We start from the raw sequence: 134,399 nt of genomic DNA on the forward strand, positions 1-134,399 counted from the left end.
CTCTTCTCTTTCACCTGTTTCCCAGCGTTCGGCTACTTCCGCTGCAGTCGGCTGGGCCGATACATCCTGACCGGAATCAAGAGTGACGGAGCTCTCGCCAGCAGAGCCCAATGCAGTCTCCTGCTGAGTGGCAACGGAGGGTTTCTCAGAAGTTCCTTGGCTCCTTCCCTGCCCGCCTGCCAACCTGCCTCCCCGACCTTCCCTGCCCGCCTGCCAACCTGCCTCCCCGACCTTCCCTGCCCGCCTGCCAACCTGCCTCCCCGACCTTCCCTGCCCACCTGCCAACCTGCCTCCCCGACCTTCCCTGCCCGCCTGCCAACCTGCCTCCCCGACCTTCCCTGCCCGCCTGCCAACCTGCCTCCCCGACCTTCCCTGCCCGCCTGCCAACCTGCCTCCCCGACCTTCCCTGCCCGCCTGCCAACCGGCCTCCCCGACCTTCCCTGCCCGTGTGCCAACCGGCCTCCCCGACCTTCCCTGCCCGCCTGCCAACCTGCCTCCCCGACCTTCCCTGCCCGCCTGCCAACCTGCCTCCCCGACCTTCCCTGCCCGCCTGCCAACCGGCCTCCCCGACCTTCCCTGCCCGCCTGCCAACCTGCCTCCCCGACCTTCCCTGCCCGCCTGCCAACCTGCCTCTCCGACCTTCCCTGCCGATGTGGAGCTCTGATGGGATCAGCGATCTTGATCTTGGAAGTAGCAGAGAAATTATGGAGATTACCTTGAAACAAAACAAAAAGCCATTTTTCCCTTTAGAGCAAGGTCTGTCTTTGATTAGAACAATATTCAGCAAATCTAGAATGAGCTGTATGGGATCTAGTCTTGTGTGATGAAACTGCTCTGAATGCAGGCCAGAACACAGAAACCATACAACCGCGCCTGATCCCTCGGTCTCTGGTGTGTCTCCAAAGTGAACACATATGCACACAAACACATGTGCACACATCTACTTATGCACACATCTTGGCATGTCAAAAAACTAAATACACAGAAATAAACTACTTCTACTGAAACCTCCACCTATCCTGTTCCTCTTCCGTTCATGACCCGACACATCCTGATGGCACTCGTGAGAACACAAGCATGTGCCCTCCCCAATACACACACACACACAGACACACACACACACACACACACACACACACACACACACACACACGCACGCACGCACACACACACACACACACACACACACAGACACACACACACACACACACACACACACACACACACACACACACACACACACACACACGCACACACACACACACACACACACACACACACACACACACACGCACACACACACACATAGGAATTGCGTTTTTGTACAGCAGTGGCTGTGATGTGCAGGGTTCATACAGTTAGACCACACTCTACTCCCCCCTCCCCTTCACGTCCCCATCCTCCAGAGGCTTTCATCCTCCCTTTTCCCTTCTTATGGGAGAGCTCAGGGCCATGACACAGACACTTCTGTTCTGCTCTCTCTTTCTCACCATCCATCTTATCTCCTCCTCTGTTCGCTCCTTCTGGTCCCTCTCTTCTTCTATCGTCATTGCCCATCCATTCATCTTATCTCCTCCTCTGTTCTCTCATTCTGGTCTCTTTCTTTTTCTATTGTTATCTCCATTCATCTCAATTTCCTCCCATGTTTCCCCCTACAGCATCTCTCTGTGTTTCCTGTCTTCCTCTCTATCTGTCTTCCTCTCTATCTGTCTTCCTCTCTATCTCTCCACTGTGTTTCCTGTCTTCCTCTCTATCTGTCTTCCTCTCTATCTCTCCACTGTGTTTCCTGTCTTCCTCTCTATCTGTCTTCCTCTCTATCTCTCCACTGTGTTCCTGTCTTCCTCTCTATCTCTCCACTGTGTTTCCTGTCTTCCTCTCTATCTCTCCACTATTTCCTGTCTTCCTCTCTATCTCTCCACTGTGTTTCCTGTCTTCCTCTCTATCTCTCCACTGTGTTTCCTGTCTTCCTCTCTATCTCTCCACTGTGTTTCCTGTCTTCCTCTCTATCTCTCCGCTGTTTCCTGTCTTCCTCTATCTCTCCACTGTGTTCCTGTCTTCCTCTCTATCTCTCCACTGTTTCCTGTCTTCCTCTCTATCTCTCCACTGTGTTTCCTGTCTTCCTCTCTATCTCTCCACTGTTTCCTGTCTTCCTCTCTATCTCTCCACTGTGTTTCTTGTCTTCCTCTCTATCTCTCCACTGTGTTTCCTGTCTTCCTCTCTATCTCTCCACTGTGTTTCCTGTCTTCCTCTCTATCTCTCCACTGTGTTTCCTGTCTTCCTCTCTATCTCTCCACTGTTTCCTGTCTTCCTCTCTATCTCTCTACTGTGTTTCCTGTCTTCCTCTCTATCTCTCCACTGTTTCCTGTCTTCCTCTCTATCTCTCCACTGTGTTCCTGTCTTCCTCTCTATCTCTCCACTGTGTTCCTGTCTTCCTCTCTATCTCTCTACTGTGTTTCCTGTCTTCCTCTCTATCTCTCCACTGTTTCCTGTCTTCCTCTCTATCTCTCCACTGTGTTCCTGTCTTCCTCTCTATCTCTCCACTGTGTTCCTGTCTTCCTCTCTATCTCTCCACTGTGTTCCTGTCTTCCTCTCTATCTCTCTACTGTGTTTCCTGTCTTCCTCTCTATCTCTCCACTGTTTCCTGTCTTCCTCTCTATCTCTCAACTGTGTTTCCTGTCTTCCTCTCTATCTCTCCACTGTGTTCCTGTCTTCCTCTATCTCTCCACTGTGTTTCCTGTCTTCCTCTCTATCTCTCCACTGTGTTTCCTGTCTTCCTCTCTATCTCTCCACTGTGTTTCCTGTCTTCCTCTCTATCTCTCCACTGTGTTTCCTGTCTTCCTCTATCTCTCCACTGTTTCCTGTCTTCCTCTCTATCTCTCCACTGTGTTTCTTGTCTTCCTCTATCTCTCCACTGTGTTTCTTGTCTTTCTCTATCTCTCCACTGTGTTTCCTGTCTTCCTCTCTATCTCTCCACTGTGTTTCTTGTCTTCCTCTATCTCTCCACTGTTTCCTGTCTTCCTCTCTATCTCTCCACTGTGTTTCTTGTCTTCCTCTATCTCTCCACTGTTTCCCGTCTTCCTCTCTATCTCTCCACTGTGTTCCTGTCTTCCTCTATCTCTCCACTGTGTTTCCTGTCTTCCTCTCTATCTCTCCACTGTGTTTCCTGTCTTCCTCTCTATCTCTCCACTGTGTTTCCTGTCTTCCTCTCTATCTCTCCACTGTTTACTGTCTTCCTCTCTATCTCTCCACTGTGTTTCCTGTCTTCCTCTCTATCTATCCACTGTTTCCTGTCTTCCTCTCTATCTATCCACTGTGTTTCTTGTCTTCCTCTATCTCTCCACTGTTTCCTGTCTTCCTCTCTATCTCTCCACTGTGTTTCTTGTCTTCCTCTATATCTCCACTGTTTCCTGTCTTCCTCTCTATCTCTCCACTGTGTTTCTTGTCTTCCTCTATCTCTCCACTGTGTTTCTTGTCTTCCTCTCTATCTCTCCACTGTGTTTCCTGTCTTCCTCTCTATCTCTCCACTGTGTTTCTTGTCTTCCTCTATCTCTCCACTGTTTCCTGTCTTCCTCTCTATCTCTCCACTGTGTTTCTTGTCTTCCTCTATATCTCCACTGTTTCCTGTCTTCCTCTCTATCTCTCCACTGTGTTTCTTGTCTTCCTCTATCTCTCCACTGTGTTTCCTGTCTTCCTCTCTATCTCTCCACTGTGTTTCCTGTCTTCCTCTCTATCTCTCCACTGTGTTTCCTGTCTTCCTCTCTATCTCTCCACTGTTTCCTGTCTTCCTCTCTATCTTCTCCACTGTGTTTCTTGTCTTCCTCTATCTCTCCACTGTGTTTCCTGTCTTCCTCTCTATCTCTCCACTGTGTTTCTTGCCTTCCTCTATCTCTCCACTGTTTCCTGTCTTCCTCTCTATCTCTCCACTGTGTTTCTTGCCTTCCTCTATCTCTCCACTGTTTCCTGTCTTCCTCTCTATCTCTCCACTGTGTTTCCTGTCTTCCTCTATCTCTCCACTGTTTCCTGTCTTCCTCTCTATCTCTCCACTGTGTTTCCTGTCTTCCTCTCTATCTCTCCACTGTGTTTCCTGTCTTCCTCTCTATCTCTCCACTGTGTTTCTTGTCTTCCTCTATCTCTCTACTGTGTTTCCTGTCTTCCTCTCTATCTCTCCACTGTGTTTCCTGTCTTCCTCTCTATCTCTCTCCCTGCCATAATCCCCTGCTCGTCCCCAGTGGTTTCCGCTGGAGGTCATCTTCATGCCCTGTTCTAGTAAAGCCACACATGTCTTCATTTACAAGCATAAAGCAACAGCTGCACCAAGGAAACCAGGCAGCGTTGCACGGAAGCCGAGGCCTACATGGCTATTCCAGTGTGTGTGTGTGTGTGTGTGTGTGTGTGTGTGTGTGTGTGTGTGTGTGTGTGTGTGTGTGTGTGTGTGTGTGTGTGTGTGTGTGTGTGTGTGTGTGTGAAAGAGAGAGAGTTAGTATGTAGAAGATTGAATGGGCGGTGTTGTGGTAGTGGTATGTTTGTGTGTGTGTGTGGGTGAGAGAGAGAGTTAGTATGTAGAGGAATTAATGGGCGGTGTTGTGGTACCAGTATATGTGTTTTTGTGTGTGTGTATGCGTGTGTGTGAGAGAGAGAGAGAGAGAGAGAGAGAGAGAGAGAGAGAGAGAGAGAGAGAGATAGAGAGAGAGACAGAGAGAGAGAGAGAGAGAGAGAGAGAGAGAGAGAGAGAGAGAGAGAGAGAGAGAGAGAGAGAGAGATAGTTAGTATGTTGTGGTACCGACAATGTCTTCGACATTGTTCAGAACAGCACAGCTGAGTATGTCATCATATATAGCGACTATTTCTCAAATTGACAGTTACTTCACAGTGCCCGGCATTGCTCAGGCTGCAAGAAGAAACCCCCAGTTTGACTAATGATTTCCTATGAGTGGGAGAATAAATTATTTCTAGAGCCTCTGACACTGTGTAGTACTGCCTGGGTAGCAAGCAGCACAGTGTAGAGTGTCATGTCTGCAGTTTTCAGTTTCACAAGCAGTTAGTCATTAGACTATTGTTGCTCTATAAACATGTAGTCAGATTCAAAATCTGTTCATGTAAGAATGTGAATAAAAACAGTTGTGTGTGTGTGTGTGTGTGTGTGTGTGTGTGTGTGTGTGTGTGTGTGTGTGTGTGTGTGTGTGTGTGTGTGTGTGTGTGTGTGTGTGTGTGTGTGTGTGTGTGTGTGTGTGTGTGTGTGTGTGTGTGTGTGTGTGTGTGTGTGTGTGTGTGTGTGTGTGTGTGTGTGTGTGTGTGTGTGTGTGTGTGTGTGTGTGTGTGTGTGTGTGTGTGTGTGTGTGTGTGTGTGGGGGGTTTATTCATCTCTATGCTTCTCTCATGGCTGTTAACTATGCTGGAAGGGTCAGAGAACACAACAGAGAGAGAGCTAGAGAGAGAGAGGTAGAGAGAAAGATAAACAGAGAGAGAAAGAAAGTGAGAGAGACAGAGAGCTATAGAGAGAGACAGAGTCAGAGAGAGAGAGAGAGAGAAAGAAAGAAAGAAAGAGAGTACTCCATGTACTCAGATTTCCTCTTATTTTGTCCTTAACTTGTTACGAGTGCAGGTAAGCAATGCGAGTCCAATTGTGGAGGAAATAACGAGAGGCAGAGAAGGGGTTGCTCTTTCTTCGATGGTGTCTTTTAATATAAGAACATAGAGCAATTGGAATACAAGGAAGGACGCCGGGCGTCAACCGAGAGAAAGGTAGTTACAACAGGATAAATAATAACAGCGAGAAGGTCAGCACTTTCTCCAGCTCCTTCCACACAAACGACAATCTGAAGCCTCGACAAAGATAGAGGGAAACAATGAGTCAATATATAGTCACATACCAACATTCCAAGGCATCAATCAATGACAGCTCGTGACAGCAACCAGTGGTGACAGTTCAATCAGTGACACAGCAGTGAATAGGGCGTGACCAACCATGTGTGCAGATACCAACCACCAGGTGAATAACTCCAGAATGACAGTTGGGTTCCTAGGTCAAGAACCCAGAACGTTACATCTAGCATTTTTTCTTATTTTGTTCTTACCTGGGATTCAGCAATGTTTTCTTATTTTTGCTTTTCTCTTAGGCAAGACCAAATTCTAAGAGTGGTCGAGAGCACTCTTACCCAGATAAGAAACTCTTACCCAGATGAGAACATTTGTAACCTCTTAACTCATTGACTGCCACGCTGGGAACGGGATATGACTATGTGCTGCACGCATTAAACCAATGGGGTCGCTCACCTTGTTTGCAGGGCTATAACTATATATATATATTATAGCTATATATGCAACACTATGGCCCATTTGACATCGAGTATCTATCGTTCAAGATGTGAAAAATTCATATTTTTTCCATCCATACATTCCCGTTTTATACCGTGGTGAATATTGATTGATTGTCAATCAATAATGGCATTCGTTAGTACAACAGCATACGCTGATCAGGGCGATGGCTATGAAAACGTGCTCTTACCTGTGGCCGGTGAGATTCCAAAAAAAAGATTCCAATTATTTGATTGCCATCTGCTAGATCGTATGTCCATTTGGGCCACGACATAACCCCCCACAGCATAATGAATCGGGCATCCCTGAAAACTATTCAATGCGATCGGGTGAAGATATTGATCCACGTTACTAGAAAACTCCACCCGGATGACTTTCATCGACGCACAGAGAGATATAGAGTCTCAAATGGAGTGCAACATCAGCCGCATACCACCAGGCGGCGGTATTGTACTTTTGCGATCTCAGAGTCCTTCCATATGGTCACACAGCCTTCCTGGATGATTTATGAATGGAAATAGCGAATAAAAGAAATAATGATCCAATAATGTATATATACGTGGTTGGCGTTATTTGATTGGCGGACAAACGTGTATACGTGGACGGCGCTGAATTTTCAGAAAATTTTCTGAAAATCCGCCTAAAATACATACCTAAGTAAATGGAATATTGCTCAACTTCTACAAGGTCCATTTGCATATTCTTGGTATCTAGGGACATCTATGGACCTCAGTGAATGTATTCCCATGTCAGAAATATTGTGTCTATTACTAGGCTTGCTTAAATTTTGATGAAACAAAGGAGAATATGAATTATGATTTTTCTTTGCATCTTTTACAGTGAATAACACCATGCTAATAATGACCAGACATGGGAAACTGCCACTGATCTCGTTCAGTACCTTCTTGAGATCATGTGTACAGAAAATCGAATGAAATTAATAAAGGGAAGATGATTAAACAGAAGGTTTTGTAGATACAGTACTGAATTCTCCCATCCGGACTAATGCTATTTGAAATATTATTATAGAATATAGAATAGCAGGCTTATAAATTACCTTATTATAGCCAATTCGCACATTTATGGATTGTGCCAAATCTTATATTTCAAATGGCAGAGTTCAATTTGGATTTAGTATCACCAGGCGTGCATAAGAACAGATAATGAAGTCTACTGTATGTACAGTAGCTTTTTAATTTGTATCAGGGTGCAACCGTTTTGAAACGAATTTCAAATCTAATTGTTGCTACATGCTAAAAATAGAGAAGATAAACTAACTGTGCTCCAATATATGTCAATAACGTTAAGTGTTGTGGTTTATTATCCCGAATAATAAGAGATATTTAAAAAATGCATACAGAAGTATGAAGCTTGAAACGCCATAGAGGCTTTTGGGAAGTGTTGTTTGGAAAAATTCCAACGCTCATCGAAAGCTACCGGTGTCCTCTACAAAATGGCCCCCAAAAAAAACTACAATTCCAGACATTCAAATTTTCCATGGTCGACTTTTGCGAACGAAACAAGACCAAAACGAAAATGAAAATCTATCTAGTAACACTTTAACCTATTGGTAAACTAACGTATTGATGATAATCTACATTATAAATGCTGTTGTGACATGGTTATGATGTTTATACTTGAATACGTTTGAAAAATAAAACGATACTTTTGCCAAATAGTCTGGAGAGATTGACTTATGACGTGATGTCGGGTGGAAGAGGTTTTAAGAAAAAATACGCACGCACACACGCACGCACGCACGCACACACACACACACACACACACACACACACACATGTACACATGTACACAGGTGCACCCCCCCCCCCCCCCCACATCAGACACACACACACTCCCACAGCATGAGTCATAGTAACACTAGTAATCATCATTCCCTGTGTCAACACAAGGTAATCAACGCTGTACATTCTGTCCAACCCCCTTTGTTCCTGCCCCGTGTCCCTTGGTGCTGATTCATCGTTCCCTTAATAGTCCAGGAAGTTCCTTGCTGCTAGGTCAGACCATACTGCAGGGTCAGTGAAGTGCTCTGGTCCTGCCTATAGCAGGGATGTCCACATGTGCTGGATAGGTTGTGCCATGCAGTGGTTCAAAACCAAGTAAAAAAAACTAAAAACTGATAGTATACTTTGTATGCTTTTTATGTATTCAGAATATATACTAATGTTGTGTTAAATTTAAACCACTTACATTGTATTTAGTATGTTAAAAGTTGTACTTAAGATGTACTTAAAGGCACTATAGATCAAATGTTTATAAAAATAGCTTTTCCCTCCCAAAAACATATTCATTTTATCATTAAAAAAATGTTGGCCGGTCCAAAATGGATGCTGCTGTTGTTTACATGTTGCGTGAATGTATCCCCTCCCTACTTCCCATTTCCCTACATGGAATGCACCTGATTGGATAAATGACATGCTGGTGCTCTAGTGTGACATCTATTGCCTGAATATTATCTATAGCACCTTTAAATAAATTGAAATTCTACTTTCAATGGTATTTCTGTTTACTTTTGCTTTGCTGTACACTTTTAGTTGACTAGTACAGCTTAGTTTGATACACATTTATTTTTTAAGTGTATTAAAGTGTATCATATCATATAAAAGTACATATACTTTTAACACACTTTATATATTTGGGGTGGAATTGACTACTCCTGTTGGACTGAAATTCAGATGCAGTCTAGAATGCTGGTTTATGTTTATTGAAACCGTCTGTAGTATGGTAGAGACTCTGAGTTTGCATTGTTATCCAACCATAAATAAATTAGGGTAAAAGTATTACAACAAAACTGAATCTTATTACAGTATTAAATACTTTGTTTACTTGTTTATTGCACTATGTCGCTCTATTGGTTGGACTCTTATTATTATTACTTGTATTATGCACATCGTTGCGGGCGAGACCCCCCGCATTTCACTGTATACCTGTATGCCGTGACAAATAAAACTCTTGTATCTTGTATCTTGTATCTAAACTGCTGCTCTGTGCCAGAATGGGACCCGCAGAACTGGAGAGAGAGAGAGAGAGAGAGAGAGAGAGAGAGAGAGAGAGAGAGAGAGAGAGAGAGAGAGAGAGAGAGAGAGAGAGAGAGAGAGAGAGAGAGAGAGAGAGTGTGTGTGTGTGTCACGTATTTAAATGTGATTCAATACAATACCTCCATTCCACAGGCCCCTTAATTGCTTTTTGGTGATTGAGTGACGTCTCAATAGAACGGGAGGGAATGGAGAGAAGACAGAGAGGAGAGAGAAAGAGAGAGAGAGCGAGAGTGGAGCTAATCTAACTATAAAGGCAAGAACCTGTCTATGCGTGCGTGTCTGTCTGTTTGGCTGAATTTCCATCGCATATCTTGAGAACCAGTCATCCGATCGACTTCACGCTTGGTGGGTGTATTGCTGAGGACTGTTCATCCAATAAACTTCACACTCAGAAAGTTCACTTGCATTGCTGAGGACCCAGGGGAGTGCAGTGTCAAATGTGGTGCTATTTGCTGATGCTGGCCTGGTGCTATAACAATTATGTTTAAGGAAGTGCAGTCAGAGAACGCTGCAGGCAGCTATACTGTGGGTCTCCACAACGCTGCAAGCAGCACTTCTGGGGGCCAAGCAATCGGCCCATACAAACGGGCACATGTTCCGAGCGGCCACACCGCGGACGGGCTGCACTAGTGTTGATCATTTGCCAAAACCAACAAGCAGGGTACTGTTGCATGCATGCATGCTCTCTAGGCCGCTGTGCATGGGTGTTTGTGTGTGTGTGTGTGTGTGTGTGTGTGTGTGTGTGTGTGTGTGTGTGTGTGTGTGTGTGTGTGTGTGTGTGTGTGTGTGTGTGTGTGTGTGTGTGTGTGTGTGTGTGTGTGTGCGTGCGTGCGTGTGCATGCGTGCGTGTGTGCGTGCATGCGTGCGTGCGTGTGTGCGTGCGTGCGTGCGTGCGTGCATGTGTGTGTGTGTTGAGAGAACAGGAAGGTGACAGTACTGCAGAGTTTCACCCAAGGACGTGGGCTCCAGACCAGACTCGGGGAATGAACCACGAACACCATTTCTTACTGATGTGGAGGCCAGCCAAATGGGATACTGGCCATCTCTACTGGAGACCAGGGTTGGGGCTTTTGTACTAAATATTACAACACATTTAGGCCAGTAGTTCTCAACATGAGGTCCAGGAGCCCCCGTGGGTCCTTAAGGGGGTTCGAAGAGGTCCCCAGAAATATTTGGGAATAGTTTAATTTGACTATTTTATTCACTAGAGGTTAGGTTAGGCCAATGGCAAAAGTGACTATTCTGATGATAGGCTTCACTGTATCTACTGGTATTGTATGTTGCTGTAATATGCACTGGACACATTATATATATTCAGGCGTACGCTGTTATACTGTAGGTTGGCGTTTTCCAACCTTGTGATTGTGAGACGTGTAGAATGTGAGAAGACTAAAGCCTCCTGAATTTATTACACGCGGTGCATCACACAGACAATGAACGGAAGAAGCTGTGCAGGGAAAAAAGTGATGTTTAATGGAAGAATAACACTGGAACAATATTCCCACCATCATAAATACAGGGGGAAACCCCTTTGTAGGAATGACGCAGAGGAGGTCTCCCTCCTGCTGGGAATGCCCCCCCCCCCCCCCCCCCCACCCACACACACACACACACACACACACACACACACACACACACACACACACACACACACACACACACACACACACACACACACACACACACACACACACACACACACACACACATACACACACACACACAGAAGCTCTTACTAACCGATAACCATCAGTGTTTGGCTCATGGTTAAAAGGTTGCTATGGTGACTGTGTGTTTTGCGGGGGTGAGGGTCTTTGGGTACAGTAAAAGGTCAAAAGTAGGCTACAGAAAGATGTCTGAGCAGACAGCAATGTGCAGAGGATTGCGCAGGCTTAGGCTGCATCCTGCCGACATGGCAATGTAAGTCTGGCCATTGGTTTGTGCTTATTGTCCAGGCTGGTTTTGTCATTGTTATAAGAATTAACGTAAGGTTATGAATATAACCAAGTTCTATAAATACTAGTGACGCTCAGCGTCATCAGCACTAACCTCACTTTGTGCATTTGCACTGAATAAAAATTCACAATGTACCTTTACATACCAACATTCGTCTGGCCACACCCCCATCCGCTACCTTCATAAGCAGGTGTGTGGCCACACACTCGCCTCCTTCCCAATCTTTCACCACAAGGCGAGATCAAAGGCTGCAGTGGCGTCCAGACGCAGAGCGTCACTAGTATTCATAGAACTTGGTTATATTCATAACCTTACGTTCTATATCATACTAGCTTCCGCTCAGCGTCATCTGCACTACGGGAGCTGAGCGGGAGCTTGAAGCTCGACAAATGTACCCCACTGAGGCCCCCCACAACCATCAGAACCGGGGAGGACCGAGCCCCCCCGACCCTCCCTAATGGAGGATACCCCCCCTATTAGAGGACGGGAGGGAGACGGATCCGACCGTGCAAAGAGAAACTCGAGCAACTCAACGCACAGGGTGAGCAGACCGTGGCTTGACCCCACGACTACCCACACGCACAACCCGCATGCCACCAGGGAACGAACGTAAGGAACAAACCTCGTTACCGCCCCCAAAAACATGGGGTCGAGAGCAACTCAACCCCGTGGCAAGGCCGTAGCAGCGGAGCATGAAGGAAGAACCAGACCCACTGAAGGGACTGGATCCCCCGGAAAAAGGGGGCCCGGAGAGGACAACGATGCCACAGCATCAAGACCTCACCAGGTGGTCACTAGTGACACCGCCCCCCACATCGCCAGCGTATTCGGACAGGGCCCCTCCAAGAGCGGGCCCTTCCCCCCACTAGCACGCCGCCTGGCACACTGACCCTGGCAAACTCAGGCAGTCAGCATGGCCGTAACTCGAAGCACTCAAGAGGCTACACTACAGTGGGAGCAGGCAGCGCACCGGGGAGACGACCCCAGAAGGGGTCGATCCCTCAATCCAGGCAGCAGGCGTTTGACCCGAGCCTGGAGCACTGCGGATGAGACAGGCGCCAAAGGGGTCAACTGAAAACAGCACCCCCGGCGGAAGGGGCGTATGCTGGCATTGTTGCGCACCATGACAAAGTCTCCACCAAAAAACCCCGACCCAGAGGGGCCGAGGCAGAGAAGGCTGACACGATTGGCAGACGTCATGAACGTGCAGGGGCACACTCAACCGGGTAACCCGGGAGTTGACTCTGCTCCAACACACCAGGGAATCAACCACCCTCTTGGTACCACATGCAGTGGTTGTTCCTATAACCCCTCAAGAAAAAACTCCAAAACACACCTGCAGATATACACTGGCTATACCGCAGTACAAGTGTTTCAGTTTTCAAAAAGGGGTTATTCCAGGCCTACGGGTCGATGAAACACAACTTCGGACCGGGCCCGGCGGCCCGGGAAGCACACAGGGATGCCAGAGGAGGTCCATAAGACCACCCCAACAGCCCCCTCTTCGCCATGCGTAAGAGAGGAGCGAAAAGAATGGAAAACCAGCCCCTTTATGATAACGCAGGGTACAACCTGTACCCAACAAAGGGTCTCCATAACGCCCAACCCTGTGACACCCGGGCCGACCCGGCATTTTTCCCCCCGAAAAAAGCACAAGTCCCTCAAGGTACCAGAACAGCAGATCTGCGTCCCTGGCGGACAACGGGTTAACTGACCTGGACCAGCGTGACCAGAACCAGTCCCGTGCCCTAATCACACCGACATCCCCACTCCAAGAGAGGGGGTAGGTACGCGTGTCGATCTAAAACATGAAAAGAGGGCGCCACCCAGACGGTCCCATTCGTACCGCGCTCAGTGGCCCACCCCAAGGGCGTGAGACCCCTCTACCTATGTTTTGATCTATTCCGTTAACATCCCCCAGATATGAACGAGAATTCGTCGAGACCTAGTAACAGGCGCTCGGAAGAGAAAACCTCCATCCCAGTTGCCCTATAAAAACGCTGTTTTAATAACGAGCAACCAAGGCGTACCAGCCTCATGCGTGATTCTTATCAGAAACACCCCGAGCCAGCACTATGTACGCGTCGAGACCCAAACACATCAATGGATAGTCTAACAAGACACCAGACATTGTTCCTCCAAGTCGCCTGGGAGAATGACAAGGAGCCGTCGTGCTTCATGTTCTTTCCTCTTTTTATTAAAAAAGAAAGAAACACAGACTGACATGAATCCCACGTGACGCGGCTGAGGGTAATTTTTTTTCTTCATTTTTACATCCCGCCACCCTTGCCACAGGGAGGAGACGGGAATCCCCAGAGAGACTTCCCACACGAGCTGTATAGATTGAAAAGAAATATTGCAACATTGAGCTATGTAACACTTGGGTTAGGGCTCTCCGAGGAGGAGGCACTGAACCAATACACACTAAAAAATCGAATTGAATCGAATACACTCCTTTTTGAAGTTCTACTCACCTTGACAATCTGAGGAGGAGGCTCTGAAACTCTGAGGAGGCTCCCTCACTGGGAAGGAGAGTCCGAACTCACAGAAGGCACTTCTCCCTGAGGAGGAGCTTCGTGAGGAGGAGCTCTGACAACTCCCTGAAACAGATCCATAACATGGAACCTGAACAACTCACGGAAGTCTTACCAATAGAAACGCGCTCAGTGACATACTCTATGGCGGGGGAATTTCCGCGGTGCACACGCCCAATTTTTCAGGGCGTGGGACCAGGAAACTACCCCCCCCCCCTACCCTGTAACGTGCCAAACAGCAACGTGACAGGAACCCTGAAGGACAGGGGGTTTTAACCCCTGACCAATCAGAAAAGGGGAGGAAAGGTTTACCAGTTCACCCCTTTACGACCCCTCACCCCTGATACGATGTAATGACAAAGTAGAGCATGACCCAGTCATAGCATGCTACATGAAGCATCTAACAGCTTCACATAGCTCATGTGCTAACCTGCTATCTGAGTTTTACTAAGGAAAAAACACAGAACAGAGAGGGCCCCTTTAAGAGCCCCGGTCCAGACTTACACATGTGTTTCTGTGGGCCAAACCTAACCCAGTTGTAGATCACAACGACACACACAACCCTTCATCACAACAAAAAATGGCAAAAGTACACTCTTACTACAGAGGAACGCCGTTTTTCATAACGAGAGAGACATAAGTCCTTGATTACGTATTGGCCACAGGCCTTGCTAAGCACACATGATAAGTGACCAAACAACCTTTTCTTTAGGAAAATAATAGTTTCTCAAGCGGAAGCACAACCCCAGCAACTTAAGCTGAGGGTTACATCGTATCCCAGTGGCGGCTGGTCAATAGGGGCGCTAGAGCGCCGCCCTCCCTGGTTAAAAGAGAGAAGAAGATTTTTTTTTAGAGCCCTAGAAATAAAATAAACAATATTATACATACAATACAAAATGAATAATATTTACTAATTTTAAGTATGTTTGTGTTTCCAATGCATAATATAACGTTAATATATCAAATATAAATAATTATTTTCATTAACAGGAAGTGACTGTCTGGAAGTGACTGTCTGAGAATAATACCGCCTCTATACTTTCCGTAGCCGCATTTCGCTCGGGCTAGACGCAATAGCGCCTTACATTGAGCGTGCACTGGTTTCATCGCTGTATCCGTCGCAGCCAATCAGTGCGTAATGCGCTGAGCGTTGAAATATGATGTATTTATGATGGAAGCCGGGCGCGTTTTGAAGCGGTCTATACAGTGGCGGTTGGAATGCCCCACGGGCCCTGAGGCGAGATTGACAGCTCTTGACAGCTCCGGCCAGCTCGGGCGCCCCCCCCCCACACACACACACACACCACCCGGCACCGGGACATCCCTCCCTCCTCCCACGTGTGCGCAACACGCACGTTAATAAGAACGCTTCAATAAGGATGTACACACTAGTGCACTGCAACCTTGCCCAGGCCCGACGGGTTCGGGCTGGGTAGGGCTTTTTTTTAAATAAATAATTCGGGCTCGGCCGGGCCCGGGCACCGCCGTTTTTTATAAATTTTTTTTTTATTTATTTTTTCATATAACTATGGTTATAGGATAACCTTCGTTTTTAAGATTCGTTTTCGCTTTTGCGCCAAGCTGTCATCAGAGAAACATTTGGATGTAATTACCGCAGCGCGCAGGGAGAACTCAGGCCGGGGACAACTCGATTGGTTGTGTTGGAATATAGCCAGTTGGCGAACGTTTTATTTGTACATGGATCATGTAGCCGGTTGAAGTTTTGTTAAAGTTGTTCAACGCGTTGCTGACGTCGTGGTGAGTGATGTTTATTATTTGCTGGGTCGCTCGCTACCTGTTTTGTTGTGCTTTTCATTATTGCTCTGCTCGAAATCTGATTTCTGTTTGTTTGTATATAGTGACTGAGTAGGCTATTGTGTGTTGTGTGTCAAAGAAGATTCTATAGCCTTCAATACGTTTTACGAGGCTGCTCTATAAGCGAGCACTGGGAGGGAGGCATAAATGCTTCTTAGTTTTCAGCGTGATATGCGTTATTTAGGCAGACCTATTAGACATTTTCGTTTTTGTTTATTTATTAAGTTAATATATAAAGTGTTTAGAATATTTAAAACAAATACAAAAAAAATTATATTTTAATAATAATAATAATAATTTTTTTTCAGGTTTTCACGCGGGCTAGGGCTTAAAATATTATTTACAGTCGGGCTTATTTTCGGGCAGGGCCTGAAGTTCACGGGCTCGGGCAGGGCTCTGGCTTTATTTCAAGGCCCTTGCAGACCACTAGTACACACTGAAAGTCACGGAGCACGGAGGGTCATAAAAAAATAAAGAATAATCAAATCGCTTTTGTCTTCTCTTCTACTGTGAAGCCAAGCTGGGTCATGCAGGTCTCTCTCCCATCTCTCTCTCCTATGATCCCATCTCTCACACACAATTCTAGAAATTCCTGGAATAGTGGAATAAAACAGGAAAAAACGTTTCAGCACCACGGAGAGTGTTCTCCGCACTGACGCGGTGCGGGCCGTGAGGCCGCGGCAGTATATAAAGCCCCAGGCTCGCCACAGCAGTGGATTTCAAAGATAGCCACTTTTATAGATAATTCATTTGTATCGCAACGGAGTCACGGATCTAGTCGGGCCACATAGCATTATGTCGACAAAATTCAAATAGAATAAACAAGTGTAAAATAAAGAATTTTAAACGAAGTTTAGCCTATTAAATCATTTTATAAGCGTTCGTTTATTTGCGGTCTGTGTGAGAAGCATCCATCTGCAGAACAACAGCCCAGCTCTCTCTGTCCCCACGCTGTCAGGCCGTCACAGGCCCGCTCAGCAGCGCCACCCACCCAATGGCTGAATTGCCAATGGCTAAATTGGAGTATTGCACTGTGCGGGATTGATTGATTGATTGATTAAAAACTTTATTAACAGATTGCAGAATGGGTACAGTACAGTACAGCTCAATACATACAATTGTTAAGGGGATGCAGACCAGAGAAAGACTTTCGTCTTGTTTACATCAGGGTCCCCCATTTTCAATTAATCATATGACATACAGATAGACAGTACTGCTACATCTATACATTTATGACATACCAGATTTTCCAATACAGTACTGTTTGTGATACAAAGTGTCCAGAAAAGAGTGTATATACATTTGACGTAGAAACTGTACATTGGAGGAGGTTGGGTAGGAGGGGTGGGGTTGGGTGGGTGGGGGGGGGGGACTGTACATTGGAGGTGGGTGGGGGGGGGGTTGAGTAGGGGGTGGGTGGGGGACACTGTACACTGTACAGTGGAATACTGACAAAGCCATACTTGGTCATTTACTGTACAACTGGGTTAGGACATTTGTGGGGGTCAGTTTCGAATTGCAGTCTCCCGTAGGTTTTCTTTGAGTGTTTGTGAAAGTGGGTAGTGATTCACATTCCTTTACAGCTTTGGGTAGGGCGTTCCTGCGGGCAGATCCAAGATGCGTTTATTTAAACTTTATTTAACAGATTGCAGAATGGGTACAGTACAGTACAGCTCAATACACACAATTGTTAAGGGGATGCAGACCAGAGAAAGACTTCCGTCTTGTTTACATCAGGGTCCCCCATTTTCAATTCATCATAAATGTAGTTCCCTCCCCCTTGTATATATTTACTGTATGTCACAAATGTAACAGTACTGCATTGAGTATGTCATAAATGTCATTATGAATTGAAAACGGGGGACCCTGATGTAAACAAGACGAAACTGTACTGCAATCTGTTAATAAAGTTTTCAATCAATCAATCAATCAATCCCGCACAGTGCAATACTCCAATTCAGCCATTGGCAATTCAGCCATTGGGTGGGTGGCGCTGCTGAGCGGGCCTTTATCGCTACCGGGGAAACATAGGGGGAACATAGGACCCAGGGAACATAGAACCCTTTTGGAACATGGGAAACATAGGGGGAACATAGGACCCGGGGCATGGCGCAATGCAGTCTGTCGATCCAGTCCCACGAACGGCAACTCCATTCAGTCCCTCAATCACATGTCACTAAACATAGCTTCACAGGTTAATTAACCCTCTTAGTTGTGAGTTCACCCACGTTACAAACGTTACATGAACACACATGTTCTCATCACAACTAACCAGTTCATTTTTACACATGCAAAAAACAACGCCGATTTTCTATGGAGAGAGAAGCTATACCAGTGACAAGACAATTCACACACAACACGCGTCGTATCCTCAATGTATTGAAGCAACACACATTTTGGAAACATCGTTATTACAAAACATTTAGAAGGGAAGAAAAGAAGAAGTGTTTAAAGTCCGGTCAGGACTCCTACCTTCACCCTGAGCGCAGGCCGAGAGGACTGCAACACTGGTCAACGGGACACCGAGTCGAACCCGGCATCTCCTGCATTGGTGACAAGGGTAATGTCCGCTACGCCACCCAGCCGCCGTTCTCCATGTTGACGAAGTCCTCGCTGGCATGGCACCCGGGTGTAGGGTCGACTAACATCCTCTGTCAAAGATTACGTCGTAGTCAGAGTGTTTAAGGCATGTTATAGTCACAGTAACGTTCAACAGTGTAGCATTAAGCTAACAGCCGCCCGACTGATAGCAACAAGCTAACGTTTACTAGCCTAGTGAACACAACGAGCTAGCGCCGCAGCTAACAGCTGACTGGCTAACAACAGTAGGCCACAAACTAGCACGCCAGCTAAGCAGCTATCACCTGAACTGTACACAACGACATAATAAGCCACACTTCAGACAGGCCGCCGCCTGAGTCCCTCCCCATCCTAAGAGGGAAGAGAAAAAGAAATGTCAAACACAGTTTTCAACAGTGATTTACCAGACATGCAGCGGAGTCGGCTCAATTCCCATCCGGGCTGCAGCCGACTTGAGCATGGAACTCTCGATAACGAAGATCCATGCCCACTTTTCCTCGTGCGTTAGGGTGTACTTCCACATTCATGTGCAAGATGGGGCCTGCACGGGACAGAGAAGCATCCGCTTGTCCAGAGAATCCCGGGTTCAACCAGGTCTCGGTCGCGGCCAACTAGGTTGACCATCATGGGCGTCACACCAAGATCCTCCGTCCGCCGCTTAAGAAGCCGAACAGAGGACCCCAATCTGGACCGGCCTTCGTAAAATTGTCAGCTAACCCCCATAGCATCAACAGACAACTAGTGCTCGCAAGCAAAACATTACTCACCCAGCTCGGAAGCAACCAGCGTCTCACAACAGCCGGTGCCTCCCACAGTCCAGCTGTATGATCGGAGGTTCAATACCTATCCAGCCGCAGCAAGGAGGACTGCAGGTGGGGAGTATATCAGCGGCGCGAGCCGCTAATACGAAAAAGCCGGTAGAGGTCAGAATGATCATCATCTTCCAGACACTCCAGTGACGAAGACAATATCGCCTTTTTTCTCGAAAATAGTGAGAGAGAAAATAAAGATATAATGTCAACGTATCTCCTTGTCTTCCGTTTTCCTCTCAACTTTCTTCAGCTTAACAACCTCGTCAAGTGATGTATATAACAGGCACTTCCTTGTGGTGAAAGTGAAGAAGGAGGCGAGTGTGTGGCCACACACCTGCTTATGAACGTAGCGCATGGGGGTGTGGCCAGACGAATGTTGGTATGTAAAGGTACATTGTGAATTTTTATTCAGTGCAAATGCACAAAGTGAGGTTAGTGCTGATGACGCTGAGCGGAAGCTAGTATGATATAGAACTTGTTCTAATGGCAGTCTTCGTTTCAGTACTTTGGAATGATTTATTAGATTAAAACAAGAGAAAATGTGACACCTGCCCTTACTAAGTTCATGATGTTTTTAACTGTCTTAAGATCTTATAAGAAATTACACTGGAACAATATTCTCACCATCATGAATACAGATACCCCCCCCCCCCCCACACACACACACACACACACACACACACACACACACACACACACCTACACACCTACACACCTACACACCTACACACCTACACACACACACACACACACACACACACACACACACACACACACACACACACACACACACACACACACACACACACACACACACACACACACACACACACACACACACACACACACACACACACACACACACACACGGAAGCTCGTATTAACCCAACAAGGCACACGTTTCCTGTTGGTCAGTGTTTGGCTCATGGTGGACAAGTGCACAGGGATAGAAATTGCTCAAATAGGACTAAAATAGATGTGAGGATTGGCTCGTTCCCCGCCACACGCTTCTTCAAGGTACTGTGTTGATTGGTGCATTCCCCGCCACACGCTTCAGGAGCGATTACCAATTCCATCACGCACCTGTCGTAGTTTGTGATTAGCGCTCCAGAGGCTTCATATACTCGGACCTTCTTTCAATCGTTGTCGGGTCGTTTTGATTACTACTGCTACTGCCTGTCTTCCCCCCGTTGTTGTGCCTCGTCTACTTTCCCTCCAGGACATCTTTGGATCGCCGCTGGTGAATATCTTGATCATCCGTTTGGAGCTGCGCCTCGTTGCCCGCTTTACGCGTTTGCGCTTTGGTGAGTTTTGGAAACAAACCTTTTTGGATTATCTGTTTTTGTGTGTTTGGATAACACTGAAGAAATACCGTTTTTGTTTTGTACTGGACTCAGCTAAATTGTGTGTTTGGATAACACTGAAGAAGTACCGTTTTGTTTTGTACTGGACTCAGCTAAATTGTGTGTTTGGATAACACTGAAGAAGTACCGTTTTGTTTTGTACTGGACTCAGCTAACTTGTGTGTAGTTTACACCGAAGATCAAGTCACTTGTATTTCATACTGGACTCAGCTAAGGGAGGACTGAACTGCACTGCCTCTGTGTACTGTTGGACTGTTGTTGATCTCTCTCTCTCTCTCCGTTTCCACTCCGAGTTGGATCTGGGAGTATCTGCAGAGCCGCAGCGGCGCCTACGCCGATTCCCCACCTCTAACACCGGGAGGATCTGCAGAGCCGCAGACAACTCTGCCGAAGGCATTCTCCTTTTTTGTTGATTCAGATTTGTTATTTGGCTCTTTTTGATTCTGTAATAAATACGCCCTAGTGTTTGGCTAACTCTGAACTACCTGTCTGTGCCGTGCTGTTGAGGTCGGTTTCAAACCCTAACATTACGACCCGACCATGACAACCCCCGGTTCGTCGGTCCTTTTGAGGTTCTGAAGGTACTCAGTCCGGCGGCGGTGAGTCTTAAGCTTCCTGCGTCCATGCGCATTCACCCCGTTTTCCATGTGTCCCGGGTTAAGCCTGTCTCTCTCAGTCCCCTGATGCCTCCTGCTCCAGACCCGCCTCCTCCCGAGATGGTGGACGGACACCCCCAGTGGCAAGTCCGCCAGCTGATGGGCGTCCGACGGCGGGGTCGGGGGTTCCAGTACCTGGTGGACTGGGAGGGATACAGCCCGGAGGAACGGAGCTGGGTCTCCCGCCAGCTCATCATGGACCCCGGCCTGATCACCGACTTCCATCGTTCCCATCCGGACGAGCCGGGTCGGGCTGGTCGCCGGGTGGCTCCCATGGAGGGGGGGGTACTGTGAGGATTGGCTCGTTCCCCGCCACACGCTTCTTCAAGGTACTGTGTTGATTGGTGCATTCCCCGCCACACGCTTCAGGAGCGATTACCAATTCCATCACGCACCTGTCGTAGTTTGTGATTAGCGCTCCAGAGGCTTCATATACTCGGACCTTCTTTCAATCGTTGTCGGGTCGTTTTGATTACTACTGCTATTGCCTGTCTTCCCCCCGTTGTTGTGCCTCGTCTACTTTCCCTCCAGGACATCTTTGGATCGCCGCTGGTGAATATCTTGATCATCCGTTTGGAGCTGCGCCTCGTTGCCCGCTTTACGCGTTTGCGCTTTGGTGAGTTTTGGAAACAAACCTTTTTGGATTATCTGTTTTTGTGTGTTTGGATAACACTGAAGAAATACCGTTTTTGTTTTGTACTGGACTCAGCTAAATTGTGTGTTTGGATAACACTGAAGAAGTACCGTTTTGTTGTGTACTGGACTCAGCTAAATTGTGTGTTTGGATAACACTGAAGAAGTACCGTTTTGTTTTGTACTGGACTCAGCTAACTTGTGTGTAGTTTACACCGAAGATCAAGTCACTTGTATTTCATACTGGACTCAGCTAAGGGAGGACTGAACTGCACTGCCTCTGTGTACTGTTGGACTGTTGTTGATCTCTCTCTCTCTCTCCGTTTCCACTCCGAGTTGGATCTGGGAGTATCTGCAGAGCCGCACCGGCGCCTACGCCGATTCCCCACCTCTAACACCGGGAGGATCTGCAGAGCCGCAGACAACTCTGCCGAAGGCATTCTCCTTTTTTGTTGATTCAGATTTGTTATTTGGCTCTTTTTGATTCTGTAATAAATACGCCCTAGTGTTTGGCTAACTCTGAACTACCTGTCTGTGCCGTGCTGTTGAGGTCGGTTTCAAACCCTAACAATAGAGCTAATTTATCTAATCACGCTCCTATTAATATTGATGGATTTAATTGAATTTTATCATGTGCTTATTTTTTATTCATGATGCAGACATAACGTGTAATAACTGAATGAGAACTGTCAATGTCTGTATACTGTGTGAGCTGCGAGATACCCTGAATTTCCCCAAGGGGATTAATAAAGTATCTATCTATCTATCTATCTATCTATCTATCTATCTATCTATCTATCTATCTATCTATCTATCTATCTATCTATCTATCTATCTATCTATCTATCTATCTATCTATCTATCTATCTATCTATCTATCTATCTATCTATCTATCTATCTATCTATCTATCTATCTATCTATCTATCTATCTATCTATCTATCTATCTATCTATCTATCTATCTATCTATCTATCTATCTATCTATCTATCTATCTATCTATCTATCTATCTATCTATCTATCTATCTATCTATCTATCTATCTATCTATCTATCTATCTATCTATCTATCTATCTATCTATCTATCTATCTATCTATCTATCTATCTATCTATCTATCTATCTATCTATCTATCTATCTATCTATCTATCTATCTATCTATCTATCTATCTATCTATCTATCTATCTATCTAAATAAGAATTAATTGGTTACAGTCCACAACCCAGCTCCTCCAGTCCACGGCAGTTCCGTCCTGGCCCTGCCTGGTTGTGGAGCCTGATTGCCACCGGCACAAAGGACTGCCAAAGCGATTTGTGGTATGTCGGGGGGGGGGGGGGATAAGTCTGTGGCTAAATGTGGACCGCATTGCGGTCAGCTCATCATAGAGGGTGTGGCAGGGGTTCTCAAGGATAGCATACAGCTTCCTCCTCGTCCTCCCCTCTGCCACCACCTCCAGACTGTCCAGGTCCGCTCCCACCACAGAGCTTGCTTTTTTGACCAGTTTGTTTATTTTGTCTGTGTTGGTGTTGCCCCCCAGCATACCACAGCGAAGAAGAGGGCACCAGCAACCACAGACTGGTAGAACATCTGCAGCAGTTTGCTGCAGACATTAAAAGACCTGAGCCCTCTCAGGAAGAACAGTCTGCTCTGTCCCTTCCTGTAGAGGGCCTCGGTGTTGTCTGTCCAGTCTAGTTTATTGTTCATGAGAACACCCAGGAATGTGTAGTTCTCCACCCTTTCCACCTCCACCCCCTGGATGGGAGTTGGGGGCTTCCTCCTGCTCCGCCGATGGTCCACCACCATCTCCTTTGTCTTGCTGATGTTGAGCTGTAGGTGGTTTTCCTTGCTCCACTCTGTGAAGCTCTCCACCACAGCTCTGTACTCCTCCTCGTTGTCGTTGGTGATGTATCCAACGATGGAGGAGTCATCAGAAAACGTTTGGAGATGGCAGTTCCTGGAGCTGAAGCGGAAGTCTGAGGTGTACAGGGTGAATAAAAAGGGTGCCAATACAGTTCCCTGGGGGGCGCCAGTGTTGCAGATCAGCACGTCCGAGTGACACCCCTGCAGTTTGACACACTGTGGTCTGTCACTCAGTGAGGTAATTGAAGATCCAGGCCACCAAGTCGTCCTCCACCCCCATCACTGACAGCTTCTCGGCCAGTAGTGGAGGCTGAATAGTGTTGAAGGCACTAGAAAAGTCAAAGAATGTTACCCTCACTGAGCTGCCCGGCTTCTCCAGATGTAGATAGGCCTTGTGGACCATATAGATTATGGCATCCTCCACACCGATGTTCTACTGATATGCAAACTGCAGGGGGTCCGTAAAGTCTCTCACCTGTGGTTTTAGGTGCTCCAGAACCAGCCTCTCAAAGACCTTCATGACCTGTGCCGTCAGAGCAACCAGCCTGTTAGTCATTGAGAGTGGTGGGGCGTCCCTTCTTGGGCACAGGGACGATGAGGGATGTTTTCCACATTTAGACCTGGCTCAGATGTCATCATGCTGCCAGATAGTAACTTCTAGTAGACCAGTCAGTCATTGTATTTAGTGCTCATTCTTGTATCAGTCCTTTATCCGTTTGCCTTGCCTAACCCTGTCTTGTCCTCCTTGCTCACAGTCCTTTACCCGGCTCCTCTCCCTGTCCTCATATTCTGGATCCAGTGTATGACCTTCGCCTGGCTGACTACTCTTCTCCTAGCCCTCATGTGGTGTTAGGGTCTTTATGATATCCTCCACAACACATATTATATAAGCACAGCAAAACTATGTTTCACCATTTTGAAAATTCTGAAGGTATCTGCAGAAGAAAAGGTACGACTGTGGTGTTAGGGTCATTCTTGACCCGGCAAGGTAAAATTATACTATAAAAATACTAAATATAAATAAATAAAATAATAATAAATACACTAAACTTTTTTTCAGAAGTTATATTCTAATATTGTTCTATTATAGTCAGAAAAACATTATTATCTATGGCTTTCACATTTAGTATATTATGATTGAACAACCTCATTTTCATCTTAAAAATAAGGGACATGATGTGTCTCGGGGGCCATAAAATCAAATTACAATGGGATCATATGGTTATGAATGCATATAATGTTAGTTAGGATGTAGTATATATTGAGTGATACTCCTTTCTTTTTAGTGGTCAGGACTGAGTTAGACCCCGGGTCAACATTGACCCGCTAACAACGGTCAGTGGTGCCAATTCCTAACACAACATGAGGGCTAGTGTACCCCCTAGACCAGGGGTCAGGAACCTTTTTGACTGGGAGAGCCATAAAAGCCAAATATTTCTAAATATATTTCATTGAGAGCCATATAGTATTTTTAACGTATAATAAATTAAATATGTCTTACTTTTAATGCGACTTCTGGTGCTGCATGGTTTTGCTGATGGCCTTGTAATCTGGTTCATACGTGGTGAGGTTGAGCTTCATGCAGGCGTTGAGGCTTCCATCAGTTAAACGTGAGCGTAGGTTGGTCTTAATGTTCCTCATATGCGAGAATGACTGCCCACATGCATATGTAGAGCCAAACATGGTCAATACGGCAATACTCACGCTGCATTGTGTGGTATGTCACAGGAAGCTCGTTCCAAGTTTTAAGAATCAGCTGGTCTTCAGGTTGAAGATTTTTAATTTCTGTCCACTTGTGTTCCCTCGCCAGCTCTGCTCGCTATATCTTCAGCTACAGATACTATTAGCTGTATCTTCAAAACTAATTTCTGTTTACTTTAAAATGACACAGTATTATTAAGAAATATCACAAACATAAAAAAAAAAAGATATATATATATTTTACTCAAACATTTCTGGGAGCCATATGCTGTCACCAGAATAGCCATATATGGCTCGCGAGCCATAGGTTCCCGACCCCTGCCCTAGACTGTCTGAGAAGGCGGCTCCGTCTACAACCTCGACCTTCCGCCAGTCTGACTACCCTTCTACTCGTCTACTCCCGTTGACTGTCTGAGAACCTGGTTACCGTATTTTCCTCGTTATAATAAATATACCTGCTGTTGGGTTTTCTCTGATTCATCGCCTGTTTATGTCTGCATTTGGGTTCTGGCTCTAGTACAAACCGTTACATCTTCTTTGTCCTATCATCACATGAGTTGTGAAAGAGAGGAACCGGATTCCACCATGTCAATGTGACGGTAGCAATGTTAGCTACAATTGACTTTCCATTTGAGTATAGCACTGCTGCTTACAAAACACAATGCCCAAAGGTCAGACTCAGAGGTGTGTGGCACCTATATATATATTTGTGATCAGCTGATCTACAATGTCTTCCCTCATGAACAGTGTTGATGGAATGTCCCTCCATGAGGATTCCTGGTAATTTCCCCCTTTCCTCTGTCTCTCTGTCTGGCAGCTTTCCTCTGTCTCTCTGTCTGGCAGCTTTCCTCTGTCTGTCTCTCTGCCTGGCAGCTTTCCTCTGTCTGTCTCTCTGCCTGGCAGCTTTCCTCTGTCTGTCTCTCTGTCAGCAGCTTTCCTCTGTCAATCTGTCTGGCAGCTTTCCTCTGTCTGTCTCTCTGTCTGGCAGCTTCCATCTCTCTGTCAATCTGTCTGGCAGCTTTCCTCTGTCTGTCTGTCTCTCTGCCTGGTAGCTTTCCTCTGTCTCTCTGTCTGGCAGCTTTCCTCTGTCTCTCTGTCTGGCAGCTTTCCTCTGTCTGTCTGTCTCTCTGCCTGGTAGCTTTCCTCTGTCTCTCTGTCTGGCAGCTTTCCAACAGTAGGGCAGCATGTGGTACACTACACCCTCCCCAGACGACAGTAGGGCAGCATGTGGTACACTACACCCTCCCCAGACCAACAGTAGGGCAGCATGTGGTAGACTACACCCCCCCCCCCCCCCCAGACAAACAGTAGGACTGCATGTGGTACACTACACCCTCCCCAGACGACAGTAGGGCAGCATGTGGTACACTACACCCTCCCCAGACCAACAGTAGGGCAGCATGGGGTGGACTACACCCTCCCCAGACCAACAGTAGGGCAGCATGTAGTAGTCTACACCCTCCCCAGACCAACAGTAGGGCAGCAGGTGGAAGTCTACACCATCCCCAGACCAACAGTAGGGCAGCATGTGGTAGTCTACACCCTCCCCAGACCGACAGTAGGGCAGCATGTGGTAGTCTACACCCTCCCCAGGCCAACAGGAGGGCAACATGTGGTAGTCTACACCATCCCCAGACCAACAGTAGGGCAGCATGTGGTAGTCTACACCATCCCCAGACCAACAGTAGGGCAGCATGTGGTAGTCTACACCCTCCCCAGACTGACAGTAGGGCAGCATGTGGTAGTCTACACCCTCCCCAGACCGACAGTAGGTCAGCATGTGGTAGTCTACACCCTCCCCAGACCAACAGGAGAGGGAATTGGCAGAAAGAAAGGCACAAAAAAAAGACTGGATGTAGTGTTACCTCTGCTCACTCATTGTGCCTTTACTTTTTCTTGTGTTATTGTTAATAATAATTTACCCACCTCTGTACCCACTGCATGCCGGATCATCCTGGAAGGGCGATCTCTCGTCAAAGACTTATCTTCTTTATTTAATTTTCTTTTATGTATGTTAGAATTTCCAAAACATATCTTAACGTGGACACACTGACTCACTACTGTGTCTACTGTGAGCGAGTTTCATTGACTAGTGTTGCAGCAGAGCAGAGATATTCCATTCTAAAGTTTCTAACCCGTCAGATAAACCCAATTTCGTTGGAATAAGCATGAAATTATGTGGTTATTTAGTGATTAGTTTAAATGGTCTTCATTGCCCTACTGTGTTGACTATGGGCTGTGTAGATCAAACCAGCTTCTCTGATTGGTTAGAAGGGGGAGCCTCTCTGTGAAACTTTTAAATGGATATCTCTTCTTCACTGCTGCTACACAGGCACAGTATCTTTAACTCTCACAGTAGACTGTGAGTCAATATGTTCACATTTAGATATGTTTTGGAGCAAATTCTGACAAAAAAAACATTTGTGTGGTTTTAAGGTTTTGTGGGAGTTTTCTTGGTCTTCACTGATTGGTCAAGGTTAAGAGTTGTAACGCCTTTGAAGCCCTTTGAGAGAAGTCACCTGCCCTGTCCCATTAACACATTTCTATGCACATTTTGCATTAGAAAAGCTTAATTGAAACATCAAAATTCAACAAAACCTCCTCAATTGGAAACACATTTATCAAATAAAAAATGACGTATAGGATAAAGTCTTACATGACTGGTCAGCTGTTTGGTCAGATTCCATTGCACAAACATTCTTAACTGGGTTTAGACTTTCTGAAATGATGCAGCAAAAGGCTGTGGATTATCTCCACTGCAATGTCCCCAGAACAGGCCAATGCGGTGCTGCACTCAGTTCGCTGGAGAGAACAGTCAAATATGTGTCAAATATAAAACATGTTCATTATAATGTTACATTTAGTCTGTTGAGCACAGCCATATTACAGTAACCAGAGGGATGTAATATGACTATCCCATATATCATGGCATAATAGGCAGTGTTTTGGTTATTTTGACAAGCCCTGGTTCCTGTGTTTTCCTTGCCTGTTTACCCATTGTCATTGATACTGCATGTGGGGTTAATGAGGAAAGTGTTTAACCAAAGGATTTTATGTTTTGTTAACGTTCCAATTTTTAAAAGCCAAATTACTAACACTAAATGACCAGATGTTGCAGAGAATGCACTGACGTTGGTGACGCCGGGTGACCTGATCTGAAATGCTAAGCTAGCTTTAGGCTATAGCGGTTTCAACTGCCGCTCCGAAATTCTAAATAATCTGCCTTATTAGCGAGAGAAATGTCTATTAGAAGGCCTTGTTCACTGGAACCACAGCCTACATGAACACAGAGGAAGCTAGGAGCGATCTATTAATAATCCATACATTTTCGGAGCAGCCGGAAATATGTCACCCGTGAGAGGTCTATAGCTTTAGGTGGCTTGATAGATCACCCCTGTTAAAATTGCTCCCAGTCACTCCTATGAAACACCCTTTGGTTCGTGCATCAGAATATTGGCTTCATCTTGCTTCAAGAAAGCAAGAAATATAGTCTTATATGAGCTGACATGTCAGTATACAGCCAAACGTTGTTTTTTTTCATTGGATGATTCTTTTCTGATGTTGTTACATTCTGTGATCAGGTAGAAGAGTTTATTCGCCTCAACCCAATTGATGGAAACTCACCTAATTTTTATTGCTGCATTTCAGGTTCACTTAAAATTCCCTTGACAATTTAATGGAAAAACAGCGAATGTGATTTAGGGCTACCTACAAATGTATTTGACTTCACTTGAGAAGTGGCAGGGGCTGAACAGCTCAACGACCCAGGAGTGAGTCACAGGTCCCCTGGACCGGAACCTAACTCTGTCCCGTGAACCCAGACACCAACACTGCTCCGCTGCAATACAGTAGAGATGTCTGGGCGAGGTCCAGAGGAATGGAGCCAGTCCAAAACAAACAAGGAGAGGACTTTGGCAGCTTCTGCTGAGCCATGCTGGGTGTTTATGATCAGAAGTGATGCTCAAGCTGGGAGATGACCCTAGCACACGTGCATGTGGGACACACACACACACACACACACACAAGCACGCACACTATGGGGCGCACACATGCACGCGCACGCACGCACACACACACACATGCAGCACACATGACGCAGACCTAAACCCAACAACTGTAGCGCAGGCGGTGGTCGGTGCGTATTGCTAGGCTAGTTACACCTGATTTAGTGAAACATGCATTATACAGCTGCCTGTACGTGTAATAACGTTAATAAATAACTACAGGTGTACAGGGAGGCATGTGTCAAGCGTCGTTCGCTTCGCAGATTACATTGCAAGCTATGGGGATCACACAGGTGATCCCCCATAGCCCATATCCCCCATAGCCCATACACGCTCACTCACTCACTCAGTCACTCACTCAGTCACTCACTCACTCACTCACTCACTCACTCACTCACTCACTCACTCACTCACTCACTCACTCACTCACTCACTCACTCACTCACTCACTCACTCACTCACTCACTCACTCACTCACTCACTCACTCACTCACTCACTCACTCACTCACTCACTCACTCACTCACTCACTCACTCACTCACTCACTCACTCACTCACTCACTCACTCACTCACTCACTCACTCACTCACTCACTCACTCACTCACTCACTCACTCACTCACTCACTCACTCACTCACTCACACACACACACACACACACACACACACACACACACACACACACACACACACACACACACACACACACACACACACACACACACACACACACACACACACACACACACACACACACACACACACACACACACACACACACACATGCAGCACGCTCACACACGCACGCACACACACGCACACACTCACGCATGCAGCATGCTCACACGCACACACACACACACACACACATATAAACACACATACAGTATGTCAAAACATAACAGGAAATCTGCTGGAAAACAGTCTTTGTGCTGCTTATGCTTTGGGTTATCTGAGTCATACAGATAGTTTCTCACTGATGCGGATACAGTACACACTCCTCCCAGGCTGGACACGGCTAACCTAGCCAGGTCATATCTATACACACACTCCTCCCAGGCTGGACACGGCTAACCTAGCCAGGTCATATCTATACCAAGGTCTCCTGCACAGTGTTGTCATGCTTATAAATCTAAAGCCTGGTGTTGTCTCAGGCTGGGTTACAAGTCCAGCAGAAGTCATTAAACCATCTCCTTATATTCACTGACATAGGAGGACATTCAGTTATTATATCAACAAATCACTTTCTGCTCTTCGAACAAGTTGTCTGCCACACAGCATCTTGATTCAATGCAATGTGTAAGATATTATATTGTGAAGTGCCATGATATTGAAATATATGAAATAGTGCTCTCAATTTCACATAATTGACGTAAACCTTGGCTAAAAGACTGTGAGGTAATTTTTGGATGATATGCATGATTACCAGTGGTAAGAACAGACCCATGGGTGTTCAAAATGGATTGGAATCAGAAACATTCCTCCAATATCTGTGGTTGATTAATTCTTTACAGGATGTCTCTGGGGCCTGGGTGTATTCTGAACGTGACGCATCTCGAATTACTGTGGAAATGAAACAGCCACAACAAGCAAAATACAGTATGTGTATAGTGTGTCCAAGCATTCTGATGGTGAGTAAACCTATTAAATCCTAAGCCTAGTAGCCTACAGTACATTTAAGATGCGAAGAATTAACCTGACTCGCCAGATGGTCTTTTAGGGAGCATGTCTATGTTCCCCGGGTCCTATGTTCCCCGGGTTCTATGTTCCCCGCTTTGATTGATTGATTGATTGAACATTTTAGACCACCAGCCCTGATTCCAAACTCTAACCTTAACCAGTTCGAAAGAGGGCCTAAGCTTAACCGTTCGAAACAAGGCGGACATTAATAATTAATAAAATAATAAAAATGTATACAATTTTCAATCTATTAATCAATCAAAGCGGGGAACATAGAACCCGGGGAACATAGGACCCGGGGAACATAGGGATGATCCCGTCTTTTATACAGAACCATCTGGTAAGTCGTCCTTTCAAACTGTTTGTAACTTACTGTGCAGCATGCAGCAAGGGGAGCGGCTCTGTAAGGGCCGGGCCAGCATTGCGCGCTTCCCAATCAGCCCCAATGGTTGCAATCAGCTCGTCAGGAGAGTTCAAGTATGCAGACTGCCGGGCGGCCGGGTAGCGCAGCGGACTAAGCGTCTGTCTACCACCGCAGAGACAGTGGGATCGAATCCCGCTGCCGCCGTACCTCCGGCTTGGTCGACCGTCCATACTGACACAATTGGCAGTGTCAGCGGGTGGGAAAGCCGGTGGGGTGGGTCCTCCTGGTCGTTGTAAACAGCAACTCCTACAGTTCGGTCGGGGCGCCTGCACAGCGAGGAAAAGATCTGGGGGAGGTAGTGTGATCCTTCCACACGTTACACTCCCCCAAGCATGTGATAGTCTCCGCCCTCCCAGACCGACGGTAGGGGGTAAAAGTGCGCAACGACCAGGAAGGGGATTGGGAATTGGCATAACAACTAACAATGGGATGGGAGAAAAATGGAAAAAGGAGGGGGAAAAAGATTATACAAAAAAAATAAAAAGAATGATGCAGACTGCCATCCACTCGTTGCCAGTTTGTTTGGGTTGTGACCCTCTCTGCGCCGCCCCCTATCTCCCTGTCTCCGGCTGTCTCGGAGCGATGACCGGAGTGTTGAACGTCCCGTGATTAAGACGGGGAGGACGCAACCCTCTTTGCGCCGCCCCTGTGCCTCAAATAGATTCGCTATCAGCTCTATCTTTAATCTTTCAAAATGTTCAGTTGCTATCGCTATCAGCTCTATCTTTAATTTTTCAAAATGTTCAGTTGCTATTGCATGCACTCATCTGTGTTTCACTACACACATGAGTGCATGCTTACCAACTGTTAGTCTGCAACACTACTATCACCGACATCTAAGAAGGGAGATTCCCTCTTGAATGGCCCTTCTAAGGTTTCTCTCCTCCACACTGCCTGTGGTGCATTTTTCCCTATTGTTAGGTTTTAGTGAGTTTTTCCCTACCTTCGCGTGGGGTATGTCTGGGAGTGTTGCATGCATGCATGCATTTATTATTTATTTTGAGTTTATTATAATTTTTTGGACCTTATGGTATTCTTGTTTTTTCTTTCACTTACTGTGTTTTTTCTTCTTGACTTGTTTAAAGAAGACGTGTCTCTGTTAAGCACTTTGAGTTGCACTCCGTGTATGAAAGGTGCTATATAAATGAAGATTATTATTATTATCTAGGACTGGTGGTGTTGACAAAATGAAATATCCCTTTAGGTTTTTTTTTTCATATTGGCTATTTCATGAGATGATTTCAGCAGCCAAAGTTGTCACTTTGATAAGTCACAATAACTTACAACTTCAGCCTGTCCAACATGTAAAGTGTAATTAGCTCAGTTAGATTTTGTCAATGGATCACATTAGTCCACTGCTGATTTCATGATATACTATGAGCAGATCAAATCATGAAAACACTGTTATTTCACAAGTATAATGTAGTCATAGATGAGTAATGAAAGTTATCAATACCAGCCAAGCCCATGGGAGATATGATGTGTCTCTCAGTGTTGCTGAGAAGTGTTTATGTTATTCTGTATTCTGTATTCTGTATCCTATATTATGTATTATGTACTCTGTACTCTGTTTTCTGTATCCTGTACTCTGTACTCTGTATTCTGTACTCTGTATTCTGTATTCTGTACTCTTTATTCTGTACTCTGTATTCTGTACTCTGTATTCTGTACTCTGTATTCTGTACTCTGTATTCTGTACTCTTTATTCTGTACTCTTTATTCTGTACTCTGTATTCTGTACTCTTTATTCTGTACTTTTTATTCTGTACTCTGTATTCTGTACTCTTTATTCTGTACTCTGTATTCTGTACTCTTTATTCTGTACTTTTTATTCTGTACTCTGTATTCTGTACTCTGTATTCTGTACTCTGTACTCTGTACTCTGTATTCTGTACTCTTTATTCTGTACTCTGTACTCTTTATTCTGTACTCTTTATTCTGTACTCTGTATTCTGTACTCTGTATTCTGTACTCTGTACTCTGTACTCTGTACTCTGTACTCTGTATTCTGTACTCTTTATTCTGTACTCTGTACTCTTTATTCTGTACTCTTTATTCTGTACTCTGTACTCTGTACTCTGTATTCTGTACTCTGTATTCTGTACTCTGTACTCTGTACTCTGTACTCTGTATTCTGTACTCTGTACTCTGTATTCTGTACTCTGTATTCTGTACTCTTTATTCTGTACTCTTTACTCTGTATTATGTACTCTGTACTCTGTATTCTGTACTCTGTATTCTGTATTCTGTACTCTGTATTCTGTACTCTGTATTCTGTACTCTGTACTCTGTATTCTGTACTCTGTATTCTGTACTCTGTACTCTTTATTCTGTACTCTGTATTCTGTACTCTGTATTCTGTACTCTTTATTCTGTACTCTTTACTCTGTATTATGTACTCTGTACTCTGTATTCTGTACTCTTTATTCTGTACTCTTTACTCTGTATTATGTACTCTGTACTCTGTATTCTGTACTCTGTACTCTGTATTCTGTACTCTGTATTCTGTACTCTGTATTCTGTACTCTGTACTCTTTATTCTGTACTCTGTACTCTGTACTCTTTATTCTGTACTCTGTATTCTGTACTCTGTATTCTGTACTCTGTACTCTGTACTCTGTACTCTGTATTCTGTACTCTTTATTCTGTACTCTGTATTCTGTATTCTGTACTCTGTACTCTGTACTCTTTATTCTGTACTCTGTACTCTGTACTCTGTACTCTGTACTCTGTACTCTGTATTATGTACTCTGTATTATGTACTCTTTATTCTGTATTCTGTACTCTGTACTCTGTACTCTGTACTCTGTATTCTGTACTCTGTATTCTGTACTCTTTATTCTGTACTCTGTACTCTGTACTCTGTACTCTGTATTCTGTACTCTTTATTCTGTACTCTGTACTCTGTACTCTGTACTCTGTACTCTGTACTCTGTACTCTGTACTCTTTATTCTGTACTCTGTACTCTGTACTCTTTATTCTGTACTCTGTACTCTGTACTCTGTACTCTGTACTCTGTACTCTGTACTCTGTACTCTTTATTCTGTATTCTGTACTCTGTACTCTGTACTCTGTACTCTGTACTCTGTATTCTGTACTCTGTACTCTGTATTCTGTACTCTGTACTCTCACACACACACACACACACACACACACACACACACACACACACACACACACACACACACACACACACACACACACACACACACACACACACACACACACACACACACACACACACACACACACACACACACACACACACACACACACACACACACACACACTGTGAGGACAGACACACGGTTCTAAAGTGACCAATAAAAGCCTCCACATTGTCACCATGCGTCACCATGGTTTCACAGAGGAGGGGTTGACACGCCCACAAGCAGTGAGCCTCTGTATTATGTACAGTAGTTGATCTCACTTTCTATGCAGATGCAAATAGTGGGACTGGCGTTGATCAATATGTTAGGTTTCTTTATTCACACTGGGGCCGTTGTTAATTTAATTTGGTTAGGTTTTTGAGAACCCCATGTGTAAAAGTCACACTTAAGGCGAGACAGCACCCCCAAAATCGCCTTTTTGCTTCTTTTTTTTGACGATCTTGAGATTTTGTTATATTTTGCTTCCTAAACATGTCTTCTATGAAACTAGTGACAATAAAATGTCAATAACACACATTTAGTTGTTTATTTGACTTCATTTATGTGCACATATTTAATGGGGAAGTGCCTCATTTGCATATATAAACATAAAATTCAGAAAACTTGCAATATATTTGTTCTTAGTTTATATGTACATAACAAACTGGGAAAGTTTCATAGTGATATCTATTAAAAATTTGTTTTTGCCTATTAGAGGTTACTACACTGTTACTACACTGTTTGTTTGTAGCCTGTGTGTAGTTCTGTTCAGTTCAATAACATCATTATTATTATTATGTTATTATGTTATTCATGTGTTTAGGTTGTCTATTACTAATGGTTTGATTGGATGTTGTGTTTGTAAATAGCTGTTTCAAATAAAAATGTATGGCATTTTACAATACAAAACTTTGAGGTCGTTTTCTGAAAACTAGTTTTTATGCATTTTACTTACACACAAAGTCTTGGAACTCCATTCCCCTAGTACCTACACACACCAAACTTTCCACATTTCTTCCCATCCATATTATGCTTCTTTCTATAGAAAGATTTGTTGATATATATCATTCATAGCCGGGTTTATAGTACATTTTATACCAAAACTAGGCGAAAAATATTTTTTTTTATGACAGTAGACAGTATTTCCTGATGTATGGGCTTATAAGAGGACATAGCCACAAAGTCTTTCTATACAAAGTTTCGTTTTGAATGTATCAACAAAATGAAACTAGACTAGACACTGCAGGTGGGAGGGGGGGTTACCGGTGGAGCAGACCAGGTCCAGAGTGTGACCTTCAGAGTGGGTGGGGCCCTGGACATGCTGCGTGATGCTGAGGCAGTCCAGAAGCGGCAGGAAATCGGAGGCAAACTGCAGTTGGTGGAGTCGACATGGATGTTGAAATCTCCGAGCAGATAGGTGGTGGGGGCAAAGAGAGGACAGGAGCTCAGTTAGCTCGGACAGGAAGGTGGTGGAGGCTTTCGGGGGCGGTAAGGGCAAACTGGGGTTGAGGAGATCCGGAGAGAGAGAATGTAATGCACTCGAATGATGTGAGATCAGGAGTGGGGATCTCCTTCACCTGGAAGTCTGTATGATGAATGACAGCCAGCCCGCTGCCGCGGCCCGTGGAGCGTGGTTTCTGGAGGTGTAGCTTGGTTTAGTGTGATGAAATCCAGTTTGTTTTGCCATGTCTCAGTCAAACATAAAAAAAATCTAGTTTTTTTTCAGTAATGATATCATGGATGAGTAGTACCTTGTTATTGAGGGAGCGAGTATTGAGCAGCAAGAAGGTGGCTGTAGAGGAGACAGGCAGAGTGGAAGGAGTGCTACTGTCAGAGCAGGCCAGGGGCTTCAGACAGCTGGTGTGCACGTGAGGTGTGTTGTGATGACGTCGACGGGGAACAACACAGAAGCGAGGAGCAGATATTACCACGGGAATACTGGAATTTGTGCAGATAAATTTGATTGATCTACTCATATCGTCACCTAGCAACGGCTGTCTCTCTCTCTGGTTCTGTCTGTTGGCTTGCTCCTCCCTGAGACACGTTACTAAGCGACAGCAGCAGCTTGTCACCCCTGGCCCAAAGAGACCTACCACATTACTAGTCCGCCAGAACAGGCCTGAGCTGTCATGTGAAATGTCTCTATCTCTAAATATGATTTGTTATAAAGGACTAGACACAGTTATATAGTACCTATTCTCCTAATCAACGAAAACAGCCATATCCTTCAAACCCCACCAGCCGATTTTACCACCCAATCTGCTTGGGAAAAGGAGACAGTGGTCAACCCTCAACAGATTCAGGACCAGTCACGGCCCCTGTCTGGCCAGCCTTCACAGGTGGGGCAGCAGCTAAAGCATACTGTGTGCATGTGGAGAGAAGCAAACAATAGAACACATGATTCAAGCTTGTCCAAAGACTAAAGGGAGAATTAGTCACCTTCCATACAGCAGATCAGGAGGCAACTGCTTAGCTCCAGGACTTTGCATTCGCTAAATTAATTAAAAACAGAGCTGAGGTCTGTTTGGAACAGAGCACAGATCAGAAGTCTGTTTGGAACAGAGCACAGGCTTACCCTCCATACAGCAGATCAGCAGGCAACTGCTTGGCTCCAGGACTTTGCATTCGCTAAATAAATGAAATACAGAACAGAGCATAGACTTGTGATGATCCCTTCGTGACTCCAGGATAGATAGCACAGATGAGCTGGCCAGCATCAGCTCTCAGCATCATAAAAACATGTCTCTGTCTTCACCAAATTAACTTTTTGATTTGATTACATGCATGGTCGTAAGACCCAGAGAAAACTGGAGTGGATTTAAGGCACTACCGTGAAAATTGATATTTTGGCTGGACTAAAATGTTAATTATCATATTAGTTACTACTGTAGTTTCATAAAATATATAAAACAATCATCAAAAGCAACTATAAATATGATGTATTTGTTTTTGTACAAGCTGCATCAAATGCTATGTCGCATTTTCTCAAAATTACATTATGCAAAACCTTTTGTACTGCCACCAAATTGTACACAGAGCTTTCTATTTCCATGTATGTTTCACCTTGTACATAATATCTTTTAAATTAACTCAAATTTGAAACACCCCTCTGTAAATGTCCAACTATTTAATTATTCATCACATTGATACAGAAGGATAAACTCCACTCAGAACTAAAATGTTTATGAAATATTTGCCAATTTGGGTATGTTAATAATATATATAAAATATTAAAGTCACAATTCAGACCAGAACCAGAACAAACCCTACCTCATTCACTTGGAATGGATTTTTTTTTTAAAGTTCCATTGACATCGTAACCAAATGATATTTTTTTTTTAAATTTTGTATTCAAATTCAATGTGTAAAGTTTCATTCAGATAAGATTAAAGGAATTTATCTTCTCCTATAACTGTAAAGTACCTCCCCTTAAAACAAGAGGTGAGGAGAGGAGAAGTCTGGAGAGGAGAAATCATTGCTTTGCGTCCAAAGTTTCAAGATGTGTATCAAATGTGTAACAATACACCACAGACGGTAGACCTTGACAGAAATGTAAATGTGGTGCCAATGTCGTTTTCTGGGATGTGAGTAATTGGCAGCCTAAAGAACTAATGCCCCTCCTAAGCCCACCGTCACAGTACAAAATCATTTCCTCTGGGTTAAAATCATCTAGTGCTGTTCAGTGTTACGAGCAGGATGTTTGGTTGGCATGGTGGTGTGTGGAACCAAATTGCAGATATAAACTCACAGAGAACTTGGAGAGAGCAGGCAGGAAACGGCGGTGTGATAACAAAAAAGCTTTACTTGCAAGAAGTGGCAACATAGGATAAATGGTGAAACATAAAACACGAACCAAAACAAGGGTAACAGCAAACAAAAGTAATGACCCGGCAAAGGACAGCTGGGTTGACAACACCAGGACTAATTAGAGACAAGAGGATGATTATAAATATAAATATACAGAAACATGACAACACCAAACAGCACATAGATACAGACACAAGGAGACAAAACTAAATTAGACAATGGGGCACAGTAAAGACAACAGATGAACACACAACAGATTGGTGATGACAGACAGGACATTAATAAATAAAAGATAACAAAGATGAATACACTGAACTAGGCCACCTGGTGGTTGAGAGCCGTAGTTCAGGTAAGGGATATGTCCATGGCAGTCGCGGACTGGGACCATAATTCCTACCGGGAATTTGACTCAGCCAGGTCAGGCCGCCTGTTACTGTTCCGCAACTGTAAGTTACTTCCTGGGTAGGCCTGATTGGCCCCGACAGGCACGTGACAGGCGCGGCCACGCCCCGCGGCAGCCTCAGGACGCGCAACGAGGCTGCTGAGAGCTGTCGCGCGGAAATAGGCTGTCTATTGCCTCGCGCTGCAACGCGGAAATAGGCTGTCTATTGCCATTCTCTAAGACAAACTCTAACCTTAACCAGCTCCTTAACAGCGCCTAAACTTAACCCTTTAACCTTAAGCAACTCCGAAACTATGCCTAACCTTAACCTTAACCTTAACCATGCCTAACCTTAACCATAAGGCATAACCAACTCCGAAAGAATATTGCCATTCTCTAAGACAAACTCTAACCTTAACCAGCTCCTTAACAGCGCCTAAACTTAACCCTTTAACCTTAAGCAACTCCGAAACTATGCCTAACCTTAACCTTAACCTTAACCATGCCTAACCTTAACCATAAGGCATAACCAACTCCGAAAGAATATTGCCATTCTCTAAGACAAACTCTAACCTTAACCAGCTCCTTAACAGCGCCTACTTAACCTTTCTAACCATAACCAACTCCGAAACAATGCCTAACCTTAACCAACTCCGAAACAATGCTTAAAGTTAACATGCCTAAACTTAACGGCGAACGAATGCACGTTAAAAAAAAAAAAAAAAATTGAAGGGAATCGAACTTGCCAGCAACGGACGGTAGGATCCACACCAATGCAGCGCTGCCAATTGAGCTATTTCTGGATAGTGAAAAAGGGCGTATTACTGCTACATAATCTACATAATGCTGCCGCGGAGCGTGCCGCGCGGCAGAGAAAGTTGCGCGTCCTGAGGCTGCCGCGGGGCGTGGCCGCGCCTGTCACGTGCCTGTCGGGGCCAATCAGGCCTACCCCGGAAGTAACTTACATTACAGTTGCGGAACAGTAACAGGCGGCCAGGCCAGGCCAACAGAATATAATCATAGCCGCGGAACGCATTTATAATGGATGCTGAGGGGGGGGGAATTAAACGAAAAGGGAGCGGGGGGGGGGGGGGGGGGGGGCAAATTAACGAGCAGAAATTACTCGACTGTTAAGTTTGCTGAACAACTCACAGTTTAGCAGGGCAGCACAGACCACAGATCAGATCACCATGGTAACAGATGAAGAATGTGCCAACACAGCCAATAATCCCAATGCCTGATGCTGCACGGCGGCAGTTTTAAACGACAACATTATATATTGTCCCTACCTTAGATGCGCCGCGCCTGCTGCATGCATCCCACAACTTCATCTCCAAATGTGGCCTTTCTCTCCGGGTTGGCGCTGATGAAGGTCTTTATTAGGGCATCAATGTCGAGGCGGTGGCGGTCACATAATCTTCTTTTGTTGAGGCTTCCCAAAAAAGTCTGACATTCATTTTTGCCTAATTTGGAGAGGTGGTCAGCTTTGTGTGAAATGTCTCTCTCTAGCTTAAGTTGTAGCTACAGAGCCGCTGTGTGTTACGACAACAAAGAACACGTTAAAACCAACAGATACAGGTGATTAGTTCCTCCCTGACGTAGTGACCTTACAATGTTTACAAAGTTTCTTACATGTTGCTGTTTTATTTTAAATGTTTATCTTTTTATTTGTTTCCATTAGTGTCTCAATTGAAATAAACAAATTAATGAATTCAATTAATTTGTTTTTGGATAACTTTATTTATTCTTGGGTAGGAATGCTAATATGATGTTACATGTTACCTATTTGTTCACTATAATAGAATTCAACATTGCCTACATAACTGCAAGTATAGCAGAAAAAAGTTAAAACAAAAACAAAACATGCAACTGTAGAAAAGCTTCAAATCACAGCAAACTTTATTTAAAGAAGAGTGCTTCATATTAGTGTGTGAACTCTGTGGAAAGGTGATGGGCAAATCCTTTACTCTCTTTTAAAACTCTTGAACAAAAAAAACAAACATCTGGAATTTACTATTCAATGAGCAGAAATAAGAAAAAAGTTAAATTGTAATTAGTTTAATTACAGCAACCACCACTGTCTATAGCTAATTTCACTGTTCATAACAACTGCAGGGGGTGCATTTGTATATAACTCGCCCATTTATACAGTCAACAGCTGCAAAAAGAATTCTGATTGTATACAAGTCAATAGGAAAATCACCCAACTTCTCGATTTCTTAATCTTTATGCTTTCTTTCTTTATGAGTTTATGCCTGGTCTCAATCGCTTGTTCCAAGTCTTCTTCAAGTCATATTAGATGATAAAAGGACTGCTCAAAAAAGCTTTTAGCAGCATCTCTGACTAGTGCCTTTTTTTTGTGTGTCTTTCCCTCTCTGCACCACCCTTTCTCTTCATGTTGGAAAGCAGTGCTCCACGGAGGGTTATCTGCTACAAACATCAATCTGATATGCCTGCATAGGCGCGCTGCGCTGCCTCGCGCTGGGTGACAACAGACAAGTTAACTCATTCCTGCCTGCGGAACGAACGTATATTAGAGAGCACATCTCCGTGCAACTAGAAACACTTATACTGACCGTGGCCTGCTTCGGATTTCAGTGGCCTGACTGCGGGCAACAAAATAATATAATATACAAATAAATAAAATAAAAAATATTGCCAGTCTGACAGGGCCAGGCCATGCCAGTCTGCCAGGCCACCGGGAAAACTCCCGGTGCTCCCGATGGTCAGTCCGCTAGCGGTCCATGGACAAATGGGGGTTGTGGAGCAGGACCGGGGGGACCGTTACAGTTCAGACCACAACGGGGAGGAATTGGACTTTGTTGCTGGTGGATAGTTTGAGTGGATACCACTTCCTCCTATTGCCCCCTTTCCATTGTGCTAGTTATGCCTCCTTCAGGACTTGACTACTTAACCTCTTAAGCCCTGGCCATATTTTCAGAAAATTTGCCTAAAAGTACATACCCAAGTAAATGGAAGATTGCTCCACTTCTACAAGCCCCATTTGCAGGTGATTGGTATCTAGGGACATGGACCTCAGGGAATGTATTCCCAGTGTCAGAAATATTGTTACTTTAATTAATATCTGTTACTATGCTTGAGTAAATTGTAATGAACCAAAGGAGAATATAAATTATTAATAAAAACAAATCTTTGACGGTAAATAACACCATGCTAACATTTACCAGACGTGAAGAATTGCCACTGAGCTCATTCAACACCTTCTTGAGTCAAGTGTACTAAAAATATAAGCAAATTAATAAAGGGCAGATGATTTACAGGTTTTTTTGTAAATAGAGCACAGAATTTTGCCATCCGGACACATGCAATTTGAAATATGAATATAGAATATAGAATATCAGGCGTATAAATGGCCAGGTCATACATCTATATGGATTGGGCCAAATCTCCTCTTTCCAATGACAGAGTTACATCTGGATTTAGTGCCACCAGGCGCCCGTTACAGGGCAGCAAAGACCATGAATGAAATCTACTGTAAGTACACTTATTTTTGTATAATGTCCATAGCTCCGCCATTTTTTACCAGATTGTGACATGTTTCTTTTCTAGACGTTCACAGAAAGGTAAAGAAACAATATACGTTGTATTTTATGGCAATAACGTTCAGGTTTGTTTGACCCGTGAGATATAATCACGAAAATAACGTCAATATTGTTTTTTCACGTCAGCCGGCTGCAGCTTTGACAGCGGCTGGTGTGAGCTGGGTTTAGTTTTATGAAATTTCGACGACCATCGAAAGCTCTGGGTCTCCTGACTTTCATGACTGTCATGGGTGGTGGTGAGAGCAGGACCCTAATGCAGACAGGGATGAGGCTTTAAGTCCAAGGGGTATTTATTCACAAACTGAATAAAACAGAACACAGAACCAAACCAACAAAACAAAACCTCTCAGTAAAAACTGGAAGAGGGGGGAAAACGTAACACAACACATAAAACTAACACAGGAACACGAGGAGATTGAGACCAGGAACGACAGCATAAGACAATGAACCCACACAGAGACCAGGCAACAAGGGACTTAAATACACATGGACAAATGACAAACGAGAAACACTTGGGCTGATTAGATAACTGGAGACACCTGGGAGGGGAAACAGACTGACAAAGAACTACAAGGAACTACAACTATGGACGACAAGACAAACACCATACACTGGGACTAGACAGATAACAATACAAGACAAGAAGAGTAACACTAGACAAGAGTACACTAGACTAAACAGGGGAACATGAAGGGCAAGAGAGAGACAGAGAGAGAGTATGAGAGGGAGGACACTAAGGAACAGGGATATCAGGAACAAACATACAGGGACGGGGAGAGGCAGAGCAGGGGAGAATAGTCCATGAACCGGTGGGGAGAATAGTCCATGAACAGGCGGGACGTGACAATGACAACATCATGTCCTCACGTCTAAATCATCCGGTTTCCGATGCAATGCGGGGAGATTTTTATAAGCTCATATTTAGCTAATAACACTTAAAATCATTGGTAAACAAACGTAGTGCTGAAAATATACACTTTGACTGCTGTTTTGATAGGGTTAGGGTATTTACTCTTGGCTACATTTGAAAAAGAAATGCAACATTAATTAATACAGACTGTATTGATTTATTTATGACGTGAAATAAATCTCAACCCGGTACCGGGCCGATCGGGCTTAAGGGGAAATTGTCTAGTGCGGTCTAGCATGGTATGGTATGGTTGGGTTTGTGTCTCCATTAGCTATGTTCAGCCTAGCTGGGGCTAGCCACGGTCTAGCATGGTATGGTATGGTATGGTATGGTATGGTATGGTATGGTATGGTATGGTATGGTATGGTATGGTATGGTATGGTATGGTATGGTATGGTATGGTATGGTATGGTATGGTATGGTATGGTATGGTATGGTATGGTATGGTTGGGTTTGTGTGTTGCATTTCATGTAAACTCTCCGGTTACTAGGAAACCTTTCAAAATGCACACCACCAACTGTGGTGCACAAGCTAAACCATGATGATACAACAACAGTCCCAGCCAGCTTTGGCCAGGTCTGGCCAGGTTGTGAAAGGTGGCTGTCTCAGCCAGGGACCAGCCAGGTTTGGCCAGCTTCTAAAGACATTGGAGATGCTCACTGTTTGCCAGCCAGGCCACAGCACAGCTAAACCCTGGCTAATGGAGTAGATGGATTTTGGAATGGTTAAAACAGCGGATTTCTTGACATCACCAGGACTTCCCTTGGGTGAGACATAGTAGCCTCACATACTAATTCTTAAACTGGGCAGAGGCTGTCTTGTGCCATCACAAAAGTCAGAGAATTGACAGAATTGTCACATACTGTTTACTTCTCCACCAACTGCTCTAATTGTCTCCGCTTTGCTTGGGGTTTCAAACTGGCTCGCCTTCAAGTTTTGCATTCCTCCATATTTCACAGCAGATAACTTCTCAGAGGACCTCTTTGGTAGTTTAGCTTTTCTCAAACAGCTGTTTTATGGCCACTAGAGAAAGGCATGGAAAGACAAGAGGTCCAGGATGGGAGAGAGGGTTCAAAGAAGAAGGCAGATAGAGAGAGGGGGGATACAGATATATGGTAATGTATCTTCTCAATGATTCTATGTTATAGCTATATGATCTTTCTCTAATGTATAGTGGAATAGCTTACTCTGCTCGTTGTGTTTCCCGTTAAAGTAACAGTTCATTCAAATGTGGTCCTTTGGAAATCACGTGGAGGCGGAGACAGCGCTGCGGGTGAAAACGGTTCTGACCGTTGTTTTATTGGAATATCCAACAGCTTAAATTATCTGGTTCACAGCATCAATTATTTTCTATCTCTAATCAGCTTTTCCCGGAGGGCTTCTTAGTGGCGTCTCTTATTCTCGAACTGGTGGGGTGGATTCTCCGTCTCTGCTTCTCCGTTCTCTCTGCGTCTCGGTGTCTCCGTGTCTCTGTCTCACCTCCATCATTCAACCTGTAGGTTTTATAGAGAAGAGAGACCCCCCCCCCAGCCCTTGCGCCATCCAGTGCCGTCACCCCAGAGAGCCTGCTTTCCTATTGGCTAGAAGGTCTCCCCTCTCAGTGATTTGGGTCTTGCGAAACAGCGTTACAAGGTGACCTTACAGAGGGGATATGAACTAGTTTCCTTTTAGAATGATTTACCCAAGTGTCCCTGAATGCGACCCTCATACAGATGGAAATATAGTACCCACTCAACTTAACAGTGGGTATCACAGAATGGCCTGTTTGGTCTGCTTAGCTAAAGTAAACAGAACTCGGATGTTGGCCTTCAGGCCGTCACTTCTTGACTTAAAAGTTTAGTTATTTGGCGCACCATCCCTGTTCGTTGTGGAGGAAGATGTGTCATATGTTTGCCATTTGATCTGTTCTTATTTTTATGGCACTCTGGGCCTTTCCTATAACTGCTAAGTGAAGGCTGAAGGGGTGCACTGTTAGCTTTTTGACTGAGTTCTCCTGTGGCTTTTTCCATCAACCGCTAGATGATTTTAATCCTTCCCGTAATGCTTATATGGGTCATTTTGATCCATTTCGACTGAGGCCAGTTAACAGCCTTCTTGTTGACTCAAATGTATGGTTAACCTAACAGGTGATTTGGCATGGCTGTGAGTCTCTATTTTTCTAAGAGAAAATAACCTAGTTCTTTGCTATTTCATATATGTGCATAATTTCTATTGTTTAATTTACAGGTTTTATTTAGATAAATATACGACAATGGACAGACAGACAGAGAGACAGAGAAGAGCAGACAGAAATAAGGAGTGTGTGAGAGAGAATTCTGGCTTGTAATCTGGTCCACACTTGCTTGATTGTGTCTGTGGCCAAAAACGAGAGGAGGAGAGGAGGAGGGAAAAAAATTAACATGAACAGTACTCTGGGGAATGTGGGTTTCCATGACAACAGTGGCCATAGCCAAACAAACGGCCCCTTTCATAACAATTCAAAACAAACAGAATATTCTCCCCTATTAGCACCCATACATTGGCCAAATGAGGCATCCCCTCCCTACAGCCATGTGAAAACGAAAACAATTTTGAGATGCTTTCTCTCCACTCTCCGAAGCTTGTATGAGGCGTACACGCATATATGCCAAACAATATCTTCTATTGATTTGTAGAATATGAGGAATATGAATAACTAATAAAAGCATCTCCAGATAGAATGATGATCTCAATCTCTATCATACGTAATTCTGAAAACATAACGCATAAAGTCCCATTTAAAGTGAGCAAAACCAGCTCTGACTGTGTCCAAGGCTGCAGAGCTGCTCACAGTTAACAGGAGGTCTGTTCTGGGAGGTCCATTTGGCAGAACAGAGGCTGTATAGAGTATTTGATGTGTTTGATGAGCCAGGGACTCCACCCTGTGTTCCTGGCAACTGTCACAGAACACCCTCAATTATTTGAATTAAACCTTTTTATCGTAAAAGAGTAAAAATATTTCTACTTGGCTTGAAATAACAGAGCCCTGCTCAAATTTGGTGTCTGCAAATAACTAACAAACTATGGTGCATTTATAGGCTATACAAGCCAAATTATTTGGATTATCATCTAAATATTGCATCAGCCTCTGGACATCAGAATAAATGTGTCCATTCTATATGTCTTTAGTCAAGCTCATGCTTGACCATCGTGCTGTTGGAGGGGTTGGCATAAGTCCTATGTCAAATTATCTCTCTCTCAAATTCTCTCTCTCTCTCTCTCTCTCTCTCTCTCTGGTGGCGTGGCCTCTATTCATAATGATTCATGTGTGAGTCATGGGCGGCATGTGGCTATCCTCCTACTGTCCCATATGCACAGTTCACCTATTATGTTTTTGATAAAAAAAAAAAATAGGAGAGAAGAGGAAGAGGTATAGGGGCTACAGCTACAGCCAACCTAGGACTGAAACGCATTTAACGGTATACCGCACATTACTCAACAATGTAAATGCTGAAGATAGCCAGTATGGGTCTGATCCATGCCGGAGTTAGCTAATAGGCAGATTTTCATCCGTAGTCCCTGCATGTATTTTGGTGTGAGAGGAAACACACGCACAACAGTTAATTTTTTGTTTTTGTTTTACACTAATGTAATTTTAACTATCTTAATTGTTACAGTAGGTTCATTATGCATTGTGTGTAGTGACTTTTAATCATTTTGATTTTGCAATAGTGATTGTTTTTGTATGTTTTATTGTGTGTGGACCCCAGGAAGACTAGCTGGTTGCTATCGCACCAGCTAATGGGGATCCCTAATCAAATCAAATCAAATCAAACAGTCAAGTCTTGAATAACACCAGGGCTATCGGTGGAGTACCCCACCAAGTGACCCTCTGGCAAAACAGCATGTATGCTATATAGTGATGATTTAACCCTTTCACTACCACACTACAGGAGGTTAACCTTTTCACTACCACACTACATACGGTTAACCGTCTGCAGTGTGGTAGTGAAAGGGTTAACCATCTGTAGTGTGGCAGTGAAAGGGTTAACCATCTGTAGTGTGGCAGTGAAAGGGTTAACCCATTGTAGTGTGGTAGTGAAAGGGTTAACCTTCTGCAGTGTGGTAGTGAAAGGGTTAACCTTCTGTAGTGTGGTAGTGAAAGTGTTAACCTTTGTAGTATGGTAGTGAAAGTGTTAACCTATTTGTAGTGTGGTAGCGAAAGGGTTAAACAGGGGAAGATTTTAGTTTATATATTGTTGTTTGAGAGCTCTCTCTCTCACACGCTCTCTTTCTCTTTGTGTGATGAGTGGATAACATATCACTCCCCTGACACCATTTTATATGGTTCTATGACACACACACACAAACACACACGCATGCACACACACGCACACATGACATGACACACGCACACACGCACACACACTCTGTCACCCTTTTGTTCCTTTTTATTATACTCTCTCCTCCCTTCTATCTTCCTCCTCTCCTCTCCTCTATTATCTTGGTCCAGCTGTAGTCCGCTGTCCTCCCATACGAAAATGAACCATAGTAAAAACATGTTCATACACGCTTTAGAGATTTACCACAGGAATACTGTAGTGATTTATAGGGGGAAAAAAGCCAAAGCAATGCTATGGTTTTACTATAGCTCATTGAATTTAATCTAATGAATTTTGGATTTCAAATGATTGATGATTGAATGAAATTATTCGTAGCCTACTGTAACTGAGGGTACCCCCTCTATTTCATCTACTGGTTTCAGTTTGTTTCTCTGGAACTATATGAAAATGTTATCAGGGAGGTAGCCTAGCAAGCCTACTATTATGTTATATGGGTTACATTGAAATAGGTTTTGTCACAAACTACAAACATTGCTAAATCACAATACATAAGTGACACGAGTCTTTCATGTTTAACCCTTTCACTACCACACTATAGAAGGTTACCCCTTTCACTATCACTCTACAAAGGGTTAACCTTTTCACTACAGGTTAACCGTCTGTAGTGTGGTAGTGACAGGGTTAATGGGCAAATACGGTGCACACTACAGAAGGTTAACCTTCTATAGTGTGGTAGTGAACGGTTAACCCTTTGTAGTGTGGTAGTGAAAGCATTAACCCTTTGAAGTTAAATGAAAAAAAAGGGGGGGGGATATATATTCTAACCCTAACTAACCTTACTGTCATGCACTTTTCCTAATATACTAACCACACACTGTAGCACTCAACACTTTGATGAACATGTTACTCAGCTGATAGAGTTGTGCCCTTCCTGATGACTTGTCGTACAGAACTTGTAAGTCGCTTTGGATAAGAGCATCAGCTAAATGACTAAATGTAAATGTTGTAGTGTGGTAGTGAAAGGGTTAACTTAATGTTTTGTTTGTTTTGTTTGTGCTTCTTTTTGTGGTAGTAATAATGATGGCAATAAATACTTAGGGCAAATTGTTCATCCAAACCTTTATTTACATCTCGGGAAATCATTGAGGGTGGCCCTCATTTATAATGATGCAGAGCTTACAAAAAAAAGAGATTAAAGCATATTAAACAGGTAAAAAATTAAATGTTGCATTTATATAGTGCTTTTATCGAAAGCGCTTTACAATTTGTTCCTCAAATTTTACCCATTCACTCACACATTCACACAACATGCAAGGTGCCAACCTGCTCATCGGGAGCAGTTAGGGGTTAAGTGTCTTGCTCAAGGACACTTCGACACGCTGCCTGAGAGGAGCGGGAATCGAACCGGGAACCTCCGGATTAAGAGACGACTGCGCTACCTCCCGAGCCACTGTTGCCCCGTTAGACATAGAATAAATAGACATTGAATACATTCTGGCTGCGCATCTTGCTTCGCCGATTGGACTATGCTCATGCCAATGGGAACTCACTGAAATAACTTTCAATCATGCACCTATCACTGGACCAGGACATGCCCACTACTTGCTGCATATAAGCAGGGGCCATGGCCATAATCTCCCTCCTCGCTCTTTCATGTGAACAGGACAGCTAAGACACACCTTAAGCCTACGAGAGCTACTCGCCGAGAAGATAAGAAGAGAAGAATCCATGGATCCTAATCCACACCTCAAAAAGTCCTTTTGAGGGCTAACCCGCTGTCTACGCTCTAGCGCTTCCCACCGTGGGGAGTCTCTGGAGCGGTGCACCTCAGCCAGCATCCCCCTGTCTAGAGGAGACATCGCCCGATGGAGGGATATTCCTCTGAGTCAACCTGCAGCCAATACTTCTCAGCCTGCGGCAGTGAGGAGGACCCCAGGCCCCAGCACCATCAGAGGAGTCTGTCCTCTTATTCCACCAGGAGTCTACTGGACCCGTCCACCTGCTGATGAAGATGAGGCTGCATGCTGCCTATCCACCACTTCAGGAGTTGTTGTGCCCTTGTTTTCCTGCCTTTGACCCTTATGTGTGAAGGGGTTTGCCAAGGCTTATCTACCTTTTACACAGGTAGAGGGTCATGTGCAAAATCAGAGGACTGGAGTGCCATACTTGGATAAGCCTCTGGCATCGGTCCTCTGCCCAGAATAGATGTGGCCAGAAAACTCCAAAAACATCTGCCCAAGGGCAAATTGGCTGGTGTGGTTGGAGCTGTTATCCCTGGATGAAGTAAGGAAGATTCCTTTACTGAAAGCCCCTCTTTAAGGATGGCCTTTTTGGCTCATCCATAGATAAGGTAGCGGCAGCTTGCAAGTCAATAGGGAGGTGTAGTGGTTACGTCATTGTTGTTTCCGGCCGGTCCACCTCTTGAAATCGCAATGTATTTGCCCATTGCCCATTTCTAAATCGTCTCGTTTAAAACAAATAAAGCATGAACATTTGTATGGTGTACCTTTCTGTGCGTATTCATCCACAATCTATAGCTCAACATGAAAATATTCGCAATTAATCGTAAAATAATTACGTAACATTTTATTTCAACCAAAAATGCTTAAAGGTCCCATGCATTATAAATGGCCTTTTCCAGTGTTTAGCATTGTTTCCTAGCAATGCGGGATTATATCAATGTGGTCTGTGTCGTTAATTATCATATTGACTCATCAGTCTAGTCTCGAGTTCACGAGATCTTCCCTCACTCAACTAAGCTGTTCTGATTTGACTCGCAATGCGACGTAGCAAGGATCAGATTGAGCTGATTGTGATCTGATTGGCTCTGTGGTTGTAGTCACCGCCCACATCGCTCAACAACAGAGCAGTGGATTACTTCCTCAAACGGGTTGCGCGGGTGCCGAGAGGGAGAGAGGGATACGGAGCAACGGGAGCATTTACACACAAACCCAACTGTGTGTGTGTGTGTGTGTGTGTGTGTGTGTTTTCGGGACGCATCGCATCTCTCCTCTCTCTCTGTCACTCGTCTCGGAGCCATTTACACACAAACCCAACTGTGTGTGTGTGTGTGTGTGTGTGTGTGTGTGTGTGTGTGTGTGTGTGTGTGTGTGTGTGTGTGTGTGTGTGTGTGTGTGTGTGTGTGTGTGTGTGTGTGTGTGTGTTTCGGGACGCATATCTCCTCTCTCTCTCTCCCTCTCTCTGTCTGTCTCTGTCTCTCTCGCTCTCTCTCGCTAGCTCGTTCTCTCTCTCGCTCTCTCTCGTATGTATCACGCTGTGTGGGTGACTGTCACTCAAAGCGCTTATGGGCGGAGCCCAGCCAAATCAGCCTGAAATCTTGAGGTCGAAAAATGATGCTTTTGAGTACTTGATTAAAAATATAAAACAATGAATTTTTTGAAAAACACTTTACAGATGTGTTCCATAGAATCACAGGAATTGTGTAAAGTTGCCCAAATAGTGAAAGGAATAGCAATGCATGTCCCCTTTAAACAATAATGTTAGTGATAGAAGGGAACTAATTTTGTGCAAAAATGGAAAGCTTGCCAATGTTCATGAGGCAGAATTGTTACAATAGCCGATAATCCATTTTCCCAATGGTAAATCCCTAAACGGTTGGACCTCGCGGGCGGTCCAAAGTGACGTCAGACTACACCTCCCTAGGGCGGAGGAGAGGTCTCGCCTGTCCAACCTCCGCCTTCCGTGAGCAACACTGCCCTGCTGCCAAGGGAAAGCAGAGCACAGTGTTCGGCTGCCAGCGCGGGACCCCAGACTTACAGCACCAAACCCACTGCTCCGCAGGTACCTCCAGACAGCGTGTACCTCCAGACAGCGTCACTGCTCCGCAGGTACCTCCAGACAGCGTGTACCTCCAGACAGCGTCACTGCTCCGCAGGTACCTCCAGACAGCGTCACTGCTCTATGGGGACCTCCAGACAGCGTCACTGCTCTATGGGGACCTCCAGACAGCGTCACTGCTCTATGGGGACCTTCAGACAGCGTCACTGCTCTATGGGGACCACCGGACAGCCACTGGACAGTGCCACTGCTCCTAAGAGGAAAAAGAGACTGGTTGATAACAAACTTGGAAATAGTGTGTTTAAAATGCCTTTTTTGCCTGTAAATGATGTTTATATCTGCAATAAAGATGATAAAGCCTGCTTGGCCGAACACCATTACACAATCAAAGAAAGAGCTTTTATCACAAAACCTTACACTGTGTTAAATCTGCGTATGTGCATTGCAGTGTTTACTTCTCGCCTCAGGGTCCCAATGAGCCTGGTAATGTTCCATTACCCATTGCTAAACCTGCCCTGAGGTGGAGAGGAGCATTCACTTGCTGTGTCCTACCCATGCACTTTCTACTTATTTTTTTATCCACTTTTTCTCCTCGTTTTCTATTTTTCTCCCATCCCAATTTCGTATTGCCAATTCTCCCCTCCCCTGTCTTGAACGTTGCTAGACTATGCCCCCCACTGGTCGGTTATAGTGAGGATAGAAGCCTTGCATCACGTGTCCCCTCCGGTACACGAGGAGGCAGCCTGTCGCATCTTTTCACCAGACAGCGCGGACTCTCAGTGGCGAGGAGTAACGCGTGGGAGGCTCACACTGCCCCCGATACTTCCTGTCTCTGCTGTGCAGGCGTCACCCAACCGACCTGTAGGAGTCGCTGTCCACAACGTCCAATCCCCACCCCTCGACTTCCACCCGCTGACTCTGCCAAATGAGCCAGTACGACGGCCGGCCCAAGTCGAAGGCAATGCTGAGACTGGGATTCGATACCGGAGTCTCTTGCATTGGTGACGAGCGCAATCTCCGCTACGCCACCCAGCCGCCCTCACTTTCTACTTATTTGAAACACACAGAGGACTTCAGATTCACCCAGCAACTGTTGGTGTGTCATGGTGGGCCAAACAAGGGCAAGGCTCTGTCTAAACAACGCCTGTCTCACTGGTTACACGAGGGCATTGCTCTTCTAGAGAACAGGCCCCTCCTGCAGGGATTAGAGCGCACTCCACTCGTGGTGTTGTGGCTTCTTCTGCTCTGGCTGGGCCGGGGGGTCTCGTGGAGGACATTTGTGCTGCAGCATCTTGGTCCTCTCTGGATCCTGATTCATTCATTCATTCTGATTGACAAGCTAAAAGCAATTGGTTTTGATAGTTTATCAGTGATCTGGATGCAATCCTACCTTGAGGGGAGAGAACAGATGGTGGAGGTAAAAGGTACCCTATCCCCCCCCTCCCAGTGAGCTGTGGTGTTCCACAAGGAAGCATACTAGGACCGCTACTGTTCCTAATTTATGCAAATGACATGTCGTCAGCTTGTGACTGCAACTTGTTCTTGTTCGCGGACGACTCAGCCCTGCTGGTCTCTGACAAGAACAAGTCACGGTGACCAATCGCAGCCACTCTTATTGTCTGGGACCAAATATGGCCACGCCCCATTCCCAGTAAAAAGTGGGAATCTCTAGAATGGGTTTCGGGCGACGCTGTATACGGAAGTGACTCTCAAGGTGACGATTAGACAAAATGTTCTGTTGTCAGTAGATGGCAGCATTGGTTTAAAATTAAAAGGTGAAAATGTTGAAAACTACATGAATACATTTCCCATGAGCGTTAGCACAGGTCACAGGTCACTGGGATGTGTCTATTCTTCGACCTGATCTGAACAGCCGTAAACTATTACTGCGACGCTATGGGTATAGCGACCGCGAATGGTAAATTAATTATCATAACAAAAGTGCGCTTGTAGCGTTACATATGTTGTCTAAAGGGGGACATGTAGTACAATTTAAGATTTTAATGTCTAATCGGCATATAAAGGACAACATAAAGCATCGTTAATTTGTAAGAAACCTCAATGAAAACGGTAATATTCGCTATTGTTATGCAAATGTGCTAGAATCCTATAAAAATGTGGACGCATTTGGTCTATGTTCCGTTACAGGTTGAAAAAACCCTCATCTCGGAACTAGGCAAAATCTGCACCTGGCTCGCTGATTCTCGAAGACACTCTGATGTCACGAGACCGCCGCCATCTTGGTATAGGGGGACCATACGGATTTCTACCATCAAATGCATGCGTTGAGGTCCGTTTTTATTACATGTTTTATCACATTCTTGTTCATTTCATAACATTTTCATACGATTTGTTTTGAAAATATTGAGGCCAACATGGCATTTCACTATTTCGAAAGCCTTTCTGGTGATTCTAAGGCGAGATATGAGTCAAAGATCTCCCCCTGATTGACTTGACATAATGTCCATACAAAACACCTGCAAACATGGCCATCTCTCGAATACCCAAATTGAAGCTGCTGTGTTACGTTTTGTACTAATAACGAACACAGAAATCCAAATCGCAAGTTTTATATAATACCAGCTGATGCATCACGGAGGAAAAAGTGGCTGGTGGCTAACGTTCGGCTAACTCGCTCTGTGTTGTGGTCGTGGTAGCTACATGCTAAGCTAACGTTAATTACATAATATCGAACCGATAGGAGCTTATTTTATCTAATCTTACGTGGTGGTACCACGTGTGCCACTACCCGATCAAACATCCACGTAAGATTAGATAAGATAAGCTCCTATCGGTTCGATATTATGTAATTAACGTTAGCTTAGCATGTAGCTACCACGACCACAACACAGAGCGAGTTAGCCGAACGTTAGCCACCAGCCACTTTTTCCTCCGTAATGGTATAAAACTTGCGATTTGGATTTCTGTTTTTGTCATTAGTACAACGCGTAACACAGCAGCTCTTTGGCATTGTGAAGGACTGAAGAAAATTCCGCTTGATATTCTTTAATTTGACGCTTTAACGATCCGTTTCTGCACTAAATGAACCGTACACAATGTACGAGGCGGGGCAGTTACCCCCCACGCTGCAGTTGCCTAGCAACAACAGGCAGGAAGTTGACTTAGGCTACGTTTAGACGAGCGTTTTGTGAACAGAAACCGCAAAAGTCATCTTGCGGTTTCACTTTTAATTTTACGTTTAGACGAGCGTTTTGGGGTGGAATTCTCCGTGCAGATGACGCTGTAACGTTTCCGTCTAAACGGGGCCTTAGAGAATAACAAACTATCATTACATCTGGGTAAAACAGAGTCCATTTTCTTCAGATCAAATACCAAACTCAGCAAGACCGACGGCTTCTCAGTTACACTGGGTGACAATATTGTCACAAGGAAAGATGAAATTACATACCGCTGCTGTCGGGACAAAACCTCATAACTCAATTTTTCTTTATATAAATCAACTCCGTAGATCATCCTCCATATGTGTGTGTGGGTTTTACAAAGTTTAAACAATGGGAAAGCATTAAACCAATCATCTGTCTAAACCTCCTAACTCTATTCACCCTCAAATCTGTGTTCGTTTTTTTCATCTGCTGAAAAGTTGGGTTTTTGGAGTTATGAGGTTTTGTCCCGACAGCAGCGATACCTAGGTTCCATCCTAGAGGCAAATCTTTCCTGTGACAAAATGGCATCCAAGGTAATAAAAAAAGTCAACCAACGAACTAGATTCTTGTACCGGATCTCCTCCCTGGTAAACAAGAATACCCTGAAGACTCTGGCAGGAGCACTCATTCAAGGGTACTACGACTATGCTTGCACCTCATGGTACCAAAGCACCTCAAAGGCGCTAAAAACAAGATTACAAACATCACAAAACAAACTGGTCAGACTTCTACTTGACCTTACCCCTAGAACCCACCTCACCCCTGCCCACTTTGACAACCTAGGATGGCTTAGAGTAGACGACAGAGTACAGCAACTTGCAATGGGCCTGGTCTACAAGATACACTATACGACTAAGGTACCCATATACATGTCAAAAATTTTAAATACTTCCCAAAGGTCAGTGAATACCACGACCACAACACCAGAGGAAGCTCAACAAATCATGTTAAAACCAGATTCGGCTCAAACAAGGGACTAAACATGTTTCGCAATTATGCCACATCAATGTGGAACGCCCTACCCAAAGCTGTAAAGGAATGTGAATCCCTACCCACATTCAAAACCGCTCTTAAAGAGCACCTACGGGAGGCTGCAATTCGAAACTGGCCACCGTAAATGTCAAAACACCCCCACCCCCTCCTAATAGACAGTCTCCTCCCCACCGCATGTATATATTCTCTCCCCACCGTATGTATATTTCTCTCCCACCCCCTCCTAATGTACAGTCTCCTCCCCACCGTATGTATATATTCTTTCCCCGCCGTATATATATTTCTCTCCCACCCACCCACCCCCTCCTAAAGTCCCCTCCCCATCATATGTATATACTCTGTCAGGATCTATGGGTAACAGTACTGTATATTTGCATATCGTATATGTCACAAATGTAACAGTACTAAATACCTGTATGTCATGTATGTCCCTATGCCATAAATGTCATGTATGTTGTGTATGTCATAAATGTCACTATGAATTGAAAATGGGGGCCCCTGATGTAAACAAGACAAACGTCTTTCTCTGGTCTGCATCCCCTTAACAATTGTGTGTATTGAGCCGTACTGTATTGTACCCATTCTGCAATCTGTTAAATAAAGTTTTCATTCATTCATTCATTCATTCATTCATTCATTCATTCATTCATTCATTCATTCATTCCTTTCATCAGGTTCTATCTGATGGACATGGCTGAGAGCTTGCGGTCTCTCATCCGGTCCTCAGCTCTGGAGGTGTCCCCCTTTTGGTTGTACTGTCCCACCATTTGACCGAACGTCCCACATATTGAGAGGATGTCCCTCTTTTTGAAGCAAAAAAAAAACATTGGTCTCTGTGAAGACCATGTTATTCTAATAAAAAAAATTACATTATCTATCTGTCCCACTTTGTCCCACCAAAATCTTACTGTTGTCCTGCTTTTGGACTTTTTGCATCTGGTCACCCTACCTCCATCCCATTGTCAGTTTCTAACTGGGCGAGTGTAGATGTGTACGGTGTTATACAGTGGCTTTCACATGCAAGTATTTCACTGTTTTTTGCGCAATGGTCTTTTGGTGGTCTATTCCCTGGCCTATATTATGAAGTTTATGGTTTAGGCTGCTCCCCCTTTTTGGTGTTTTGATTTGAGGGACATTGCCATTGATCAGGGCTACGCGCTTATTCTGCCCATTAGTCCAATAGGAAAAGCAAGAGGCACAGCCAGTATGAAATATAATGGTGGTTATACTGGCAAAGCATTTTGCTTTTTCGCCCCGATGACCCTTGTAATTTTCTTCTTTTTTTGTATCTACTTTTTCTCCCCATTTTCTATTTTCCTCCCATCCCAATTTCGTATTATCCAATTCTACCCTCCCCTGTCTCGAACGCTGTTAGGCCATGCCTCCCACTTGTCGGCTGCAATGTGGACGAAGCCTTGCATCACGTGTCCCCTCCGGTACTCGAGGAGGCAGCCATCGCATCTTTTCACCTGCACAGCACGATCTCTTAGCGGCGAGGAGTAACGTGTGGGAGGCTCACACTGCCCCGATACTTCCTGATTCTGCTGTACAGGCGCACCAACCGACCTGTAGGAGTCACTGTCCACAACGTCCGATCCCCACCCACCGGCTTTCTCACCCCCTAATACTGCCAATTGTATTAGTATGAACGACCAGCCAAGCCGGAAGCAACATCGAGAGCTGGGCTCAAACCCGGCATCTCCTGCGTTAGTGGCGAGCGCCTTGCCCACTGCGCCACTTAGCCGCCCACCCTTGTAATTTTCTATGTGAAATGTGGCTTGGAAGAGAGAGTATATGGCCACGACCCCTGCTTATATGCAGCAGGTAGTGGGCGTGTGCTGGTCAGTGATAGGTGCACGATTAAAAGTTATTTCAGTGAGCGCCCATTGGCGCAAACATATTCCAATAGGCAAAGCAAGGCACCTTGCCAGTAATCATATAACTAGGGTTATGAAATAACCACCGTTACAAATTGAAGCAGAGACATTTGTAATCATATATTTAAATTGTCCATAGGGTAGTGGGGTGTTGATTTGTTTAGTGTGAGCTAAAGATCAGTTCAAGAAGCTGTGGCATTAAAACAAAAGGCTGCACTTTCCAAGCTCAGTCTGCGAACTAAATTGTAAATTGTCTTTTTTTTGTTTTTATTATGTATAGTGACACACAAAAAAAGTGGTCTACAAAAATATGTTTTTTGTTGTATTTGTCAGTTGTTGTTTTTGTTGTATTTGTCAGTTGTTTCTATGTATAGTGACACTTTGATACACTTTTGTATTATGGAGTAGGCTAGGGTGATGTAGGTCTGAACTGATGTGAAAGATAGGAGTGCTGTTTGTCACGTGACCAGGCCGGGTGTAGTAGGCCTACAGGCAGCATAGCCTTGGAGGCAGATCCCACTCAGAGCTCAGTAGCCTACTGTCTGCTACAGTGGAGGAGCCCCCGCATCCACCGACACACTATGATTCATAGCCTACTGGCGCACATCACAACCGCCATCGGTCTGACTGCTTTCGGATTTCACCAACCTTTCACGGAATAATTAGAAGACTATCTGTTCCTGTGGGCAAGCAGAGAAGAGTGTTATCTTGTCTCAGTAGGAGTGTTCTTTAACGGTAGCCACAGCGTCCCTTCTTTATCGCCAGGGCAGTTCACCTGCAGACACAAGGTGCACCATGCGCTCCTGGGGAGCGCTCCTGAGGTGAGTACAGACTTTTTATCCCCTGCGTTCTCATCGCATCATGGACAGCGGAGCTGCGGAGGGCTCGGCGGGCACGGAACACTAAAGAAAACGTCTACATTAATTAAATACAAAGCTGTCAGTGTTGGGGTTATAATTATACCATTAAAATAAAAACAATAATAAAAAAGAGAAATAGCTAGGCTATACAATACATAGAGAATGAGAGTGGCTGGCTATGGACATTGGTTTGTGACCTTTGGTCTTCAGAATATCGTGAACATGTAGGCTAAACATACATCTTTGTTACAGATGCTTTTTGCCTATGAAATAAGGAATATTTGAAGTGTATAGCCCTCTTCCTATTATTAAGTTAAATTGCCCCAAAGGAGAAATAATAATCATTATTTATAGCGTCAAAGTTCACCATTCTGCCTTTGCTTGACTATGTTTGCGTCAGGGGGACCCTGATGGAAACAAGACAAACGTCTTTCTCAGGTCTGCATCCCCTTAACAATTGTATATATTGAGCCGTACTGTATTGTACCCATTCTGCAATCTGTTAAATAAAGTTTTCATTCATTCATTCATGTGTGGCGGGAGGGGGGTTGAGAACCAGTGCTTTTCAATGTGTGGGTCGGGAGTCGGGACCTACACGTGTGTCGTGGGACGATTACAATTATTCCATTATTCTATGGAAGTATTGTATGAAGCCAAAGTCCTTTCAAGTCCTGTTCAATAAAACATTGTTGTGGACTATAGCCTATACTGTTTAGTGGTCTAAAAGCTGATACATGTAATATTAAACACAAAAACCTTACATTCTTCTACAAACCTACATTTAAATGTTTTTGTATTTATTATGTATAGCCTATTCATTTACATTTTTATTTTATTTTCAATTAAATCAATCACAGTCAGTCTACTCAAGGAATTGAATAAGAGCCCATGACCTGATCTCTGTCCTTAGATATATGTTTCTATTATAACAACAAAAATAATAATAATAATAAAGTTTACAATTGGACAACTTCCAGCACAGATCAAAATTATTTTGTTGAAATCTCTTGAGTAACCTCTGTCACCCCTCCCCTTTCCCAGTTTGGTGGTTATAAATACATTATGCTGGTTTTAGGAATGGGCATGTTTTCGCGCTGACTGTATGACGTCCCAGACATCCGGTCACGTTCGGCAGAACCACAGTCTCTTGTGTTCTGGCAGAGATGCTGGGGGAGAGTGGAAGAAACCCCTACATGAGAATCCATCTTTATGTTCAGCTGTTCAACTGCAGCCCTGTCTCACCTGCTGTCTCCTCCTCTCCTCCAACAGACGCACCTATTCCATCCTTCCCTTCCTACTCCTCCTCTCCCCTCCCTCCTCCCCCCATCCTCAGTGGACTCTCCAGCGTGTTCCTGTGGTCCTCCCACAGCAGACGGAGAATCGACCAGCCCCCCAGTTCCTGACCCCCGCTCGCCTCGAGGTCACTTCCCCCTGCGGCCCGGAATGCCACAAGAGAGCCCCACGTCCCGGCTACGGGGACCTGCAGCGTCTGCTGGCCTACGAGACACTCCATTCTAATGGACGGCTCACCGAGACCGCTATCGGTATCTATGGCTACAATCCCAATGCCAACGCCAGTCCTGCTTATACCTCAGAGGCACGTGAAAAAGCTCACAATTCCCATGTCAGGCGTAAGCGGCAGATCTTTGGCCATGATGGGCGTTTCAGTATTGCTGGGCAGGACTTCCTGCTAAAATACCCGTTCTCCGTGTCGGTCAAACTCTCCACGGGCTGCTCTGGTACCTTGGTGGGAGACCGTCATGTTCTGACAGCTGCTCACTGCGTTCACGATGGAAAGAACTACGTGAAAGGGGCGCAGAAGCTCCGCGTGGGTTTCCTTAAACCCAAACAACGAGACACGCAGCCCTCTTCCTCCCACTACTTCAACCTCACAAATTACGTCGAAGGTGGCCCGGCACCTTACCTGCCGCCGTCCAATGACAGGATGAAATTCCAGTGGATCAGAGCCAGGCGCACCCACGTGCCAAAGGGGTGGATCAAAGGAAACGCAAATGACATCGGCATGGACTATGACTACGCTCTCCTGGAACTCAAGAAACCCCACAAGCGCCGCCACATGAAGCTGGGAGTCAGCCCCCCTGCTCAGAAGCTGCCTGGCCGACGGGTCCAGTTCTCAGGATTCGACAATGACCGTCCGGGCCAGCTGGTGTATCGATTCTGTCGAGCTGGAGAGGAGACACCTGACTTGTTGTACCAGCACTGTGATGCGCAGCCAGGTGCCAGCGGCTCAGGGGTCTACGCCCGCATGTGGGACGGGCGGCGCCGGCGCTGGGAGAGGAAGGTGATCGGGGTGTTCTCGGGCCATCAGTGGTTGGAGAGACAGGGCGCATCTCAGGACTTTAATGTAGCAGTGAGAATCACGCCTCTCAAATATGCCCAGATCTGCTATTGGATAAAAGGCAATTATGTGGACTGTAGAGAGGGGTGAAGGGGGTGGTGGTAGAGAGTCATCCATTATTGCCTGTGTGCACACAGACACCAACACTGTAAATACAGACACAGATGTGGACACACACACATCCAGTGATGTCAATGTACAAACAGGCCTGTTCATATAGTTAGTAAAACATGCTCAATAACACATTACAACAATGGTGAACTTCAGTCTCTAGTATCCATACAGATCTGGAGAACATAAAGATTAAATGTCTTATTGCAGGACTCATCAGGACTACAATGAACAGGACGGATATATGGAACATGTTTATCTTTGCTTTATTGCCTCTTTATTCTGCTAATGCTAAAGATTGCACTGTTAAGAAAAGCTCATTCTACTGTAAACAATTATTTTGTGTGAATGAATGTAAAACTGTTAACTGCCAAAGGTGCTATTGTTTCTATCGGTCATTGGATATAGCATTATACACACACATTGTAGGCTATATTATGTTGGCTAACCTACCTTGTTGTGATAAAGATCCAATTGTATATGGATTGACCTACAATGAATGCACACGAATCTATCCTATCTATTGTTTATTATGTTCTTTGCAGCACATCCCTTTGACTGTTGTTACCATTAACACGTGGCGCCCTCTAATGGGAACTACGCAACACTCCAGGTTTCTTTGACGTCAGTAAAAACAGTCTAGGAGCATTTATTTCAACTTGGTTTTAAGCCTAGATGCTGTAAGCACTTTTTACAATATCCATTGTTGTTTTGTGTTCTGGAAATAAGAGACTCTGCTGCAACTGATAAAATCTCTGCTTTGAAATAAGCAAGTGTGATTTTGTTTCTAACCTGAACCATATACAATCCCCCATAATATATTGTGCCAAGCACAATTACAGATACACACACAGTCTGTTTTAACAGAATTTTATTGTTTCAGATGTCAAAGGCATTTTCAGAAATGCTGTGTGGGAAAATTGAATACTGTAAAAAGCTGAAAATATGAGGACCAACTCGCAGGACTCTTCCCACACCCACAGAACATTCCACTACCAGGCCACACTGCATCCTGGGATATATGGCTTGTATATAAACAAACTCACATCCCAGAAATTCAAAAGAAGAAGTTGCACAATCTACACCACGAACAGTCATCCAAACTGCTCTAATTCATTTCTAGATTAATGTTCATATCACACATGCATAATCCTCTTTCCTGAACTCATGTAGGGTCAAGTGACAGCACACATACTTTAGGATAACGCAGAGAATTGAGAATCTCAAGCGCCGACCCCTTTTCTTGATCCTCCAATCACAAACTGTTCGTTTGTCCGGACAAGTAACAGTTGTGATTGAGGGATCAAGAAAAGAGGGCGGGGCATGAGATAGGTCAATTGAGATGAAAGGTTAAAGGGGCAGAATGTCAAAAGTTTCCACGACTCGTTATCCTTCTTCACCCTCTACTTCCAGGGCTCCTACACAGTTTCTGAAGACATAGCACACTTTAACCGCTCACTGTTGTATACCTTTGACTATAGACATATAATATTACCAATACTTAATGGCAAAAAAAGTGTCTTCCTCGGGGGCAAGCAATTCACCATGTAGTAGAATTTCCAGGCTCCAAAAGGTTTCTCATGGTTTTCTTGTGTTTCTCCAGACCCCGGAATCAGTTAAAATAATTTCCCATACTTTACAAATGTTTCTGTGTAGGAACCCTGTACTTCACAGGGCCAGGGGGTTATTAATTCACCTGAGGACATTGTTAGACTTCTGAGGTTCAACAGAGGATTGATTGAGACAAGCTGGATCCAGAGCAACACATAAAATGGTCAGGGTTTGAAGATTACACAATTAAGTTCAAGACTAACTTTCCTAGAATATAACGATAATCTCCTTTAGTACACTATAAAAATGGCTCCCAAGAATATTGATAATTTTGTCATGGAAACCGCATCAACGTTATGAACAAACATTGATTTCCGGTGACAAGATCATCAAACATTCTACGGCAGTCGTCTTATGGTATAACAGCCAAATACCCGAAAATTGTGTGTGTGTGTGTGTGTCCCCCCCTTACTTTAACCTGGACCAACATTCAATATAAACCACACTCAGGAAACATGTAATTAAAGGTGCTATAGATAAAAAAAATTATGTAGAGTAATCTTTTTTTTAGTTTTTAGAAAGGTGCAGAATAAAAGTACCCCCCCCCCCATCCAAAAAATATGTATTCATAAATGTATCATAAAAAAAAATGTGTGGGTCAAAAATGAATGTTGTCGTTTACGTGTATCCCGTTCCTACTTCCCAATTCCCCACGTGGAATGCACCTGATTGGATAAATGACATGCTGGTGCTCTTGTGTGACATCTAGCGGCTGAATGTTATCTATAGCACCTTGAAAAAAAACATGACGTGTTTGAATGGCACCGCCAAACATTTGCAAGAGATGTATAAAAAAAAGGGGGGGGGGGAATAGATCTTATAGACATCTTCCCTGAGCGCGGTTAATAGATGTTTACTGCATCAGCCAAATGACAATTCATGAATGATGGGAATGGCTATTCTATCAATTCAAGATCTGTGTTCAGCATGATACAGTACATAGACTAATAAAAAATTTCACTAATAGGGCTAAGATGATGACTAATGGCATCGACTACAAAGACATGCCAATTCAACAGCACCAAATTACTTGGAAGTTCGCTACAATCAAGTGGGAAATGACCTCTCCGCAAGTAAGGGAAAAAAATAGCTCTAGTCGACACTGGGGATTTGATGTGGGACTGAGTTTACAGACAGAAAGGAAGAATGGGCATACTTTATGGCACTTATCTCCAGCACATTCAAGGTCCCCTACACTTCAGTGTGTGGCATTGGTGATCCAGACAGATCTTTGGACGCATCTCAAAACAAAAAGAGGCTTCCTCTTCCCCGTCTACCCTTAACAGTATTGAGCTTGACTTGAAATAGTTCATGTCGTATTCAGGGCAGCACAGATTTTTTTTTTTTTTTTTTTAAACCTATGATTATCTCACAAATATTGCTTCATGTCACCTACTGGTAGCAGGCATGTCCATTCTCCCTATTCTATCTGAATATTGTACAGTGTGCCCTGATACAGGGCTAGACATTAACTCTTCCTTTGTACCGCCTATCTGCTTCCTGCAGGTCAGTGTAGGTGAAAAGAGGAAACCAATTGAGATCTTTTGAGATGCACCTAAAACATAACTTTGAGTCGGTGGGACTAAATAAAAAAAGAAAGAAAGAAAAAGGCAACACATGTGCAAGGCAACCTGTTTGTAACACCGTCCTGGTAACGGAGGATGTGCCAATGATGAGGTAATGTGACGAAGTGACACACACACACTCTCTCTCTCTAAACGCTCCTTAATGCTTGGTCCTGTGTTCATTTTCCTCATGGAACCCAAAGCACAGCATTGGTGCAAATGCTCTAACAAGACATCCAATGCAGTCATGCCGTTGGGCGTGTTGACAAGTACATACTTGTTGAGGGGAGAAGGGTATGTGAACAGAATGCGGTCCCGTTTACTCCCGCCGTCTGCATTTAACCTACAAAAAGGCAAGACATGTTACCATGACAACGTGGTTGTCAATTCCGTTATGGTTTTACCAATCAGGCACAGAGAAAAATTAAAAGAAATAGTGACCGGATGACCTTAAAGGCCATGAACAAGTCGTAGGCCTGGGTTACAGGAGAACATGTCAACAAGTCTGACCACAACTGGACAGACATCAGGAAGACAAGACAGCCAGTCACTTGACTGCAACAGCTGCACCCCAAAAGAAACACTTATAAGTGTCCACAAGCAGGGCAGGGGTATATCACAGGCTGAGGAAAACCATGGGTCAAATTGTATTAAAAAATGTTTTACTTTCTATTTGCTTGAGAGCAAGGTGCTACGGTGGCCTATGAAATACACCTGCCCTGAGACACTAACGTTGTCAAGGACCAGTGCTGCCGTCGACTTCCTGACAGCAACTGCTGTGACATAAGCAAAATACTTAATAATAAAATACAGTAACATAACAAATGAGAAGGCATACAGCATTCTCTATAAAGGCAGTGGATGGGAGCACCTCAAACAAACTGATCTAGAGTCCTAATTTTCCTTTTATCCACCCTAATGGTTAAAACCACAACCTGAGACCCTGGCTTACGTTAAGTACATGAATGTGTTGGGAGTTAGAAAGAGTATGTTCGTGGTATGGTCTAATGTCCCGGTGTGCTGCGTTTGTATTATGCCAGATGTCCTCCGTCTCGTGTCCTGTTAAAACGTGGATTGTGTTGCATGTTCTTGAGCACATAACCAAATAAAATTATGGAATTATCCCTACATTGGCAAATAACGCAATTCTGATTCTAAAAACCAGCAATGCTGACATTCAAACTACACATACAGCTGCATCAGCTGTTTCAACAGTCCAAGATTGTGGCTTTAAGAACTGGATTTAGATGAATAAACGGATTCTAGATCAGTACGTCGGCACAACTCCTCCCTCTCCGCTCTGGATCCCTTCCATGAACTACTAGGTGTGCAAACAATATAACTGGCTGTTGGAGGCCACCTCTAAGTCTTGTGATTGGCCGCCTGCACGTAGGACATCTTTGGTGGAAGTTACCTCCTGGCATTCCCTGACATTCCCGTCTCCTAGCAACAACATAACACAACATACCATACCAAACGTTGTCGCCGTGGTAATGCCCGGCGTAACTCGAAAACAGTATACAAAATAAAAATATTCTTTAAATAGGTATATAAACATCGCATGAAAAATAGAACCGTATCAAAACAATTATAGTTCACAGTCAGTCCCTCGCCCTAAATACATTAGCTTTAACACCCCCCCCCCCCCCCCCCTCCCCCTCCCCCCATTCCCTGCTATTTCCACTTTGCCCAACCTTCACCCATCTCCCCTTTACATGCAGAGTTCTCAGGTGAGGGGCAGGTGATGCCTGCCTCTTTCCCAGCAGGGGGTCATCATGGGAGGGCTTTTACTGTGACTTGAGTCCCAGGCTGCAGCAGGAGGAGAGGGGGTAGGAGTAGGCCTTGCCGAGGACGATGCGGTCTCGGAGCAGTTTAAAAAGGACATAGTAGTTGCAGAAGAGGATGAGGCCGAGGGAGAGGGTGTGGTTCCAACGCTCCGACCGCAGCAGGGAGTAGAGTTGGTACAGCACCACGCTGGACTCGATCCAGATCAACAGGTTCAGGATCCGCAACGGCTTGTGGAACAGGAACTGCAACGAGGATCCAAAACACAAGGGGGAAGGTCAGACGGGAGGTACAGAAAGACAAGGGGGAAGGTCAGACGGGAGGTACAGAAAGACAAGGGGGAAGGTCAGACGGGAGGTACAGAAAGACAAGGGGGAAATGTCAGACGGGAGGTACAGAAAGACAAGGGGGAAACGTCAGACGGGAGGTACAGAAAGACTAGGGGGAAGGTCAGACGGGAGGTACAGAAAGACAAGGGGGAAATGTCAGACGGGAGGTACAGAAAGACTAGGGGGAAGGTCAGACGGGAGGTACAGAAAGACTAGGGGGAAGGTCAGACGGGAGGTACAGAAAGACAAGGGGGAAGGTCAGACGGGAGGTACAGAAAGACAAGGGGGAAGGTCAGACAGGAGGTACAGAAAGACTAGGGGGAAGGTCAGACGGGAGGTACAGAAAGACTAGGGGGAAGGTCAGACGGGAGGTACAGAAAGACAAGGGGGAAATGTCAGACGGGAGGTACAGAAAGACAAGGGGGAAACGTCAGAAGGGAGGTACAGAAAGACAAGGGGGAAATGTCAGACGGGAGGTACAGAAAGACAAGGGGGAAACGTCAGAAGGGAGGTACAGAAAGACAAGGGGAAAATGTCAGACGGGAGGTACAGAAAGACAAGGGGGAAACGTCAGAAGGGAGGTACAGAAAGACAAGGGGGAAAGGTCAGACAGGAGGTACAGAAAGACAAGGGGGAAACGTCAGAAGGGAGGTACAGAAAGACAAGGGGGAAATGTCAGACGAGAGGTACAGAAAGACAAGGGGGAAATGTCAGACAGGAGGTACAGAAAGACAAGAGGGAAAGGTCAGACAGGAGGTACAGAAAGACAAGGGGGAAAGGTCAGACAGGAGGTACAGAAAGACAAGGGGGAAAGGTCAGACAGGAGGTACAGAAAGACAAGGGGGAAAGGTCAGACAGGAGGTACAGAAAGAACAAAGAGACGAGGGTGAAAGGTCAGACGGGAGGTACAGAAAGAACAAAGACGAGGGTGAAAGGTCAGACGGGGGGAACAGATAGAACAAAGACGAGGGTGAAAGGTCAGACGGGAGGTACAGAAAGAACAAAGAGAAAACTACAAAAGGTTCCAAACTACAAGAAAGATGGGGTATGACAAAAAAATCTAAAAAACATTTTGTACGTACATAACTGAAAATGTTACGGTACATACACACATGCACACTCACTTTAAACATTCACTGTGTGCCTTATACAGTATATGACAAATAAAACAATAACACTTTCAGTACCGTGTTTTCCTTTTTACCCAGTTGAATGCCACCATCCACGGCCAATGTTAACGTTAATATCGCCTAATCTATGTTTTAAATAATGGCTATGTGTCTAATCTGCCCGTCGCTTATCAAAGAATCATTTTCCAGTCAACATTGGCAAGGCAGATTGTATTTTTATCGCTTCATTTCCGTTTGAGAGCATTTTGAAAATCACCCGTTTTCCGGGGAAAAACAACCCATGCCTATGATAATCGCCTTTTACTGGAATATTCCAGAACGTTGTCATTTGTCGGCCTATTTATGAATCGTTTTCAAATAAACGCTAGATGATCGATAGTATATGTGTGCGCACGCACGCACGTGCCGTGCGCTGATAATCGCTGCTCTTATTTCCTCATGGCTTTTACAGTCAAAACATATCACATATCACATAAACGCTTATATATCCGTGAAAACGAGTCTGATTATCCTAACACTGATAACATAGATTCCTTGCCTGAGGTCAGATGGTATCCAAATGGTTTATTCCAATTTCCGATCGCCATTCGAAAAAAATCGATAAATGTATTGTACAGTATAACACATTATCTGCGCGGCTCAGAGGCTCCAGAATGAACTCTGGTAGACCCCGGCTGCATCAGTGAGAAGTAAAATGTGGAGTCAGAAATCCGTTCTCCCATTCACTTTCATTGAGTCCATTCCAAAAGGGTGATTTACCATCTGGGAGACGATAGGGGGCGCTTTTTTCACATCTGAGCGCCAGCGGTCCCTGGATCTCCAACGGTAGGCTCGCGTGATGCAATATGATTTCAGATCGCTAATAAAAAAATAAAAATAAATACCCGAGAATACTCGTGACCATGGCATTCAACGGTCGGGGTGTAAACCAGAGAAAAGCTGTGAGTGGCACTCAAAGTGTTAAACATAAAATACTCACGTAAAATCTTGCATGGGAAACATCAGAGGGCAGTGCCACGTTATAGGGACCTACTGCCTTGTAGAGACTGCGGCTGTGTCGTACCAACACCCCCTGGGGCCAAATGGTGCTCTCTGACCACCTGCAGAACCACAACGCTTAGTTACACATAGTACACATTCACATGTATGAGTGTAGGGATGCATTGGATGTATTGGATATCAGGACAATACCAGGTATTTTATTGGAGAATGTCGATACTAAAATACCTCCAGACCCATCATGTTTAACATGTTTTCAAATCAATGCAAGGCAACTTGACGTTCAGTCTTTACCTCCAGAACTATCATGTTTAACATGTTTTCAAATCAAAGCAAGGCAACTTGACGTTCAGTCTTTACCTCCAGAACTATCATGTTAAACATGTTTTCAAATCAAAGCAAGGCAACTTGACGTTCAGTCTTTACCTCCAGAACTATCATGTTTAACATGTTTTCAAATTAAAGCAAGGCAACTTCACGTTCAGTATTTTTTTATTTATTTTTTTAAGGTTATAATTCTCTGATGGTGAAAACTAGGGATGTCCGATATTAACGGCCTACCGATATTATCGGCCGATATTGGCATAAAAATGTGATATCAGAAAATATCGGTATCGGTTTTCAAAAAAATATATATATATATTTTTTTACACATTTCTATAACCTTTATTTACCCAGGCAAGCAAGTAAGAACAAATTCTGATTTTATTTATTGTCAAAAGTATGCATAATGTTGTGTTAATTCCACAACAAGAGATATGTAATGTTAATTACCTGAAATTATTCCGTTTTGGGGGGGGGGGGGACCCTGCATATATCGGTATCGGTTGATATCAGTATCGGAAATTAAGAGTTGGACAATATCGGTATAGGTAAAAAAGCCAATATCGAGCATCCCTAGTGAAAACGTCCCGTTATTGGCCCTCAACAAACTTTAGTTTGAGAGTCTGTATCTGCAGTGAAACAGTGGTGTGACCTGATGCCTCTGTGCATGTGTGTTCCCTGGGAGCCCACTCACACATGCTGCGGTGCGTTGCTGTATGTTCCGTGCTCTAGTTTCTGCCAGCGGCCGAGGTGCGCGGCCGAGCGATGTAGCAGGTCACAGTAGCTAGGGGGCAGCAGCTGGCTCATCAACATCACAAATGCATTTATCCACACCATGATCAGATGCTCACACGACCAGCGCATGTCATAGTATTGGGTACTCTGAATGAGAAATTAAATAGTGTTAAGAAAGAAAAAAAAACATGCATACATAAAAGAAAACAACACACAATGGGTTATGCCAGGAGAACAAGTAATAGACCTCTCAAAAAAAACATGGCAAAAATGTACCGTTCACCAGTAATCCCATCCTTTACACTGCGTTTTGGGAGGTTTTGATAACTAGTCTCATTTGAACCCTTTCACTGCCACACAACAGAAGGTTAACACTTTACTATCACACAACCGACGGTCGGGTTAACCTTCTGTTGTGTGGCAGTGAAAGGGTTAACACTTTGAGTGCCAGCCACGACATAATTTGTTATCAGCAGGAGTATTTTTAAGTTTAAAAATATGTTTAAAAACAGGGTTCTAGAATCTTATAGTAAAATTTTACCTACAATCCGTTTTTTTATTATTTTTTTCTACCATGAAACTCTGGTATTGAAGATGAATTTTTGATTTTCCTATGTTGGCTTATGTTCTTTTCAGGAAAGTTTTTTGTTGATTGTTGATTTTTTGTTTGTTTGTTTGTTTGTTTTATCTTGCAAACTTTAACTTTTTTTGTTCTTTTCTGGATCGGTTTTTGTTGATTTTTGATTGTTGATTTATTTTTTTGTTTGTTATATTTTGAAAACTTACTTTTTTGAATTTGTTTTTTGAATTAGGGGTAGGTTGCTCTATAAGCCTTTGGCTTCAAACCTATCCTTTTCGTTTGTTTATTTGTGAAAATGTTCGAAAAATTATTTGTTTATTTATTTATTTGTAAACATTCGAAATAAAATAATTCATTCATTCATTATATCATGCCAAACGTTGAGTGCCAGAAATGAGATATGTCGTTTTTTTATTGTTTATTTTTTTTTATTAGCGATTTCCATTCATATTTCATCAATCTAGCCTCACGTTACCACTGGCACTCTCTCTGAGCTTGAATTGGGAAAATACCGCCCCCTATCGTCTCTCCGGATGGTACTGCACCCCATTGGATTAGACTGAATGAAACGCATGGGAAAAAAATAGTCCGGATTCCACACTTTACTCGTCAGGCAAATAACCGGAGACGATCCCAGTCATCGCCCACCATCAGAACAGCGTGGAATATGTCTTTCGACCACCTTTGGATCAATAAACGCGATCGATATTTGGAATGGCGATCAGGAATTGGAATACTCTTTTTGGAGAACATCTGATCTGAGGTAAGGAATCTATTTTACCAGTATTGGGATAATCAGAGCCGTTTTCACCTATATATCAACGTGTCCCATATGTGTGTGTGTGGCTGTGAGTGTGTGTAGCTGATCAGGAAATAAGAGAATCGATTTTTCAGCCCGCTTCTATAGCGTGCATAAGTACACATATACTATCGATAATCTAGCGTTTATTTGAAAACGATTCATAAATAGGCCGAAAAATGACAACGTGTTTGTGTATTACAGTAAAGCGCGATTCCTGCAGAATATTTTTTTTCCCCCTGAAAGTTTAACACTGTGTCAGCAGGGGGCGCACGATTTAGTGCTTGAATGCCCACCATCCACTTCAATGTTAGCGTTAATAATGCCTAATCTATGTTTTAAATTATGGCTATGTGTCTAATCTGCCCGTCGCTTATCAATGACTTGTTTTCCAGTCAACATTGTCGAAGTGGATTGTTTTTTTATCTGTTCATTTTCGTTTTATAGCATTTTGAAAAGCCCTTGTTTTCAAGGAAAATATAAATATTCCATAATAATCGCCCTTTACTGGAATATTCTAGAACGTTGTCACTTTTCGGCCTATTTATGAATAGTTTTCAGGGCGGTCAGGTGGCGTAGTGGAGATTGCGTTTGTCACCAACACCGGAGACGCTGGATTTGCATGTTTGAATCCAGCTCACAGCTCCGGCGTTGTCACCAGCTTGGCTGGCCGTTCACACTAATACAATTGGCTGTATTAGAGGGTGGGAAAGCTGGCGGGGTGGGTCCGGGTCTTTGTAAACAGCGACTCCTACAGTTCGGTCGGGGCGCCTGCTCAGCGAGGAAATGGATCTAAGGGGGGTAGTGTGATCCTTCCACACGTTACACCCTCTCAGTGAGAATCCGCGCTGCCAGGTGAAAAGAAGCGGTTGATTGGATAGACGTGTGTCGGAGGAAGCACGTGATAGTCTCCACTCTCCCAGACCGACTGTGGGGGGGTAAGTGCGCAGCGACCAGGAAGGGGATTGGGAATTGGCATAACGACTAACATTGGGATGGGAGAAAAATCTGAGGAAAAAGGAGGGGGAAAAAGATAAAAAAAAAAAAAAAAAAAAAAATTAAGTTTTCAAATAAACGCTAGATTATCGATAGTATATGTGTACGTATGCACGCTATATAGGCGATCTGAAAAATCGATTCTCTGATTTCCTCAAAGCCATCGCCCACAGACACACACACACTCAGCGAATACAACTCTGATTATCCCAAGACTTGTCAAATAGATTCCTTACCTCAGATCAGATGTTCTCCAAAAAGATCATTCCAATTCCTGATCGCCATTCCAAAAATCGATCGCTTTTATTAATCCAACGCTACATACTGTAAACACGGTCGTATTAGACACATAGCCATAATTTAAGATATAGTTTATGCGTTCACAAATGTGAGTGCTCCGTCATTGAATAGAGCGTCGGCACTCAACGGGGTATATAGGACTGGGACGGCCGGCACGGAAAGTGTTAATCGGCTGTTGTGTGGCAGTGAAAGGGTTAACCTTCTGTGTATTGTCGCAGTGAAAGGGTTAACCGTTTGGTGGTGCGGCAGTGAAAGGGTTAAGGACCACATTGCTAACACTAAATGACAGAATGTTGACATTTCGTTACGCCCCCACTATGAGAATGCACTGGAGCCGGTGACGCCGGGTCACCCAGGTTGCATCACTGAGCTACTTTTGGCGATTTTTCCTGTTTAAATTGGCGCTTTGAAATTCAAAAATCTCCTGGCTTAGCAGAGAGAGAAATGGATATTAGGAGACCTTGTTGGAGGTAAAGAGCCTGTGTGAACCACAGAAGAAGCTGTTCATTTCCCCATGCGACATGCATGACAAGTCTATAAAAAAAAAGAAAAACTGACATCCAGAGAAAGGTGACCAACACCAACCTTGACGAAGCAGAGAGGCAGGAAGGCTACATAGTAAGCACTGAACAGAGAGTTGAACAGCACTTCCTTGATCCGTCGGTTGAAGTCGCTCTTCAGCTCCTCCACCTCGGAGCGAATCAGCTCTGGTGTGTGTGTGTGCGTGTGCGGAGGGCATGTGTGGGTGGGCATGTGGGGAGGACTGGCAAACTGCTCTCTCAGGTTCTCCCTCAACAGGCAGAGGAAGTCGCGCGGCCGAAACAACGGCGCGTCCGACAGCTCGGCCTGGTGGTGCTCGGTCTGGTACTCGCAGTCGGCCAGTACCGTTTGGCTCCTCCCTCCCTCCTGGTGGAAACAGCAGAGCGGGACGTACACCCCGAATCTGGGAGGGGCGGGGAGACGAGAGTAAAGATAGGACAGCAGGTCAGGAGGAGTGAGTAGAGATGTATGATATAATAGTACTGTGTGCGTGTGTGCGTGTGTGTGTGTGTGTGCACCTGGCTGTAGGACAAACTCACGGGTATCCGAGGAAGAGCAGGTTGAGGACCGAGTGGTTCTTACAGAGGTGGACCAGGGTCCAGCAGAGCACCCAGCCGCACAGCGTCAGGAGGCTGAGACGGGCCGCGATCAGAACCACGTACCGGACCAGCGAGCACCCGCTGCTCTGAGACGCCTGTGTGGACAAACAACCCCACCTCACACACGTAAGGGAGGGGCTACATTGATCCTGTATGGACAAACAACCCCACCTCACACACGTAAGGGAGGGGCTACATTGATCCTGTATGGACAAACAACCCCACCTCACACACGTAAGGGAGGGGCTACATTGATCCTGTATGGACAAACAACACCACCTCACACACGTAAGGGAGGGGCTACATTGATCCTGTATGGACAAACAACCCCACCTCACACACGTAAGGGAGGGGCTACATTGATCCTGTATGGACAAACACCACCACCTCACACACGTAAGGGAGGGGCTACATTGATCCTGTATGGACAAACACCACCACCTCACACACGTAAGGGAGGGGCTACATTGATCCTGTATGGACAAACACCACCACCTCACACACGTAAGGGAGGGGCTACATTGATCCTGTATGGACAAACACCACCACCTCACACACGTAAGGGAGGGGCTACATTGATCCTGTATGGACAAACAACACCACCTCACACACGTAAGGGAGGGGCTACATTGATCCTGTATGGACAAACAACACCACCTCACACACGTAAGGGAGTGGATTAGGGCTGACCTTCGAAGCTTTTTTTGGCAATCGAAGCTTCGGGGCCGAGCTTCGATTTTAATTCGAAGCTTCGAAAAAAAATACAAAAAAATAATTTTTTTTTTTTTTATCTTATGTTGTGGGACTTGTACAGCACTTTCGTAAACGTTGTTGTTTTTAAATGTGCTCTATAAATAAAGTGGGTTGGATTAATTAATTAAGTAGCCCCTTTCGTGACTGACGCATCCAACAAGGTTTCACTCGGCTGTGTGATTTAATTCAAGGTGGATCGCTGTTGTCGTTTGAACAACTTCAGATTTCATGGGAACTACCAATCCCCCAAATCAAGAATGTTTAAGATGAATGAAGTAAGATTTTGATTATTTGAAATATGGCCTGTGTAGACTAAACTATGCACAGAATTATGTCAGTCTACAAGGTCCGGATTCTACATGGTCCGGCAATGTAGACCTTGTAGACTCCACTACAGACCAATTATCAGTGAATGTTCATGCATTTTTAAGAAGGGCAACTTCCACAAAAAAACAAAGAACTCACCAAAACATCTCAGTAGCACCTTATCTAAATGTTATATTTCATATATGGAGATTCATATTTATTTATGTATTGCATGCATTTCTACATTTTATTTCCTATTTTGTTTATTCATCCCAGTATCTTTCTTTCTTATGTGTGGAATTCTACAAGGTGCGCGCGCGCACACACACACACACACACACACACACACACACACACACACACACACACACACACACACACACACACACACACACACACACACACACACACACACACACACACACACACACACACACACACACACACACACACACACACACACACACACACACACACACACACACACACACTTACATTTAGTCATTTAGCTGACGCTTTTATCCAAAGCGACTTACAAGTTCTGTACGACAAGACAGCAAGAAGGGTACAACTCTATCAGCTGAGTAACAATGTTCATCAAAGTGTTGCGTGTTACAGTGTAGGTTAGTTTATTAGGACAAGTGCATGACAGTAATGTTAGTCACGGTTAGATTTTTTTATTTTATTTTTTTATCATTTCAGATAATGGTTGAAGAAGTGAGTCTTTAGTCGACGGCGAAAGATTGGACGGGATTCGGCTGTCCTAACTGGGATGGGTAGTTCACACACACACACACACACAAATCGAAGTAAAAAAAAAAAAAAAAAAAAATTTTTTTTTTTTTTTTTTTTAACTTCGATTTTTTTTTTAATGTTCGAAGCTTGTGCCATCGAATCGAACGTTCGAAGCTTCGAAGCATTTAAGACAGCCCTAGAGTGGATACATTGATCCTGTATGGACAAACAACCCCACCTCACACACGTAAGGGAGGGGCTACATTGATCCTATATGGACAAACAACACCACCTCACACATGTAAGGGAGTGGCTACATTGATCCTATAATCATTTCCGTTTTATAGCATTTTGAAAAGCCCTCGTTTTCAAGAAGAAAAAAAAATAATCCCTGATAAACGCTGATGTACTGTAATATTCTAGAACGTTGTCATTGTTCGGCCTATTTATGAATCGTTTTCAAATAAACGCTAGATTATCGATAGTATATGTGTACGTATGCACGCTGGTGCCGCAAGCTGTAAATCGATTATCTTATTTCCTGATCACTCGCACAGTCAAAACAGCCATATCACATATAAGGGCGAAAGCTTATATCTCCGTGAAAACAGGTCTGATTATCCTAAGACTGGTAAAATAGATTCCTTACCTGAGATCAGATGGTATCCAAATGGATTATTCCAATTCCTGATCGACCATTCCAAAAATCGATCCTTTTATTGATCCCACACGTATACTGTAAAACAGCGTATACACGCTGTGCTGAGGGTCCAACATGAAGCTGATCGGCCCCGGTTACATGCGTGAGAAGTAAAATGTGGAGTCCGGGTTTTTTTCCCCCATGCATTTTCATTGAGTCCAATCCAAAAGGGTGAATTACCATCTGGGAGACGATAGGGGGCGCTTTTTTCACATCTGAGCGCCTGGGGTGGCTGATTTACCAACGGTAGACTTGGTTGATGAAATATGAATTCAGATAGCTAATAAAAAAAAATACGAGAAAAAAACGAATATTCTCGTTATGGGCATTCAACCCGCGGGGGGTAAACCCGAGAAAGCTTGGGTTGGGCATTCAAAGTGTTAAAAGAATTGTGCCTTAACTGCACTTTGTAAAAAATTGCATTGATCTGACTGTTAGTGTATAATAATGTGTATATTCATTGATTCACTCGTATAACAAAATCCATTTGAATAGAACATTTAGCTTTTCGCATCAAATATTGATACGCGCTTAAAATGGGATTAATTTAGATAAATTAACTATAAAGTCTCGAATTAATTCAATACCATTTTGTATCGAGTCCCACCACTACTAATAACACTTAACACTATCCCGCCCAAGCACGGAGATCTCCGTGTTTCGATTCCACCCGTTGTGGACAGAAGCACGGATATATCCATGGCAAGTTGTTATAGCTTTTATTCCATATTAATAACCTATTCAAGGTCGCCGAGCTGCACTGCAGATTTACCCTACTCTTTGAATTCGACAAAGTGCAATACCGGCCAGATCCTCTTAGGGGCGCTATCGCGATAATGCAGTGTGCCCTGTGGCTGAACGGATCATTATTTTTTTTTTACTTTCAATGGAGATTTCAGTTAGCAGGATTCTCGATGTGCAGCATGTAGCTTGATTACGTTTGGCATCGCAGATTTCACCATGCAATAAGGGGATTTATCATCAGCCAATGGACATATCGATCTACCAGATGGCGATCGATAACGGGGAAATGCTCGGGGGGATCCCACCGGACCACGGTAAGATATTTTTCACGTAAAGTACAGCCCAATCGGGAATTGTTATGATACTCAACCAGGCGTTCGGCCTATGAGGCTAACGCGGTTATTGGTAATCAATAATCATGTAACTGCAGCGGTGATGTCATAATAGAACCGGTTAGAACAGGCTAGAATGCCCTGGAACATTGTGATGTCATAATAGATCGCCCATAGTGTAATGCCCTGCTGCATTCTGATGTCATAATAGATCGCCCATAGTGTATAAATAGGGAGACCCTATAAGGTTTGTTCCTTCACTTCTCCACCATCTTCAGACAAGCCACATCGACACCAGAGCTCCATAACTGTCCTCTCATATTGCATGCAGAAACAACATCCCCCGCCCCCCCTTTCATGCATACATGCTTGAGGATCGTGCCGATCATATGCAGTTTGAGTTTTAACTGTAGCATCTGTAAAACGGAAATGCCATTGGATATAACGTTAGCAGCTATTAGCCCTATTCTCCACTTGCACAACCTGAAAGTAGGCACTTCCGGCTGACTTCCGGTTGCGAATGGTACTTCCTGTCCCATCCAAATACATTGTTTTTAGCTACTTTTCTCCCGTTATTTAAACAACTTTGTCGTCACAGAGGCAATGAAACGTTTGTATTATTATAGTATAGAATGTATTTAATAAGCAAACGTTTGTCAGCAGGGTTTTTGGGCTGTATTTCATGTAAAAACGTTTACCGTTAGTTTACTTGCTCACGCTAATTAAGGCTAATGCTGGCTAACAGAAGCTAGCGCAAGAAACGACGCCGCAAAGTATTGTTTATAGTGCATTTCTTGCCACCTTATAGCATTTGTACATTTGTATGACAGTCTATAATGCTTCTGTGAGGTTTTTCCGGACGTTTTGGTAATGATTTTCACTATAAAATCATATTTCTAAATGACAGGAAGTTGATGAAAACTGGCCGGAATAGCTTTGAGCTAACGATCTTTGCCGATGCATTCCATTCTAAACGTAACGTTAGTTGTTCAAAACATTACCCGTCTATATAATTTGTTCCTCAACGTTATATAGACAGGTAATGTTTTGTAAACTAACTGCAGCCTGCTACAGTTAGAAGCTAACGTTAGCCAGCAAGCTGCAGCCTGCTACAGTTAGAAGCTAACGTTAGCCAGCAAGCTGCAGCCTGCTACAGTTAGACGCTAACGTTAGCCAGCAGGCTGCAGCCTGCTACAGTTAGAAGCTAATGTTGAGGAACAAATTATATAGACAGGTAATGTTTTGAACAACTAACGTTACGTTTAGAATGGAATGCATCGGCAAAGATCGTTAGCTCAAAGCTATTCCGGCCAGTTTATCAACTTCCTGTCATTTAGAAATATGATTTTATAGTGAAAATCATTACCAAAACATCCGGAAAAACCTCACAGGAGCATTATAGACTGTCATACAAATGTACAAATGCTATAAGGTGGCAAGAAATGCACTATAAACAATACTTTGCGGCGTCGTTTCTTGCGCTAGCTTCTGTTAGCCAGCATTAGCCTTAATTAGCGTGAGCAAGTAAACTAACAGTAAACGTTTTTACATTAAATACAGCCCAAAAACCCTGCTGACAAACGTTTGCTTATTAAATACATTCTATACTATAATAATACAAACGTTTCATTGCCTCTCTGTGACGACAAAGTTGTTTAAATAACGGGAGAAAAGTAGCTAAAAACAATGTATTTGGATGGGACAGGAAGTGCCATTCGCAACCGGAAGTCAGCCGGAAGTGCCTACTTTCAGGTTGTGCAAGTGGAGAATATCTAGCCTTCCAGAAAATATACTAGACCAAATCCTGTATAACGCTTATATTCACGGCGCTATAAAATGAGAACATATTGATGATTTTTTTTTCTTTAAGCCATTTTGAAGGGACGGTTTATGGACTCAATTGACAATGAGAATGGACAGATAACAATACTATAAAGTATAGTCAAGTCAAGAGTTTTAATTGTCACGGCATACAAGTATACAATGAAATGCGGGTGGTCTTGCCCGCAACGATGTGCAATACAGTGTTAGAACATATAATAGAATCCAATAAAAAAAAAACAGTGCAATAAACAGTTAACAGGTAACATGGTGTGACATCTCGGTATCTGTACATAGTTATTTACAGAGCATATAGGACATGCTAGGTAGCTTTGGTAGTGCAATACACTGTTCCTGTTATTCTAATTTAAAGTGGCCTTTCCTTTTGGCCATAAGTGTGCGGCATGGGTGTGTGCCCGCTCATGTTAAAGTGTTAAGTGGCTGCTAGTGTGTGAGCGTGCACAGCGTGCGTGTCGTGTGTGTGTTCATGTGTGCTTGTGTGTGGATAGTTCAGTGTTCTGTGGCACTCAATGTTCATTGTTCAGGGCTCTGATGGCCTGGGGGAAGAAGCTGAGCCTAAGCCGCTCTGTCCTAGTAGCTGGGGTTCGCAGGCGTCTGCCTGACCTCAGCAGCTGGAAGAGGCTGTTATTGGGGTGGTGAGGGTCTTTCATTATCCTGCAGGCTCTGGATTTGCACCTCTTGTTGTATAGAACCTGCAGGGGAGGTAGTGCAATACCCGTGGTACGCTCGGCTGAGCGCACCACTCTCTGTAGGGCCTTCTTGTCTTGTGCCGTGCTGTTTCCATACCAGGCAATGATGTTTCCGGTCAAGATGCTCTCTACAGCTCCTGAGTAGAAGGACTGGAGTATCTTCCCCGATACTCTGAACTTCCTTAACTGTCTCAGGTGGTAGAGGCGCTGTTTCGCCTTCTTTACTACTGTGTCTATGTGTGTTGACCATGTCAGATCCTCTGAGATGTGGACCCCCAGGTACTTAAAGCTGCTCACCCTGTCCACAGTAGCCCCATTAATCATCAGTGGTGTGTGTGTCTCCTGCTGTCCTCTCCTATAATCCACGATCAGCTCCTTGGTTTTACCAATGTTCAGGAGCAGGCTGTTGTCCTGGCACCAGCGTTCCAGTACCTCAACCTCCTCCCGGTAGGCTGATCTCGTTGTCCGAGATCAGCCCCACCACCACCGTGTCGTCTGCGAACTTCACTATGGAGTTGGAGCTGAACTTGGCCACACAGTCGTGTGTGTAGAGTGAGTACAGCAGGGGGCTTAGAACACAGCCCTGGGGGGACCCGATGCTCAGGGTGATGGTGTTGGAGGTCTGACCCCCCACCCTGACCGCCTGGGGTCTTTCACTCAGAAAGTCCAGTACCCAGGCGCTCAGGGCGGAGCTCAGACCCAGCTCGATCAGCTTGTCCACCAGTCTGGTGGGGACTATGGTGTTGAACGCTGAGCTGTAGTCAATGAACAACAGTCTCACATAGCCCCCCTTCTGACGGTCAAGGTGGGAGAGGGTGCTGTGCAGTACCTGGGAGACCGCGTCGTCAGTGGACCTGTTTGTCCTGTATGCAAATTGCATAGGGTCCATATCACTGGGGAGGGAGGCACAAATGTGGTCCTTGACCAGCCTCTCAAAACATTTCATGACCACAGAGGTGAGTGCCACCGGTCTGTAGTCATTTGGACATGTTGGGGAGGGTTTCTTCGGTACAGGGATGATGGTAGACATCTTGTATAGATTTAGCTCTACAAACAGCCCCACGTCCGTTTACATTTCCTGGTCCTCTTGAGATTAATTAGACTCATCCCAGTGGCCGCGATTGTGTTAAAAGCATTAGTAAACAAACGTAGTGCTGAAAATATACACATTGACTGCTGTTTTGATAGGGTTAGGGTATTTACTTCTTTACTCTTGGCTACATTTGAAAAAGAAACGCAACATTACTTAATACGGGACTGTATTGATCCGTTTATGATGTGAAATAAATCTTGTATCGGTGCCGGGCCGATCAGGCTTTTTCTATTCTATTCAAAAAAAATATTCAAACGCAGAATTTCCCTTGGGATAAATAATGTATTTCTATTATTATTATTATTTTTTGTATCTCTTTCTTTTCTCTGTTTTCTCCCCGTCCCAATTTAGTCGTTGTGCCAATCCCCCCCCCCTCCCCTACCTGGTTGTTGTGCGCACGCTTCCGCACGCTTCCTCAGCCAGTGGCTCTCTTCTCACCTGGCAGCGAGGGCTCTCATTGGTGAAGTGTAACGTGTGGGAGGTCACGCTGCCTTCCTCGAGTCCTGCCTCCGCTGAGCAAGCGCCCAGACCGGACCTGTAGGCGTCGCTGTCCACAATGCCAGTTTCCCACCCACGGCTTCCCTCCCCCTAACCCAGCCAAACGAGTTAGTATAGCGATCAGCCCAAGCCAAGGCAATGCTGACTCCGGGAGTCGAGACCGCAGCCTCTTGCATTGGTGACGAGCGCAATCTCCGCTACGCCACCTGACCGCTTGTATTTCTATTCTATTCTAAGAGGTTAAGGGTCACGGACGTCACGGTTTGGTACGTGCAGCCATGCGAGGAATACATTTAGTTTTGTTGAAATTATTCTGGTCCTAGACTCCTAGTGCAATGTGCCTTTATCGCCACGAGATGGTACTAAATGATCATAATAAACGTCTGTGAGTGCAGGGCGGCTACGTGGCACAGTGGGCAAGGCGCTCGCAACGAATGCTGGAGACTAGGCTCGAACAGGATGCCTCCTGTTCGAGCCCCGCTCTCCACATTGCTTTCAGTTTAGCTGGTCCACAGTAATACACATTGGCCGTATTACGGGGAGGGAAACTGAAGGGTGGGGATCGGGCGTTGTGGACAGCGACTCCTACAGGTCGGTTGGTGCGCCTGCGCAGTAGAATCAAGAAGCGACGGGGGCGGGGCCCCTCCAAAGCCCAGACCCCCGACGCTGAAAGATCGAGCCGCGCAGGTGAAAAGATGCGACGGCTGTTACCTCGAGTATCGGAGGGGACTCGTGCTATGTATGACTTAGTCCACATTGCAGCCGGCTTGTGGGAGGCAAGAAACAACGTTCGAAGACAGGGGAGGGTTGAATTGGACGATATGAAAATTGGGATGGGAGAAAAATAGAAAATGGGAGAAAAAGTGGATAAAAAAAAATAAACGTCTGTGAGTGCGACCCTGGTCAGGACTTGGTTTTATTTTTATTTTCATCAACTTTCTTGGCAAGGATTGGACAGAATATGCGTCACAGTCAGGTAGCACCAGGGGAGAAGGTAAGACACAACATTTTGTTTTGACAACTTGTAACATGCAACTTTGAAAACAGTGCCATCGGTTCCGTGTCTCCCGGGGCCCGGGGGGCCGACCAGGTTTGGGTCTGACATGATCTCAGTTCTGCGTGGGTCTGGGGTTCAGCTGTCTTTGAAATCGCTACACGAGTAGCCATACAAATGTTTATATTTTCTCACTTCTTCTGATAATCTTTATTGTAATTGGTTCATGGTACAAATTCAATGTAACTATCTCGATAACGTTAGCTAGCTATTTTTGGATCTCGACAGCTAATTTTTAGATATCGTTAGCATCCTGATGTGCCAATCACTGGAGCCAGCCAGAAGAAAACAGGACAACAACAACTACTTATCCCCTTAAAGCCTCTAGATACCAAAACAGACCGGGCCAAAACCATTGTTCATTGTTGTGTTTACTGCTTGATACACTACAGGGCCAGGCTGTACCAACTCTTTCAGGGGGGACTACTATATGACACTAGGTGGAACTAAGTATAACTTGCACTATACGGTCGGTAAAAAAAAAAAAAAAAAAAGGAAAAAAGAAAAAAAATAGCCTTACGCATTTGGGATTTTTGTAGCTTTTTCCCGTTGACCTCGTACTGAACCGTGACCCCAAAACCGAGGTACGTACCGAACCGTGGCTTCTGTCTGTGTACATTTACACCCCTAGTGTACACATGTCTGTGTGTGTGCGCGTGTGTCCGCGTGTGTGCGTGTGTGTACCTCTGAAACTATAGTCCAGACTAGTCTCCTGGCCAACATGACTGTGATGAAGATAGCCAGGTGGTAGTCCATCAGATGGAAGTTCTGTACAGACACAACACATCAGAAAGAAATGGATGAGGGAAAAGATACTGATAGTAGTTCATGAACATGACATGAACATGACAACTTAAGCTAATGAATGGCAATGAACAAATTAAGTTGTCAATATACTCGTTTGGAATAAAGACATTTATAATAAGACACAAGATACTTGAATAAGGATAAGCTCTTAATGAAGAAACCCACTCCCATTGCCAAAATAAAGTCTAACATGCCTATGGTGCAACAACTGAATGGACACAGAGTAAAGTGTGGGTGTGTTTGATTTAGTGACTAGGGCAGGCTAGTGTTGTCAAAAATATCGATTTTTCGATACATATCGATTCTGAATATTTAAAACTGTTTCAATACTCATTTCCCGCAATATCGATATTTAATTATTCATAAAAAAAAAGGAAGTTGCATTGTTTATTTCAATACCTGTAATAGTACAGTAGTCCACACACACATGTTGCATTCAGTTAAGTTGGAATATGACTGTCTGTAATACAAACAGTTCAGTTCGTCAGGTACATGCAACACAGATTACAGTGTTTACTTAATTTCTAAGATTATATCATTTAGTTATTTTTAAATGTGTGATCTAAAGATAAACAAAGGGTTTTAAAAGAGTTATATTTATCTTCTCTTATAGTACCAGAGAGAAGCTGAGGAGAATCAACCAGCAACAAAAGCAACATTTATAAAAAAATATAATAATAATAATATATATATTTATCTTTTTTTTCTTACATTTTAAGATTGAACCTTTTTCCCTGTGGTATCGAAAATGGTATCGAATATCGATACTTTTCAAGGTATCGTATCGAAGTTCGAAATTCCAGTATTGTGACAACACTAGGGCAGGCAAAGCCTCACTTAGACATGCCTGTGTTTTAAAGGAGCAGTTCACCCAAAATTCAAAAGAACATATTTCCCTCGATAGTGCTTTCTAAAGTATCCATCCAGATTGTTTTGGTGCGATTCGCTTAGTTTTGGAGATATCTGCCGTCACACCAATACAATGGAGCTGAATGGTACTTGGCTTGTGGCACTCAAAAGCACCAAATACATACATTTGAAAAACTCAAATCCAGAAACCATGACCTGGTTACTCAAGATAATCCACATACCTTGTTGTCAGCGGTTTCGTGTAGGAACTATTTTCTATTGAAGTACATCTCCATTCATTATTAGGGTGTGCAGAGATGTCATTATCTGTATTTGTTCAACCAACTAAATTATCTGTATCTGTATTCGGATAGAAGACCGCCTGCCTCATTTCTTCTCTCATTTGACGCACAATATATGTCAATAAATACAATCATAAATATGATTACTGATATTTCCGTGGGTCCAAACAAAGAAACAGGGCAGTCCTACAGGTAGTTGACAGAAGTCCTACAGGTAGTTCTTGACAACGAACAGATGGTGCCGCAGAGCGTGCTGCGTCAATGGAGCTCATAACATTAAAATAATTGTATTCCTTAATAACAATATTAATATCTGTATAATAAAAGATCTGTGTCCATCTCATTATCTGTGCTTTTCCCAAATTCATATTCGGACTCATCTGTATTCATTATTATTCCTCATTATGTGTAATGAGTTGCTTCACCAAGTTTTGGGGTTGATGCAATTGATGTATCGCAAACCCCACCCTCTTTTCTTGATCATCCAATCACAACTGTTGCTTTCCTCGGATGAAGAAACCACTCAAGAACTATTTCCGTCGCCCCCGACAGTCACTCCAAAAGACATCACTATCTAGGAGGACAGTCACTCCAAAAGACACATCACTATCTAGGAGGACAGTCACTCCAAAAGACACATCACTATCTAGGAGGACAGTCACTCTAAAAGACCATGTCACTATCTAGGAGGACAGTCACTCCAAAAGACCACGTCACTATCTAGGAGGACAGTCACTCCAAAAGACACATCACTATCTAGGAGGTCAGTCACTCCAAAAGACCACATCACTATCTAGGAGGACAGTCACACCAAAAGACCACATCACTAGCTAGGAGGACAGTCACTCCAAAAGACACATCACTATCTAGGAGGACAGTCACTCCAAAAGACCACGTCACTATCTAGGAGGACAGTCACTCCAAAAGACCACGTCACTATCTAGGAGGACAGTCACTCCAAAAGACCACGTCACTATCTAGGAGGACAGTCACTCCAAAAGACACATCACTATCTAGGAGGACAGTCACTCCAAAAGACACATCACTATCTAGGAGGACAGTCACTCCAAAAGACCACGTCACTATCTAGGAGGACAGTCACTCCAAAAGACACATCACTATCTAGGAGGACAGTCACTCCAAAAGACCACATCACTATCTAGGAGGACAGTCACTCCAAAAGACCACGTCACTATCTAGGAGGACAGTCACTCCAAAAGACACATCACTATCTAGAAGGACAGACACTCCAAAAGACACATCACTATCTAGAAGAAAGTCACTCCAAAAGACCACGTCACTATCTAGAAGGACAGTCACTTGGGAAAAGTTCATACTATTTTGTGTCATAAACCTTTGACATCTGGAGATTCCTGCAAGATTAGGCCATTTTGGCATTTGGATGGCAAGGACGTATTATTAATATGACTACTTATTAAAGGTCCCCCTTATTTTCAAGGTATCTGAACAAGCCATACTCTCTGAATGGCCCAGGTCTCTAGTTTCTGTGTGTCAAGTTTCATGAGGCAGTGGTTATCCTAGAGGTCACAATATGTTTGTATACAGTGGGTTCAATAAAAATGACTACTCCCATTTGAATGTAATTGGAATCTCTTTACAGCTTTACAAATAAATCTAATTCAAGCAACTCCAACACTATCTATGGACCACAGTATACAAAAATAGGCAAACATACAATGAAACATTGGAAAATGTGGAAATGACTGGTCCTCAGGATCTCTAGTTTCAGGTGATATATTTTTTTCATTCTAGAACTGAACACCCAAGAGCCCCTGAAAGACGGTAATGTGGGCAGAACAGTCAGCGATCCCATACGTATCAGTTCATTTTAACATTTAAAGAGGCGCTAGTCCCTCTAAGAAAGGGTCCAACAACGGCAGTATTCAAAATCAAAGCAAAAGGACTTTTTCTGGCACACAGAAGCAAGTTAGATCTCTCTAATGGAGAGAAATGGATTACATCTCAAAAGTCTTTGTCCAGTGACCTCATAATAGTCTGGTGAGGTCTATACCGGTAGCAAAGGTAAAGGTAACGGATCGTATTGGTACTCTGTATCGGCCGATACTAGAGTTAAGTACTCTTAATTGGTATCGGCAGTGGTAAACTGGTATAGAGGTGTGTCTCTGGTTAGAATGAAGGGGTAGTTATGTTGATGTTGGGAGTTTATGTTAGGGGGTTAGGGAATCAATTGACCTATCTCAAGCCCCAGCCCTCTTTTCTTGATCGTCCAATCACAACTGTGGGTTCCCAGAGGGCAGAGTAGGAGATGAAATGGAATGACTAACAGAACCTAGGTGTGTGTGTCTGTTCTCACCAGCGAGGTGGAGGCAGCGGGGTGGCTGTAGGGGTACCACCAGACAGTCCTGTAGATGTTTATGTACTGGACAAACAGGGCTACCAGCAAATAGAGAAAGAGCAGGAACTCAAACAGCAGGCTGCTGTCCAATGGCAGCTCAGGGATCCTTGAGTGGCGGACAGGCTCGGGAGTGATGAGGGCAGAAAGAGGTGGGGCAGACAGACCCACTGAATTACTGCTCCTGGAGGAGGACACACACACACACACACACACACACACACAGTTCTATGGGTTAGCAGAGTGCATGTTCTTTAAAGTTTAGTGTATTGCCGACTGTGTTATGTAGTTCAGTCCAAGGGACAGCTTGGCTTGTGATGGGACTAAACCTGGATGTGCAGAGCAGCCAGTTGGAAGAGAGCAGTATCCTGCCAGAGTATTAAAGGGGAACTATCTTATAAATGGCCTTTTTGAGTGTTTAGCATTGTTTCCTAGCTAGGTGGACTTATATTAATATGATCCATGTCTCTAATTCTCATATTGGCGCATTCTTCCAATTCTCCTCTCACAATATTCACCCTCACTGAACTGAGTCATCTGAAAATGTGATGATTTGTGATGTCAGAAAGACACCGCTGCATGATAATGGCGAGGTACAAGATGAGCTGCACACAGTGGCTGGAGCTCAGGCTCAAAACGGCTCGAGATCTTGAGGTAGAAAAATGCTGTTTTTGAGGACTTGATTAGAAATACAAAACAATGAATAAAAAAATACAAAATATTACAGAGGTGTTCCATAGACTCACAGGAATTGTGTAAAAGTGCCCAAATAGTGAAAGAAATAGTAAAATAGTTCCCCTTTAAAGTGGTAATCTGTAAGATCATGTATATCCAGCCTATTCTATGATTAAAAGCCTATAAAATGCTGCAAATGGTGCATATTTGAAGGCTTTCGTTAAACAAATGTTCTTGCATTATCCAGTGGCTTCCCTCTTAATTATCCTTTTTAAATATATATCATTATTAATTAATTTATTTGCATATATTTTTTACTTTTGCCTTTTTTGGGAACCCTAGTATCATCCACTATGTGTGTGGTTTATTTAGACAACATCCATTGGTGATAAGCAGTCATTTACAGTATGTTGCAGTTTTGCACTGTATTGAAAATGCACGCTAACTACTGAGTTAATCTTCTATTCATTCCAAACAAACTGTTGCTGCTGCTGGTGATGTAAAACACATCACCTCCTGTGTGCAGGATGATGTTCAAAGGAATGTCCTACCAGACACCAGTGTTTACAACAGCCAAGAACAGCAAATGTAAAAGCATTTATGAACTGGGTATAGGTAGAATCACTATCAGTTGGCGATAGAGTGGCAAAATAGACATTTATTTATTTTAACATGTTTGATATTATTACTTTAACCCTTTCACTACCACACTACCAAAGGGTGAACCCTTTCACTGCGACAATACAGAAGTTGAACCCTTTCACTGCCACACGACAACGGCTAGTACAGAAGGTTTAACCGTTTCACTACCACACTACAAACGGTCTGTAGTGTGGTAGTGAAAGGGTTAAGGATGCTCCATTTGGAATGTTTTGAGCCAATAGTGGAAGGAAATACCAGCACTCATGGTTGATGTCCATAATAGTTAACACATGGAAAGCAGAATGGTACAAACTGCGGCATTTCAGCAGAGCCTCTCAGTTTTTACTAATGTACTTATCCCCAGTTGAGACTATTTGAAAAAGTTTGAGTTGTGTTGACACCCACCATAATATTTTGAGCAAATACCAATCAGACACTTTTTTTTCTTTTTTTAAAGATGCATTAACTTAACACTTTGGTTGCCTAAGGTTAAATTCATGATATACCATAGATTGCCAGCGCTATTTGTCTATGGAGAAAGTCCCCTTCTTTGCAGGGCTATAACTTTTTAAATTCTATTGCTACATTGCCATTATTAGGGCCCATTCAAAGTCCTATATGTATTGTTCATTGTGTAGCAACGTTAAACTTTTTCATTCACATATTCATAGTAAAGTATGGTCTAATGTATAAGTATGTTTTCATCTCTTTCTGCAGCTTTCTCCAGAACGTGATATATAGCCCCAAATGCATTATATTGATGATGAAATACAGTTTGATGGCAATCAGCGCGATATAAAAAATTCCAACTAGACGTACTTCTAGAAGTTACTACACGTCATCTGATGTTGACCGGATGGGCGAGGGGGCGTTTATAATTCCGTGGGCAGCGTTATACCAATCATCTAATGTGGGTCAAATGTTGATAATAGCAGTTAGTATCAAAGACGGTAACGTTACACGCTGAAACTCACCCCAGTGTCGGCGCGCCGTTGGGCGATCATCGTCGAGTAGACATTTTATCATTATGGGATATATTTTTACCCGGTCCATCTCCAGCTTGTATAATGGTATATACGTCCAAATCATGTTGTTTATCGAGTTATTGCCAATCGATCACCGTGTAGCGTGACGAGCCAGAGTCCCATGAACTATAGCGAGCGCCCGGAAGTACTACGGTCGTCATGACAACCTCTATTCAACATCCTGTTTGGCGATTGCGCCGATCGGCCACCAGATGGCGCTCCTGAACCGCCAGAGAGCTCAGTGGGTCCTGCTGGTGGATCTCAGGCCAGCGGAGGGGACATATGAATCCGATCTCAGATTTTTGAAATATTGATATAAGGACGCTGTACAGCGTCCCCCGGCAACTTGAGCATGGCCAGCAATGACGTGAAAAGACGTTTCATGGCAGTCAAAGTGTTAACTACCATTTTGATTATTTGAATGAGTACCATGTAAACACAACAACACACACAATTCCGTGGAATACACACATAATTTAGTGGTCGAGTCTACAAGGTCCTCATTGCCAGACCATGTTGAATGAGGACCGCTTAGATCAGTGGTTCTCAACTGGTCTAGCCTCAGGACCCACATTTTTCCTTAGGCATTGAGTCGCGACCCAAATTTGTGAGCCACTTTGATTTATTAAAAAAAACAAAGAAATGCAGTAATACACAATCCTTCATGAATTGTTAAAAACATTAAATAAACAAAAAAAAGTGCAACAAAAGTGCAACTAGGGCTAAAAACCCAATGAAATACAAATTATATATATATATATATATATATATATATATATATATATATATATATATGCTTCTTAGCAGACGCTTTTATCCATAGCAACGTACAGTACATGAGTGCATAGATTTTTAGTATATGTCCCATGGGATCGAACCCACAACCTCAGCATTGTTAGTGCCATGCGTTACCAAGTGAGCTACAGAAGGCAGATTTATCTTGAATTACAGGCACAAGTTTAAACTGGTGATGTCATGATTCAAGAATCTAAATTGAACTGTATGAAATAAAAAGGCAGACTTATCTTGAATTACAGACATATATGCCTTTTAAACAAGTTTAAACTGGTGATGCTCATCAAGTTTCATGAATCTAAATTGAACTGTAGCAGAGATTACCCTATCAGGGGATACTGAACAGCATTGTATTATGAAGAAATTCTTCATGCTTTCATGTGCTAGCACTTCACTGCACACAACACACTGAGGTTTTGGTCCCTCTCTTTTGTCCTCAATGTAAGAAAACCCATATTTAATGTAGTCTGTGTCGTATTTGCGTTTCGCCATGTTTACAAATGCTCGAATCAATGAGCTCTAACTGATGTGACGACGTTAGTGTCATGACAACGCTGGCCGGAAACGGCTACTGCACGCACGCTGCGTCATGGGAAACGTATGTCCTTTAAAATAAAAGTGCAACACACACACACACACACACACACACACACACACACACACACACACACACACACAATGACCCTGCGACCCACCAGTTGAGAACCACTGGCTTAGATGCAACCACTAAATTATGTGCTTATATCACATAAATGTGTGTGGTTGAGTCTACACGGTCCTCATTTAAGGCGAGACACTGCAGGTGAATAGTCAAATATGTTGATTTTGAGATTGTTATATTTTGCTTCCTAAACATGTCTTCTATGAAACTAGTGACAATAAAACGTCAATAACACACATTTAGTTGTTTATTTTACATCATTTTGCCTTATTGCATCCATAAATGTGCACATATTTAATGGGGAAGTGCCTCATTTGCATATATAAACATACATTTCAGAAAACTTGCTATATATTTTTTCTTAGTTTATATGTACATAACAAATTGGGAAAGTTTCATAGTGATATCTATTCAAATATTTTTTGCCTATTAGGGGGTACTACACTGTTTGTAGCCTGTGTGTAGTTCTGTTCAGTTCAATAACATCATTATTATTATTATTATTCAGTTATCAGGCATGTGTTTAGGTTGTCTATTACTAATGGTTTGATTAGGTATTGCGTTTGTAAATATCTGTTTAAAAAAAAAAAGTATGGCATTTTACAATACAGAATTTTGAAGGCGTTTTCCCAAAAATTAGTTTTAAGAGTTTTTCCTCATACTCTGAGCCAGGTTTGTTGATATCGCATTCATACCCTGATTTATATCACATTTTATTCCTAAAAACATGGCGAAATATGGAATTTTACCATAAAAATTTACTGAATGGAGTATTTTCTGATTTATGGAGTGATAAAAAGAGATATCCAAAATCCCCTCTGTAATAACCTTTGGCTCTAATATGTCAACAAAATGAAACTACAATTTTGAAAATGGCTTTATCCAATGTTCAGATTTCTGTCCTGGAATTATATGCAAATTAGTGCATATTCAAGTAGATTGTGCCTCATTTGCATATTTAAACATACAATTTCAGAAAACTTGTAATACAAAAAAGTATTGTCTTAATATAAGTAATCAACTGGGGAAGTTTCATTGTGATATCTATTAGTTAATTTTTTTACCCTATTCACCTGCAGTGTCTCCCCTTAAAATGATAAAGATCTTATTGAATCTTTTATGCAAATATTGGGTCAGATTAACTGTTTCAGCGCCAATGATGAAAAAAGTCAGGTTAACTCGCCGGTGGTTGAGCGTCAATCACGAGAAAAGTCGGGTTTTAATCGTTATTTATTTTATTCGCTATATCCATACATTTTTCATCCATCCAGCCTGATGTTATCATTGGGAATGGGTCTGAGCTTGCAAAAGGCCAATACCGCCGCCTAACGCCTTCCGGCCGGTATTGCACATCATTGGAATCCCTCCCCCTTGGGCTGTATGCTGATCTAAGAAGTCCAGGTGTTCCTTCTCGGGCATGCAGTATCGTTATAACACATGGAGTGGGGAGACTGGGAGCAGCTTGGATTATGCGTTTTGGTGGAGAAACATTGGATCAATAAACGCGATCAATATTTGGAATGGCGATCAGGAATTGGATTATTCTTTTTGCAGTACATCAGATGTGAGGTAAGGACTCTATGTTACCATGTGGACTCTATGTTACTCATATGGACTCTATGTTACCATGTTAATCTATATGAATTGAAAATGGGGGACCCTGATGGAAACAAGACAAACGTCTTTCTCAGGTCTGCATCCCCTTAACAATTGTATGTATTGAGCCGTACTGTATTGTACCCATTCTGCAATCTGTTAAATAAAGTTTTTCATTCATTCATTCACCAATCTTGGGTTAATCCGATGTTTCTTTCGTAACGATCACACATGTGTGTGTGTGTGTGTGTGTGTGCGTGCGGTTGGCGCTGACCAAGGCACGGAGAAGCGACTTTTCATCCCCCGCTTCTGTTCGTGCATGAGGACACATAATACCGATAATCTAGCTTTGTTTTCAGAACGATTCATATATCAAGTGACAAATGGCACGATTTCTAAGGAAATGCATTGAAGCGCAGTTTGGTCGTGTTTCTTGAGATTAGACAGAATCGCTCTGGAACTATACTCATATTCACCACGGTATAAAACGGAAATGTATGTATGAAAAGATTATCTGTTTTTTGCATGTTGACTGGAAGAAACTCACTGACAATCGACGTGTTTATTAGATCCATAGCTATAATATTTAATATAGTTTTAGCACTCGCAAACACGGCATTCTCCCCATTGCATTGCAGCGATGGCGTTCTAACCAGAAGGTAAACAACGACCCCTTGGCGTCCATTGAGTTAATAATAATTTCTGCATTTGTTTACATATGTTTGTTTTTACCTTTCTGAGCAAGTTGTAGTGAAGTTCAAATTGGGAAAATTACACTTTAAATTGGTATGTGAACAAATGAGACATCGCAGCCACATATGGCAGACAATGTGATGTTTTTCACAAGTGGCAGATGGAATGGAAATAAAAACACTGCTGGGTGACTAAGAGATTATGCAAACAACTGTCATTTCCTGCTTCAGATAAACGAGAGGCATTATTGGAGTTGGACAATCAGTAATGGGTAGATCACCAGTCTTATATTTAGGACATTTTCACACCTGTTTGTTTGAAATTGTCCAAATCGGAGGTGAAAACCCTACTTTACAAAACAAAGCCATGTGATCTTGCAGATTAGCCTTTTATCGGATATAATTGTGTCCCTATGGAATATGGGACCAAACTGAATTTTGTCGTTTACAATTGTACACAAGCGTATAAAATAAAAATTTTGTTGTCCAATTCACTGTCAGTGATTAATTATGTGCTACTGTCTAATGTCAGTGTAATTCCATTTACTTCTCATTGTCAACAAATCCTATGAAAAGACCAAAACCTAGTTGGACAAAAGTATCGTCCATCTAGCCAACACCAGCGTGCTTTTCGGACTATAAGCCGTGGCTTTTTTCCCCATTTTTCGACCCTGCGGCTTATATAACGGTGCGGCTTATATGTGGACCAAACCCGAAACTGTACAAATCGAAATATTGCTTTTTTTACTGCATTGAAATGTTATTTATCTGTTCCCTTATTTGCTAAACTTAATACAACTTGTAAATGAGTTAATTTTTGTTATTTGTCCGACAGTATTGTGTCCCAATGCTGGTGGGAAGACTACAAACAGAAGCTGGGTGTGGTCTGTGCGTGTGCACTTAGCGAGGTGTTGAAACACACAAGAATAGCGAAATGTTAATAATAATAATAATTCAATTAAATAATTCATGACCCGAAGTCGCTGAAAGGAAGAAAGTAAACGACATCACAGAAGAATGAAAAGGAAACAAGAAAAGAAATTGAAATGTAAATAAACAATGGATGAACCCATGTCACTCCCTTTTATTTATTTTTGTGCCACTTTTATTTGTTTTTTGATTATTATGTCTTTACACTTATCATAACGTTATAAATTATAGCAACTTAACTTGTGACAAATGCCAGTGTTATTACGCGTTGCACTGCACATAAAACGCGAGTCGGGCCGGTTTGTCATTAAACAATATTAAATCACATTTAGAATGTCACAAATTTTATGAGCGAACGAATTTCGTTCGAGTGTATTTATTGCAACCTAATGTCATCAGAAAGTAATTTAATCAACTACAGTTTAGTACTGTTTTCGCCTTGACAGTCGCCACTATGCGCGCACCTATGCCTTGTCATCTCACCCACGCTCTGCCGCTGCACTCAAGGCACACGAAGGGTTAAAAGTGTGACTTAACCCTTCGTGTGCCTTGGCTTGACTGGAAGCCTGTTCTCTGTGTTATAGAATAGAATAGATCTTTATTGTCATTGTTACAGTTGTTACAACGAAATTTAAAATGCAGCCATAGGTGCTAGTAAAAATATAAAAACACAGTCCTAAACACAGTATTAAATATAAAAACAGGAGTAAGGCATGTGTGTTGTGTGTGGGGGGGGGGTGCAAGGGAGACTGTTGTTTTTCATTGCTTCTCATTGTGACTCGTTGGTGTACCGGCAGCGTGCAGCGCGACAATCAGAATAAGAAATAATCTGGCTAGATTGACCCACCATCATATGCAGTCAAGCCCAGGGTTTCCGTTAGAATTTTTTTTGCCCATTTTGCCGAATGGGATAAATTCCGGTCAGTTTATTGAGCTTAAAAACAATTGATAGGCCTATATAAAGAATGACATCCTCAAGGCATTTATAATATTTTAACTTAAAACTAGGCTACTTTTGCGTATGTACAGTCATTAATATATTCCAAATAAAATAAGTCCCTTGAGACTTCGTGCTGCTGCCGACTTGAGGTGTCGGTGGGCAGTCTGCCCGACATTAATAAACAGCAGTCTGTTATAATCACATTTTTATGAGCTAACGAATTCCGTTATATTGGACATTTGTATTAATTATATCAAGCGAAGAACTGATCAATTTGGCAGAGAGAGACGGCAAAATTATCGTGGGTTTGCGTGATGACTATCTTATTCTCCACCTCCCAACGACTTGGTGCTGCTGGATTTGCGAGAGCATGCAGCTGCAGAGCCGCAGAGAGCGGTGTTTTCAGGTCCGGTCTGGGGACCGCTCAGCAGCGCCCCCCACCCAACAGCTGAATTGGAGTATTGCACTGTGCCGGCACAGCTGGTGGGTTCTGTGGCTCTGCAGCTGCATGCTCTCGCAAATCCAGCACTAAGCTCCCGCTGACAACATCGTTGTCATTATTATACCTGCTTGGTGAAGCAACGATGAAACAAATGTAACTATTTAATATGCTAAACTTATTTTTCTATTTCGCTGCTGTCGGGACAAAACCTCATAACTCCATTTTTTTAATTTTTTTTTTATTATATAAATCAACTCCGTAGATCATTCTCCATATGTGTGTGTGGGTTTTACAAAGTTTAAACAATGGGAAAGCATTCAACCGATCATCTGTCTAAACCTCCTAACTCTATTCACCCTCAAATCTGTGTTAGTTTTTTTCATCTGCTGAAAAGTTGGGTTTTTGGAGTTATGAGGTTTTGTCCCGACAGCAGCGATTTTTAAATTCAAATTTCTTTATTTCATTTGATTGTTCCAGACATAATGCTATATGCCCCGACCAGATCCATGACTCCATTGTGATACAGAATAATTAGAATAGTAAGTGGCTATATTTTTTTTTACCAGCTGTAGATCAATGCCAGTAGTGTACTGGGAGCGCACCGTTTAGGTTTGAAAGTTTGTGTGTCTGAAACGCTAAGTGATACTGTACAGTACAGTTTACACAGCACAGTACATGTTCTGTATACTATTGCACTAAATAGTAACACTTGTTATGCAAATATGCAACTTGTTTGTTGAAATGTTAATAAATGGGAGCTTCCTCAAACAGCCATCTCTTTCCCGACAATCCCCTCTGTGCACGAACCCTTACATATGGTAATTAAAACACCTGCGGCTTATAGTCCAGTGCGGCTTATATATATGTACACATCATTCAATTTAGCTGCTGCGGCTTATAGTCAGGTGCAGCTTATAGTGCGAAAAGTACGGTAACTCAAGTCATAGAACTCTTAAAACAAGTCAAACAGCACTGTTGCTTTGGTCAGCATAATTCATTCTTGTGCTGAACTTGGGCATTGACCTTTTCCTGGACTTGACTGTAATGCTGCTCAGGGACTATTCTGGTTACTACTGTACATTGAAACATTTATAGACCTTGTTCCCTTTGTTTTCTATGATAATACATTATGATATTTAAATCTGGAAATATGTGTTTACGAGCTGTATTTAATGATATTATTAGGGAACATTTATTTAATAAATGGGAACGTATGGCTTCCTGCTCCTACACCAGCTCCTAGCCTCCTAGGGGAGCAGGAAGAGATTAATTGTAGGGTTTGGTTTTTTTGTAGGCTATGTTGACAGTATGATTTTCTTTTTAAATTGGCCTTGTACTTTAATTGTGCTGTAGCTTGGTATTTCTTTAATATGACCACATTATTTGGTTATTTTGAGCTTAAAGCCACAATAATTATTTTCTGAACCACTCTAAACAAACCATTAACTCAATCAGCGCCAACCACGAGTTTACTCGTTATTGGCCGCCAGTGGTTGAGCGCCAATAACGAGTAAACTCGTTATTTTGTTGTTTTTTCTTTTATCCACTGATGAACCATAGGAAATTATTCTGAGATCGCCAAAGTGCAATACCGGCCGCATCCTGCTAGGTGGCGGTATCGCCCACCCTTTGAAACCTTATATCTCACCGTGTGTTACACTTAAACCCCTCCGCCCACTGAATTTAGACGGAGCCAAGTAGATCGCTTCATCCGACCACTTCGAAACGCATCTAGCACACTCGATCCATAAATTGTGCCAAATTACGTCCGGGACCAGATGGGACACCAATACTGGAAATTGCGAGCAGACAATTGGAATATTCTTTTTGGAATACCCCCGATCAAAGGTAAGGACTATCTGACATCAATTCCAGCTTGATCGTACAATGTTTTCATATCGATCCAGCTGATCAGCATGTGTATTGTGTAGTGTTCAAAATGAATGCAGTTACTGGCAATTAAAGCATCAGAAACGACCCCCCCCCCCCCCCCTTTCATGCATTCATGATGAAACATAATACCTATTATATACATTTGATTTGATTTGGAAATAGTAGCGTGTCCAGGGATGAAAGGCCAATGCTTTTTGTTGTGAAGGGCCAGATTAAACCGAATATATATATTTATTTATATATATATATTTAATTGTATTTGTATATTCTCTAATATTCCCTGATATCCCTTGTATATTCCTTGTACAATATGCATTGAATATCCATTCTAGCCTACTGAACATCCCATAATAGTCTCCATTCTACTATTGGTCGAGACCTTGGTGCCAGGCTGCCATACCCCCCAGACCCAGTTCAAACGTACCGCTCAACATGTACGAACAAGTCCTAGTTCCGCGTAGGAATCTGGCTACCGCACCACTAATGGGACTATTTGTTCATAGTGCGTATATATACTGCGCTACTAAAGTAGGACTTCCTTTTTCAGTCCAGTTTCTTACCCTCCAATAGAGTCACAGACGTAAAGCCTCCCCGCGACGCCACGTGTGGGAGTAAGGCCAAGTTCGGCTTACCATCGGTATTGAGACATCGTGTATATTAATATTTGAATAGTCATATTTGGCACTATATCGTCGAGTTGGACGTAGTCTATTAAGCTAATAATAGTCTGTTAATATATAGTGCTTCGTACGGTGAGAATACTACCGTAGTCAGTACCCCATCGTTTCGGGCAGAGAACTGGCTGCTTATCCAGGGTGGTTGACCCCACGTGAAGCTGCACCCGAGGAGCCCCAGAGCCGACGAGCGAGTGGACCTGTATACCGGATTATTCTACCGACGACAGCCCGCCTTCCCAGGCACGGATTATGCTTTGTATACGTTGATTATTCCATGGATAAAGACCCCCGACACTGCCGTGTGTTGGAACCCCCCCCCCTGGAGAGGACGCAAGGTGAGGAGACGCTCTGCAAGACGAGGTCGCTTCACGTCTCTCCTCCGTGGACCGGAGGACGCCGGCCCACAAAGAGTCCACCTGCTTTCATCTGTGGTCCAAGGATCGCCGGCGCATTGAACGGCACTACAGTGGGTTCACCTGGATACCCTTGGCCGGATGAGGCAGCCGGATTCTACCGCCCTCCCCTTCCTACTCCTGTCGGCTTACAAGCGACCGGATTAACCCCCCCCTAGTGTATCCAGTATATAATCATTAAAGTATCATTGCTGTTATTCCTTAACTATTCCAGGTCGTATATGTACCACCTGCGCCTTCAGAGATTGGACATTCTCTATTGATATACCGACGAATACTCTTGCCATAAAAGTGCATACTAATTCCCATTCATAAATGTGATTGATTTGATTAAGTGCTTGCTCTACACACCATCGCTGTGTAGAAATAAAGACCTATTTCTAATTCGTACATTTGTGTTGGATCCGTTTCATCTACGTGACAGTGTTCATCATAATATATTTATGCCGTGTACTGGGTGGCCGAATATTAAGTACAAAGGTAGTGGTAGTAAGTATCATATCTAGTAATACAGTCAGGGAATTGTACCCCTCAGTTACACTTTTAGTAGAATTCACGTAGCGCCCTATACCTCAGCTTTCCAGGAATTAGCCCGGATCACTCCGAAACTATACTTATATTCACCACGGGATAACGCGTGAACATATACATGAAACAATTTATTCTTTTTTGCATGTTCGACAGAAGATACGGACTGTCAAATGACCATAGTATTGTCTCCATAGCTATAATATATCATATAAATATAGCTCTACAAACAAGGTGACGCACCCCTATCTTTAAAGTGTGGCCTAGCTAGAACAGGATGAGGAAAATGGCCAGCGCTGTATGAGTTAAGAGGAACAACAGCCATTTTTTGAAAATGAACATTATTTAGTATAGGTACTACAACACGTTATAAAAAAGGCTCTACACCTGTACTCATGCCTGTGCATTCAGAAAACATGCTTCAAAACCTTTTGGGGAGAGCGGTGCTCTTGTCAATTTGCCCGATTTGCTTTTTGTTTACAAGTCAGATTCAGAAGTCATGCTGACCAGTGTTGTGTAGCATTGAGTCAGAGCAGCAATATGTTGTCATTTTGAGTCAGGAAATGCACATTGAGAGGAACTGCAACATGTATTAAGCTGTGACCGTGCAGTAAAACAAGCCCTACCTGCACTGATGTCCCAACTTCCCTTTGGTGGTGAGCTCACAAACTCAGAAATGTAAGATATACAGTACCTGCCCTAGGCTAGAAGCTTTTCATCTTCCAGAAGGTGCTACTCTGTCTATTATTGAATATGTCATTTAAGTTTGAATTTCATTGTAATTTCACACACTATTAATTTGAGTTTTATTTGCCACATGGAAGTAATATAAATCATACAGTTCTCATAAATCCAGTTCTACCATGGGCAAAAGGGGCAGGAAGAAGAAAAAATCATAGAATTACCTGCCCCCATCATTACTTTGATGACGCTCTCTCCCCCAAAGATTTTGAAGCATGTTCTCGTTGAATGCACACTTGCACAGGGCGGAGTAGTGTGGAACATGTTGTATTACTCCCTCCTAAACAATATCCATTTTCTCCTTTTTTTATGGCCATTGTTCCCCTTTAATTTCTACCAAAACTAAAGCCTTGTCTTGTTTCACCAAAGGGATCATTTTAAATACACAATCTCTTTAGTGTATACAAACAAATTTTTTACATTTTCAAAACCAAAACCAAGCCATGATATCCGACTTGATCAATCTGCACCACTAGCGGCCAGTCTGTTGTTATTTCATCTATACTGTTTTACTGCAGCTTTGATGAATGAAAATAATAACATTGTGATGATGAAAATTTGTATATTTGGAGAAATATGGAAAAGAATATCAATAAAAGAAAAGCCAACATCATGTGTGATTAAATGAGCCTGAGGTGCGTGACGCACTTGGGCATGTTCCAACATGTATCAACCATTAAAATCCTGGAGGAAAGAAAATGTTTTTAGTTGAAGCCTCAAACAGGTGGGTTGTTTGGTGCAGACATGGGGTGACCTCTCCACCACACAAACAAAACCAGGGTTCGACTAACCATAACCCTAAACTAACCATAACACCAAACAAGCTGATGTGAAAGAGCCCTTAAAGTGCACCTAATATCTGCCAGTACCACTCAGTAGCTAATTGACCAAAGCATCACTGACCCATCCTATCCCTGACCTATCCCCTCTTTTAACTGCAGAGAATTATGGTTTAACCTGCATCATAGTCTTGTCTGAACCAAGTTGTATGTGTTTGTACCTGTTCCTGAGGCCTGTGCCATTGCTCAGGCTGCCCCCAACCAGAGTCTGCAGGGAGGGCAGAGCAGATCGACTTATCTGCTGTCTGCTGGGACCCCTGCGGCCTCCTGGCATGGTCGCCAGTTACCGTGGCAACCACTGACTCCGCCCAACCAACAACCACTGGCCACTTCCTCAATGACCCACAAAACACAGCCAGACCACTGGGGAAACATGAAGAGAGAGAAAAGCATTAGGGAAAGTGAACCAAAAAGCATACATAAACATAAACACACACACTGGGGGGGGAATAGATCAACACACTCCAGGCTGTCAACATTTCCAACGCCATAGTCAAACATCCTACGGCCAGCAATGGATTTACCCAAATGGTGTTTGTTCATAAGAGATTATTCACTTACATTGTGCAGTTCATGTAGAAACACAGGTGTAGTTATGGTTATATATCTAGGCATATGCCATAAAATGCCAGAATCAAAGTGACTGTGTGTGTGCTGATAAAGCCTAATGTGAAAACCGATTAAAACATGCCTAGCCATGTACACATCTGTCACACTTGAGGTTATCACAGGCTACATCTTTTCAACAGGAAACAGCAGCTAACACGAGCCACTACACTGCTGGGGGTTCATATCGGAACTAACTTACAGTTGGCAGCCAAATGTGAAAATCGGAAATGAGGAATGCGGAATCGTTTAGAAAAGATAGTTGTTGTGTGTCACTGACAGGACAACGTGTCAAACACTATAGGGGAATGAGGCATATGACCTCACGTCGTAAAAGTTGAAAACCGATTAAAATAAAGGATTTTTAACTAAATTGGTAACATATAACGTCATATATAGGGCAAGGGAGCAATGCAGTCGCGGTGTTCGGACCTTTATAAAACAAGCTGCTATACGTTGACAACTTGGGAGTTGCACTGTTGCTTTGTCCAAAGCAAAAACACACACATAGTTATTGTTAAACGTGTTGCATGTCATTAGGCTTGCTATGATGACATTATGCATTCGGCTACACATATAAACCTGTCTGAAACATTAGCCACTAAAACTATACCATGCATTTGCTGTAATTTGCAACATCAAAACTTGTGAATGCACTGCACCGACCAGACCCAAGTGCAATTGTTGTTCGTAAAAAAAGTGAGAAAATGCTCAACACTACTCGCCAACTCAAACAGGAGCCAGTTACTCACACAGCATCAACAACAACAAGCGGATGGTGCACTAAACGAGGACGCATCAGTCAGTTGTGGCTTCCAGACTGACGAGTCGAGACACAGCACCGAACATTTCTCCCACTTTCAGCTTCAATAGCACAAACTTCGCATATGTGGTGATGAGCTACTATAACCGCACTGTTGTTTCGGCGTTGCTTTCACTTCCTTGGCAAACAGAAACGGTTACAAAGTTGCGTCTTCGCTAGGTGAGCAACAGTGAATGTAGTGCATTGCACACACAGAGACCGACGTGGCAAGCCTGCACCTCCTCTGCTCTGACGTCATCAGCTCTGCGACATCATGTACTCGGATTGCACAGTCGCAGTTTAAACATGGGGTGATTGCTTTGGTCTAGAGATGGCATGGCTGCTCTGAACTCAGTTTGTTCTCTTCTTGCTCCTTGGTTCAGACCAGATGGGGAAGACAAATTCAAAACCCCTCACTAAGACTGTTATGTAAAGAATCGCGTTTGTAAATGTGTCAGAATGTGAACTTTGTGGAAAATACTAACCGACTCATTGTTCATTAAATTGTACTGACATGTCAAATACATGTCAAAATAAATAAAATAAAAAGTAGGACAATTAGTAGGCTACTAATGAGTTAATAATTACTGTAAGTGGTTCAGAACTGTGTAGTGGATTATAACTGTCTTTAGAAATTGTGAAATACCTTTCTGAATAAAATAAATATTTGACACCAAGTAGCCTACTGTATCTTTATTTCCTTAATTTTCTCCAAGACATTTACCAACATCATGTAATTACTATTATAACAACAATGAAATAGCTTACTTACATACTTAGAGGCATCATGTCTTAAAAAAAAAAAGCAGTGGCACTGAACATCCACATAACCTTCATGCCACCGCAAGGTTTCCTTCAAATGGGGGGGGGGGGGGGGGGGGGTACATTTGCCAATTCAAGATATCCAGGCAACAATACAAAAAACAAAATGCATCAGATACAATTGTAAAAATTAAATAAAAGTGACCATTTCACGATATCTATAGCCCAAACAAATAAAATGTTAAATGTAACATCCAGTTTGTTTTAGAAAGAAAAAGACACCATAACCACATATTGTTTAAATTTCTCGATTGAAAGCATAATATACAACAAGGAACTGTTAACAAATAAGGCTGGTGTAAAATAGTAAAATACAACAATATAAAAACATATCTATCCTAAACACACAAGAATAATGTGCAAAAAAACTCTGTAACAGACAGTTACTCTAAACTTTAAAGGCTAGAAAATCCAAGGGGGTAGAAAGCTCCCCTTAGAATATGGCTTCAAATCTGGAATAGTCACTGAGAAACTGTCCATTGACCATATTCACATGGTGGCCATTTTGCTCTTATGTCATGCTCAGGTTGGGATTCCTCTCACCAGGGTGGAAAAGAACCCCAAACTTGAGCATGACATAAGAGAACGGCCACTGCATGAATATGGTCAATTGGCATTAAACGAATGAACATTGGCTTCAGAGTCTCTATGTTTCCATTCTAGCTTCCTGTGTTAGCACTCTGAAGCTGGTGTCAACTTACTCAGTGTGCATGGGCAGCTGCTCATCAAAGATCAAAGTGCCTCACATGATCATTGGTCTCTTTAGGTCCTGGGGTTGGGGCATCTCTACTCTCATCCTACCCTCTAGTATTTATATTATAAAATCTAAAATAAAAAAAGTCCTGTTAAACCAGTAGAGGGATGTTACAAAACCCACTGGCACCAGTTTGGACAGTGTTCTCATGACGTGTTTTGCCATACAATATGGTGCAATGGCAAAACTCATGGCCAAGGTTGTCATTTAATGATAATCACCCGTTAGTTATTATTATTATTATGTTAGATTATTGTCACCCATTTGTGACCAAGATGTCTGCGATTGAATACTATGAAGAGCCTCAAAAGCAAATAAACAGTAGCACTTAACCCTTTCACTGCCGCACTAGCAAACGGTTAACCCTTTCACTGCGACAATACACAGGTTAACCCTTTCACTGCCACACAACAGCAGGTTAACCCTTTCACTGCCACACTACAGAAGGTTAACCCTTTACTATCACACTACTGACGGTAATTTAGTGCGGCAGTGAAATAATCTGTAATGCCCTCAAACAGCAACCTCTAGGCAAAAGATGACAACATGGTACTGTGCTTCGTTTACAGTTTTTGTCTGATGAGCAGTTTTTTCAGTGGGTATAGGGGAAGGGGTTGCTACTGCCGGCCATACCTCAGGCTCTGCCAAGAGAGGTCTGAAAATTCAGTGTAATAAGTTACGAGTCCAGCCCACATGTCAGATCAAACCAAAAAGGAAATGTGCAATACCAAGCAGGGCTCTTTTGCCTAGAGGTCACAATTTGACATTACAGTTTCTACCTTAAGAAGTAGGGTGAGTCACAGTGTGTATAGTTATTCATCTAGATCTCATTAACCTTAGCTATTCAAACCAAGGTTTACATTTTCACAGTAATATTACACAGTTGCAGGTTGGAACTGAAGAATCTTAAGTTAACACAGGCCTTTAAGTAAAAACCTACCAGTTAAAATGTGTATCCTTCAAAGTCAGGCCAAACAAACATATACAGTATTATTCACAATAAACAAGTATATAAACTTTGGCCAAGCTAGCTGCCATGAGGTAAAATGGAGGCAACCAATCAGCCACCAATCAGCACTTAAAAAGCAACAACAGAAACAAATTGAGTCCATCCAGATCAGGAGAGGTATCATGTTCCCTTAAAAATGGAGGTCGTTGGTTGTTTTACAGCAGAAGATATCAGATGACCACACTGGTGCCACTGCGAGAGCTCTTGTCCTGAGAGAGACACACTTACTTTAGACCCACTCCATCAGCCATTAGAACGACTCAAGTCTGCATATATCATCTATAATGTTGTAAAAGCATCATCACTGTTGGAAGTGTGCATGTGATCCTCTAAAATACAAGTGTGTGCATGTGTGTGTGTGCGCACTAGAGCAGTGAATGGCTTACAGAGTAGCGCTCATTCCTCCGTGCTCCTGGTTTCTCTCCAGGCTCATATTCCTCGTAGCTGGGAGGTTGGTCATGGTCAACCCAGCCTCCTCCTCCTCCTCCTCCTCCTCTTCCTCTTCCTCCACCACCACCTCCTCTTCTTCTTGCTCCGCCTCCTCCTCTCCTACTGCTGTCATCATCATCAGAGCTCCAGCCTCCGCCTCTCGGCTGGCGTGATGCCGGGGGGGAGTAGTTTCCTCGAGACCTCGTCTCCATCAGGTCGTCCCGCGAGCGGGAGCGTGGGGGCATTCCTCCCCGTGCCCCGTTGCGATCCCGCCCGTCCAGAGACTCCTCGCTGTAGCTCCGAGACATACCTCGAGACCGGGCCGGCGAAGGGTAACGTCTCGCCGGACCACCTCCTCCTCGGTCGTCACGGCGACGGGAATAACCACTCCGGCTGCTGGAGGTGGAGCTCGGGGCCCGTGACTTTGGTGGAGGGGGTGGGAACCTGCCTAGCTGCTGCTCTCCAATTGGTGGAAGTGTGATGATGCGGCGCTCTGTGGGACCATGGTTGTCCAAGGCAGAAAGCATGCTGGGTGGGCCCGGGGAGAAGGGGACGGACTGGGGCATGTGCTGGGGAGGAGGTGGCATCTGCTGGAAGTGGGGTGGGAGTCCTGGCTGGGGCTGCAGGGAGAAGGGGACACGAGGAGGAACAAATGGAAATACATAAAAAGCAGAAACAGAAATGTGGGGTCGTCCAAATAAAAAAAATGTGGGGCTTTGAAGCTTCAGTGGTCAGCAAATAATCCAAGTTTCATCCAGTATGCAAAGTTTCAATGCAGCAGGTAGATTAGTGATATGGGGTAAATACGTTGTCATGACTAAATGTCCAACAACAGATTTTCAAAATGAACATTGGATTATAATTTCTATAAGCCATTTCTTGTGTTGATGTAGGCAAATTTTGGAGTGGTAAGAAGAACAACAACGAAGCATTCAAATATTGATGTTCCGTACCTGTAGCAGTGGACTGGTCATGTCCATCCCCCTCACCTGGTTCTCCAGGTAGTCAAGCATCTGATTGGTGCCTGCAGGGGTGTGGTTGCCATGGACACTGGGTGGGGGCACTGAGGTGTAGACTGAAGGCTGGGGAGGGGGGAGGGGCATAGGCTGCATAGGGAAGCTCTTCCCTGAAGCCGATCCTATAAAGAGACGTGACCAAAAGTAATTCGACTGTAGTTAAGTTAAGACATCCTTATGTGTGAGTTAACAGCTGTGAGCGTTTAACCCTTTCACTGCCGCACTACCAAACGGTTAACCCTTTCACCAGGCATGCGTTGCTCATGGGACAAGATTGCACTCCGTGCAGAGTAAGCTTTGAGCAAAGATTTGAGCAGAAGCGCGTGCACGCACACAGGAATGCGCTGCACTCGCCAACTCGCTATAAGTACCCACCTGGGCTACTTTGCATATCAATAGCGCCGGTCGTCAGGTGTGTTAAATACGTTCTCAGATACCTAACTTGTGAATGATATGTGTTACATTCCATTCGTAGAGGCAATTAGGCACAGTCTTTAGTCTGTGCTCAAGCGAGGGGACATTTATGCGCATGTGCGGGAGCGCGCGTGCACGTGGCGCCATTAGCGTGCGTGCAATCACAGTTGATATCAGGAACGCACCGCTGCCTTTCACTGCGACACAACAGAAGGTTAACCCTTTCACTGCCACACTACTACTACTTAACCGTCTGTAGTGTGATAGTAAAAGGTTAACCTTCTGTAGTGTGGCAGTGAAAGGGTTAAGAAAGAAAGAGAGAGAGAGGGGGGGGGGGGGAAGAAAATAGAGAAAGAGATAGAAGGCTAGAGGGGAGAGAAGAGAAAATTAGAAGAGAAGGAAAGAGAGAAAATGAGAATAGAGAAAGAGAGGAGAGAAGGCTAGAGAGAGGAGAGATAGAGAGAGAAAGAAAGACAGTGTCAGCAAGAAAGTGAGTGAGCAAGTGTTTTTTTGTGTGTGTGTGTGTGTGTGTGTGTGTACTGACCTGCATAGAGTAGTGGATTCATCTGGGAAGAAGGGACATGGCTCATGGGTCCATATACAGGCTGTCCTCCCATCCATGGACCCATGGCCCTCTCAGCATCCTTCATCATACGATGCGTCATCACCGCTAGACACAACAAGAACATGCAGGTCAGCATGTGATGCAGGACGGAGTAGTACTGTATGTGTGTGGGGTTGGGGGGCTATGGTACTTGTGACGACTAAAAGTGTGTGTGTGTGTGTGTGTGTGTGTGTGTGTGTGTGTGTGTGTGTATAAACACCGACCTACCTGAAGAAGCCCCCTGCATGAGGTGAAACATTGTTGTTGGTGTGGCATTATATATATAGCATTATATCGTGTGCAGTAATCTTTGTTCCTTTTCCTGAAGTTGCTCTTGTGATACCAGCACTGATAAATGTGTGCGTGTATCTTTTTCTGGGCAGCAGGGTGGGATACTAAAATCCTTGAGGACTAAATGTGTGTGTGTGTGTGTGTGTGTGTGTGTGTGTGTGTGCATGTGTATGTATCTTTTTCAGGGCAGCAGCATTGCTGTGGGCAGCAGGATGGGATACTACAATAGTTGTGAGGACTAAATGTGTGTATGCGTGTGTGTACCTTTTTCTGGGCAGCAGCATTGCTGTGGGCAACAGGGGCAGCGAACGTAGCAACAACAATGCTGAGGACAGCACTGACAGCAGCAGATACAAAACAACATGACGAGGAGGAGGGCCCCGATGACGATGAAGAGCACTGTTAACCAGTCTGAGAGGAAGACAAGAGGGAAGCTCATGTATCGGAAATAACTTCCAACGCACCTGCATCAACAAGAAATATATCACTCTCAACTAGGCCTGTCCCCGACTAAGGATTTGTATAGTCGACTTTGATTGGGCAAAATTAGCCGATAGTCCACTACCGACTACCCCCCCCCCCCCCCCCCGAATGCAAATTCCATCAAATGCATTCCATTTGGGCAGTGGGGGGTGCTTAATGTCTGAGTTAAAGGAGTCGACTGAAGGCGTCTTGTCCTCTGCGAAAGCATGCAATTGGTCCACTGATGGATACATCTTGATAATTGTCTAGTGTGTGAAATCCTCTTTCAGTGCCTCTGTGCCCGTTTTCTTAGGCAGTTAGCCTCGCTGGTATGCGCGCCATTAGCGTCTTTGAGCACCTGGAAAAGCGCTATATAAAATAGATTTATTATTATTAGCGTTAACCACGCTTCTAGGCCTCTTTGCTTTTGGAAAGAATGATAAAAAAAATAATTTGATTACAAAAAAAATATCGATTAGTCGAGGTCAGCCCTACTCTCAACAATGTACCACTCTCAACAATATATCACTCTCAACAATGTATGACTCAACAATGTATCACTCTCAACAATGCATCACTCTCAACAATGTATGACTCAACAATGTACCACTCAACAATATATCACTCTCAACAATGTACCACTCAACAATGTATGACTCAACAATATATCACTCTCAACAATGTATGACTCAACAATATATCACTCTCAACAATGTATGACTCAACAATGTACCACTCAACAATATATCACTCTCAACAATGTATGACTGAACAATGTATCACTCTCAACAATGTACCACTCTCAACAATGTATCACTCTCAACAATATATCACTCAACAATGTACCACTCTCAACAAGGTATCACTCTCAACAAGGTATCACTCTCAACAAGGTATCACTCTCAACAAGGTATCACTCTCAACAAGGTATCACTCAACAATGTACCACTCTCAACAATATATCACTCTCAACAATATATCACTCTCAACAATGTACCACTCTCAACAATATATCACTCTCAACAATATATCACTCTCAACAATGTACCACTCTCAACAATATATCACTCTCAACAATATATCACTCAACAATGTACCACTCTCAACAAGGTATCACTCTGAACAATATATCACTCTCAACAATGTATCACTCTCAACAATGTACCACTCTCAACAATATATCACTCAACAATGTACCACTCAACAATATATCACTCTCAACAATGTACCACTCTCAACAATATATCACTCTCAACAATGTATCACTCTCAACAATGTACCACTCTCAACAAGGTATCACTCTCAACAAGGTATCACTCTCAACAAGGTATCACTCTCAACAATGTACCACTCTCAACAATGTACCACTCAACAATGTACCACTCTCAACAATATATCACTCTCAACAATGTACCACTCTCAACAAGGTATCACTCTGAACAAGGTATCACTCTCAACAATATATCACTCAACAATGTACCACTCTCAACAAGGTATCACACTGAACAATATATCACTCTCAACAATGTATCACTCTCAACAATGTACCACTCTCAACAATATATCACTCAACAATGTACCACTCTTAACAATATATCACTCTCAACAATGTACCACTCTCAACAATATATCACTCTCAACAATGTATCACTCTCAACAAGGTATCACTCTCAACAAGGTATCACTCTCAACAATGTATCACTCTCAACAATGTATCACTCAACAATGTACCACTCTCAACAAGGTATCACTCTCAACAAGGTATCACTCTCAACAAGGTATCACTCTCAACAAGGTATCACTCTCAACAAGGTATCACTCTAAACAATATATCACTCTCAATAATGCATCTCTCAACAATATATCACTCAACAATGTGCCACTCTCAACAAGGTATCACTCTGAACAATATTTCACTCTCAACAATGTATCAAATCCATCATTCTCAACAAGGTCTCACTCTGAACAATATATCACTATCAACAATGTATCCATCACTCTCAACAAGGTATCACTCTGAACAATGTATCACTCAACAATGTACCACTCTCAACAAGGTATCACTCTCAACAAGGTATCACTCTCAACAAGGTATCACTCTCAACAAGGTATCGCTCTCAACAAGGTATCACTCTAAACAATATATCACTCTCAATAATGCATCTCTCAACAATATATCACTCAACAATGTGCCACTCTCAACAAGGTATCACTCTGAACAATATTTCACTCTCAACAATGTATCAAATCCATCATTCTCAACAAGGTATCACTCTGAACAATATATCACTCTCAACAATGTATCCATCACTCTCAACAATGTATCCATCACTCTCAATGTATCACTCTCAACAATGTATCCATCACTCTCAATGTATCACTCAAAGCAAGCACCTTCTTACGCTACTACTTTGTCTGGCCAGGACAGGTGATTATTGACCCAAACTAGTATTAAAATGAAACCGATGTCGACCTTTAACCTTTTCACTCCATCAGTCTTTTAAATATGGCTTTAATGTCTTATAAATATCATCTTTATATTGTTATATTGCTATTTGGATACAATCTACTTATTCAGGTAGGGCTAATTGAGAGCAAGCTTTGTTTTCCAATGATGTCCTGGTTGTAGAATATGCATGTAGCCAACTGCAGAAATGTTGAACAATATGTGGTCGTTTTGTATTTCAGAAAAGATGTAAGATAACCAAGTCATTTATTAAGTATAGTGCTTTGTAGATAAACAGAATGCAGTGTTGTCTTCTCTATGCCAGTGAAGGGCAAGGCCAACCTCCTTTCCGATATAGACTGCAGTGATGTGTTCTGAACCCATCTCCAGTAATTAATCTAAGGGCACGGTGACAGTGACAGACTGCATCGAAAGGCTTTAAAGTAGAGTATAATGAGTTTCATGAACTTAACACAATGGAACCCATTCAAAACCCCAATGTAGAACTTCAAAAATACATTGGTGTCAATCAGAAAACAAGGTTGTTTATCTTAATTCCTGAAAAGTTGACCTGGATTGATGGAGATACACTGACAGCAGCGATATATATATATATATATATAAACATGATGTCCATAATGTAGATAAACGGATAGAATGTTGTCTGAACAATTTGTTTGTTCTATAAAATAATGTTAGTTTTAAATGTCTTAAGCTCCTCAATATGAACAATTTGTCATCTAAATCAAATTGAGTCAAAATTAGTACCCTTTGAATTGGTATCCCATTGACTGTATGATCAAACAGTATTTGTCAGCTTTCTAGAAATCAGCATATTCTTCTTATTTAACTTTAATTTAAGTTCAATAAGAGCATTTTGCATTATGCAGAAATTATTTTTCCAAAAAAAAAAGAAAAAAAAACATTGTCAACTGAGTAGATAACTAATCTACATACAGGTTGATTGTACCAATTCCTATTCTAGAGCCCAAATCATTCATATAAAGTATTATTATATAGTGTAGTGTATACAAATGGTTAGGATTGTTTGGTTTCTTACTGTAGACGATAAGCTTGATCTCTCGGTCAGAGTCTCCGCTGGTGTCTCCAGGAGCGTCAATGGAGCAGAAATACACCCCGTGGTCCCACCACATTATCTCATTGATAACCAGGTCTGCCTCTAAACACACATGCACACACACACACACACACACACGTTACTCAATTCTATTCAATTAAAAACTCTAAAACGGTTGTTAAACAGAACTTGACGATAGTTGCATCTCTTCACTCAGTGTCTGGAAGGATCATAGTAAGTGTTTGTGTGTGGACTCACTATCCTTGATGGAGATCTTGCGTTCTCTGTATTCAACTCCCAGCGTGGCCTCATTGCTTCCCCTCTTCTGTACCACAGTGCGTACCGTCCGCTTTCGGTCCGGGCAGTCATTAGCTGGGTCCTGTCCCAGACTCAGGGCAGACTGGTATGCTGTACCAGAGGGAATGTTTTGATTAGAGCCCATGTTTTATCTCGTAAGAGAAGTACACAGATGTACTCCTGCCTGACAGAGAAATGTTATACAATGGTAAGCTTGACGACAAATCTCTTCCATTATGTCTCACTAGTAACACAAAAAAGGACCTACTATCATCTCGGCAAGTGTTGCAAAATTCAGGAATAAGCAAATGTGTAATCATTGGGGATTTGACGGGAATATATAGCTGCATGGGAGCAATGGACCGCGTTCCACTAAATTACAAGGAATGGACTAAATGGGTCCTAAAGGCTAAATTGGTCAATATGTCCAGATGTACATCTGTCTCACCTCTCAAGGACAAACTGGCAGGCTGAGGCTTAAACTTGCAATGCTTATTATAGCACTCCCTATGGTTTGGATAGTATAGCCCCCCCCCCCATTGGCCATTCGGTATCATGTTTGTATCCGCTCATGTTTTGATGTTTATTTTTATCATAGGAAATAGAGTGGTTGCCATCGTCAAAAGTTGAAACAGACATATTTTCTTCAAATATCAAGACGACATCACCACATAACTTGGTAGCTATGTTTGCCATCGTGTTTCTGGCTGCCATGACAAACCATGCTCTGCACATGTGATGGGAGAATGCACAGTGCACGTGTGATGGGAGAATGCACAGTGCACGTGTGATGGGAGAATGCACAGTGCACATGTGATGGGAGAATGCACAGTGCATGCAGAGGGTTGTAAATTCTACTGAATTCCCATTAGATGGGATGCTGCAAAGTCTGTCTAAAGAGAAGAGTGTTCACTCCGCCACCATCTTGATAACGGTTGAGTAACAGGACCTACAACACCTGATGAATCAGTCATAAAAATCTTAATTTTTCTTTCATCATTTAATTCACTGGTAAATTACAGACAACAAAGTATGGTTAAGTTGGTCAAAAGGGACAATGTCTTACTGCGTGATTCCCAGCCTTTTGGCAGATTGATTTATTGGTTACCAATTTAAAACTCATAATTTTACTCAACATTAAATCACATTTAATAAATGTCTCTGTACGTGTTTCTTTAGTCGTTGCCACCATCTTTAGCGTTACAGATTTCTCTATTAAACCGCAGCAATCCATCTGCTCATTATAGAGACTAGGGGTGCAACGGTACACAAAATCCAAAACACAAACAGCAGCACACAGATTTCATGTACCACAAATGTTGAGGTCACCGGAATATGACCTCAGTATATGGCATCACTGGGAACCCCTGATCCACAACAGAATTATATGGCTCTTTATTTAACCAGGCAGGTCACTTATGAACACATTCTTATTTACATGGACAGCCTGGTGAGAGGAAAGTAGCCTCTTGAGGGCTACAAATAATGTCTCACGTGTGGAGTAGTACTCTAGGACAGGGTCCTTGCAGAAGGACTTGAACCTCCATTTGACCAGAACGTCCTGAAGGTTGGCCGAGGTGGTGTAGTCACAGCGCAGGGTGACCGAGGAAAACAGAAAGGTGCTGCGCTCCTGCTGGTTGACGGTCACCTGAATACACACCAACTCTGAGGAGGAAAGGAGCCGTTAGGTACTTCAACCAAAAAAAAAAAAAACACTGCAGATTTATTTTGCAGTTTGAGTTAATGACTTTGAATATGTCCTCCAGAGATATCATGGGAGGGAGGACACTTAATCCGTGTGTTATCCTTGTGCAGCTCAGTGACATTTTTTCATCCAACTATAGCAGGGGTAGGCAACCCTATAGCACGCGTGCCTATATATATTTTCTCTTTTTTTTTTTTTTGCTTTGAAATATTATAGTGAAATATTTTGCACTGTTGTCGCATTTATCTTGTTGAAATCCTCCCACAGGTTCTTTTTACTACCACATATTTAATTGAGATGCTTTATTTGTTTATTATTTCAATTTAGCTGGAAATACATTGCTACATCATTCAGTAACATTTGCAGAGCCTTATAACAAAAACATTATTACGGTCACCATTGTGACCAGTGGGATTAATCAACAAATTGTATTATTTATTTTTCTATTTCATTGAACATTGCACATGTTAAAAGCCATTTTTTTTTACTCAAAATGTGAGTTTTACCAAGTCAATTTGTGTTCTTAAAACAATGACAATAAACATAGTTTTATTAGGTTGAAATAATGTGGTTGTGTACTTATTTTTCTGTTAACTTATTATGGATTGAGGGTTGATACAACCATCATAATAATATTGTTAATAATAACAATAACAATAATGATGTAATAATGTAAATATTATCATTAAAAATACCTGATTATGAGAAAAAAATATTACGATGCATGGAATATTGTTGAGGCACACTAGTTACAACCATATTTCAAACAGGCACTCCATGTCAAAAAGGTTGCTGACCCCTGAACTATAGGAATGTATTAATGTATAAATCTGGCAATTTGGCAATTCAGTGTGTGCTCTCAAAGCAAAAATTAGAGAAGAGAGGGAAGGGGGGGGGGGGGGGGGGGGTGGAACAAAAGTGTCACATACAGCCAGGGAGTTATGTTCAAAGCAGCAGAACCAGAAAGACTAGTGACAGAGACAAAGAGACAGGAAGTAGCCCACCCTGAAACCACCTGCCTGAGACATTCAAAATAGAAGAATGGAACCTGTTAAGTCTTTGTAGACATAATGCAAAGTGGTGAGCAAGCAATGCAAGAGTAAACATGGCACTCTTGAATCATCTTATTAAATGTGATTGTACAGATGAAGGCCACAGCAGGCCTTTAAAAACAAAACAAATAAATAAATAGGTAGATTTTAGGTCCATAATACTAATAGGCAACATTCCAGTTGGATAGATACAGTGCAATAATAACATAAGATGAAGATACTACTGAAGAATGCATATTAGCTGCACTCGGGCTATAGACTAATAAGGATAAATAAAGTTATCATTTAGACTGCGAGTGGCAACACATTGCCGAGATTGGTATCTACAGTATAAACAAAAACGCATGTCATGTGACCGATACCCCTACTTGTATCGCTTCAGTGTGAAAACACGCAGCGGTCTCTGTTTTTTAACAGTTAGTAAGTAGCAGGCTATTGATTGGTATCATATAGTACCGAAAATATGCTAATATGAATGAGGGCAAATTGAAGATGTGATGTTACCTGTTGGTAGAAGAAACAGCAGTATCGTGGCAGCCAACAGCCTCCGCATCATGGTTGACTGAAACCACAAATTGATTATTATGCTAGAATAAACAGCCCTCTCCAAAAATAATAAGATAAATTCCTTTGATTCCAACGCCGTTGTAATTTATTTGACTCTAATTTAAAATGACGTTAAATAAAATCCCATGTTCCTTGGTGCGGATTATCTCTAGTGTCAGTCTTGTGGCTTGATGCCTGTAGCGTCCTCTCAGACCACACCTCGAAACAGGTGAAGTGAAGACCGGGGAATCGCGCTACCTAGTAGTGACGTATTCCGCTCTCAGGAGATCCCCCAATTAGAAGCCTTTCCGTAAAAAGTCACTTTACTTCTCATCCCAAATGAAATATCATATGCATCGCAATGTATGTATGTATCCCAAATGCAAGCAGTGATTGCATTTGGGATACATATGGGATGCATATTTCAAATTTTCCCAATCACCAAGATACACTACTACACATGTACATGTCAAAATACCTCCCAAAGAAAGGTCAGGGAATACCACGATCACAACACCAGAGGGAGCTCCACAAATCATGTTAAACCCAGATTCGGCTCAAACGGGACTAAACATGTTTCGCAATTATGGCACATCAATGTGGAACGCCCTACTACCCAAAGCTGTAAAGGAATGTGAATCACTACCCACTTTCAAAACCACTCTCAAAGAACATATACGGGAGACTGCAATTCGAAACTGGCCCCTGTAAATGTCCTAACCCAACCCCCTCCAATGTACAGTAAATGACCAAGTACGGTTTTGTCAATATTACAGGTGTACAGTGTTCCCCACCCACCCCTCCTACCCAACCCCCCCCCCACCCCCCCTACCCAACCCCCCCACCCCACCTACCAACCTCCTCCAATGTACAGTTTTTACGTCAAATGTATACTCTCTTTTCTGGACTCTTTTTGTATCACAAACAGTACGTGTATTTGCAAATCTGGTATGTCATAAATGTATAGATGTAGCAGTGCTGTCTATCTGTAGCCTGTCATGATGTATGTCATTATGTCCTGCTGAATTGAAAATGGGGGATTCTGATGTAAACAAGACGAAAGTCTTTCTCTTGATTGATTGATTGAAAAGTTTATTAACAGATTGCAGAATGGGTACAGTACAGTACAGCTCAATACATACAATTGTTAAGAGGATGCAGACCTGAGAAAGACTTTCGTCTTGTTTCCATCAGGGTCCCCCATTTTCAATTCATCATATGACACACATGACATACAGATAGACAGTACTGCTACATATTTTTTTTTTTTTATATTTTTTGTATTATTGCAAAACAAAAAATTATTAAAAGTCAGTACTCAACACACAATGCATAATGAAACTTTCAGTAAAGGTGGTTAAAATATATGCAAGTACAGAAACAGGATAAAACAAAAATAATCTATAATAACATTTTAACCGTATACAGTGTATATCCAGCGAAATTACAATTATATAAATGTTAGTATATAATATACCCCTAATACCTATTTTCTAAAACCCTACACACATATGCTCCAGCTCAAACCCCCCCCTCCCGGACCCCCTCTTGGATAGTACCTCCATTATCCCTCACTCCTAACCAGACACTACCATTATAAGCTAGCTTTTATTCTCTCCACCACTTCTAACCACATTGACATTTTGGATTCATTGAGCCCCAGAATTCTTGCTGTAGATATTTCTTGATATATCACATCGAGATATGTAAGAAACCACACTTTTCGGCACATTTTTTCCGGTTGAAACCAACGTGATGCGATCAGTTTTTTAGCTACTGTGATACCCGATAAAACCAATCTTTTTAGTTGTGGATTCACTGCAAACTCAAAAACATCATTCAATAGTAATACCGCAGGGTGTACAGGTATATTCCAAAATACGAGTATTGATAATTGTTGGGACACATCTTTCCAGAATGCCTTAACTGGTGGGCAGTCCCAATACATGTGCATAAATGTTCCTTCGTCCCCATTTGTACATTGGGAGCATTTGGAGTCTTGTATAAGCACCATTTTGCACAGCCTTATAGGAGTCAAGTATGTCCTGTGAATATAGTTCAGATTGATTTGTTGATGATCCGGGTTCCTTGATGTAAGTCGGACATTTGCCCAGGCTCCTTGCCAATCAAAGTCATATTCCAGGTCTGGTATATCCCTCCTCCAGACAGTGTCTAGTTGAAGGGTTTCATACGAGGACGTTAGTAATTGATAATAAAAACCTGATACAAAACCTCCCAATGTATCTCTTTCATAGAAAAATTTGTGGTATCTGTGGTGTTCAATTGGTATGAGTAATGGAACACCGTGAGATCTCATACAAAGTCGTAACTGTATGTAAAAAAGCCATGTGGACTCGGTGAGGTTAAACTTTATGCATATTTCGACATAACTACAGAGGCCCTTGTTATTAAAAATATCCCCTAATGAGTGTATGCCTTTCTCTTCCCATATAGGGAATCTTATAGGTCGTTTTCCCATTAAGAGTGCATTGTTATTGAATATGGGAGTGTGATTATGCCATTCTTGAGGGTTAGGATATTTCTTTTGTGTTTCCCGCCATGTTCTGATTGCATGGGTAATTATTGGGCCAAATTCTCGCTCACAATGCTTGATTGAAAGTTTAGTGTGTGCTATGTCTTTCAGTCTCTGTGGGGCTACCATGTTTTCTTCTAATTCTCTCCAAGATACCAAAGCCTGGGGGTCAAACCATATCTTCAATGGTCTTAATGTGAAGGCCTTAAAATATTGTAAAAAATCTGGGACTGCCATGCCACCGTCTGCTTTATTTCTCTGTGCGGTGGATCTTTTTATGCGAGGTGGTTTGTTATTCCAAATAAATTTGTATGTGGAGGTTTGTAATCTTTTCCAGTAGCCCTCTGGAGGAGGTAACGGAAGCATTGAGCTGAAGAAATTGATTCTTGGTAATACATCCATCTTAACTATTGATACCCTTGCCTGTACTGAGTTTTTAAGTTTTGCCCACCTGTCCAGGTCGTCTTTGATTTTGTTCTGTATTTTTGTGTAATTGTGCTTCACCGTTTGTCTTATGGTGGGAAATATTTCCACACCCAAGCATCTGAAATGTTTGACCATGGGTATCGCACCTGGGAGGGTTGTGTCTTTTTTTGCACTGGTGTTAAGAGGAAGAAAAGCCGACTTAGGCCAATTTATTTTAAATCCCGATAAATCACCAAAGTTTTCTATCAACTTGAGTATATGCGGCAATGTGTTGTTGGGGTTTTGCATGAACAATATTACGTCGTCCGCATATAAACTAATTTTATGATGTGTGCCCTTGATTACTATTGGTTCTATGTGTTGGGATTGTCTTATAAATTGTGCTAAAGGTTCTAATGATAGATCGAATAGTCCGGGACTAAGAGGGCAACCCTGTCTGGCTGAGCGTGATACCGGAAAGATATCGGAGATGAATGTGCCTGTTGTAATCCTGGCCGATGGGTCCTTGTATAGTACTTTAATCATATCAATGAATCCTTTTCCTAACCCCATCCTTTCTAATACTGCCCATAGAAACGACCATTCCAACCTGTCAAATGCTTTCATAGCATCCAGGGATAGTATCGCCTTAGGTGTGGTGTCCTCTTTGTCTGCATCTAGTACGTGCAGTATTCGCCTTATGTTATCATTGATCAGGCGACCTTTTATGAAGCCTGTTTGGTCCGGATGAACTAAAGACGTCATATGCTTTTGCAATCTGATGGCTAATATCTTAGAGTACAGTTTGACATCGGTTCCGAGGAGGCTTAAAGGACGGTAACTACCGCACTCAGTGGGGTCTTTGTCTTTTTTGTGAAGAACTGAAATGAGTGCGATATTTTGGTGTTTATGGAAGCTTCCCTCTTTGACTGAGTATAAGATCATATTTAGTAATAAGGGTCCAAATATGTCCCAGCAAGAAATGTACATTTCTGATGGGATACCGTCAATTCCCAGAGCCTTGCCGTTTTTCATTCCGGATATGGCCTTCTTGAGTTCTTCTAATGTGATCGGTACTTCTAACTGTTTAGCGTCGTCCTCCGTAAGTTTAGGGAGAGTAATTTGATTAAGATATGTGTCTAATTTGTCTTGATCAAAGGTCGTTTCTGAATTATATAAATCGGAGTAGAATTCTTTGAATGTATCGTTTATTATTTTGGGTTCTGTTACTAGAGCTTGTTGTTTCCTAATGGCAGTTATATCTGCAAATTTTGCATTAATTCTTAGTCGCATGGCTAATAGGTGACTAGGTTTAGAGCCTTGGAAGTACTGCTGTTGTCTTGTGCTGCGTATTTGCAATTCCGATTTTTGTCTGTATATTGCTTTGATCTCTGTCTTTAGAATGTTAACTTGGTTTTCTAGTCTAGTAGAGTTGTTGTATTTTAAAGAATTAAAAAGCGTTGAGTAAAGCGTTTCCATTTCAGATAGTTTTGTGTTTTGATTTTTGCGCAATATGGAGGAAAATCTATCCGAGAAATCCTTGATCATAGTCTTTACCGACATCCATAATATTCTGGGATCTTGCACCGAGTTAGCATTATCCCGTAGGAATATTGTGAGAGCTTCTTTAATTTGTGTAATGAATTCATTGTTGTTAAGCAGCATAGAATTAAAACGCCATCTTGGGGCCCGGGAAGATAGTGTACCAAATGTTGCTTTCAGGATTAAGTAGCAATGATCTGATAGCGCATTGGGTGTCATTTCCACTTCATATTTATCAAATATTCTCGGGGATGCAAAGACGTAATCAATTCTGGATAGTGTGTTGTGTCTCGTCGAACGACAGGAGTACTTGCGGGTCATGGGGTTAAGTGAACGCCATAAATCAGTTACCCCTGTTGATTTCGACCAATCTTTTAATGCTTTAGATGAATTTTTTTGTTCGCTGGAAAAGGTAAGGTAAGTTTTGTCCATCCTTGGGTTCCAAAGGGCATTAAAATCCGCACCTATTATATATGAGTACTCGGGATGGTTTAACATTTCTCCGGTTAGTGAAGTGAAGAAACCCACTTCGTACAAATTTGGGGCATATACCGCTGCCAATGCAATTTTCCTGTTATTGTGTATAATCCTAGCTATAGTTATGCGCCCCTCAGCATCCGACCATACCCCTTTCAATTCGATATTTAATTTGCGTCTGACGACTATGGCTACCCCTCTAGTTCTCGTAACAAAAGAAGAGTGACTAATATTATGGTATATGTTATCCGCTAACGTATTTATGTCTTCCTCTAAAATGTGCGTTTCGCTTAATAGAGCCACGTCCACATGTTCTTTTTTCATCAGTGTGAGCACGCTTTTGCGTTTGTGTTGTTTGTTTATCCCACCGGTGTTCCATACCATTATATTCAAACTAGCCATAATCTATGCATGTTTTTGTGTAGTTTTTGGTAATGCTTCTGGAGTGTGAAGCTACAATAGATGTACATCCAATTAATGAGGTCCCGTTGAGAGCTGAGCTTAAAAACATATATATATACAAATAAAAATCCCCTATTTTCCCCTCACCCAGAAAGTCGTACAGGCCTGTGTTCCAAGAACACATCCTCCGCGATTGACTTTCTCCCATAGTCCACCGGATTGCCCAAACTGAGCATTGTAATCTTAATCTTCCTATGCTAATTGCCATAGGATCTAACATTTCCATTCTATTGCAATAGAATGTCGCTTTTGGTCTTGCACCTTCCCTTACTGTAATGAAGTATTGTGATAAATGACAGAAAAAATAAAATAAAAAATAAAAAAAGAGAATAAACTTTCATCGACATATTCATTTGAACCCTCTACTAACGTGTGGAAAAAAGGAAAAAAGGAAAAGATTGTAGAGCAATATTGACACCTTAATGTGAAGAACATTGGAAAAGAACAATGTAAGTTAAAATATATTTTAAAAAATATAGAGTAATGAGAAGAAAAAATTAAATAAAATAAAAATCAATGGAAAGATATAGATAAGGAATGAGAGATAGAATAATTATCAACGTGGAGAAGCCACTAGAACCGAATTAACAGATTAGATAAGATAGAAAAGCAGCGCCTTTTAGAGCTTCAATGTGCCTTCAATGGAGTGATTACTTAAATTGTTAGAATAACCTTGTAGTGTTCATACGTTTAAGTGTGGTTAATTTTTAAAATATTATTAAGGACTGATTGAACTTCATTTAATTTATTATCTGCTATGTGTATACACACCGGATGTTTATTGTTAGAGTTGTAGGCTTCGTTGTCATGGTGCCTTATATTCTAGAAGGTTGTAGAGTATACTAGTGCCTAGACTATTTTATGTTCCAGAATGATCTAAGAGACCCAGGGCATTTGAGCGATAAACCCAGAATATTCCAGATAGATCTTTTTGCAATGATATGTATTTGTCTCCTCAGAGACCAGAGACTGAAATTATAATGTATTATGAATCGTATTATACACAGTACACATTGTTATAGACGGCTTGCATATCGTCTGCTACCTTGATGAACACAATAAAGTCATTCTAACACTGGTATACATTGAGAAAGAGGCTTATCTGTTTCCGGCATTTTCGTCCTGCCTTGGGTTATTTGCTCCATTTCGATTCAGAAAATCCTCAGCTTCAATAGGTGTGTATATACCTGACCTGCGGCCGTCACTGCCCAGGAATGATAACAGCGCCGGGTATGATAGCCTTGGCTTGTAACCGGCTTTGAACAGCTTTTGCATCACCTCCTTGTATGGTAGACGTCGGATGATGGCATCTTTGCTCAAATCTTCGTAGATAAATATTGGTTTACCACCATAATTCAGATTCCCACGTTGGTTGCGAGCAAATTTGATGATGTCATCCCTTGTTGTAGTCTTCCGCAGGGTGACAATGATGACTCTTGGCCCGTTGATTCTTTGCCCCCGAGAACCGATTCTGTAAACTTGGTCCACTTCTGGCACTGTGTTTGGATCGATGTTACCCAAAATCGTTGATAACACTGTTGGAAAGTTGGGATCTTCGCAGTTTACTGCTTCATCAAGCCCTACAATGCGGATGTTATTCCGCCTGTGGTAGCGTTGGGTTTCTAGTAGCCTCTCCGTCGCTTCGTTTTTAAGCCCTTGTATTTCCCTCCGATATTCTTCTTTCACTCTTTCCATCTCTTTTCCCATCTCTGTCATGCCACCTTCGTTCGCCTTGACTGCCCGTGTAATTTCTGTCACCGTATTCTCCACTGTCGTGATTCGCATGGACTGTAAAGCGCCCGCTCTCATAACCTCTTCGAATTTAGTATCGATGTGTTCAACGTGTGCTTTGAAAGCGACCATCTGTTCTTTTACGTGTGCTTTGAAAGCGACCATCTGTTCTTTTATCAGGATAGTCAGAGAGTTGAAGTCGGGTTGTGTAATTGAACTGCTTGTGTCAGTTGATGTTATTGGAGCAGTGAGGGATCCGATGGATGTTTTTGCTATTATCTTCTCAAAATCGCCTGCTTTTTCCTTCACGGTACTTTTTTCTGATGTTCCTGTTATGTTGTCATCTATTGTCTCCCTCTCGGGGCCAGTTGTCCTTGGTCCCTGTGTATTCTCCTCTATATTCCCCGCGTCGGGGCTTGTCACCAACGGATCTGCCACAGCGTCGCCTGTCATTTTCCTTGAACGTGTTTCAATCGGCGCCGTTAGAATTGCTGTGTCTTGTTTCCTTCCACCCTTTCTCTTATCCTTATCCATGTTGTCTTTTGATATAGTTAGTAGAGGGTCTTATCAATACATACGATGTGGTCTAATCTCTTTTGGTATTGTCCAAATAAGGTTTTTAAACGAAATTAACGATAACGGGAGCGGAGCTGTAACCAATTGCGTGCGCTACATATTGCAGCTATACATCTATACATTTATGACATACCAGATTTTCAAATACAGTACTGTTTGTGATACTAAAAAAATCCAGAAGAAGAGTATATACATTTGACATAGAAACTGTGCATTGGGGGAGGTTGGGTAGGTGGGGTGGGGCTGTACATTGGAGGTGGGTGGGGGGGGGGGACTGTACATTGGAATACTGACATACATTTGACATGGAAACTGTACATTGGAGGAGGTTGGGTAGGTGGGGTGGGGTTGGGTGGGGCTGTACATTGGAATACTGACAAAGCCATGCTTGGTCTTTATTGTACAACTGGGTTAGGACATTTGTAGGGGCCAGTTTTGAATTGCAGTCTCCCGTAGGTGTTCTTTGAGAGTGCTTTTGAAGGTGGGTAGTGATTTACATTCCTTTACAGCTTTAGGGCGTTCCACATTGTTGTGGCATAATTGCGAAACGTGTTTAATCCCTTGTTTGAGCCGAATCTGGGTTTTACATGATTTGTGGAGCTCCCTCTGGTGTTGTGATCGTGGTATTCACTGACCTTTGGGAAGTATTTTGACATGTACATGGGTACCTTGGTCGTGTAGTGTATCTTGTAGACCAGGCCCATTGCAAGTTGCTGTACTCTGTTGTCTACTCTAAGCCATCCTAGGTTGGCAAAGTGTGCAGGGGTGAGGTGGGTTCTAGGAGTCAGGTCAAGCAGTAGTCTGACTAGTTTGTTTTGAGATGTTTGTAATTTGGTTTTTAGTGCCTTTGAGGTGCTTTGGTACCATGAGGTGCAAGCATAGTCGTAGTACCCTTGAATGAGTGCTCCTGCCAGAGTCTTCAGGGTATTCTTGTTTACCAGGGAGGAGATCCGGTACAAGAATCGAGTTCGTTGATTGACTTTTTTTATTACATTGGATGCCATTTTGTCACAGGAAAGATTAGCCTCTAGGATGGAACCCAGGTAGGTAATTTCATCTTTCCTTGTGACAATATTGTCACCCACTGTAACTGAGAAGCCGTCTGTTTTGCTGAGTTTGTTATTTGAACCGAAGAGAATGGACTCTGTTTTGCCCATGTGTAATGATAGTTTGTGGTCTGCATCCCCTTAACAATTGTGTGTATTGAGCTGTACTGTATTGTACCCATTCTGCAATCTGTTAATAAAGTTTTCAATCAATCAATCAAACCATGGGTGGAAAAAAAGAACGTGGGCTTCGCGTTTTTTGTAAAAATGACATTATTATTATTATTATCTATTATTCACGGTTTAGAATGCCTATCTGCTGTGTTGATATAATATATATAAATATAATACGACATTTATTTAAATAAATATATATATAGCCTATATATAATTTGGTGTTTTATTACTGGATCTTGTAAACAAGTCACAATTGAACAGTAATGCTTTTCCAATGTTTAATTACTCTACAACTGCACAGAAATTTAGCATTTTCTTTCTAAAGTGGTTTTTCGTTACAGGCAGCCAAGTTGGAAGAGATATACAGCTACACAAACATTCCACGCAAGGCCTATTGGTTATACAGTTTCCCTATAATAACTAAATCCCTATCAATAGTGTAACAATATATGTCCACAAAGCCGTATATGATAAGTGGGATATCCTATATAGATCTATGCAACTTTTGCCATGTGTTTCATAAAATACAATACAATTAAATAAAATGTATTTGTATAACCCGAAATCTTAATGAATTGCTTTGCCCCCATGGGCTTCACTGTTCAAGAAGAAACATATAGGCCGGGTGTGGGGGAAACTGTACATTGGAAGGGATTGGGTTTGGACATTGGACATTCTACCAAACTTTCACTTTTCACCCCATTATAGACTGATTTTAGACGTCTATGTCATGACGTTGAAACAACGTCTAAACATAGACGTTCAAAACACGTCTAAGCTTAGACGTTCAAAACACGTCTGGAATAGACGTCTACCAAACTTTCACTTTTCACCCCATTCTAGACTGATTTTAGACGTCTATGTCATGACGTTGAAACAACGTCTAAGCTTAGACGTTCAAAACACGTCTAAGCTTAGACGTTGAAAACACGTCTGGAATAGACGTCTACCAAACTTTCACTTTTCACCCCATTCTAGACCGAATTTAGCCTAGACGTCTATGGGCCATTTAGACGTCTTTTAAACGTCTATTCAACGTAAAATTGCTCAGAGGGTGGGTTTGGAGGGGGGGGGGGGTTGGACATTTACGAATTGCAGCCTCCCGTAGGTGCTCTTTGAGAGCGGTTTTGAAGGTGGATAGGGATTCACATTATTTTATGGCTGTGGGTAGGGCGTTCCAATCAATGACTCCCTAAAACCTACACAGTAAATTTCGCAGAGTAAATTTTACTCAAACTGAATACTGAGTTTGAGTAAAATGTACTCAGTTTGAGTAAAATTTACTCTGCGAATTTTACTGTGCAGCAATAGGGGGGGGGGGGGGAAACTTGGGGAGAAACCTCAGATGGGCAATTCAAAGGGGATCCATCAGGGTGTCGTGATATATGGTGTTGTAATGGATGCTACAGTAGATGGATGGAGAATAGAACAAGCTTCATCCCACATGATTGCTATTTGTAATGATTTAATCACATAAATGGTATAGCAAAACTCTCTGCTATTTCTATTTCCTTGATTAACTGGATAATAGGATATAACCTGATTGCATTTAAATAGACTAGAGTCAGACTACACATGTTTGTTTAAAGAGCTCTTATGAATACACAGGGTATTCATGAATGGTTCCCAAATCTTTACATATTTACAGTTGCATGGAGGTGGATTGATTCAATGTAGTCCTAGGTGAAAACATTGCTTTAAATTAGGGATGTCCGATATTATCGGCCGACCGATATTATCGGCCGATATCGGCAGTAAAATGTGATATCGGAAAATATCGGTATCGGTTTAAAAAAAATAAAAAACAATAACAATATTTGTTATATATATATCCAGTGAAATTATTAGTTACCTGAAATTATTCAGTTTTCTGGATGGGGAAACCCTGCATATATCGGTATCGGTTGATATCGGTTGATATCGGTATCGGAAATTAATAGTTGGACAATATCGGAATATCGGTATCGGAAAAAAAGGCCAATATCGAGCATCCCTACTTTAAATCTCTTTATACAACGGCATGCAAATTTCTCGATTCTGATTGGCCATTTACACGTCTTTATTGGCAACAATCCACGGTCCTGGGCTCAGGACCCGCCCACAACCGAATCACATATCACTCCCCGGCTCACTCCGGGAGAAAACAAGATCGCGGACAACAAATGGATATGTTGATAGCACCATAACGACTAAATATGAAGCGATTCTGTCAAGGGGAATGTGTTAGTCCTTTAAACAATGTTGGATGATGTAATTGATGGGTCTTGAGTCAATCTAGAACAAAAGAAAAATCGCGGATTGATTGATTGATTAATTGATTGATTTAAATGTCTACTTCCTTCCCACTGACTGCAGCGTTCACTCTCACACTGTCCGACGCTGGCGTACCCACAAACACACACACACACATACACACACACACACACACACACACACACATACACACACACACACACACACACACACACACACACACACACACACACACACACACACACACTGTGACACACACACACACACACACACACACACACACACACACACACACACACACACTGTGACACACACACACACACACACACACACACACACACACACACTCCTGTCTGCAACAGCGGGGGAGTCAGACTGAGAGAGAAGCAGCGCTGTTTTAAGTGAGCATGGTCTATTGAATTGATTGATTGGTTGATTGCTAATTTTATTACTGTACCCCTGGTTTCCAACTGGTTAAGTTTAGGCTAAAAGAAATAAATAAAAAAATAGGGCGAAGAAAACGTTTTTTTCCTATAGGGCAAAGAAAACGTTTTAATTTGTTTTACCTACTTTATATAGAAGCATCTAAGAATGAAGTTCTATGGAAAGTAGGTCTGCATTCCCTTAACAATTGTGTGTATTGAGCCGTACTGTATTGTACCCATTCTGCATCTGGTAATAAAATTTTCAATCAATCATTCCAATAATACACAGTTGGATGTGTTAGTTGGTTGGATGCACTTCAAGCTGCTTCCACATGAGGCAACTTCTCTCAATCATTCCAATAATACACAGTTGGATGTGTTAGTTTGGTTGGATGCACTTCAAGCTGCTTCCACATGGAGGCAACTTGTCTTTTTTGTAGTTGTGGGAACTACTTTTTCTGGCGGATGGTTTTTTCAATAAATCTTCGATTAATGTGTGTTTATTGTATAGAAATAAGGTTGGATGAATCTGGCAGTTGTATAAAAGCTTTACACCACTTGTAGTCGTGATTTGTGACCAATAAACCATGCCTAGGGGGGTCTAACGACCACCCCTAGGCATGGTTTATTGGTCACAAACCACTCCTGCGCGTGATGTAATGCTTAAATAAATCTCTTTCTGGGTAAAAGCCATTATTTTATACATTTATTGAATGAAATAGTGAATGACATTCAGCTAAATTAAAAGCAATTTCTGATCTTGAATGGCTGCGTTTCAAAAGTGCCTTTCTAGTACAACTCAAAGAGACATCTTATAATGAAATTACTGCATTTTCCGTATATGAATGACCGTTGATGGGAATTGAAACCTTAACCCCAACAGTGCCTAGTGCCATTGACCTACAATACACAGGATCACAATGTTGCTGACGACCTTCTGTACCCCATCAAATAGCACAATCCTGGATGTCCATCAACTCTATTTTGGGAACCTCTGACCCGTGTGACTGAAAGTACTTCCTTTTATTATCTATTTCTATTTTATTATTAAATTTTATTATTTGTATTTTTGCACAATCGAGGCGGGCATGGCCCCCTACATTTCACTGCATGTCTTCTGTATGTAAATATATGTATGTATGTGACAAATAAAACTCTTGAATCTTGAAGTACTTCTAATTGATCCCACTAGATGTCCTCCTAAGCTTTCTTTGGTGCATTTCTCAGGCTGGGCTTCTACATTGTCTGATTTGTGACCATGGAGTGTTTTGATAGCAACAGTGCAACACTATGTGTAAACCAACTAAACACTGAAGACTGTGTGTTGGTAAGGATCCACTCTGAACACAACAGGCTGAGGCCTAAGAGGACAGTTACTGTAAATGGGTTTGCCTTTCTGTCTCTCGTATCTGTGCCTGTTTAGATTTTATTTCGTATGTTGAGGCCTACACATTCCTGAAGGCTGTTTCCCCCGTCTCTCTCTTTAGCACACCCACCCTGCACCTGTGAGCGTAGACCTCCAGTACTATGTTCCTGCTATTGTTATGTCGTCTCAGGAAACTCTGCCAAGATCCACTATGTTTTTCCCACTCGTGCTTGGTTGTATCCTGTTGCCCTGGTCTGTAGAGAGCATGGCGTGCCGATGGTTGAAGAATAAAAACCACTCGTACATCCTAAAAAAGTTAACAGGCAATTTATTTATTCATGTATAACATATATTATCAAGGAAATTAGACATAATACATTTGTTTTTAAAAAAACAAATGGCTTCTCATACAGTATATTCAGTTGCCACACACACACACATGCATGCACGCACGCACACACACATATAGTATTTGATCCTCAGATAGGTGATGTCATAATCCGCTGCCAAACCCAGGAGGGAGTTGCTCGACTACATTCCTGACATAGTCTGGAGCTGTGAGTGGTCACTCAGCCAACCCCCACCCATCACAAATAGATGTGATCGTACATAGACGCACGCACGCACATACACACACACACACACACAACATATATATTATAGCACTCTGTGCCATGCAAATACACAGAGAACATGACTCAACAGAATGATTGCTCTCTCTCTCTCTCTGTGTTTGTACTGCAATCAGTATGCTGTGTAGGGTTCTTTTGGCAGTGGAACATGACATAATCCCATCATCGTAGAGAGATACCAGTAGAAGTGATGAAGAGTGGAAAACAGGATGACTCATAAAGGAGACTCATATAAACGCTGGGCCACGATAGTTTCTGTTGACTTTATTTGTTGAGAAGCTGCAGTTTAATTGACCACTGCTGGGGGTAAAGTCTGTATTAAGCTACACTGAATCTCTACAGTTTCATAAATAGATTTGCAATGGATAACATGTTAGTACAAAAACAATTGTGTTTGGTTACAAATTATTGTAGCCTGAAGGCTAGAATCTGAGGTTGAGGTGGCAGAACTGTGTATGTGTGTGTGTTTGTACACGTGTGTGTGTGTGTGTGTGTGTGTGCGTGCGTGCGTGTGTATGTTCTGTTTGTGATTGACCTATATATGATAATAGCTGTATTGTAAAGACAGGCAGTGTGTTTTTACAACAATGGACAAAGACACTGTTGGTCTTGAGTCATACTAAATGACACATTGTCTTATTACAGAGAACTGTCATCACACACACACACACACACACACACACACACACACACACACACACACACACACACACACACACACACACACACACACACACACACACACACAAATTCCGTACCAGAGAAGAATAACCATGACAGAACAAAACCAGAGCACTATGCTACAGATTAATCACACCTCAAGGTGTAGTACTTACCCAACACATAAATAATAATTAGACATAATTATGTACCAAAATAAGACAAAGGACTGACAGGTATATTAAACAAGTTAGTTGTCGGTCATCAGTCACTCACTCTCTCACGCATTCTCTCTCTTTCTCTAGAACCCTTTCTGGTCCTTGTGTGTGAACATGTTAGATAGGATATATATATGTTGGCTTTGTTACTGACCCAGCAGTGATAACACAAGCAAAGGCCAGATTAATCAAAAGAAAAACACACCCAATCTTATGTATACAGTCACACACAAGTGCTTAGACAAACATAATGATTTACAAATTACTAGACATATTACAGACACACACAATGTCGACCACATTTACATATAAAAATACATCATACAAAGTAAAAAAAAAAGCACGTCAATAGGCCATAATAATGTAAAGAAATGTCTGTCAAGCTTTAATCCCTTTGGGAACATGATTATTTTGTGCAACCTCTGACACATTTATTCATCTATCAGTATATACAGCAGCACCTTCAACAAAGATAAACATCAGTATCTACACCAAGTCATTTTCACATACTTTCTTTTGTGAACACTTGTCTTGAATCTTTAATTCTAGTTTGCAAATGATTAAGCTCAGGCAGCTTCAGAAGTCATATGAAATACTACATGATGTATTACTGAATCATGCAATAGATCTGCATTACTTTAGTATTACTGTTGAACTGATGTTAGAACCTTTACAACTTGGCAACTTTGAGACCGTGCTGAAGAAAGGCAAGCACACCAGCCTGGAACCACAACACTGAGACCGTGCTGAAGAAAGCACACCAGCCTGGAACCACAACACTGAGACCGTGCTGAAGAAAGCACACCAGCCTGGAACCACAACACTGAGACCGTGCTGAAGAAAGCACACCAGCGCCTCTACCCTCTATGGAGAGCAGCACACGGTGGCTTGTGATTTTTTATGGAGGCACCATAGAGAACGTCCTGATGAGTGGTGTTACTGTGTGGTACGGCAACACCACAGCACAGGACAGAAAGCCATCCAGAGGGTCGTGAGGGCAGCAGAAAAGATCAGTGGGCGTGCACCTCTGTCCACTGAGGAGATCTTCCAGACCACGTGTCAGAGCAAGGCCATCATCTACTGAGACCCCAGTCACACTGGGCATGAACTGTTCTCCAAATTGCGGTCCGGCTGCTAATACATCCAAACCGAGGCCAGTATGGTTGAAGAACAGTTTCTTTCCACAGGCTGTGTGCCTACCGAACACTCAAACTTAGTACCATATAGGGCCTGCCCTACTGTACAACAACATACCCCAACTATACAACACTACTATCCCCGACATCTAAGAAGGGAGATCCCCCCTTGAATGGCCCTTCTAAGGTTTCTCTCCTCCACATTGCCTGTGGTGCATTTTTTCCCTAGGTTTTAGTGAGCTTTTCCTTACCGTTGCGTGGGGTATGTCTGGGAGTGTTGCATTTATTTAGCATTTATTAAAAAGTATTTGTACTTTATGGTGTTTTTGTTTTGTTCTTGATTTATTGTGATGTTTCTTCTTGACTTGTTTAAAGAAGACGTGTCCGACCCATACAAATAAATTTGATTTGATTTGATTTGATTTATACCTTATTGATTACTGTACACTTCTCCTTTTACTGTAGATCATAGTATATTATGAATATAGTGCTAATATAAATGCTGTATTAACTATGTTTCAGTTATGCTGTATGCTGTATAGTTATGCTAGTTGAATACCTAGGTTACATTGGTTCTTTTATTATATTTTAAGATGTAACATTCTTGTATTGTCTCATCACTACTGCCTTTAGTATTCTTCTATGCTGTGGGAGTGAGTGGAAAGTAAGCATTTCACTGTACTTGTTAAATGTGACAAAAAAAACAATAATAGTCAATCTTTAATGAGTGCGTTTACATACACAGTAATATTCCAGATTCTAGCTAATATCTTAGTGGCTTAGTCAGTCAGGATATGTTTATATATACATTCAATCTGGCCACATACATGAGTAAACAGAATATTGAGAAAATTGCCACAAAAATGGAACTTATAGAGAACCCAACGGGTAACGGGATAGGGTGTTTAAATGCCCCAGTATCCCTGCCATTAAATATCAGCATCTCCCCACGATCATATCCGTGTTTCACAAAGCCAGGATATCAGCTTATCCCAAGGCCATTGCAAACAGAATACTCAAGTTTTCCTAATTAATGTGCATGTAAACACACCCAATGGTACTGTCATACACCTACTGTCTCACATCCACGTGGGTGGTTGTCTCACCAAGTGGAAATGAATGCACTCTTTATGCTGGAAGTGTATAGTTGATCTCTCTTGGAAATGAATGCACTCTTTATGCTGGAAGTGTATAGAGTAGTTAATCTCTGTCGGCTGGTGGGGATATGGGACGCTGTGCGTTGAGGGACGGTCCTCCAGACAGAATCCCACCATTAGTTCAACGTCAGTCTAACGTAACCGACTCGTGCAGGCAGGGGTGTAGCTCCAGATTCTGGGCCCCCTGAAAGAATGTATTTGTAGGCCCCCAGTGAATGCGAGCGCACGTAAGCGCGCGAGCGGAATTTTTTTGTGCCATTTTTTTATTGACGAAAACGCATAATATGGTTTTTACCTATACATTCGGATCAGCAGTTCAGCACCTGCACTGTTGGTGGGTGAGCCTAGTAAAGGATGTCGCATTGCGTTCATCTTCAATGAATGGACCAATGCAATAGTCTACCAAAGCCCCCCCCTCTCTCTATATATATCTCACACACACACACACACACTTCAGAAACAAACATAGTATCAATGAGAGCATCAATAATACACCTGAGTGATGTCTAGTAAAAAAAAAAAAAAAAAAAATTTGGGGGCCCCCCCCAGTGCTGGGCCCTTGGAATCATCCTAAGCTACCACCCCCAGCTACGCCCCTGCGTGCAGGAGCCACGACTGACACTGAGCAGCGATGACTTCATCATCCAGCGACGTCAACGAGACAAAGCCTTGCATCAGCTCAGATGGTACTATGCAAGTGTGTATGCATATGTGTGTGTGTGTCACAGCCACTGAGGAGTGAGTGGTAGACAATGTACTACATACATCATGTTTTGTATGACCATCCACAGTTGTCTTCGGCATGGATCTATTCTCCTTTGTTCTCCCAATATCCTACGTTCCATCGATAATCATAATTGATCCAGCTTTGCTTCAGCGTCGATCCAAATGTCTAATATTGCTCATGGTCATTATTGCTTCGGTTGATCTCATCCGCATGCGGACAAACTCTGGATCGTCCTTCTCGCACTCCACTGGTTGACACGCAGGTCCCATAGTCACCGTTGGCTGTGCCCTTCTTCGTCGCTGCGTCTTTCAGTCACTCAGACGATGAGGGAGTCTCGGCTGAGGAGGGTGTTCTAGTGGGGAGACATAACCTTTGTGTGAGAAATCAAGCCAACGGCCGAGAACAGAACAGAACACGACGCATAGATTACATAGAGTGAACAGACAGTGAAGAGAAATGGGATGTTACACAGACTTCAATTCAGCTCTGTTAATGGTAATGAGGGTGAGACCTGGGTCAAATTGTATTTCAAAGTCTTTCCAACTATTTGAGGATTTGCTTGAGTGTCATAATGGACAGACCTGTGTCTTCCTGGTGAATTGATTCATTAACCCTTTCACAACCACACTACAGAAGGTTAACCCTTTCACTACCACACTACATACGGTATACTTTGCCGTGTGGCAGTGAAAGGGTTCCGTATTGTCACAGTGAAAGGGTTAACCCTTTGGTAGTGTGGTAGTGAAAGGGTTAAGATGTCTTTGAAAGGATGCTGAATACTGTTTTGGCCCAGGTGTGGTCGGGGGGGGGACAACCAGGCAGGTTATTCAATGTTATAAAGAGAGGTGGAGACATAACAGAATATTCTACCTAGTTCTCATTCTGGTAGCATTTGAACCTGACCTGTCAAAGGTACAACAACAACACTTAGGCCTATTATACCCTTTATATACTGTAATGCAAATGTAACCATATATACCCCATGTTGCACTGGACCACATAACTGCAGTGGCATCTCAGTGCAGTACAATATAATTCAGAAGAAAACAGATATTCTATCCAATGAGTTCATCTGTCATTATCCCTTTATCAGAAGGTATTAATCTGAATGTCGTCACACACATCTCTATGTGCTTGTAGTTAAGTAAATGGTTAAGTGGGGAAACAAATTAAGTTAACTAAAACGACAGATTATATGAACTAGTTCTCGTTTTAACTCATAGATATGAACTTACTCCCAGCCTTTAGTAGGTGCAGCCTGTACTTGCTTTCATCAGGGAATTAAATGGGCAAAGCAAGGTACTAAATAGCTACTGGTATAAAGGCACCTTTGCTGGTTCCCGGCTGTAGACGTACCAGCTTCATATCACACCCGGGCAAATTAACATAGACTGAAATTAACTTTAGATCTTCCGGGTGATGGTATGTCATGTCATTTTCTTTTACCCAGAATTTTTTTTATATTACCGAAACATAAAATCCGGGCCACTCATTTGTCAAACGCTTACCCTGAAGTTGTTGAAATGGTCCAACTTAACACCTCAATGGAGAGTCTTTCTGTTTACTGGGCAGTGGGCACTGCCATGATGAATCAAATGTGACTTGGAGTGAAAATAAAAAAGATTATGTTCTAATTAAGACAAACATTTTGAGAAGTTGGACCTGGGAGATCAAAAGTAAATTTCAGTCTATGTTAAATTTGCCCGGCTGTGATATGAAGCGAGCAAAGCGGTACATACTGTAACAGTCAGAAACCAGCAACATAGCTCTATACTCTGTTGCTGATCTGTCAGTCAAAATATCTTATATATATATATATAATATGTCAACAGACCATAGCCGCAAAAGAAACTCACCACTTTTCTAGATTTGTCTCTGTGCTCGTCTCTGTGATCAGACAGGGTAGGGGTGGAGGCTTGAGACGGGTGGTTGTTAGTGGGGATTGGCCGTGGAGAGGGCCTGTCCGTTCTGCTGCGCCCTGTCTCTGTGTATGGGGGCAGTGAGTCTCCTTCACTGACCTCAAGCCTGTTACTAGGCGACCGGCTGTGATGGTGGCTAGATTCACCGCTGCTCTTTTTAGAGCTTCCCTTAGAGGGTGTGTCCGAATCCTCTTCTGCCCGCCCCCCGCTTTTCCCTTGACCAACCCCTTTCAACTGAACCTTGCGTTCCAACAGGTTGGTGAGGAAGGTGCCATCATAGTCCTTCTCCCTAGAGGAAGAAGAGGGGGGACTGGTACGTGGCGGAGGAGGGGCGGGGCATTCGCTATCCCATGTGCCCCGTCTCTTTTCAGGCGAGGCAATAGGGCTTATATGGCGGTCATTCCCCCTGTCCTGTCTACGATTTTCATCGCGTGGACCATCGTCATGATGATCGTGCTCGTTGTTATGGTAACGCTGTGGTGGGCCGTCCCGATAGGATGGGTACTGGTGGAACTCCCGAAGCTCCATCTCATAGTCCCCCCTGTCGTCATGCCGCTGCTCCTCCCCCCTGGTCCCCCTCTGCTTATAACAGTCGGCGAACTCCTCCAGCTCGTCCAATGAGCCAGTGCGTCCAGCCGTGCGGTACGACTTCCTCTGCAAGTGTTCTGAGCGAGGGTTCCACCCGCTGTAGACACGGCAGCACGAGGAGAGGAATGAGAGACAGGAGGAGACAGTAAGAGAACAACGTGAGAGGACTAGAGAGAAATGGAAAAATATAGTGTGTGTGTTTTTGTGTTTGTTTGTGTGTGTGTTTGTATGTGTGTGTGTGTGTGTGTGTGTGTGTGTGTGTGTGTGCGTGTGTGTGTGTGTGTGTGTGTGTGTGTGTGTGTGTGTGTGTGTGTGTGTGTGTGTGTGTGTGTGTGTGTGTGTCTGTGTGTGCCTACCTGTTGTGGTGATCCTCTTGGCTGTGGTTACGTCGGTGCTGATTATGGCCGGACCTGCGTGTCTGTGAAGAGGAGGGGGCATCCTCACTGTGTCGTCGTGGAGAGGGGGGGTCGTCACGGTAACGTTTGGGCTCAGCATCAGCGTCGTCATGGT

The 134,399-nt window shown here is 43.1% G+C and overlaps 4 protein-coding genes across 5 annotated transcripts in view; 1 reads left to right on the forward strand and 3 right to left on the reverse strand.

Moving 5' to 3' along the window:
- The first annotated feature begins 57,886 nt into the window (after positions 1-57,886).
- LOC311246915 (serine protease 23-like) lies at positions 57,887-61,421 on the forward strand. Its single transcript, XM_084337160.1, has 2 exons — positions 57,887-58,158; positions 59,467-61,421. Exons 1-2 carry the CDS (start codon positions 58,133-58,135, stop codon positions 60,644-60,646), a joined length of 1,206 nt encoding a protein of 401 aa, XP_084193286.1. The 5' UTR covers positions 57,887-58,132; the 3' UTR covers positions 60,647-61,421.
- A 4,114-nt stretch (positions 61,422-65,535) lies between these two features.
- On the reverse strand, positions 65,536-101,107 carry tmem39a (transmembrane protein 39A). Its single transcript, XM_084337459.1, has 9 exons — positions 100,885-101,107; positions 99,688-99,889; positions 85,999-86,221; positions 82,390-82,473; positions 72,900-73,054; positions 72,406-72,763; positions 69,105-69,292; positions 68,067-68,187; positions 65,536-65,873 (listed from the first exon to the last, which is right to left on the reverse strand). The coding sequence occupies exons 2-9, from the start codon at positions 99,798-99,800 to the stop codon at positions 65,631-65,633; spliced, it is 1,485 nt and encodes a 494-aa protein (XP_084193585.1). The 5' UTR covers positions 99,801-99,889; positions 100,885-101,107; the 3' UTR covers positions 65,536-65,630.
- A 505-nt stretch (positions 101,108-101,612) lies between these two features.
- Positions 101,613-114,071, reverse strand: ildr1a (immunoglobulin-like domain containing receptor 1a). The gene is made up of 9 exons (XM_084337399.1): positions 113,818-114,071; positions 112,051-112,221; positions 110,518-110,667; positions 110,242-110,361; positions 106,538-106,684; positions 105,923-106,048; positions 104,902-105,086; positions 103,906-104,568; positions 101,613-103,728 (listed from the first exon to the last, which is right to left on the reverse strand). Exons 1-9 carry the CDS (start codon positions 113,867-113,869, stop codon positions 103,690-103,692), a joined length of 1,653 nt encoding a protein of 550 aa, XP_084193525.1. The 5' UTR covers positions 113,870-114,071; the 3' UTR covers positions 101,613-103,689.
- A 13,416-nt stretch (positions 114,072-127,487) lies between these two features.
- The window catches only part of LOC311247006 (uncharacterized protein), a 50,118-nt gene continuing 43,206 nt past the window's right edge, over positions 127,488-134,399 (reverse strand). For both annotated transcript variants that reach the window (XM_084337285.1, XM_084337284.1), the window contains 3 exons: positions 134,246-134,399; positions 133,239-133,986; positions 127,488-131,734 (listed from right to left, as the gene is read on the reverse strand). The exon at positions 134,246-134,399 is cut by the window's right edge and continues 222 nt beyond it. In XM_084337285.1, coding sequence (XP_084193411.1) covers positions 131,699-131,734; positions 133,239-133,986; positions 134,246-134,399 — 938 coding nt within the window. In that variant the 3' untranslated portion in view covers positions 127,488-131,698. The remainder of the gene's footprint in view (positions 131,735-133,238; positions 133,987-134,245) is intronic.

The sequence above is a fragment of the Notolepis coatsorum genome, assembly GCF_963971535.1.
Source record: "Notolepis coatsorum genome assembly, chromosome: 20".
In the NCBI taxonomy this organism is placed as follows: Eukaryota; Metazoa; Chordata; class Actinopteri; order Aulopiformes; family Paralepididae; genus Notolepis; species Notolepis coatsorum.

What these genes read in the sequence shown, in the direction of transcription:
- tmem39a (XM_084337459.1), bottom strand. Translation starts at nt 99,800, where the DNA reads ATGCCAGGAGGCCGCAGGGGTCCCAGCAGACAGCAGATAAGTCGATCT. An exon ending in TCTGGACTATAGTTTCAGAG is followed by an intron (nt 73,055 to 82,389) that starts GTACACACACGC and finishes TTGTCCACACAG; the next exon opens with GCGTCTCAGAGCAGCGGGTG. An exon ending in TGCCTCTCTGCTTCGTCAAG is followed by an intron (nt 69,293 to 72,405) that starts GTTGGTGTTGGT and finishes TTTCTCATTCAG; the next exon opens with AGTACCCAATACTATGACAT.
- LOC311246915 (XM_084337160.1), top strand. Translation starts at nt 58,133, where the DNA reads ATGCGCTCCTGGGGAGCGCTCCTGAG. An exon ending in TCCTGGGGAGCGCTCCTGAG is followed by an intron (nt 58,159 to 59,466) that starts GTGAGTACAGAC and finishes CTCCTCCAACAG; the next exon opens with ACGCACCTATTCCATCCTTC.
- ildr1a (XM_084337399.1), bottom strand. Translation starts at nt 113,869, where the DNA reads ATGATGCGGAGGCTGTTGGCTGCCACGATACTGCTGTTTCTTCTACCA. An exon ending in ATGCTGCTGCCCAGAAAAAG is followed by an intron (nt 106,049 to 106,537) that starts GTACACACACGC and finishes TGTTGTGTCTAG; the next exon opens with CGGTGATGACGCATCGTATG. An exon ending in GGAGGAATGAGCGCTACTCT is followed by an intron (nt 103,729 to 103,905) that starts GTAAGCCATTCA and finishes TGTCTCTCTCAG; the next exon opens with GACAAGAGCTCTCGCAGTGG.